General features: G+C 41.3%; 9 protein-coding genes across 16 annotated transcripts; 1 reads left to right on the forward strand and 8 right to left on the reverse strand.

Annotated features, from left to right (window-relative positions):
- Nucleotides 1-3,666: 3,666 nt before the first annotated feature.
- LOC117774306 (collagenase 3-like) lies at nt 3,667-6,285 on the reverse strand. The gene is made up of 10 exons (XM_034606629.1): nt 6,160-6,285; nt 5,802-6,049; nt 5,569-5,717; nt 5,173-5,301; nt 4,909-5,070; nt 4,670-4,796; nt 4,443-4,576; nt 4,163-4,322; nt 3,963-4,066; nt 3,667-3,856 (listed from the first exon to the last, which is right to left on the reverse strand). The coding sequence occupies exons 1-10, from the start codon at nt 6,256-6,258 to the stop codon at nt 3,747-3,749; spliced, it is 1,422 nt and encodes a 473-aa protein (XP_034462520.1). The 5' UTR covers nt 6,259-6,285; the 3' UTR covers nt 3,667-3,746.
- Nucleotides 6,286-15,800: 9,515 nt separating this feature from the next.
- LOC117774305 (collagenase 3-like) lies at nt 15,801-18,419 on the reverse strand. Its single transcript, XM_034606628.1, has 10 exons — nt 18,294-18,419; nt 17,936-18,183; nt 17,703-17,851; nt 17,307-17,435; nt 17,043-17,204; nt 16,804-16,930; nt 16,577-16,710; nt 16,297-16,456; nt 16,097-16,200; nt 15,801-15,990 (listed from the first exon to the last, which is right to left on the reverse strand). Exons 1-10 carry the CDS (start codon nt 18,390-18,392, stop codon nt 15,881-15,883), a joined length of 1,422 nt encoding a protein of 473 aa, XP_034462519.1. The 5' UTR covers nt 18,393-18,419; the 3' UTR covers nt 15,801-15,880.
- Nucleotides 18,420-27,919: 9,500 nt separating this feature from the next.
- Nucleotides 27,920-30,538, reverse strand: LOC117774304 (collagenase 3-like). Its single transcript, XM_034606627.1, is given in 11 exon segments — nt 27,920-28,109; nt 28,216-28,319; nt 28,416-28,575; nt 28,696-28,829; nt 28,923-29,049; nt 29,162-29,323; nt 29,426-29,554; nt 29,821-29,969; nt 30,054-30,236; nt 30,238-30,302; nt 30,413-30,538. Coding segments are annotated over 11 exon segments (1,422 nt in total). The 5' UTR covers nt 30,512-30,538; the 3' UTR covers nt 27,920-27,999.
- Nucleotides 30,539-39,976: 9,438 nt separating this feature from the next.
- Nucleotides 39,977-42,874, reverse strand: LOC117774640 (collagenase 3-like). The gene is made up of 11 exons (XM_034607208.1): nt 42,749-42,874; nt 42,391-42,638; nt 42,158-42,306; nt 41,775-41,903; nt 41,511-41,672; nt 41,273-41,399; nt 41,042-41,175; nt 40,762-40,921; nt 40,562-40,665; nt 40,274-40,455; nt 39,977-40,233 (listed from the first exon to the last, which is right to left on the reverse strand). Exons 1-10 carry the CDS (start codon nt 42,845-42,847, stop codon nt 40,346-40,348), a joined length of 1,422 nt encoding a protein of 473 aa, XP_034463099.1. The 5' UTR covers nt 42,848-42,874; the 3' UTR covers nt 39,977-40,233; nt 40,274-40,345.
- A 2,010-nt stretch (nt 42,875-44,884) lies between these two features.
- Nucleotides 44,885-52,346, reverse strand: LOC117774850 (neutrophil collagenase). The gene is made up of 11 exons (XM_034607510.1): nt 52,311-52,346; nt 51,900-52,031; nt 50,213-50,469; nt 49,258-49,406; nt 49,029-49,154; nt 48,031-48,192; nt 47,311-47,440; nt 47,070-47,206; nt 46,826-46,985; nt 45,419-45,519; nt 44,885-45,105 (listed from the first exon to the last, which is right to left on the reverse strand). The coding sequence occupies exons 1-11, from the start codon at nt 52,344-52,346 to the stop codon at nt 44,963-44,965; spliced, it is 1,533 nt and encodes a 510-aa protein (XP_034463401.1). The 3' UTR covers nt 44,885-44,962.
- On the reverse strand, nt 51,046-72,578 carry acer3 (alkaline ceramidase 3). Of its 2 annotated transcripts, XR_004616083.1 has the most exons (13): nt 72,388-72,578; nt 67,157-67,267; nt 66,908-66,960; nt 66,270-66,322; nt 65,910-65,991; nt 65,788-65,823; nt 63,259-63,317; nt 63,041-63,142; nt 62,314-62,418; nt 61,504-61,549; nt 60,428-61,412; nt 56,781-56,785; nt 51,046-51,058 (listed from the first exon to the last, which is right to left on the reverse strand). XR_004616083.1 is itself a non-coding variant. In XM_034606892.1 (11 exons), exons 1-11 carry the CDS (start codon nt 72,488-72,490, stop codon nt 61,359-61,361), a joined length of 804 nt encoding a protein of 267 aa, XP_034462783.1. In that variant the 5' UTR covers nt 72,491-72,578; the 3' UTR covers nt 58,544-61,358. The 2 variants fall into 2 exon arrangements, 1 of the variants encoding a protein (XP_034462783.1); XM_034606892.1 differs by lacking the exons at nt 51,046-51,058; nt 56,781-56,785 and having other exon boundaries at nt 58,544-61,412.
- Nucleotides 72,579-75,013: 2,435 nt separating this feature from the next.
- Nucleotides 75,014-80,128, reverse strand: serpinh1a (serpin peptidase inhibitor, clade H (heat shock protein 47), member 1a). The gene is made up of 5 exons (XM_034607018.1): nt 79,918-80,128; nt 77,857-78,463; nt 77,679-77,777; nt 76,082-76,314; nt 75,014-75,985 (listed from the first exon to the last, which is right to left on the reverse strand). Exons 1-5 carry the CDS (start codon nt 79,933-79,935, stop codon nt 75,683-75,685), a joined length of 1,260 nt encoding a protein of 419 aa, XP_034462909.1. The 5' UTR covers nt 79,936-80,128; the 3' UTR covers nt 75,014-75,682.
- A 6,273-nt stretch (nt 80,129-86,401) lies between these two features.
- Nucleotides 86,402-113,494, forward strand: gdpd5a (glycerophosphodiester phosphodiesterase domain containing 5a). 3 transcript variants are annotated; one of them, XM_034607032.1, is made up of 16 exons: nt 86,407-86,731; nt 95,124-95,298; nt 101,857-101,960; nt 102,049-102,142; nt 102,232-102,291; nt 102,383-102,481; nt 103,194-103,287; nt 103,970-104,115; nt 104,973-105,055; nt 105,216-105,366; nt 106,055-106,285; nt 106,605-106,750; nt 108,753-108,900; nt 109,309-109,391; nt 110,728-110,840; nt 112,167-113,494. In XM_034607032.1, exons 2-16 carry the CDS (start codon nt 95,182-95,184, stop codon nt 112,250-112,252), a joined length of 1,755 nt encoding a protein of 584 aa, XP_034462923.1. In that variant the 5' UTR covers nt 86,407-86,731; nt 95,124-95,181; the 3' UTR covers nt 112,253-113,494. The 3 variants fall into 3 exon arrangements, with proteins under 3 accessions (XP_034462925.1, XP_034462923.1, XP_034462924.1); XM_034607033.1 differs by having other exon boundaries at nt 86,408-86,731; nt 106,055-106,276; XM_034607034.1 differs by lacking the exons at nt 110,728-110,840; nt 112,167-113,494 and adding an exon at nt 110,474-110,694 and having other exon boundaries at nt 86,402-86,731.
- A 1,241-nt stretch (nt 113,495-114,735) lies between these two features.
- Nucleotides 114,736-131,691, reverse strand: samsn1b (SAM domain, SH3 domain and nuclear localisation signals 1b). Of its 5 annotated transcripts, none has more exons than XM_034607423.1 (15): nt 131,396-131,691; nt 129,658-129,792; nt 129,138-129,181; nt 128,817-128,857; nt 127,657-127,737; nt 127,359-127,456; nt 124,883-125,009; nt 124,406-124,800; nt 119,976-120,053; nt 119,722-119,838; nt 117,329-117,458; nt 116,659-116,810; nt 115,688-115,888; nt 115,435-115,585; nt 114,736-115,055 (listed from the first exon to the last, which is right to left on the reverse strand). In XM_034607423.1, the coding sequence occupies exons 1-15, from the start codon at nt 131,417-131,419 to the stop codon at nt 114,880-114,882; spliced, it is 1,950 nt and encodes a 649-aa protein (XP_034463314.1). In that variant the 5' UTR covers nt 131,420-131,691; the 3' UTR covers nt 114,736-114,879. The 5 variants fall into 5 exon arrangements, with proteins under 5 accessions (XP_034463314.1, XP_034463312.1, XP_034463315.1 ...); XM_034607421.1 differs by having other exon boundaries at nt 119,722-119,841; nt 131,396-131,690; XM_034607424.1 differs by having other exon boundaries at nt 115,435-115,564; nt 119,722-119,841; nt 131,396-131,686.
- Nucleotides 131,692-143,183: the final 11,492 nt, after the last annotated feature.

The raw sequence follows: 143,183 nt of genomic DNA on the forward strand, positions 1-143,183 counted from the left end.
TTTTGTATACATTTGGTTATTCTCCAACAGAAGCTCTATCTATAGTCTGCCTTAACATTCTTCAGACATTTCTGTAATCTTAAACTTAAATCTCAAATCTGAAATCTCTGTCATCTTAAACTTGCCCTGAAGGCTTCTAAAGTGAAATGTTTTATTTTCAAAATTGTATAAATGTATACATTTTCTAATTTTTAATACTGCAATTGTTACATTTTAGGTAAATTAGTGTAATACATTTGGTTAGTTATCGTCCTTAAATTATTGACAATCATGCCTTTGCTTAACTCTGAGCCTGTTTGATACAATTTTAAAAACAAGCGATCATGGAATCTTCTTGTTGAACCAAACTTCATCTGAATTTTGGACATAGAGTCCCAACACTGCTGCTGAGGTTTCCAATAATATCTTCAGGAGCTGTACACGTGATCAAGGGAAACTGGATTTGCTTGTGTTTCTTAAAGATGTTTCACGTCTCATCAAAGAAACAAAACTGACAGAGAAGAGAACAAAAGTAGTCTCGGAAAACTCTGAATGTTCTTCACACACCACACACCTGTCATTTCAAGCCCAGCAACAATCTTAGGCAGAATCTCATCCTCCCAAACTCCCAGACACAAACAGAACAATGCAATTTATTTAGTCCAATGCAACAAGGATTTATCAGATCTATACATTGGGGTAACAAAATACACAAACGGATGGAACAGCGTAGAAGAGCCAATTCAACGACCTGCATGTTTGACACGACTAAAGACCCAAAGAGGTTAAACACCTGAAACCTCCCAAAGGCTACACGGTTAAGTCAGTATAATGGAAAGTGTGATGTCCTGCTAAATGTGAGCTGTTGAGTGTTTGAATGTGCAGGTTTCAGTATATTATGTGAATGATTTTGGTACGTTAAGAGATAATTGTGAATTATGTCCCTAACAGCCCCTCATATATTACCATACCATATATCTGCAGATTGTACCTCCAACACAAACAAGTGCAGCACTTATGATATCCTGAGTGAATACAGATTGAATACATGTGCATGAATCACCACTGCTGTTGCCTGGATTACGATTTCACGTGTTGATTGTAGACAATTTCTCCCACAGGATACTGAGCTAACATTGTTGGAAATCCCCCCCACACCTCAGAGAACTCCCTCCTCTAGAATCTGTCTGTAGTTCTTTGATGTGTTTTTATTTTTTCAAAGCTGCTCTAATCAATATGTTATAGGAACAATCAAATGACAAACCTACAGACAATGTTTAGCTACAGCTCCCCTAAAACAATATTCTAGACTTTAGTTAGACTTTTTCGATATACTTTGTTTTCACAGTCATTTCAGTACAGTCTACACAAAAGGACACATTTCACACACATTCTGGTCTATAATGTATAGACAGACTTATATATATAGACCAGCCCGGTGGTGGTTTACGGGGACTACCCTTTAAGGTGCAGCATGTAAAAAATGAACTGTACTTAAACTGCACCGTTATAAATATCATTATTAAATATATGTTTTTAAATTTTTATTACAAAAAATTAACTTGTCCACATAGTTTGCAGAGAGGGTTTGATGCCCTGCTGGCCCTAATAATGTCTCCACTGTGGAGAACACTCTCACGCTAGGGATAGAGGTTTATAAAGGCCTGGCGTGACTCGCTGGCTGAAATGCAGACAAGAGGGAACTTCGTAAGGGGCTCGATTATTTTCAGTGTGTGTTTGAATCTTTATATACAGTCTATGGTTCGAACCCTGCGTTCTCAACAACAGAGAACGGTCGCAAAAAACCCACCTATGATGCTCGTTTAATGTTGCAGGGAGCTGGGTTTGCACTGAACTCGTTTTTTCCTTGTCCCACTAATGTTAGTGTTATTTCTAATGTTAGTGGACATCACTCTGGTTATGCTGTTTCGAATGAGTCGGCATGTCCGATTGCAGTTGCGCAATGTTGGCTTTTGTACGATTCACTCGTCTTTGTCAGTCATCATTATAGTGACTGAGACACTGAAGTGTTCCCACACAGCAGACTAAAATGATGAGGGGGGGTCTTCACACTCCTGTTTGTCTGAATCTCAACGATCACAAGCCGACAGCACATCAGGTCCATCGCTAAAGGTGTCCCTTGGACATAGACCAACACACACACACACACAGTCAGAAAATGTTAACCAGACATTTAGTTATGCTGCTATAGGTCTAGAATGTTGGGGACACATGACACATGGAGCTTCTCTTTCCTCTTCTCCCTCTTTATCACATTATAGACATTGATGTCTCATCATCCATATTACTGGCTTGACAGTCCTTGTGCATTATTGTTTGCAGATCCTGGACCGTAGCTGCGGCCACATCGTGGAACATGATGGTGTATCGCGAATCAGAGATCGTGATCGTATTGGCAGATCCTGTATCCTGTTGGCTGATCTTGATTGTATTGGCGGATCCTGTATCGTGTTGGCAGCTGATCGTGGATAGTGGTGTCGGACCCTTATCGAGGTGGCAGTTGATGGTGGATGCTGATGGCGGCAGTGGATCATGTTGATGGATTGTGGACTATGGTGGCATCTGATTGTAGTGGTGGATCCTGATTGTGGTAGCAGCTGATCTTGGACTATTATTTTCAACAAGACTGCTTGATATACAATATGTCTACTCAGATACTCCACCATTTCTGACAATAACTCCTCAATTCATTTAATTTCCATTATGCTACAAACTGTTTCTTCTAATCAATGTTGTAAATACTCTTATTTTGCTGATATTTTCAATACACGTGGCATCTATTGCACTTGTGTCCGTCCTGGGAGAGGGATCCCTCACATGTGGCTCTCTCTGAGGTTTCCTCGTCTTTTTACCCTGTTAAAAGGGTTTTTTTTGGTAGTTTTTCCTTACTCTTGTTGAGGCTTAAGGTCAGATGATGTCACACCTTGTTAAAGCCCTATGAGATAAATTCTGATTTGTGAATATGGGCTATACGAATAAAATTTGATTTTGATTTGAATTATCACTGGAGTTTCTGTTCCTCATCCTCTTCTTTGTTCTAATGTTTGAGGATCAGAAAGGGAGGCAGCTCTTGATGAGCATCAGCACCTGTGTCTCTACTGGACTATGACCTGGGCCTGGAGCTGATCCTGGTGCTGGAGGGTCTCATGAAGAACAAACTCCATATATTACTGTATATTTTATAAACTTCTTTTGATGAAAAATATGTCTAATAAATTGTGCCCAGCCCTTATAATGTATTTGACTGACTAATTGAAAAGTAAAACAATATACAGTATATATATATATATAAAGGAAGCTCATGGCAAATATTGATGTACATTCTAAATAACAAAACACAATCAAAATATATGTAAACAATTTTTATTTGCTAATTCACGCACCAATACATTTTGACTGTGTCACAGTTTTGTAAACATCCTGAATACATACATTCGGTTAAACTTCAGTGAACACAACAGCAATACTAAAACAGTGAATATTACTTCAATAAAATAAAATAATATGATGTTAAATCAACAAAAAAAAACTAACTGAAATCACAAAATGATAATTTAAAAAAGTTAAAAAAAAAACATAAGGTGCTTTTCTGGGAAAAGGCATAAACCTAGTTTACCCATCAATGTGTGACAATATAATTATATGTTATAAAATATATAAATTACATATCATGGATGTTTTTTTTTCATCTTTGGTGCCTTCATTTTCGTGAAGAGGAGCTACATTAACAGCATAGGTAAAGGGGTCTAGTAGTTAGTGCATTGTAAGAAGTAGTTGTTACTGAGCATGCGGTACAATCTGCCGCTTCTCATGCTGTACTCGAACATGTAGGGTCCACTGTAGATGTAACTATAACCTGCAGAGCACAGATGAGGGATGTTAGTTCCTGTTTCAGGCAATGTCTGGAAAGACATTTTCATCTTGTCTTGGAAAAGTATGAATGAGCTTGAATTGCCACTCACCTCTGTACTGGAAAGCTGCAGTGACCTTGCTGGTCAGTCCAGAGAAGACATGATCAACATGTTTGGGGAATCCCTGGTCCATAGTCTTCTTGGCCTCATCATAACTGAAGGAACATAGACGGGTATTAGAATGATTCACTCTTTAAAGATTTGCATCAACATCCTACCTAAGGCAGTCACCGAAATTACTGTGAACACACCTGTAGTAATTGCTGCCGACAAAGAACAGAGTCTTGCCAGAGTGCACATCGTAGAGAGCAGCGTCAACTTTCTTCAGGGTTTTGGGCAGACCGAAACTGGAGATTGACTTTGGATAGCCTTGTACGAGGTCATAGCCGCTGAACGCCCAAACTTTGGGACCTGCGGAAGTGAAAAATCAAAAGAAAATATTTTTCAGTGAACATAAGTAAAGATAAATGATCTTGACTTGAAAACAGTGCGACATAATAGTAGCTCTAGGTGGACACAGAGAACACATACCTTTAAAGACAAGCACCCTGTCTAAGTGATGGCTCTCATAAGCAGCATCAATACTGTCTGGGGCATCGGGCCAGAGGTTTGCGATGAGAAACTGCCGAGGTGTGGTGCTCTGGGGGTGGCTACGCCACATGAAGCTAAGAATGCACATTCAAATCAGAAATCAGCTCACAGGCCAGATCTTCAGTGGGGAAAAAAATATTGTACCAGATATTTGAGCATTCAGCTACCTGTCCTTGAAGAATAACATCTCTCCTCTCACGGTGACAACAGCATCCAAGACCATGGTTGAATCACAGGCATCGGGGGTGGTGGGGGATGTGGGTCCAGGGTTAACATCCTTTTTAGGGTTTGGACCTGGAGGTAAAAAAAAAAACAATGTCATATTGCATGTGAACTCAGTGACTTTTGTCTGCAAGTGCTTCATTAGGGATTTTGGCAAAGTATTTGTGATCCGGCTAATACTAACCATAGAGAGACTGGATGCCTTTGACATCATCACGGGGCAGAACAAAGGTTTCAGGGTTTCTGTATGTGTATCTGGAGTTCATGAGGGCACCAGGATCCTCAGAGTGAGACAAGCCCAGGGAGTGGCCGAACTCATGGGCAGCTATAATGAAGAGGACGTAGCCTACAGCAGAATACACAGATTTACAGGTGAGTTACAGCTTCAAGTCAAACACACTGATAGAGTAGGTAGTAAGACTATTCTCTGTATGAATAGCAAACTCACCTGTGTTGGAACGGAAGGTGAAGGTCTCATCATCATCAAAATGAACATCCCCTCCGATGCCAGGAGACGGGGCGAAGGCGTGAGCGATAAAGCCACCAGGGCCGTCAAAGGGGTAATAATCTCCATGAGCTGTTGAGTGGGAGCAAATTCAGGTCAGATTTTCTAAACCAAATACAGATACAAAGCACTAACTGGTTTCCAGTAAAAACTAACAAATGACAACAGTTTAAAAAAAAAAAAGCACCCTCTGCATCCTGCTATCATAGATCAGCTGTCCAATGAGATTCAAGACTCAGCAAACACCTAATTAAAGCTAAGATGCTTTCTAGGACCTATCAGTAAACTGAGAGAGCGGGAGAGAGAGAGAGAGTCTGCTCCTGTTTCTTTTGCACTCACATTGGCGGCCGAAGGAGATCATGATGTCCGCGGTGCCACTGTAGATTCTCGTAAATGTCAGGGGAGTGACTTTGGCCCAAACCTGCAGCGCTTTCTCTATGGAGTCGTCCACCTCTGAAATGGTCATATCAGGTGTGTAGTTCTCAATCCTGTAGGACAATGAAAAAAAACTGAATATACTTATCACAAGTTGTGCCCACATTTCTCTCTAACACATTGTTCAGATCCTGCACCTGTAGGTAAGGCTGTTTTTCTCCCACTTGTAGTCTTTTCCAGTAATGGAGAAACTGGCGATGTTGCCATCTGGAACGCCACAACGGGGCTTCTTCATCATGGCTATGGTTTCAGTGTCCAGTGTCCCGGTGACCTGGAGGCCAAAGAATCTTTGCATCTCAGCCAGCTTCTTGGTCACCGGACTGATCCCTCGTCTGACAGCTGGACCGCTCTCCTCTGTCAGGTTGAAAAATGTCTTCAGGTAGTTCTGCAAGAAAATACAAGTGTTAGATTCTTCATACTGATGTGCATCAGTTGTACTGATCTAATATTGTAAAATAGTATACATGCATTAAGCAGAAAAGCAAGCATACATACCTCTGCAAAACTCTCATCTTGATTTGTAACCTGTGATATCGGCACACAGTAAACTGCAGCCGCCAGGCTTAGTAGAATGCTCAGGTTGAAAGTCGTCATGTTTCCTCGTTGAATTCACTGAACTTCACTGTGCTGGAGGCTGCTGCTTTATAGGCTGGGGACTGGCCAGGTTGAGCAACTAACTTCTGGAGTAAGTGACTCAGGAAATATTCCTTTTATTCGACAGAAGAAGAAGTGTGATTATATCACTGCTCATCCAACCAAAATTTTTCTAAAACAGACTGTGTAAATATGATGAAACATCAGGTTTACTATGTATAACAGAGATTGTATTGTATATCAATGAAAACAAATGTTGTACAAAAAAAAAAGCATATAAAACAAACATTTCGAATTTTTAAGTCTTTATGTGCATCCAGAAGTGAATGAAAATGGAAAGACTGAGGGAAGGTAGATGTTTTCATCATAGAAACTGCAAATATTCATGTTAATATGTGTCAAAAATATATCCTAACTGGCAAGGTACCATAATTCCTCCCTTAACTTATATTGCAAAATATAATCAAAAACCCCAGAGGCACAATTACATAATTTTGTATTTTAGTAGCAAACGTCTGGATCTACAAAAGTAATTTAAAACATGTTCTCTAGTGATTGAAATAAGAGAATTGATAGATAAACAAATGATCAATAGCTGAAATATAACATCCTTGGCAGAGGCAACAACTGAACAAGCATTTATTGTGCATTACACTGAATGTTGTCATGCAATGGATCTAGAACACAATGTAAAATGAATGAGTATTCAGGTAACAGCTTTTTCTTTTCTCATTTGTTGTGTATCATTACAGTAGAACCTGCCCCATTGAATATATGAAGTAATTTTAGTGCTTTTTTTGGTGCTTTTGTGGATTATATGCTTTACTCTTTTCTTCAATAGTCGGTCCTTTATTATGTCCTATCTATATAAGCAAATCAATTATTCTAATACAGCACTATATTAATTTTTCATTAATGCAGATGATCAAATCTTGTATCATCGATTTGATGGAAAAATGTATTTCCGCCGCCTTTATGGATGCTGTCCTGCATATATATTTTGATTAGTTTTGTACGTGATGTGTCTGTAAAACTCCATCTACACTTTCTACATAACTGTGGAAAGCTACAGTGTGGTCACTCTTAGCTACTAATGGAAACTGACAAGAACAGTAATTATTTTACTGTGAAATGTATTTTCTCAGGAAAATGAAGCAACAGCTGCAAACGCAGACACACAGAAGGAATTAGCATGTGTTAGTAAAAAATGCAACAATTCATTTTTAACCCTTGTGTTGTCCCTGCTTCCCCCGGCTGTTGGCCCCCTCACATAGCCCACCCCATATTCGGACGCACACGTAGCGCAATAGACAAGTGAGCAGCCCTTGCAGATGTATTTGTTACACCCGCGGCACATGGTGTGAGTTTTACAGTCCTTTTTCCTGGGGCATATCTGACACCTCTTCCTCTTACTCGCCCCGAGCGGGGCTGCTGCTAGGGCTATGGAGGAGGCCGGACACTCGGGTCGAGCGTCGTAGTCAACAGTTCTCTGTGTGGCGGTGGCGGCAGCTTTTACAGCCTTCACAACCGCGGCGGACGCTTCCGTGCGGGGATGCGCTCCCTTCGTGCGATAAACGGAGTCACGAGAGCCTTTCCCAGCTGCTCTAGGAACACCCTCCGCTTGTTCCGCTTGCCCGGCATCCAGTCTGGGTTGATCTCTCTCCATATCATGAAGGCGTTGTAGGAAGAGACGTCGAGAATGTTGTGAAAGACGACCAGGGGCCAGCGCGCGGTCATCCTCCTGCAGCTATACATTCCGATCACCTTGTCTAGGTTGTCCACGCCACCTTTGTTGCGGTTGTAGTCCAGGACGATGACCGGTTTCCCGTCCTTGCGGTCGCTGATGTCGGCCTCAGGGTGCCGTGTGCTCAGGAGCACCACATTCCTGTTTTTCTTTGGGATGTAGGACACAAGAGTGGCAGTGGGCATGAATGCGAACTTGGATGAGAACACCTCTCTTCCCTTGACCGCGAGCAGCCCGGTCGGGAGCTCGGGCTTGTTCTTCCGAACAGTGCCGACCACGGTGAGCTTCCTCTCCAGGAGCTGCCGCGCGAGTTGTTGTGGTGGTGGTGGTGGTGGTGGTGGTGGTGTCGCCGTGGTCTTGTCCTCCTTCTTCTTCTTCTTCCAAGGATGAAGAATCTGCAGAAGCATCACCCACTGGGTCGTAGTCTTCGTCACCGCCGTCGTCTTCGTAGTCACCCTCTTCGTCTTCGTCGCTATCGCCGTCGTCTCCGTCTCTGTCTCCGTCCTCTCTGTCTGCTTCTCGGTCTGCTTCTCCATCTCCTTGTCCATCCGCTTCTCGGTCTGGCTCTTTCGCGTCCTCTTCGGGTTCAGAGGATGGTTGCTGGGAGAATAGCTGTTGGAGAACCTGTTCTCTGGTGAAACGCTCCTGACACGACATCGTGCCATGGTCCGTGAGAGAGTGGCACACTGAGACTTATATGTGGGTCTAATGTACCCCCCCTTGATTTCAATTGGAATCAGGTGTGGGTCTAAATGACCCCACAGAGCACCACAGCGCCCTCTCTGGGGGTCTAAATGACCCCTCCCATGACAATCGAGAATGACAATCCATTGGTCTCAATTACCCCAGGAGAATTGGATAATGACAATCCTTGGGTCACCCTAACCCTAACCCTGACCGGCCAGGGCTTGCGTATGATCACACGCACGCACTCACGCACGCACACACACACACACACACACACACACACAGACACACACACACACTCTGGGTCAATTCGACCCAGGAACAAGACAAGGGTTAAAATTATAAAAAATATATACATTACCATTTTTCCCCCATAATCAGTGACCAATTAATTACAGTGGCATAGTGATGCAAACATAAAATCATTAAATACATGGATGCAACTTTATGGAGTAGAAGGGTCCTGAGTATCACTAAGAAAAACTCTATCTCACTGTGAAATTTAAAGGGGACATAGCATGCAAATTCCACTTTGTTAGTGCTTCTACAGGTTAATGTGGGTATCTGGCATGTCTACCAACCCAAAAACTCTGGGGAAAAAACACTCGCGCGTTTTGTTATAGTTCCTCTAAGTCAGAAACGTCATGCTTGAGCGACTCGATTGCGCTTCCTGGGTATTGTGTCGTAACAAGGAACTGGAAGTCTCCCTACATGGTCTTGGCCCCCCCCCCCCCCCCCCCGTCCCCCCACACTCGTTACTTCCGGGTTTACACCGGAGGCAGCGAGGCTGCGAGGCGCAGCGCCGTTCCCAAGCACGCAGCCGGGCTGTTCACACGGGACGAGCATTTCTCCGCTGGTCAGCCCGCGATTCACTCACATGTGGCATTTGTCTGGATCGTTGGGACTGGGAGGCTGCAGCAGCTGCTCGGGAGCGACCGCTCGCTCTCCCGTGCGTGAGCTGGAATTTGTGTCAGCGCCACACAGCCAGCAGTGTGGAGGACTTCCGCAGTGTTCAGCGCTACTGTAAACCCCGAACCCCGACATTCAACGGGTACAACAACAAGCGGAGAAAGCAGAATCGCGGGCTGACCTTATATATACAGTCTATGGGGCTGACCAGCGGAGAAATGCTCGTCCCGTGTGAACAGCCAGGCGGCTGCGCGCTTGAGAACGGCGCTGCGCTGCCTCGCAGCGGTCTTCCACACTGCCAGCTGTGTGGAAGACTTCCGCAGTGTTCAGCTCTACTGTACGCCGGGGGAAAGTAGTTACGCCGGGTTACAGTAGTTACGCCGGGGTACAGTAGTTACGCCGGGGTACACCGGACACGGAAGACCGCTGCGAGGCAGCGCAGTGCCGTTCTCAAGCGCGCAGCCGCCTGGCTGTTCACACGGGACGAGCATTTCTCCGCTGATCAGCCCCATAGACTGTATATATAAGGTCAGCCCGCGATTCTGCTTTCTCCGCTTGTTGTTGTACCCGTTGAATGTCGGGGTTCGGGGGTAAATGATGGTCTTCATAGCCCCCCCCCCCCCACCTCTCTTTCTCTCTCTGTCTGTCTGCTTGTGTGCTTGTAGTGGATGGGCAGAGGGGGACATTTAATTATGTGATTGGGAAAATTAAAACTCCAGGACAACAAGGGGAATACAAAGTATGGGATGCATATTTGATAATTTATATCATATAAAATATGTAATTTATATCGTTTAAAATCATGGGGGGAGAGGGGGGAGGGGGGAGCTGGCTCATTAGCATTTAAAGGAACAGGCACTCAAAACAGGTCACTCTGTGGAGGGCTGTTTTATACAGGGTAAAAAGGGTGCTGTTTTATATGATCCTTGTGGTATTTTGACCAAAGTATGTTACAGACATTTCATTAAGACCCCAAGGAACCATATCAACTTGTGGTAAAATGGGCATGCTATGTCCCCTTTAAGGAAAACATTTAAAACACATTTTAGTTTTAACTCCAAAAAACGACGACAACATAAAAAACTGTAAAGGTACATACGCCCTTATTACAACATTTTATGACACATTGACACACAACCACTTCCCTTTTATTCAACACTTCCCAGTTGGTTAATAGGAACGTTGTGGTTATTGGTGAATACAGATTTGTAACTCTTCTTGTGTACACTCACAGCAGATACACAGCATCATCACCATCAAGCTTCATAGAGCACCTCCCTTCAATCATCTCCTCTCCGTCAGTATTTCATTGTTTTCCTGGTCCCTGTTGCATTCCAGCACGTCGTTGGCACGGTTGGTGGAGACAACACTTTTGGTGTTAGAGTTATATGTATAATGAACGTTTCCCTTGAAGATGTGCACAAATCCTGTGGGGAATCAAGATTCATCATCAAGAATAATGTTAATCAAGAGTATAATGTTGTAAATTATATAATGTGTAACTTTTTTTACATCAGATCCTTCTTCAAAGTAATGCTTGTGCTTTATTGGCCAGGAACGCAACATATTGTATCTCAATATTCTACTACTTTCTTGTGCTGAATATCAATCTAGCACCACAGAGTCAGTAACAACTGCACAGTAGATCTCTTCTGTTGCATTTAATTTAATCTAAGTATGTTGTTGAAATTCTATGCATGGTACTTGTTGAATCCAGAGAAGGAAGGTAATGAAACTACCATCATAGAAGACAGCTGCATCTATTGGAGCTGGAATCCCCGGCCACAGCTGCTCTATGAGAACAGGTGATCCCTCCATCATCTTTTGCTTCTCATTATACCTGGGTACAGTACATGAAAGAAACAGGGTAGAACTTTTCTTGCTTATCAGTTACAAGACACTCCTCAGACAGGTGGACATTTTGGGTAAGTATGGTTACAGTTTTCCTGCTGTGTCTTATGACACCAATATCATTGTATCATTGTACCCGCGTTGTATGAGAAATAGCTGAGTCGGTGACAACATGGCATTTGTTTTTACTCACACAGGAAATGTAAATTGTTATTACCTCAAAACATAGTGAGGAAGTAGTCTGGTAACATCTTGTATGGTTTACTCAATATACAGCATCATAGTGCTAATGCGTAACAAAGTGAACTTCTTTCAACAACTGCATTAAAAACTGTGGCATTAAGGATATAATTAATAAGTACTGTACATGAACCTTTATAGATTTATTATTGACCTACAGTAACACAAACCATCCAATGCAGATACAATTATCAAGGAAGGGTAAGACTGAGTACAGCTGACTGCTCTGCTTGACTTGACAAAGTACACTGTCTTAACGTTCTTATATTAGTCTAATGTTATAAGGCAAACTGCAGTGATAGTGTCAGATCATCCCACCATGTAACAACTACAGGGGAGTACCACAGGGTTCTGTCCTTTAATATTCCCTATCTAAATAATCAATAGTACAAATCCAACACAGAACTACATATCTGTTTATATGCAGATGATACAATTTTGTATACATTTGGTTATTCTCCAACAGAAGCTCTATCTATAGTCTGCCTTAACATTCTTCAGACATTTCTGTAATCTTAAACTTAAATCTCAAATCTGAAATCTCTGTCATCTTAAACTTGCCCTGAAGGCTTCTAAAGTGAAATGTTTTATTTTCAAAATTGTATAAATGTATACATTTTCTAATTTTTAATACTGCAATTGTTACATTTTAGGTAAATTAGTGTAATACATTTGGTTAGTTATCGTCCTTAAATTATTGACAATCATGCCTTTGCTTAACTCTGAGCCTGTTTGATACAATTTTAAAAACAAGCGATCATGGAATCTTCTTGTTGAACCAAACTTCATCTGAATTTTGGACATAGAGTCCCAACACTGCTGCTGAGGTTTCCAATAATATCTTCAGGAGCTGTACACGTGATCAAGGGAAACTGGATTTGCTTGTGTTTCTTAAAGATGTTTCACGTCTCATCAAAGAAACAAAACTGACAGAGAAGAGAACAAAAGTAGTCTCGGAAAACTCTGAATGTTCTTCACACACCACACACCTGTCATTTCAAGCCCAGCAACAATCTTAGGCAGAATCTCATCCTCCCAAACTCCCAGACACAAACAGAACAATGCAATTTATTTAGTCCAATGCAACAAGGATTTATCAGATCTATACATTGGGGTAACAAAATACACAAACGGATGGAACAGCGTAGAAGAGCCAATTCAACGACCTGCATGTTTGACACGACTAAAGACCCAAAGAGGTTAAACACCTGAAACCTCCCAAAGGCTACAAGGTTAAGTCAGTATAATGGAAAGTGTGATGTCCTGCTAAATGTGAGCTGTTGAGTGTTAACTGTTTTGAATGTGCAGGTTTCAGTATATTATGTGAATGATTTTGGTACGTTAAGAGATAATTGTGAATTATGTCCCTAACAGCCCCTCATATATTACCATACCATATATCTGCAGATTGTACCTCCAACACAAACAAGTGCAGCACTTATGATATCCTGAGTGAATACAGATTGAATACATGTGCATGAATCACCACTGCTGTTGCCTGGATTACGATTTCACGTGTTGATTGTAGACAATTTCTCCCACAGGATACTGAGCTAACATTGTTGGAAATCCCCCCCACACCTCAGAGAACTCCCTCCTCTAGAATCTGTCTGTAGTTCTTTGATGTGTTTTTATTTTTTCAAAGCTGCTCTAATCAATATGTTATAGGAACAATCAAATGACAAACCTACAGACAATGTTTAGCTACAGCTCCCCTAAAACAATATTCTAGACTTTAGTTAGACTTTTTCGATATACTTTGTTTTCACAGTCATTTCAGTACAGTCTACACAAAAGGACACATTTCACACACATTCTGGTCTATAATGTATAGACAGACTTATATATATAGACCAGCCCGGTGGTGGTTTACGGGGACTACCCTTTAAGGTGCAGCATGTAAAAAATGAACTGTACTTAAACTGCACCGTTATAAATATCATTATTAAATATATGTTTTTAAATTTTTATTACAAAAAATTAACTTGTCCACATAGTTTGCAGAGAGGGTTTGATGCCCTGCTGGCACTAATAATGTCTCCACTGTGGAGAACACTCTCACGCTAGGGATAGAGGTTTATAAAGGCCTGGCGTGACTCGCTGGCTGAAATGCAGACAAGAGGGAACTTCGTAAGGGGCTCGATTATTTTCAGTGTGTGTTTGAATCTTTATATACAGTCTATGGTTCGAACCCTGCGTTCTCAACAACAGAGAACGGTCGCAAAAAACCCACCTATGATGCTCGTTTAATGTTGCGGGGAGCTGGGTTTGCACTGAACTCGTTTTTTCCTTGTCCCACTAATGTTAGTGTTATTTCTAATGTTAGTGGACATCACTCTGGTTATGCTGTTTCGAATGAGTCGGCATGTCCGATTGCAGTTGCGCAATGTTGGCTTTTGTACGATTCACTCGTCTTTGTCAGTCATCATTATAGTGACTGAGACACTGAAGTGTTCCCACACAGCAGACTAAAATGATGAGGGGGGGTCTTCACACTCCTGTTTGTCTGAATCTCAACGATCACAAGCCGACAGCACATCAGGTCCATCGCTAAAGGTGTCCCTTGGACATAGACCAACACACACACACACACAGTCAGAAAATGTTAACCAGACATTTAGTTATGCTGCTATAGGTCTAGAATGTTGGGGACACATGACACATGGAGCTTCTCTTTCCTCTTCTCCCTCTTTATCACATTATAGACATTGATGTCTCATCATCCATATTACTGGCTTGACAGTCCTTGTGCATTATTGTTTGCAGATCCTGGACCGTAGCTGCGGCCACATCGTGGAACATGATGGTGTATCGCGAATCAGAGATCGTGATCGTATTGGCAGATCCTGTATCCTGTTGGCTGATCTTGATTGTATTGGCGGATCCTGTATCGTGTTGGCAGCTGATCGTGGATAGTGGTGTCGGACCCTTATCGAGGTGGCAGTTGATGGTGGATGCTGATGGCGGCAGTGGATCATGTTGATGGATTGTGGACTATGGTGGCATCTGATTGTAGTGGTGGATCCTGATTGTGGTAGCAGCTGATCTTGGACTATTATTTTCAACAAGACTGCTTGATATACAATATGTCTACTCAGATACTCCACCATTTCTGACAATAACTCCTCAATTCATTTAATTTCCATTATGCTACAAACTGTTTCTTCTAATCAATGTTGTAAATACTCTTATTTTGCTGATATTTTCAATACACGTGGCATCTATTGCACTTGTGTCCGTCCTGGGAGAGGGATCCCTCACATGTGGCTCTCTCTGAGGTTTCCTCGTCTTTTTACCCTGTTAAAAGGGTTTTTTTTGGTAGTTTTTCCTTACTCTTGTTGAGGCTTAAGGTCAGATGATGTCACACCTTGTTAAAGCCCTATGAGATAAATTCTGATTTGTGAATATGGGCTATACGAATAAAATTTGATTTTGATTTGAATTATCACTGGAGTTTCTGTTCCTCATCCTCTTCTTTGTTCTAATGTTTGAGGATCAGAAAGGGAGGCAGCTCTTGATGAGCATCAGCACCTGTGTCTCTACTGGACTATGACCTGGGCCTGGAGCTGATCCTGGTGCTGGAGGGTCTCATGAAGAACAAACTCCATATATTACTGTATATTTTATAAACTTCTTTTGATGAAAAATATGTCTAATAAATTGTGCCCAGCCCTTATAATGTATTTGACTGACTAATTGAAAAGTAAAACAATATACAGTATATATATATATATAAAGGAAGCTCATGGCAAATATTGATGTACATTCTAAATAACAAAACACAATCAAAATATATGTAAACAATTTTTATTTGCTAATTCACGCACCAATACATTTTGACTGTGTCACAGTTTTGTAAACATCCTGAATACATACATTCGGTTAAACTTCAGTGAACACAACAGCAATACTAAAACAGTGAATATTACTTCAATAAAATAAAATAATATGATGTTAAATCAACAAAAAAAAACTAACTGAAATCACAAAATGATAATTTAAAAAAGTTAAAAAAAAAAACATAAGGTGCTTTTCTGGGAAAAGGCATAAACCTAGTTTACCCATCAATGTGTGACAATATAATTATATGTTATAAAATATATAAATTACATATCATGGATGTTTTTTTTTCATCTTTGGTGCCTTCATTTTCGTGAAGAGGAGCTACATTAACAGCATAGGTAAAGGGGTCTAGTAGTTAGTGCATTGTAAGAAGTAGTTGTTACTGAGCATGCGGTACAATCTGCCGCTTCTCATGCTGTACTCGAACATGTAGGGTCCACTGTAGATGTAACTATAACCTGCAGAGCACAGATGAGGGATGTTAGTTCCTGTTTCAGGCAATGTCTGGAAAGACATTTTCATCTTGTCTTGGAAAAGTATGAATGAGCTTGAATTGCCACTCACCTCTGTACTGGAAAGCTGCAGTGACCTTGCTGGTCAGTCCAGAGAAGACATGATCAACATGTTTGGGGAATCCCTGGTCCATAGTCTTCTTGGCCTCATCATAACTGAAGGAACATAGACGGGTATTAGAATGATTCACTCTTTAAAGATTTGCATCAACATCCTACCTAAGGCAGTCACCGAAATTACTGTGAACACACCTGTAGTAATTGCTGCCGACAAAGAACAGAGTCTTGCCAGAGTGCACATCGTAGAGAGCAGCGTCAACTTTCTTCAGGGTTTTGGGCAGACCGAAACTGGAGATTGACTTTGGATAGCCTTGTACGAGGTCATAGCCGCTGAACGCCCAAACTTTGGGACCTGCGGAAGTGAAAAATCAAAAGAAAATATTTTTCAGTGAACATAAGTAAAGATAAATGATCTTGACTTGAAAACAGTGCGACATAATAGTAGCTCTAGGTGGACACAGAGAACACATACCTTTAAAGACAAGCACCCTGTCTAAGTGATGGCTCTCATAAGCAGCATCAATACTGTCTGGGGCATCGGGCCAGAGGTTTGCGATGAGAAACTGCCGAGGTGTGGTGCTCTGGGGGTGGCTACGCCACATGAAGCTAAGAATGCACATTCAAATCAGAAATCAGCTCACAGGCCAGATCTTCAGTGGGGAAAAAAATATTGTACCAGATATTTGAGCATTCAGCTACCTGTCCTTGAAGAATAACATCTCTCCTCTCACGGTGACAACAGCATCCAAGACCATGGTTGAATCACAGGCATCGGGGGTGGTGGGGGATGTGGGTCCAGGGTTAACATCCTTTTTAGGGTTTGGACCTGGAGGTAAAAAAAAAAACAATGTCATATTGCATGTGAACTCAGTGACTTTTGTCTGCAAGTGCTTCATCAGGGATTTTGGCAAAGTATTTGTGATCCGGCTAATACTAACCATAGAGAGACTGGATGCCTTTGACATCATCACGGGGCAGAACAAAGGTTTCAGGGTTTCTGTATGTGTATCTGGAGTTCATGAGGGCACCAGGATCCTCAGAGTGAGACAAGCCCAGGGAGTGGCCGAACTCATGGGCAGCTATAATGAAGAGGACGTAGCCTACAGCAGAATACACAGATTTACAGGTGAGTTACAGCTTCAAGTCAAACACACTGATAGAGTAGGTAGTAAGACTATTCTCTGTATGAATAGCAAACTCACCTGTGTTGGAACGGAAGGTGAAGGTCTCATCATCATCAAAATGAACATCCCCTCCGATGCCAGGAGACGGGGCGAAGGCGTGAGCGATAAAGCCACCAGGGCCGTCAAAGGGGTAATAATCTCCATGAGCTGTTGAGTGGGAGCAAATTCAGGTCAGATTTTCTAAACCAAATACAGATACAAAGCACTAACTGGTTTCCAGTAAAAACTAACAAATGACAACAGTTTAAAAAAAAAAAAGCACCCTCTGCATCCTGCTATCATAGATCAGCTGTCCAATGAGATTCAAGACTCAGCAAACACCTAATTAAAGCTAAGATGCTTTCTAGGACCTATCAGTAAACTGAGAGAGCGGGAGAGAGAGAGAGAGTCTGCTCCTGTTTCTTTTGCACTCACATTGGCGGCCGAAGGAGATCATGATGTCCGCGGTGCCACTGTAGATTCTCGTAAATGTCAGGGGAGTGACTTTGGCCCAAACCTGCAGCGCTTTCTCTATGGAGTCGTCCACCTCTGAAATGGTCATATCAGGTGTGTAGTTCTCAATCCTGTAGGACAATGAAAAAAAACTGAATATACTTATCACAAGTTGTGCCCACATTTCTCTCTAACACATTGTTCAGATCCTGCACCTGTAGGTAAGGCTGTTTTTCTCCCACTTGTAGTCTTTTCCAGTAATGGAGAAACTGGCGATGTTGCCATCTGGAACGCCACAACGGGGCTTCTTCATCATGGCTATGGTTTCAGTGTCCAGTGTCCCGGTGACCTGGAGGCCAAAGAATCTTTGCATCTCAGCCAGCTTCTTGGTCACCGGACTGATCCCTCGTCTGACAGCTGGACCGCTCTCCTCTGTCAGGTTGAAAAATGTCTTCAGGTAGTTCTGCAAGAAAATACAAGTGTTAGATTCTTCATACTGATGTGCATCAGTTGTACTGATCTAATATTGTAAAATAGTATACATGCATTAAGCAGAAAAGCAAGCATACATACCTCTGCAAAACTCTCATCTTGATTTGTAACCTGTGATATCGGCACACAGTAAACTGCAGCCGCCAGGCTTAGTAGAATGCTCAGGTTGAAAGTCGTCATGTTTCCTCGTTGAATTCACTGAACTTCACTGTGCTGGAGGCTGCTGCTTTATAGGCTGGGGACTGGCCAGGTTGAGCAACTAACTTCTGGAGTAAGTGACTCAGGAAATATTCCTTTTATTCGACAGAAGAAGAAGTGTGATTATATCACTGCTCATCCAACCAAAATTTTTCTAAAACAGACTGTGTAAATATGATGAAACATCAGGTTTACTATGTATAACAGAGATTGTATTGTATATCAATGAAAACAAATGTTGTACAAAAAAAAAAGCATATAAAACAAACATTTCGAATTTTTAAGTCTTTATGTGCATCCAGAAGTGAATGAAAATGGAAAGACTGAGGGAAGGTAGATGTTTTCATCATAGAAACTGCAAATATTCATGTTAATATGTGTCAAAAATATATCCTAACTGGCAAGGTACCATAATTCCTCCCTTAACTTATATTGCAAAATATAATCAAAAACCCCAGAGGCACAATTACATAATTTTGTATTTTAGTAGCAAACGTCTGGATCTACAAAAGTAATTTAAAACATGTTCTCTAGTGATTGAAATAAGAGAATTGATAGATAAACAAATGATCAATAGCTGAAATATAACATCCTTGGCAGAGGCAACAACTGAACAAGCATTTATTGTGCATTACACTGAATGTTGTCATGCAATGGATCTAGAACACAATGTAAAATGAATGAGTATTCAGGTAACAGCTTTTTCTTTTCTCATTTGTTGTGTATCATTACAGTAGAACCTGCCCCATTGAATATATGAAGTAATTTTAGTGCTTTTTTTGGTGCTTTTGTGGATTATATGCTTTACTCTTTTCTTCAATAGTCGGTCCTTTATTATGTCCTATCTATATAAGCAAATCAATTATTCTAATACAGCACTATATTAATTTTTCATTAATGCAGATGATCAAATCTTGTATCATCGATTTGATGGAAAAATGTATTTCCGCCGCCTTTATGGATGCTGTCCTGCATATACATTTTGATTAGTTTTGTACGTGATGTGTCTGTAAAACTCCATCTACACTTTCTACATAACTGTGGAAAGCTACAGTGTGGTCACTCTTAGCTACTAATGGAAACTGACAAGAACAGTAATTATTTTACTGTGAAATGTATTTTCTCAGGAAAATGAAGCAACAGCTGCAAACGCAGACACACAGAAGGAATTAGCATGTGTTAGTAAAAAATGCAACAATTCATTTTTAACCCTTGTGTTGTCCCTGCTTCCCCCGGCTGTTGGCCCCCTCACATAGCCCACCCCATATTCGGACGCACACGTAGCGCAATAGACAAGTGAGCAGCCCTTGCAGATGTATTTGTTACACCCGCGGCACATGGTGTGAGTTTTACAGTCCTTTTTCCTGGGGCATATCTGACACCTCTTCCTCTTACTCGCCCCGAGCGGGGCTGCTGCTAGGGCTATGGAGGAGGCCGGACACTCGGGTCGAGCGTCGTAGTCAACAGTTCTCTGTGTGGCGGTGGCGGCGGCTTTTACAGCCTTCACAACCGCGGCGGACGCTTCCGTGCGGGGATGCGCTCCCTTCGTGCGATAAACGGAGTCACGAGAGCCTTTCCCAGCTGCTCTAGGAACACCCTCCGCTTGTTCCGCTTGCCCGGCATCCAGTCTGGGTTGATCTCTCTCCATATCATGAAGGCGTTGTAGGAAGAGACGTCGAGAATGTTGTGAAAGACGACCAGGGGCCAGCGCGCGGTCATCCTCCTGCAGCTATACATTCCGATCACCTTGTCTAGGTTGTCCACGCCACCTTTGTTGCGGTTGTAGTCCAGGACGATGACCGGTTTCCCGTCCTTGCGGTCGCTGATGTCGGCCTCAGGGTGCCGTGTGCTCAGGAGCACCACATTCCTGTTTTTCTTTGGGATGTAGGACACAAGAGTGGCAGTGGGCATGAATGCGAACTTGGATGAGAACACCTCTCTTCCCTTGACCGCGAGCAGCCCGGTCGGGAGCTCGGGCTTGTTCTTCCGAACAGTGCCGACCACGGTGAGCTTCCTCTCCAGGAGCTGCCGCGCGAGTTGTTGTGGTGGTGGTGGTGGTGGTGGTGGTGGTGTCGCCGTGGTCTTGTCCTCCTTCTTCTTCTTCTTCCAAGGATGAAGAATCTGCAGAAGCATCACCCACTGGGTCGTAGTCTTCGTCACCGCCGTCGTCTTCGTAGTCACCCTCTTCGTCTTCGTCGCTATCGCCGTCGTCTCCGTCTCTGTCTCCGTCCTCTCTGTCTGCTTCTCGGTCTGCTTCTCCATCTCCTTGTCCATCCGCTTCTCGGTCTGGCTCTTTCGCGTCCTCTTCGGGTTCAGAGGATGGTTGCTGGGAGAATAGCTGTTGGAGAACCTGTTCTCTGGTGAAACGCTCCTGACACGACATCGTGCCATGGTCCGTGAGAGAGTGGCACACTGAGACTTATATGTGGGTCTAATGTACCCCCCCTTGATTTCAATTGGAATCAGGTGTGGGTCTAAATGACCCCACAGAGCACCACAGCGCCCTCTCTGGGGGTCTAAATGACCCCTCCCATGACAATCGAGAATGACAATCCATTGGTCTCAATTACCCCAGGAGAATTGGATAATGACAATCCTTGGGTCACCCTAACCCTAACCCTGACCGGCCAGGGCTTGCGTATGATCACACGCACGCACTCACGCACGCACACACACACACACACACACACACACACAGACACACACACACACTCTGGGTCAATTCGACCCAGGAACAAGACAAGGGTTAAAATTATAAAAAATATATACATTACCATTTTTCCCCCATAATCAGTGACCAATTAATTACAGTGGCATAGTGATGCAAACATAAAATCATTAAATACATGGATGCAACTTTATGGAGTAGAAGGGTCCTGAGTATCACTAAGAAAAACTCTATCTCACTGTGAAATTTAAAGGGGACATAGCATGCAAATTCCACTTTGTTAGTGCTTCTACAGGTTAATGTGGGTATCTGGCATGTCTACCAACCCAAAAACTCTGGGGAAAAAACACTCGCGCGTTTTGTTATAGTTCCTCTAAGTCAGAAACGTCATGCTTGAGCGACTCGATTGCGCTTCCTGGGTATTGTGTCGTAACAAGGAACTGGAAGTCTCCCTACATGGTTTTGGCCCCCCCCCCCCCCCCCCCCGTCCCCCCACACTCGTTACTTCCGGGTTTACACCGGAGGCAGCGAGGCTGCGAGGCGCAGCGCCGTTCCCAAGCACGCAGCCGGGCTGTTCACACGGGACGAGCATTTCTCCGCTGGTCAGCCCGCGATTCACTCACATGTGGCATTTGTCTGGATCGTTGGGACTGGGAGGCTGCAGCAGCTGCTCGGGAGCGACCGCTCGCTCTCCCGTGCGTGAGCTGGAATTTGTGTCAGCGCCACACAGCCAACAGTGTGGAAGACTTCCGCAGTGTTCAGCGCTACTGTAAACCCCGAACCCCGACATTCAACGGGTACAACAACAAGCGGAGAAAGCAGAATCGCGGGCTGACCTTATATATACAGTCTATGGGGCTGACCAGCGCAGAGAAATGCTCGTCCCGTGTGAACAGCCAGGCGGCTGCGCGCTTGAGAACGGCGCTGCGCTGCCTCGCAGCGGTCTTCCACACTGCCAGCTGTGTGGAAGACTTCCGCAGTGTTCAGCTCTACTGTACGCCGGGGTACAGTAGTTACGCCGGGGTACAGTAGTTACGCCGGGGTACACCGGACACGGAAGACCGCTGCGAGGCAGCGCAGTGCCGTTCTCAAGCGCGCAGCCGCCTGGCTGTTCACACGGGACGAGCATTTCTCCGCTGATCAGCCCCATAGACTGTATATATAAGGTCAGCCCGCGATTCTGCTTTCTCCGCTTGTTGTTGTACCCGTTGAATGTCGGGGTTCGGGGGTAAATGATGGTCTTCATAGCCCCCCCCCCCCCCACCTCTCTTTCTCTCTCTGTCTGTCTGCTTGTGTGCTTGTAGTGGATGGGCAGAGGGGGACATTTAATTATGTGATTGGGAAAATTAAAACTCCAGGACAACAAGGGGAATACAAAGTATGGGATGCATATTTGATAATTTATATCATATAAAATATGTAATTTATATCGTTTAAAATCATGGGGGGAGAGGGGGGAGGGGGGAGCTGGCTCATTAGCATTTAAAGGAACAGGCACTCAAAACAGGTCACTCTGTGGAGGGCTGTTTTATACAGGGTAAAAAGGGTGCTGTTTTATATGATCCTTGTGGTATTTTGACCAAAGTATGTTACAGACATTTCATTAAGACCCCAAGGAACCATATCAACTTGTGGTAAAATGGCCATGCTATGTCCCCTTTAAGGAAAACATTTAAAACACATTTTAGTTTTAACTCCAAAAAACGACGACAACATAAAAAACTGTAAAGGTACATACGCCCTTATTACAACATTTTATGACACATTGACACACAACCACTTCCCTTTTATTCAACACTTCCCAGTTGGTTAATAGGAACGTTGTGGTTATTGGTGAATACAGATTTGTAACTCTTCTTGTGTACACTCACAGCAGATACACAGCATCATCACCATCAAGCTTCATAGAGCACCTCCCTTCAATCATCTCCTCTCCGTCAGTATTTCATTGTTTTCCTGGTCCCTGTTGCATTCCAGCACGTCGTTGGCACGGTTGGTGGAGACAACACTTTTGGTGTTAGAGTTATATGTATAATGAACGTTTCCCTTGAAGATGTGCACAAATCCTGTGGGGAATCAAGATTCATCATCAAGAATAATGTTAATCAAGAGTATAATGTTGTAAATTATATAATGTGTAACTTTTTTTACATCAGATCCTTCTTCAAAGTAATGCTTGTGCTTTATTGGCCAGGAACGCAACATATTGTATCTCAATATTCTACTACTTTCTTGTGCTGAATATCAATCTAGCACCACAGAGTCAGTAACAACTGCACAGTAGATCTCTTCTGTTGCATTTAATTTAATCTAAGTATGTTGTTGAAATTCTATGCATGGTACTTGTTGAATCCAGAGAAGGAAGGTAATGAAACTACCATCATAGAAGACAGCTGCATCTATTGGAGCTGGAATCCCCGGCCACAGCTGCTCTATGAGAACAGGTGATCCCTCCATCATCTTTTGCTTCTCATTATACCTGGGTACAGTACATGAAAGAAACAGGGTAGAACTTTTCTTGCTTATCAGTTACAAGACACTCCTCAGACAGGTGGACATTTTGGGTAAGTATGGTTACAGTTTTCCTGCTGTGTCTTATGACACCAATATCATTGTATCATTGTACCCGCGTTGTATGAGAAATAGCTGAGTCGGTGACAACATGGCATTTGTTTTTACTCACACAGGAAATGTAAATTGTTATTACCTCAAAACATAGTGAGGAAGTAGTCTGGTAACATCTTGTATGGTTTACTCAATATACAGCATCATAGTGCTAATGCGTAACAAAGTGAACTTCTTTCAACAACTGCATTAAAAACTGTGGCATTAAGGATATAATTAATAAGTACTGTACATGAACCTTTATAGATTTATTATTGACCTACAGTAACACAAACCATCCAATGCAGATACAATTATCAAGGAAGGGTAAGACTGAGTACAGCTGACTGCTCTGCTTGACTTGACAAAGTACACTGTCTTAACGTTCTTATATTAGTCTAATGTTATAAGGCAAACTGCAGTGATAGTGTCAGATCATCCCACCATGTAACAACTACAGGGGAGTACCACAGGGTTCTGTCCTTTAATATTCCCTATCTAAATAATCAATAGTACAAATCCAACACAGAACTACATATCTGTTTATATGCAGATGATACAATTTTGTATACATTTGGTTATTCTCCAACAGAAGCTCTATCTATAGTCTGCCTTAACATTCTTCAGACATTTCTGTAATCTTAAACTTAAATCTCAAATCTGAAATCTCTGTCATCTTAAACTTGCCCTGAAGGCTTCTAAAGTGAAATGTTTTATTTTCAAAATTGTATAAATGTATACATTTTCTAATTTTTAATACTGCAATTGTTACATTTTAGGTAAATTAGTGTAATACATTTGGTTAGTTATCGTCCTTAAATTATTGACAATCATGCCTTTGCTTAACTCTGAGCCTGTTTGATACAATTTTAAAAACAAGCGATCATGGAATCTTCTTGTTGAACCAAACTTCATCTGAATTTTGGACATAGAGTCCCAACACTGCTGCTGAGGTTTCCAATAATATCTTCAGGAGCTGTACACGTGATCAAGGGAAACTGGATTTGCTTGTGTTTCTTAAAGATGTTTCACGTCTCATCAAAGAAACAAAACTGACAGAGAAGAGAACAAAAGTAGTCTCGGAAAACTCTGAATGTTCTTCACACACCACACACCTGTCATTTCAAGCCCAGCAACAATCTTAGGCAGAATCTCATCCTCCCAAACTCCCAGACACAAACAGAACAATGCAATTTATTTAGTCCAATGCAACAAGGATTTATCAGATCTATACATTGGGGTAACAAAATACACAAACGGATGGAACAGCGTAGAAGAGCCAATTCAACGACCTGCATGTTTGACACGACTAAAGACCCAAAGAGGTTAAACACCTGAAACCTCCCAAAGGCTACAAGGTTAAGTCAGTATAATGGAAAGTGTGATGTCCTGCTAAATGTGAGCTGTTGAGTGTTAACTGTTTTGAATGTGCAGGTTTCAGTATATTATGTGAATGATTTTGGTACGTTAAGAGATAATTGTGAATTATGTCCCTAACAGCCCCTCATATATTACCATACCATATATCTGCAGATTGTACCTCCAACACAAACAAGTGCAGCACTTATGATATCCTGAGTGAATACAGATTGAATACATGTGCATGAATCACCACTGCTGTTGCCTGGATTACGATTTCACGTGTTGATTGTAGACAATTTCTCCCACAGGATACTGAGCTAACATTGTTGGAAATCCCCCCCACACCTCAGAGAACTCCCTCCTCTAGAATCTGTCTGTAGTTCTTTGATGTGTTTTTATTTTTTCAAAGCTGCTCTAATCAATATGTTATAGGAACAATCAAATGACAAACCTACAGACAATGTTTAGCTACAGCTCCCCTAAAACAATATTCTAGACTTTAGTTAGACTTTTTCGATATACTTTGTTTTCACAGTCATTTCAGTACAGTCTACACAAAAGGACACATTTCACACACATTCTGGTCTATAATGTATAGACAGACTTATATATATAGACCAGCCCGGTGGTGGTTTACGGGGACTACCCTTTAAGGTGCAGCATGTAAAAAATGAACTGTACTTAAACTGCACCGTTATAAATATCATTATTAAATATATGTTTTTAAATTTTTATTACAAAAAATTAACTTGTCCACATAGTTTGCAGAGAGGGTTTGATGCCCTGCTGGCACTAATAATGTCTCCACTGTGGAGAACACTCTCACGCTAGGGATAGAGGTTTATAAAGGCCTGGCGTGACTCGCTGGCTGAAATGCAGACAAGAGGGAACTTCGTAAGGGGCTCGATTATTTTCAGTGTGTGTTTGAATCTTTATATACAGTCTATGGTTCGAACCCTGCGTTCTCAACAACAGAGAACGGTCGCAAAAAACCCACCTATGATGCTCGTTTAATGTTGCGGGGAGCTGGGTTTGCACTGAACTCGTTTTTTCCTTGTCCCACTAATGTTAGTGTTATTTCTAATGTTAGTGGACATCACTCTGGTTATGCTGTTTCGAATGAGTCGGCATGTCCGATTGCAGTTGCGCAATGTTGGCTTTTGTACGATTCACTCGTCTTTGTCAGTCATCATTATAGTGACTGAGACACTGAAGTGTTCCCACACAGCAGACTAAAATGATGAGGGGGGGTCTTCACACTCCTGTTTGTCTGAATCTCAACGATCACAAGCCGACAGCACATCAGGTCCATCGCTAAAGGTGTCCCTTGGACATAGACCAACACACACACACACACAGTCAGAAAATGTTAACCAGACATTTAGTTATGCTGCTATAGGTCTAGAATGTTGGGGACACATGACACATGGAGCTTCTCTTTCCTCTTCTCCCTCTTTATCACATTATAGACATTGATGTCTCATCATCCATATTACTGGCTTGACAGTCCTTGTGCATTATTGTTTGCAGATCCTGGACCGTAGCTGCGGCCACATCGTGGAACATGATGGTGTATCGCGAATCAGAGATCGTGATCGTATTGGCAGATCCTGTATCCTGTTGGCTGATCTTGATTGTATTGGCGGATCCTGTATCGTGTTGGCAGCTGATCGTGGATAGTGGTGTCGGACCCTTATCGAGGTGGCAGTTGATGGTGGATGCTGATGGCGGCAGTGGATCATGTTGATGGATTGTGGACTATGGTGGCATCTGATTGTAGTGGTGGATCCTGATTGTGGTAGCAGCTGATCTTGGACTATTATTTTCAACAAGACTGCTTGATATACAATATGTCTACTCAGATACTCCACCATTTCTGACAATAACTCCTCAATTCATTTAATTTCCATTATGCTACAAACTGTTTCTTCTAATCAATGTTGTAAATACTCTTATTTTGCTGATATTTTCAATACACGTGGCATCTATTGCACTTGTGTCCGTCCTGGGAGAGGGATCCCTCACATGTGGCTCTCTCTGAGGTTTCCTCGTCTTTTTACCCTGTTAAAAGGGTTTTTTTTTGGTAGTTTTTCCTTACTCTTGTTGAGGCTTAAGGTCAGATGATGTCACACCTTGTTAAAGCCCTATGAGATAAATTCTGATTTGTGAATATGGGCTATACGAATAAAATTTGATTTTGATTTGAATTATCACTGGAGTTTCTGTTCCTCATCCTCTTCTTTGTTCTAATGTTTGAGGATCAGAAAGGGAGGCAGCTCTTGATGAGCATCAGCACCTGTGTCTCTACTGGACTATGACCTGGGCCTGGAGCTGATCCTGGTGCTGGAGGGTCTCATGAAGAACAAACTCCATATATTACTGTATATTTTATAAACTTCTTTTGATGAAAAATATGTCTAATAAATTGTGCCCAGCCCTTATAATGTATTTGACTGACTAATTGAAAAGTAAAACAATATACAGTATATATATATATATAAAGGAAGCTCATGGCAAATATTGATGTACATTCTAAATAACAAAACACAATCAAAATATATGTAAACAATTTTTATTTGCTAATTCACGCACCAATACATTTTGACTGTGTCACAGTTTTGTAAACATCCTGAATACATACATTCGGTTAAACTTCAGTGAACACAACAGCAATACTAAAACAGTGAATATTACTTCAATAAAATAAAATAATATGATGTTAAATCAACAAAAAAAAACTAACTGAAATCACAAAATGATAATTTAAAAAAGTTAAAAAAAAAACATAAGGTGCTTTTCTGGGAAAAGGCATAAACCTAGTTTACCCATCAATGTGTGACAATATAATTATATGTTATAAAATATATAAATTACATATCATGGATGTTTTTTTTTCATCTTTGGTGCCTTCATTTTCGTGAAGAGGAGCTACATTAACAGCATAGGTAAAGGGGTCTAGTAGTTAGTGCATTGTAAGAAGTAGTTGTTACTGAGCATGCGGTACAATCTGCCGCTTCTCATGCTGTACTCGAACATGTAGGGTCCACTGTAGATGTAACTATAACCTGCAGAGCACAGATGAGGGATGTTAGTTCCTGTTTCAGGCAATGTCTGGAAAGACATTTTCATCTTGTCTTGGAAAAGTATGAATGAGCTTGAATTGCCACTCACCTCTGTACTGGAAAGCTGCAGTGACCTTGCTGGTCAGTCCAGAGAAGACATGATCAACATGTTTGGGGAATCCCTGGTCCATAGTCTTCTTGGCCTCATCATAACTGAAGGAACATAGACGGGTATTAGAATGATTCACTCTTTAAAGATTTGCATCAACATCCTACCTAAGGCAGTCACCGAAATTACTGTGAACACACCTGTAGTAATTGCTGCCGACAAAGAACAGAGTCTTGCCAGAGTGCACATCGTAGAGAGCAGCGTCAACTTTCTTCAGGGTTTTGGGCAGACCGAAACTGGAGATTGACTTTGGATAGCCTTGTACGAGGTCATAGCCGCTGAACGCCCAAACTTTGGGACCTGCGGAAGTGAAAAATCAAAAGAAAATATTTTTCAGTGAACATAAGTAAAGATAAATGATCTTGACTTGAAAACAGTGCGACATAATAGTAGCTCTAGGTGGACACAGAGAACACATACCTTTAAAGACAAGCACCCTGTCTAAGTGATGGCTCTCATAAGCAGCATCAATACTGTCTGGGGCATCGGGCCAGAGGTTTGCGATGAGAAACTGCCGAGGTGTGGTGCTCTGGGGGTGGCTACGCCACATGAAGCTAAGAATGCACATTCAAATCAGAAATCAGCTCACAGGCCAGATCTTCAGTGGGGAAAAAAATATTGTACCAGATATTTGAGCATTCAGCTACCTGTCCTTGAAGAATAACATCTCTCCTCTCACGGTGACAACAGCATCCAAGACCATGGTTGAATCACAGGCATCGGGGGTGGTGGGGGATGTGGGTCCAGGGTTAACATCCTTTTTAGGGTTTGGACCTGGAGGTAAAAAAAAAACCAATGTCATATTGCATGTGAACTCAGTGACTTTTGTCTGCAAGTGCTTCATCAGGGATTTTGGCAAAGTATTTGTGATCCGGCTAATACTAACCATAGAGAGACTGGATGCCTTTGACATCATCACGGGGCAGAACAAAGGTTTCAGGGTTTCTGTATGTGTATCTGGAGTTCATGAGGGCACCAGGATCCTCAGAGTGAGACAAGCCCAGGGAGTGGCCGAACTCATGGGCAGCTATAATGAAGAGGACGTAGCCTACAGCAGAATACACAGATTTACAGGTGAGTTACAGCTTCAAGTCAAACACACTGATAGAGTAGGTAGTAAGACTATTCTCTGTATGAATAGCAAACTCACCTGTGTTGGAACGGAAGGTGAAGGTCTCATCATCATCAAAATGAACATCCCCTCCGATGCCAGGAGACGGGGCGAAGGCGTGAGCGATAAAGCCACCAGGGCCGTCAAAGGGGTAATAATCTCCATGAGCTGTTGAGTGGGAGCAAATTCAGGTCAGATTTTCTAAACCAAATACAGATACAAAGCACTAACTGGTTTCCAGTAAAAACTAACAAATGACAACAGTTTAAAAAAAAAAAGCACCCTCTGCATCCTGCTATCATAGATCAGCTGTCCAATGAGATTCAAGACTCAGCAAACACCTAATTAAAGCTAAGATGCTTTCTAGGACCTATCAGTAAACTGAGAGAGCGGGAGAGAGAGAGAGAGTCTGCTCCTGTTTCTTTTGCACTCACATTGGCGGCCGAAGGAGATCATGATGTCCGCGGTGCCACTGTAGATTCTCGTAAATGTCAGGGGAGTGACTTTGGCCCAAACCTGCAGCGCTTTCTCTATGGAGTCGTCCACCTCTGAAATGGTCATATCAGGTGTGTAGTTCTCAATCCTGTAGGACAATGAAAAAAAACTGAATATACTTATCACAAGTTGTGCCCACATTTCTCTCTAACACATTGTTCAGATCCTGCACCTGTAGGTAAGGCTGTTTTTCTCCCACTTGTAGTCTTTTCCAGTAATGGAGAAACTGGCGATGTTGCCATCTGGAACGCCACAACGGGGCTTCTTCATCATGGCTATGGTTTCAGTGTCCAGTGTCCCGGTGACCTGGAGGCCAAAGAATCTTTGCATCTCAGCCAGCTTCTTGGTCACCGGACTGATTCCCTCGTCTGACAGCTGGACCGCTCTCCTCTGTCAGGTTGAAAAATGTCTTCAGGTAGTTCTGCAAGAAAATACAAGTGTTAGATTCTTCATACTGATGTGCATCAGTTGTACTGATCTAATATTGTAAAATAGTATACATGCATTAAGCAGAAAAGCAAGCATACATACCTCTGCAAAACTCTCATCTTGATTTGTAACCTGTGATATCGGCACACAGTAAACTGCAGCCGCCAGGCTTAGTAGAATGCTCAGGTTGAAAGTCGTCATGTTTCCTCGTTGAATTCACTGAACTTCACTGTGCTGGAGGCTGCTGCTTTATAGGCTGGGGACTGGCCAGGTTGAGCAACTAACTTCTGGAGTAAGTGACTCAGGAAATATTCCTTTTATTCGACAGAAGAAGAAGTGTGATTATATCACTGCTCATCCAACCAAAATTTTTCTAAAACAGACTGTGTAAATATGATGAAACATCAGGTTTACTATGTATAACAGAGATTGTATTGTATATCAATGAAAACAAATGTTGTACAAAAAAAAAAGCATATAAAACAAACATTTCGAATTTTTAAGTCTTTATGTGCATCCAGAAGTGAATGAAAATGGAAAGACTGAGGGAAGGTAGATGTTTTCATCATAGAAACTGCAAATATTCATGTTAATATGTGTCAAAAATATATCCTAACTGGCAAGGTACCATAATTCCTCCCTTAACTTATATTGCAAAATATAATCAAAAACCCCAGAGGCACAATTACATAATTTTGTATTTTAGTAGCAAACGTCTGGATCTACAAAAGTAATTTAAAACATGTTCTCTAGTGATTGAAATAAGAGAATTGATAGATAAACAAATGATCAATAGCTGAAATATAACATCCTTGGCAGAGGCAACAACTGAACAAGCATTTATTGTGCATTACACTGAATGTTGTCATGCAATGGATCTAGAACACAATGTAAAATGAATGAGTATTCAGGTAACAGCTTTTTCTTTTCTCATTTGTTGTGTATCATTACAGTAGAACCTGCCCCATTGAATATATGAAGTAATTTTAGTGCTTTTTTTGGTGCTTTTGTGGATTATATGCTTTACTCTTTTCTTCAATAGTCGGTCCTTTATTATGTCCTATCTATATAAGCAAATCAATTATTCTAATACAGCACTATATTAATTTTTCATTAATGCAGATGATCAAATCTTGTATCATCGATTTGATGGAAAAATGTATTTCCGCCGCCTTTATGGATGCTGTCCTGCATATACATTTTGATTAGTTTTGTACGTGATGTGTCTGTAAAACTCCATCTACACTTTCTACATAACTGTGGAAAGCTACAGTGTGGTCACTCTTAGCTACTAATGGAAACTGACAAGAACAGTAATTATTTTACTGTGAAATGTATTTTCTCAGGAAAATGAAGCAACAGCTGCAAACGCAGACACACAGAAGGAATTAGCATGTGTTAGTAAAAAATGCAACAATTCATTTTTAACCCTTGTGTTGTCCCTGCTTCCCCCGGCTGTTGGCCCCCTCACATAGCCCACCCCATATTCGGACGCACACGTAGCGCAATAGACAAGTGAGCAGCCCTTGCAGATGTATTTGTTACACCCGCGGCACATGGTGTGAGTTTTACAGTCCTTTTTCCTGGGGCATATCTGACACCTCTTCCTCTTACTCGCCCCGAGCGGGGCTGCTGCTAGGGCTATGGAGGAGGCCGGACACTCGGGTCGAGCGTCGTAGTCAACAGTTCTCTGTGTGGCGGTGGCGGCGGCTTTTACAGCCTTCACAACCGCGGCGGACGCTTCCGTGCGGGGATGCGCTCCCTTCGTGCGATAAATGGAGTCACGAGAGCCTTTCCCAGCTGCTCTAGGAACACCCTCCGCTTGTTCCGCTTGCCCGGCATCCAGTCTGGGTTGATCTCTCTCCATATCATGAAGGCGTTGTAGGAAGAGACGTCGAGAATGTTGTGAAAGACGACCAGGGGCCAGCGCGCGGTCATCCTCCTGCAGCTATACATTCCGATCACCTTGTCTAGGTTGTCCACGCCACCTTTGTTGCGGTTGTAGTCCAGGACGATGACCGGTTTCCCGTCCTCGCGGTCGCTGATGTCGGCCTCAGGGTGCCGTGTGCTCAGGAGCACCACATTCCTGTTTTTCTTTGGGATGTAGGACACAAGAGTGGCAGTGGGCATGAATGCGAACTTGGATGAGAACACCTCTCTTCCCTTGACCGCGAGCAGCCCGGTCGGGAGCTCGGGCTTGTTCTTCCGAACAGTGCCGACCACGGTGAGCTTCCTCTCCAGGAGCTGCCGCGCGAGTTGTTGTGGTGGTGGTGGTGGTGGTGGTGGTGTCGCCGTGGTCTTGTCCTCCTTCTTCTTCTTCTTCCAAGGATGAAGAATCTGCAGAAGCATCACCCACTGGGTCGTAGTCTTCGTCACCGCCGTCGTCTTCGTAGTCACCCTCTTCGTCTTCGTCGCTATCGCCGTCGTCTCCGTCTCTGTCTCCGTCCTCTCTGTCTGCTTCTCGGTCTGCTTCTCCATCTCCTTGTCCATCCGCTTCTCGGTCTGGCTCTTTCGCGTCCTCTTCGGGTTCAGAGGATGGTTGCTGGGAGAATAGCTGTTGGAGAACCTGTTCTCTGGTGAAACGCTCCTGACACGACATCGTGCCATGGTCCGTGAGAGAGTGGCACACTGAGACTTATATGTGGGTCTAATGTACCCCCCCTTGATTTCAATTGGAATCAGGTGTGGGTCTAAATGACCCCACAGAGCACCACAGCGCCCTCTCTGGGGGTCTAAATGACCCCTCCCATGACAATCGAGAATGACAATCCATTGGTCTCAATTACCCCAGGAGAATTGGATAATGACAATCCTTGGGTCACCCTAACCCTAACCCTGACCGGCCAGGGCTTGCGTATGATCACACGCACGCACTCACGCACGCACACACACACACACACACACACACACACAGACACACACACACACTCTGGGTCAATTCGACCCAGGAACAAGACAAGGGTTAAAATTATAAAAAATATATACATTACCATTTTTCCCCCATAATCAGTGACCAATTAATTACAGTGGCATAGTGATGCAAACATAAAATCATTAAATACATGGATGCAACTTTATGGAGTAGAAGGGTCCTGAGTATCACTAAGAAAAACTCTATCTCACTGTGAAATTTAAAGGGGACATAGCATGCAAATTCCACTTTGTTAGTGCTTCTACAGGTTAATGTGGGTATCTGGCATGTCTACCAACCCAAAAACTCTGGGGAAAAAACACTCGCGCGTTTTGTTATAGTTCCTCTAAGTCAGAAACGTCATGCTTGAGCGACTCGATTGCGCTTCCTGGGTATTGTGTCGTAACAAGGAACTGGAAGTCTCCCTACATGGTCTTGGCCCCCCCCCCCCCCCCCCGTCCCCCCACACTCGTTACTTCCGGGTTTACACCGGAGGCAGCGAGGCTGCGAGGCGCAGCGCCGTTCCCAAGCACGCAGCCGGGCTGTTCACACGGGACGAGCATTTCTCCGCTGGTCAGCCCGCGATTCACTCACATGTGGCATTTGTCTGGATCGTTGGGACTGGGAGGCTGCAGCAGCTGCTCGGGAGCGACCGCTCGCTCTCCCGTGCGTGAGCTGGAATTTGTGTCAGCGCCACACAGCCAAGCAGTGTGGAAGGACTTCCGCAGTGTTCAGCGCTACTGTAACCCCCGAACCCCGACATTCAACGGGTACAACAACAAGCGGAGAAAGCAGAATCGCGGGCTGACCTTATATATACAGTCTATGGGGCTGACCAGCGGAGAAATGCTCGTCCCGTGTGAACAGCCAGGCGGCTGCGCGCTTGAGAACGGCGCTGCGCTGCCTCGCAGCGGTCTTCCACACTGCCAGCTGTGTGGAAGACTTCCGCAGTGTTCAGCTCTACTGTACGCCGGGGGAAAGTAGTTACGCCGGGTTACAGTAGTTACGCCGGGGTACAGTAGTTACGCCGGGGTACACCGGACACGGAAGACCGCTGCGAGGCAGCGCAGTGCCGTTCTCAAGCGCGCAGCCGCCTGGCTGTTCACACGGGACGAGCATTTCTCCGCTGGTCAGCCCCATAGACTGTATATATAAGGTCAGCCCGCGATTCTGCTTTCTCCGCTTGTTGTTGTACCCGTTGAATGTCGGGGTTCGGGGGTAAATGATGGTCTTCATAGCCCCCCCCCCCCCCCCACCTCTCTTTCTCTCTCTGTCTGTCTGCTTGTGTGCTTGTAGTGGATGGGCAGAGGGGGACATTTAATTATGTGATTGGGAAAATTAAAACTCCAGGACAACAAGGGGAATACAAAGTATGGGATGCATATTTGATAATTTATATCATATAAAATATGTAATTTATATCGTTTAAAATCATGGGGGGAGAGGGGGGAGGGGGGAGCTGGCTCATTAGCATTTAAAGGAACAGGCACTCAAAACAGGTCACTCTGTGGAGGGCTGTTTTATACAGGGTAAAAAGGGTGCTGTTTTATATGATCCTTGTGGTATTTTGACCAAAGTATGTTACAGACATTTCATTAAGACCCCAAGGAACCATATCAACTTGTGGTAAAATGGGCATGCTATGTCCCCTTTAAGGAAAACATTTAAAACACATTTTAGTTTTAACTCCAAAAAACGACGACAACATAAAAAACTGTAAAGGTACATACGCCCTTATTACAACATTTTATGACACATTGACACACAACCACTTCCCTTTTATTCAACACTTCCCAGTTGGTTAATAGGAACGTTGTGGTTATTGGTGAATACAGATTTGTAACTCTTCTTGTGTACACTCACAGCAGATACACAGCATCATCACCATCAAGCTTCATAGAGCACCTCCCTTCAATCATCTCCTCTCCGTCAGTATTTCATTGTTTTCCTGGTCCCTGTTGCATTCCAGCACGTCGTTGGCACGGTTGGTGGAGACAACACTTTTGGTGTTAGAGTTATATGTATAATGAACGTTTCCCTTGAAGATGTGCACAAATCCTGTGGGGAATCAAGATTCATCATCAAGAATAATGTTAATCAAGAGTATAATGTTGTAAATTATATAATGTGTAACTTTTTTTACATCAGATCCTTCTTCAAAGTAATGCTTGTGCTTTATTGGCCAGGAACGCAACATATTGTATCTCAATATTCTACTACTTTCTTGTGCTGAATATCAATCTAGCACCACAGAGTCAGTAACAACTGCACAGTAGATCTCTTCTGTTGCATTTAATTTAATCTAAGTATGTTGTTGAAATTCTATGCATGGTACTTGTTGAATCCAGAGAAGGAAGGTAATGAAACTACCATCATAGAAGACAGCTGCATCTATTGGAGCTGGAATCCCCGGCCACAGCTGCTCTATGAGAACAGGTGATCCCTCCATCATCTTTTGCTTCTCATTATACCTGGGTACAGTACATGAAAGAAACAGGGTAGAACTTTTCTTGCTTATCAGTTACAAGACACTCCTCAGACAGGTGGACATTTTGGGTAAGTATGGTTACAGTTTTCCTGCTGTGTCTTATGACACCAATATCATTGTATCATTGTACCCGCGTTGTATGAGAAATAGCTGAGTCGGTGACAACATGGCATTTGTTTTTACTCACACAGGAAATGTAAATTGTTATTACCTCAAAACATAGTGAGGAAGTAGTCTGGTAACATCTTGTATGGTTTACTCAATATACAGCATCATAGTGCTAATGCGTAACAAAGTGAACTTCTTTCAACAACTGCATTAAAAACTGTGGCATTAAGGATATAATTAATAAGTACTGTACATGAACCTTTATAGATTTATTATTGACCTACAGTAACACAAACCATCCAATGCAGATACAATTATCAAGGAAGGGTAAGACTGAGTACAGCTGACTGCTCTGCTTGACTTGACAAAGTACACTGTCTTAACGTTCTTATATTAGTCTAATGTTATAAGGCAAACTGCAGTGATAGTGTCAGATCATCCCACCATGTAACAACTACAGGGGAGTACCACAGGGTTCTGTCCTTTAATATTCCCTATCTAAATAATCAATAGTACAAATCCAACACAGAACTACATATCTGTTTATATGCAGATGATACAATTTTGTATACATTTGGTTATTCTCCAACAGAAGCTCTATCTATAGTCTGCCTTAACATTCTTCAGACATTTCTGTAATCTTAAACTTAAATCTCAAATCTGAAATCTCTGTCATCTTAAACTTGCCCTGAAGGCTTCTAAAGTGAAATGTTTTATTTTCAAAATTGTATAAATGTATACATTTTCTAATTTTTAATACTGCAATTGTTACATTTTAGGTAAATTAGTGTAATACATTTGGTTAGTTATCGTCCTTAAATTATTGACAATCATGCCTTTGCTTAACTCTGAGCCTGTTTGATACAATTTTAAAAACAAGCGATCATGGAATCTTCTTGTTGAACCAAACTTCATCTGAATTTTGGACATAGAGTCCCAACACTGCTGCTGAGGTTTCCAATAATATCTTCAGGAGCTGTACACGTGATCAAGGGAAACTGGATTTGCTTGTGTTTCTTAAAGATGTTTCACGTCTCATCAAAGAAACAAAACTGACAGAGAAGAGAACAAAAGTAGTCTCGGAAAACTCTGAATGTTCTTCACACACCACACACCTGTCATTTCAAGCCCAGCAACAATCTTAGGCAGAATCTCATCCTCCCAAACTCCCAGACACAAACAGAACAATGCAATTTATTTAGTCCAATGCAACAAGGATTTATCAGATCTATACATTGGGGTAACAAAATACACAAACGGATGGAACAGCGTAGAAGAGCCAATTCAACGACCTGCATGTTTGACACGACTAAAGACCCAAAGAGGTTAAACACCTGAAACCTCCCAAAGGCTACAAGGTTAAGTCAGTATAATGGAAAGTGTGATGTCCTGCTAAATGTGAGCTGTTGAGTGTTAACTGTTTTGAATGTGCAGGTTTCAGTATATTATGTGAATGATTTTGGTACGTTAAGAGATAATTGTGAATTATGTCCCTAACAGCCCCTCATATATTACCATACCATATATCTGCAGATTGTACCTCCAACACAAACAAGTGCAGCACTTATGATATCCTGAGTGAATACAGATTGAATACATGTGCATGAATCACCACTGCTGTTGCCTGGATTACGATTTCACGTGTTGATTGTAGACAATTTCTCCCACAGGATACTGAGCTAACATTGTTGGAAATCCCCCCCACACCTCAGAGAACTCCCTCCTCTAGAATCTGTCTGTAGTTCTTTGATGTGTTTTTATTTTTTCAAAGCTGCTCTAATCAATATGTTATAGGAACAATCAAATGACAAACCTACAGACAATGTTTAGCTACAGCTCCCCTAAAACAATATTCTAGACTTTAGTTAGACTTTTTCGATATACTTTGTTTTCACAGTCATTTCAGTACAGTCTACACAAAAGGACACATTTCACACACATTCTGGTCTATAATGTATAGACAGACTTATATATATAGACCAGCCCGGTGGTGGTTTACGGGGACTACCCTTTAAGGTGCAGCATGTAAAAAATGAACTGTACTTAAACTGCACCGTTATAAATATCATTATTAAATATATGTTTTTAAATTTTTATTACAAAAAATTAACTTGTCCACATAGTTTGCAGAGAGGGTTTGATGCCCTGCTGGCCCTAATAATGTCTCCACTGTGGAGAACACTCTCACGCTAGGGATAGAGGTTTATAAAGGCCTGGCGTGACTCGCTGGCTGAAATGCAGACAAGAGGGAACTTCGTAAGGGGCTCGATTATTTTCAGTGTGTGTTTGAATCTTTATATACAGTCTATGGTTCGAACCCTGCGTTCTCAACAACAGAGAACGGTCGCAAAAAACCCACCTATGATGCTCGTTTAATGTTGCGGGGAGCTGGGTTTGCACTGAACTCGTTTTTTCCTTGTCCCACTAATGTTAGTGTTATTTCTAATGTTAGTGGACATCACTCTGGTTATGCTGTTTCGAATGAGTCGGCATGTCCGATTGCAGTTGCGCAATGTTGGCTTTTGTACGATTCACTCGTCTTTGTCAGTCATCATTATAGTGACTAAGACACTGAAGTGTTCCCACACAGCAGACTAAAATGATGAGGGGGGGTCTTCACACTCCTGTTTGTCTGAATCTCAACGACCACAAGCCGACAGCACATCAGGTCCATCGCTAAAGGTGTCCCTTGGACATAGACCAACACACACACACACAGTCAGAAAATGTTAACCAGACATTTAGTTATGCTGCTATAGGTCTAGAATGTTGGGGACACATGACACATGGAGCTTCTCTTTCCTCTTCTCCCTCTTTATCACATTATAGACATTGATGTCTCATCATCCATATTACTGGCTTGACAGTCCTTGTGCATTATTGTTTGCAGATCCCGGACCGTAGCTGCGGCCACATCGTGGAACATGATGGTGTATCGCGAATCAGAGATCGTGATCGTATTGGCAGATCCTGTATCCTGTTGGCTGATCTTGATTGTATTGGCGGATCCTGTATCGTGTTGGCTGATCTTGATTGTATTGGCAGATCCTGTATCCTGTTGGCTGATCTTGATTGTATTGGCAGATCCTGTATCCTGTTGGCTGATCTTGATTGTATTGGCGGATCCTGTATCCTGTTGGCTGATCTTGATCGTATTGGCAGATCCTGTATCCTGTTGGCTGATCTTGATTGTATTGGCGGATCCTGTATCGTGTTGGCAGCTGATCGTGGATAGTGGTGTCGGACCCTTATCGAGGTGGCAGTTGATGGTGGATGCTGATGGCGGCAGTGGATCATGTTGATGGATTGTGGACTATGGTGGCATCTGATTGTAGCGGTGGATCCTGATTGTGGTAGCAGCTGATCTTGGACTATTATTTTCAACAAGACTGCTTGATATACAATATGTCTACTCAGATACTCCACCATTTCTGACAATAACTCCTCAATTCATTTAATTTCCATTATGCTACAAACTGTTTCTTCTAATCAATGTTGTAAATACTCTTATTTTGCTGATATTTTCAATACACGTGGCATCTATTGCACTTGTGTCCGTCCTGGGAGAGGGATCCCTCACATGTGGCTCTCTCTGAGGTTTCCTCGTCGTTTTACCCTGTTAAAAGGGTTTTTTTGGTAGTTTTTCCTTACTCTTGTTGAGGCTTAAGGTCAGATGATGTCACACCTTGTTAAAGCCATATGAGACAAATTCTGATTTGTGATTATGGGCTATACGAATAAAATTTGATTTTGATTTGAATTATCACTGGAGTTTCTGTTCCTCATCCTCTTCTTTGTTCTAATGTTTGAGGATCAGAAAGGGAGGCAGCTCTTGATGAGCATCAGCACCTGTGTCTCTACTGGACTATGACCTGGGCCTGGAGCTGATCCTGGTGCTGGAGGGTCTCATGAAGAACAAACTCCATATATTACTGTATATTTTATAAACTTCTTTTGATGAAAAATATGTCTAATAAATTGTGCCCAGTCCTTATAATATATTTGACTGACTAATTGAAAAGTAAAACAATATACAGTATATATATATATAGATATATATATCTATATCTATATATAAAGGAAGCTCATGGCAAATATTGATGTACATTCTAAATAACAAAACACAATCAAAATATATGTAAACAATTTTTATTTGCTAATTCACGCACCAATACATTTTGACTGTGTCACAGTTTTGTAAACATCCTGAATACATACATTCGGTTAAACTTCAGTGAACACAACAGCAATACTAAAACAGTGAATATTACTTCAATAAAATAAAATAATATGATGTTAAATCAACAAAAACTAACTGAAATCACAAAATGATCATTTAAAAAAGTAAAAGAAAAAACATAAGGTGCTTTTCTGGGAAAAGGCATAAACCTAGTTTACCCATCAATGTGTAACAATATAATTATATATCATAAAATATATAAATTACATATCATGGATGATTTTTTTTCATCTTTGGTGCCTTCATTTTCGTGAAGAGGAGCTACATTAACAGCATAGGTAAAGGGGTCTAGTAGTTAGTGCATTGTAAGAAGTAGTTGTTACTGAGCGTGCGGAACAATCTGCCGCTTCTCATGCTGTACTCGAACATGTAGGGTCCACTGTAGATGTAACTATAACCTGCAGAGCACAGATGAGGGATGTTAGTTCCTGTTTCAGGCAATGTCTGGAAAGACATTTTCATCTTGTCTTGGAAAAGTATGAATGAGCTTGAATTGCCACTCACCTCTGTACTGGAAAGCTGCAGTGACCTTGCTGGTCAGTCCAGAGAAGACATGATCAACATGTTTGGGGAATCCCTGGTCCATAGTCTTCTTGGCCTCATCATAACTGAAGGAACATAGACGGGTATTAGAATGATTCACTATTTAAAGATTTGCATCAACATCCTACCTAAGGCAGTCACCGAAATTACTGTGAACACACCTGTAGTAATTGCTGCCGACAAAGAACAGAGTCTTGCCAGAGTGCACATCGTAGAGAGCAGCGTCAACTTTCTTCAGGGTTTTGGGCAGACCGAAACTGGAGATTGACTTTGGATAGCCTTGTACGAGGTCATAGCCGCTGAATGCCCAAACTTTGGGACCTGCGAAAGTGAAAAATCAAAAGAAAATATTTTTCAGTGAACATAAGTAAAGATAAATGATCTTGACTTGAAAACAGTGCGACATAATAGTATCTCTAGGTGGACACAGAGAACACATACCTTTAAAGACAAGCACCCTGTCTAAGTGATGGCTCTCATAAGCAGCATCGATACTGTCTGGGGCATCGGGCCAGAAGTTTGCGATGAGAAACTGCTGAGGTGTGGTGCTCTGGGGGTGGCTACGCCACATGAAGCTAAGAATGCACATTCAAATCAGAAATCAGCTCACAGGCCAGATCTTCAGTGGGGAAAAACATATTGTAGCATTCAGATATTTGAGCATTCAGCTACCTGTCCTTGAAGAATAACATCTCTCCTCTCACGGTGACAACAGCATCCAAGACCATGGTTGAATCACAGGCATCGGGGGTGGTGGGGGATGTGGGTCCAGGGTTAGGATCCTTATCAGGGTTTGGACCTGGAGGTAAAATAAAACCAATGTCATATTGCATGTGAACTCAGTGACTTTTGTCTGCAAGTCCTTCATCAGGGATTTTGGCAAAGTATTTGTGATCCAGCTAATACTAACCATAGAGAGACTGGATGCCTTTGACATCATCACGGGGCAGAACAAAGGTTTCAGGGTTTCTGTATGTGTACACGGGGTACATGAGTGCACCAGGATCCTGAGAGTGAGACAAGCCCAGGGAGTGGCCGAACTCATGGGCAGCTACCATGAAGAGGACGTAGCCTACAGCAGAATACACAGATTTACAGGTGAGTTACAGCTTCAAGTCAAACACACTGATAGAGTAGTTAGTAAGACTATTCTCTGTATGAATAGCAAACTCACCTGTGTTGGAACGGAAGGTGAAGGTCTCATCATCATCAAAATGAGCATCCCCTCCGATGCCAGGAGACGGGGCGAAGGCGTGAGCGAGAATGCCCTCAGGGCCGTCAAAGGGGTAATAATCTCCATGAGCTGTTGAGTGGGAGCAAATTCAGGTCAGATTTTCTAAACCAAATACAGATACAAAGCACTAACTGGTTTCCAGTAAAAACTAACAAATGACAACAGTTTTTTAAAAAAAAGCATCCTCTGCATCCTGCTATCATAGATCAGCTGTCCAATGAGATTCAAGACTCAGCAAACACCTAATTAAAGCTAAGATGCTTTCTAGGACCTATCAGTAAACTGAGAGAGAGAGAGTCTGCTCCTGTTTCTTTTGCACTCACATTGGCGGCCGAAGGAGATCATGATGTCCGCGGTGCCACTGTAGATTCTCGTAAATGTCAGGGGAGTGACTTTGGCCCAAACCTGCAGCGCTTTCTCCATGGAGTCGTCCACCTCTGAAATGGTCATATCAGGTGTGTAGTTCTCAATCCTGTGGGACAATGAAAAAAAACTGAATATACTTATCACAAGTTGTGCCCACATTTCTCTCTAACACATTGTTCAGATCCTGCACCTGTAGGTAAGGCTGTTTTTCTCCCACTTGTAGTCTTTTCCAGTAATGGAGAAACTGGCGATGTTGCCATCTGGAACGCCACAACGGGGCTTCTTCATCATGGCTATGGTTTCAGTGTCCAGTGTCCCGGTGACCTGGAGGCTAAAGAATCTTTGCATCTCAGCCAGCTTCTTGGTCACCGGACTGATCCCTCGTCTGACAGCTGGACCGCTCTCCTCTGTCAGGTTGAAAAATGTCTTCAGGTAGTTCTGCAAGAAAATACAAGTGTTAGATTCTTCATACTGATGTGCATCAGTTGTACTGATCTAATATTGTAAAATAGTATACATGCATTAAGCAGAAAAGCAAGCATACATACCTCTGCAAAACTCTCATCTTGATTTGTAACCTGTGATATCGGCACACAGTAAACTGCAGCCGCCAGGCTTAGTAGAATGCTCAGGTTGAAAGTCGTCATGTTTCCTCGTTGAATTCACTGAACTTCACTGTGCTGGAGGCTGCTGCTTTATAGGCTGGGGACTGGCCAGGTTGAGCAACTAACATCTGGAGTAAGTGACTCAGGAAATATTCCTTTTATGGGCAGAAGAGGAAGTGCGACTCTGTGATTGCTCATCCAACATAAAATTTCCAAAACATCATGTGTAAATATGATGAAACATCAGGTTTACTATGTATAACAGAGATTGTATTGTATATCAATGAAAACAAAATGTTGTACAAAAAAAAAAGCATATAAAACAAACATTTCGAATTTTTAAGTCTTTATGTGCATCCAGAAGTGAATGAAAATGGAAAGACTGAGGGAAGGTAGATGTTTTCATCATAGAAACTGCAAATATTCATGTTAATATGTGTCAAAAATATATCCTAACTGGCAAGGTACCATAATTCCTCCCTTAACTTATATTGCAAAATATAATCAAAAACCCCAGAGGCACAATTACATAATTTTGTTTTTTAGTAACAAACGTCTGGATCTACAAAAGTAATTTAAAACATGTTCTCTAGTGATTGAAATAAGAGAATTGATAGATAAACAAATGATCAATATCTGAAATATAACATCCTTGGCAGAGGCAACAACTGAACAAGCATTTATTGTGCATTACACTGAATGTTGTCATGCAATGGATCTAGAACACAATGTAAAATGAATGAGTATTCAGGTAACAGCTTTTTCCTGTCTCATTTGTTGTGTATCATTACTCTTCTCCTGCCCTGATGCCGCTGCCGAGCCTGTGACGTCACGTTGCCTCGTAAACAAGCACAGACACGATGCGTCCGTCATCATAAAATCCCTGTTATACTACATTTCAAAATAAAAGTTCTGACAGTTCTGACAAAGTAGCCTTTATGAATACATCTATTAATGTGAGTCACTTATGGGGAAATATCGATAATCATTTCTGCTGTCCTTTGATTTGATAAACAAATTAAATAGGTTATTTCTTTCACACATATGGCTATTGCATTGCAAATGAATTGTAATGTATTGCCACTCTGTTTATAGATAATAAAGAGAAATGTCTGTTAAACATTTCACCCATACAACCTGCAACTTCACAGATCCCGACTTGTGCGTCATTTAAGGCTCACAGACATGACAAAATTGTATTTATTGTTTGAACTGCTGACCATTTTGTTTGATTTAATAAAATACACTGTCTTTAAGTTGTTATTTTAGTGTGATGGAACAAAGGCAACCTGCACTGATGGACTCAGATCATCCTTCCAAGTGATAAATACAGAGAGTACCACAGGGTTCTCCTCTTGGTCCTTTATTATTTCCAATCTATATAGGCAAATTAATTATTGCAATACAGCACTATATTAAGTTTTGTATGCAGATGATCAAATCTTGTATCATCATATCTGCCGCCTTTATGGATGCTGTCCTGCATATACATTTTGATTAGTTTTGTACATGATGGAAGAGCTGTGTGATGTGTCTGTAAAACTCCATCTACACTTTCTACATAACTGTGGAAAGCTGCAGTGTGGTCACTCTTAGCTAATAATGGAAACTGACAAGAACAGAAATTATTTTATTGTGAAATGTATTTTCTCAGGTAAATGAAGCAACAGCTGCAAACGCAGACACTCAGAAGGAATTAGCATGTGTTAGTAAAAAATGCAACAATTCACTTTTTAAATGATAAAAAATATATACATTACTATAATAATCACCAATAATCAGTGACCAATTAATTACAGTGTCATAGTGATGCAAACATAAAACCATTAAATACATGGATGCAACTTTATGGAGTAGAAGGATCCTGAGTATCACTAAGAAAAACTCTATCTCACTGTGAAGACATTTGAAACACATTTTAGTGTTAACTTAAAAAAACGACCACAACATAAAAAACTGTAAAGGTACATACGCCCTTATTAAAACATTTTATGACACATTGACACACAACCACTTCCCTTTTATTCAACACTTCCCAGTTGGTTAATAGGAACGTTGGGGTTATTGGTGAATACAGATTTGTAACTCTTCTTGTGTACACTCACAGCAGATACACAGCATCATCACCATCAAGCTTCATAGAGCACCTCCCTTCAATCATCTCCTCTCCGTCAGTATTTCATTGTTTTCCTGGTCCCTGTTGCATTCCAGCACGTCGTTGGCACGGTTGGTGGAGACAACACTTTTGGTGTTAGAGTCATATGTATAATGAACGTTTCCCTTGAAGATGTGCACAAATCCTGTGGGGAATCAAGATTCATCATCAAGAATAATGTTAATCAAGAGTATAATGTTGTAAATTATATAATGTGTAACATTTTTTTACATCAGATCCTTCTTCAAAGTAATGCTTGTGCTTTATTGGCCAGGAACGCAACATATTGTATCTCAATATTCTACTACTTTCTTGTGCTGAATATCAATCTAGCACCACAGAGTCAGTAACAACTGCACAGTAGATCTCTTCTGTTGCATTTAATTGAATCTAAGTATGTTGTTGAAATTCTATGCATGGTACTTGTTGAATCCAGAGAAGGAAGGTAATGAAACTACCATCATAGAAGACAGCTGCATCTATTGGAGCTGGAATCCCCGGCCACAGCTGCTCTATGAGAACAGGTGATCCCTCCATCATCTTTTGCTTCTCATTATACCTGGGTACAGTACATGAAAGAAACAGGGTAGAACTTTTCTTGCTTATCAGTTACAATACACTCCTCAGACAGGTGGACATTTTGGGTAAGTATGGTTACAGTTTTCCTGCTGTGTCTTATGACACCAATATCATTGTATCATTGTACCCGCGTTGTATGAGAAATAGCTGAGTCGGTGACAACATGACATTTGTTTTTACTCACACAGGAAATGTAAATTGTTATTACCTCAAAACATAGTGAGGAAGTAGTCTGGTAACATCTTGTATGGTTTACTCAATATACAGCATCATAGTGCTAATGCGTAACAAAGTGAACTTCTTTCAACAACTGCATTAAAAACTGTGGCATTAAGGATATAATTAATAAGTACTGTACATGAACCTTTATAGATTTATTATTGACCTACAGTAACACAAACCATCCAATGCAGATACAATTATCAAGGAAGGGTAAGACTGAGTACAGCTGACTGCTCTGCTTGACTTGACAAAGTACACTGTCTTAACGTTCTTATATTAGTCTAATGTTATAAGGCAAACTGCAGTGATAGTGTCAGATCATCCCACCATGTAACAACTACAGGGGAGTACCACAGGGTTCTGTCCTTTAATATTTCCTATCTAAATAATCAATAGTACAAATCCAACACAGAACTACATATCTGTTTATATGCCGATTATACAATATTGTATACATTTGGCTCTTCTCCAACAGAAGCTCTGTCTATTGCCTTAACATTCTTCAGACATTTCTGTAATCTTAAACTTAAATCTCAAATCTTTAATCTTAAATCTCTGTAATCTTAAAATTGCCCTGAAGGCTTCTAAAGTGAAATGTTTTATTTTCAAGAATGTATAAATGTATACATTTTCAAATTTTGTATACTGCAATTGCTACATTTGAGGTAAATTAGTGTAATACATTTGGTTAGTTATCGTCCTTAAATTATTGACAATCATGCCTTTGCTTAACTCTGAGCCTGATGCTCTTTACCACATTACACTGCATTTCATTACAGAAGAATAGTTTTGTGTTCACTGCTAGGCCAATACTAACCAACAACTGTAGTTCAGAAAGAAATTATTAAAGATAATTTAGAATTTCTGCTTATGATACCAAGTATTGAGATGCCCCACATGAAAATACTGAATATAAATAATGACCCATAATATATTACATAAATAATTACATAAAGTAGTAAAATTAGTTTAATATTTTGGAAAATAGTTTCCCTGTCTAGAGTTAGATAAGAGGAGTCTGGAAATAAGGAAAGAATTGTAGGAGACTGTAGCATCGTACGTACTTCCAACACTCATGGCCAGTGAAGAAGACAGTGTAGTGGTCATTTCTGAAATGAAGAGCAGCATCTATAGATTTTATTCTGGAGGGAAAGCCCAAGTCTGAGATGTTTCTAGGAAAACCTTCTTCCAGTTTCAGCTGCTTCAGCATCCAGTACTGATGACCTGAAACAGAAACACTACTCTTACATATGCACAGGTATAAAGTAGGCCATTTTTTGGGGGGAGAAAAGTTAATTGTGATGTTACCTTTGAAAAACACATTTACATTCCTCTCCCAATTCTCATAGACAGCATCCAAGAAGGGAGGTATAATGTCTGTCCACAGATTGGTAATCAGAGTGATCCCTGTCTCCTCAAACTGAGGATGTTTGCGCCACATAAATCTGAAAGGTCAGGAAGTTATTTTTTCATTATCCTTAGACCAACAAAACACCAGATGTGAGTCTGGTTCCTTCATTATGTAGACACACTGGAAGAGTTTACATACCTGTCTTTGAAAAACAGGACCTCCTGTTGTAACTGTGTTACAGCATCAAAGGACAAATCTGGATCACATTTATCAGGTGTTCTCGGAGGCGGATTTTTTGAGAATAATGAAGCAAAACTGGGACTGATACCTGCAGGCGAGTTAAAAAAGAAATGTGCCTTATTGACAGAGACAACAACACCTTGCACTTAGATTTTTCCCAACACATTTTCTTTTTAGGTAAATTCAAATAAAAGCTGCATGGCAAATGCAAGGATCACTTTCAAGACAAAACCTCAATTGTCTGAAAGCAGTATGATATATCCATTAAACATTTTTGTGTTGTAATGCTTTCCATCCAGTCATAGCTGAAAGGACTAAAATTTCAGAAAAGTAGCTTACATTTTCACAGAGCATTAGGAAATATATAACTTAGAATTTAGATTTCAAAATAAATTGTTGACACTGGACAAATTATTTCACTGTCACTGAGCAAATTTCAGCAGTATAATGATGAAACAGATAGAGGATGTTGTGGTTTGTAGCTTTTTCCCACACTACTGCAATGTGATCAAACACACATTATTCTCATCTACACTAATGTGTTAAGTGTCACATAGCTAAACTGGCAATATTTGTAATATGTAATGTGTAAAAAATAACCAAAATATATTTCTGCATTCAAATCTATCCAAGTAGTGAAATGGTGCTCACGAATACGGTGAAACCAGCTGAACTCACCATACAGGTGTTGGATATCTTTAACATCGCGGAAGGAGAGCTGTAGCTCATAATTGGAGGCAAAGTTATATGCTGGGTACATAATGGCTCCAGGGTCAGATGAGTGGGACAGGCCCATAGCATGGCCAAATTCATGGGCTGCCACAGCAAATAGGTTGAAGCCTTGAGCAGGAAGAGAAGCCAAGTGAGGGTTAGGCTGCACAAAGCAGCTGACATATGTAAGCATTAATGTAGTTTAGAGATGATGGATGCCACTAAGTTCTATTAAGATAAACCCATAGCCACCTTGACATAAAGAGTAGGTACATGTGGAACCATATAACCCAACCAAAACACTTGTTGGGTGGGTTAATGGGTAAAACAAAAAGGATGGAGGACCATATTATATATCTGACACAACCTTATGCAAAGCAGCGATGTACTTGCAAGTTTCAGAGCGCCAGCCCCCATGTTGTTCAGACCGTTAAAGCACTAGCACTAATCTGGGTGCCCATGGGTGTGTTGGTCTTGAAATAAGCTGTGCTCAGGTGCATTGTTGACGCATTGCTATCATGAGGCAGATGAAAGCGAGTGTGCTTTTATAATTTTATCTTAAGGGGGCATGGTCAAGAAAGAAATATACAAATGTGTGCATTACACACGCAGATGGTCTGATTGTGCACTTTTACAAGCAGAGAAGTGGGGGCAGATCCACCATTATAATAGCAATCAGCCAAGCTGCAGGTGTGGTAGATGGCATTCTGATGGGTCTATTGCACATTAGGCCTAATACACATCCATTATTAATTAAGAAACTAAGTACAAACCTTTTAAAACATGTAGCCTGGTGCTGTGGCCTGTGTTTCATAGTGAGCTTTAGAGTCATCCAGGCTATATTTCCAGGCTCTGTGCTTTACTCTCAGCAAAAAAAGCATATTTATTGAAATTGAATTCCAAAGTTAACAAAAGACCACTTTAAGAGAGAGATACGTCTCTTTTGAGATTCTTCACTCTTGTACCGGTCGAATTAAAGCTCCAGTCTTCTTCAGCGTCAAAGTGTACATCCCCACCAATCCCAGACCCAGGCAGAAAGGCATGAGCCAGGATTCCTCCGTTGCCATCAAAAGGTGAGCCATCCTCATGGTCTGCAACACAAGCATTGAATTTATGTAAATTGTATATGACATGTGCCAGTGTCAGGATTGCCGTGCAAAGGTGTTTGTGTTAGGAGATCTCTTCAGAGCTTACCACCATTGTGGAAGGAGATGACAATGTCGGCCTCTTTCCTGTTCCGTTTGCGAAATTTCATCGGTGCAACACTGGACCAGAGTTTCCATGCTGCCCTGATGACTTTGTGAAACTTGGAGGCTGAGATGGGAAGGCTGGAGTCAGCAATCCTGAGGCAAAGGTGCAGAATTTTACTACTTGATGTACTTCATCTTCTTCTTTCAGTTTATCCAGCACTTAGTTTGCAACCAAGTACCTGAGCCCTCTCCTCAAAGCCACGCCTATATGAAGGTGCAATGCCTGACAACTGCTAGAAGCCGAATTTTCTGTAACTCGCTCTCTAACTTCTGACTATCGCCTTTGCTTCAACAGTGTAGGCAATGTCTCCCCGGCTGAAGACTCTGGTCATGTGCCGTGAGAGCATTGGCAGGGTGTGCACAGGCAGACAGGTCAGTTAGTGACAGACAGGTATGCCTGCCAACCACTTCATTTGTTCCGATTAAAATGATTTGTTGTGTTTATCCAATGGTCAAAAAACCCTCTAACACCTGCCAACATCTGGCTTTTGACTCTGCGATGGGAATGGATTCAATCAGCATTCGCTCCCAGGTCAAATGACTCATGCAGTCAACACAGTTTTTTTTCCGGCGATGGGCATTGATGGAAACGTGACACCCAGGTGATCGTGCTCATTTGGCAAGACAGGTGAGAGAGTGCCTCAGATTTTAATGCGTTCGTAACTTCGAACATACTCAATGGTGGTAAAAATCAGAAAGGCAAACCCCTACTGGCAATTGGAAAAGAGTCGATCGCCTTTTGTCATTGTTAACATGTTGGCATGCTGATATTTAGCTCAAATCAAAAACCTGTGCGATGCTATAGCTCTGCACTGCTGCAGTCTGTGACTTGACCTAATGGGACCTAAAAATCCCATCCACACCTTTTAACTGCACTGCTGTATACGATCACTTCTAACCTGTAGCTGAGGGTGCTCCTCTTCCATCGGATTGTGTCTCCAAATGGTTCCACATCCGACAGACCACAGCGCGGCCTCTTCATAGCTGCCAGAGTCTCTTTGGTCAGCTCTCCGCTCGGAGGTAACCCAAAGAAGCGCTGCATGCTCTGCAGCTTATCACAGAGTCCACTCCTCCACTCGGCATCTCCAGCTGAGTCTACACTCCTCCTCTGTCTCTCTGGTTTAGGCCGGTGGTCGTAAAAGTGCCTGAGATACTCCTGAAAATGATCAGTCAGTCAGTCAGCAGAAAACTGTCTTTACTGTAAACATTCCAAACATTTTCTCCCACCTTTAATAACGGTACGCTGTGATGTACTTGCGTGAGTGTAGGTGCTGCGGCAGCCACACAACACATAAAGACTGTGCAGCCTGCAGCTCTGTAAATATTTGTACAGTATTCTTAATGGCCAGATGTTGTTTACTGTCTTCACTCACAGTAATACGAGTGCTGATAATTGGAGACAAGAATGTGTAATATGGTCCATGAACACAGAAAAGCAACGAGTGGGTAAACAAGTTAATAATAATAATAACTTCTGTATTGGAAGTATTATTGATAATAGTCCATCTAAGTACACATCACATGTTCTTATCTGCATATCTACAAATCATCCTGTTAAATGTTATGCACACAAAATATGTGCAAATAAAACCTATATTAAATATGATTTTACTACTTTAGGTTCAATAAATAAACTATTCAAAAACTAGCAGCAGGGGCTGATATTGGTGTATTTGAAAAATATAAACACATTTGAACTTTTTCAATTAGCAAAATATGAAATTAATGTTAGACAAACAAGGACTCTACTGTAATAAAATGCACTGTTAAGTTGGAGAATTCAAATAAGGGACTATTTGATCAAACAACATATAAGAATTACTATTAAATACCATTTTTCGATTCTTCACAGTTTGAACAACTTGATGTGACAGACTTGCTGCCGTCAGTTTTCAGAATGTATTGACTTTCAATATCCAGGCCTATGAAATGACCACAGTTTTACTCCTGGGAGTGTTGAACCAAACACAATCTGCAGAATATAGCATTTAAAGTTTAAAAAAATAAATGAAAAATCCAAATCTGTGATCTCAGTTAACGAAGCCATTATTATCATTATTTATGATAAATTGATTAAGTTAAATATGGAAAACTTTAATCAATGTCATTGCAACGCCAATCCGACATTTAATCACAGGATTGATGGTCTGTGGCGATAGCAGCGACTCTGTGTGGTTGCAGTTCTCTCTGCTGTTATGTATCTGTTATCACCAGATAAGGTTGGCTGTGCAGACCCTGGCAGACGTTCACAGGGAATAAGGAACTTCCAGAGAAAAAAATTTCTGAGTAAGAACATTAGATGTATTATCTTCTATCACAGAAACAGTTCTACAAGCCGGTGGAACATTTGCATTATACAGTATTTTCCTGGTAGTGCATCCTGGGTCAATGGTCATTAAAGAAGCTTTTAGGGAAACTTAACTAGAGTAAAAAATAACTATTATACCTCCCAGGCTGAGGTAATGGGGCGGTAAAGCTGTCCAGAGTGAGTTTTGCAGAAATAAAACACCACACATAGACCTGTAAATCTAAGTCTTTACTTTATTTCAAACAGGTTTTGTATGACATGTATAAAGACACAAATACCTCTGCAAACTCCTGGTCAGCCTCAGATGGCCCAGCGTGGGGTTGTGCAGGAAGATGTGGGCCTCGGACAGGCAGGCCCGTCCCAGGGGCCAGGCCGGGCATCAGGAGAGTCAGGAGTCTCAGCCAGAGCATCTTCAGGTTTGTCCCAGCGAGTTAGTCTGACTTGTGCTGCTGCTGGTACACAGGGCTGTGTGCAGGGCTGCAGTGGGGACCACCTGTTAATTAACTGCTCCTGTCCAAACAAGAACTGCAAGGTGGCTTCGCACATAACAGGGGTCTTCTTTAATGTCTCTTCAAAATATATCTCAGAACAGTGTCCATAAAGGATCTCAGAGTAGATAATCAGTCTTGACTGGCCTTATTAGCAGCATTTCTGCTCTTAATATGTTTACATTTGATCAGAATACTTACCTTGTAAAGGAAACACTCCCTGTAGATCCCCTCCATGGTTTATGGGAACTGCAGAGCTACAGAATGCTACAGAAATGAAATTTGGATTTGTTTTTTTCCAGGTATGATCTTGTTAATGGGTCAGACAGACAAATTAAAAGAGAAACCAACATAAGGTGTCCTCGTGAGGTGATGGGCGACCAGAACAGCTTCAAGGCCTCTTAGTGTTGATTCGATAAGTCTAACACAATTCTTATAACAAATATTCCCTCATTTGACTACCCAAACCACAATTTGCATTTGTAGATTCCCTCGTGGAATGAATTTATAGAGTGCTTTTCACTGCAACCAGTCAAAGCAGAAGAACAAGTCATGCACACATGCATCCAGCTCTTCTGTCCATATTTAGACAGTTGGCTTCACTGCCCAGGGACACTTCAGAATGACCCTGGGATTCAACCAGCAGCTTTAGTCGTTCTTCTCTACACATGCACGTGTCCACCTGAAGGAGGACTCATGTGTTGACCGGTGAATATAGTGGCACCACATTCTCAGTCAGCTGAGAGCTGAGCTTTTATTGCACTTCTTTCACTAATGCACACGAGTTTCACATTGTTGTGATACAGTGTGTGTGTGTGTGTGTGTGTGTATGTATACATGTGTATGTTTAGTAATAACATGTAGTTACTGTACAGGTGTGTGCAGTGGATTTGCATAAATGAGGTGTTATGAACTATTACAGTGTTATATTATGGCAGCAGAAAATTGCCGGGTTAAAAACTCAGATAGGCACTCTGGCTCACAGCCTACAGACATAAATAAATTATAGTGTTTATCTTTACTGTCTTACTGTCTGCAAGGTGGGAAAAATGCAGATTTATTGCTCTGCATCCTATTGATCCTGGCACATGGGCACATTTTTAACAGAAGCAAAACAAGGATTTTTTTCACTCAGGTCTAGAATGTTGCAAGTGTGCATCCTTAAGTGAACTTCAAGGATGCACACTACAGACAGGGTCATGCAATACTGTGAGTGTGACGCAGTACTCGGCTTTATGTTGTCTCAAAACTGATCCGAGACATGTAGACAGCATAAAAGGTGGAACACACCTGTGTTTCTAGCATTAAATCCACGAATCCACAATAATGTGAATAGAAAAAAAACGCTTTTACTTTAATTTCAATTTATGTAATAATTTTTAATTTCACTGTTTGTCTGGCAATATCAAGCGGTTGCTGCACCATTTTGCTCCAAACTACAATGAGCCCATAACTGTTGGATGGATTGTGTTTAAATTTTGATATTCATGGTCCCTAGACAATGAACTCTACTGACCTGGGTGATCCTCAGACTTCTACACTAACGCCACCAGCAGGTCCATTTTCTGTTGCTTCCTCTGGAGCCACAAAAGGCTTTATACAACGTTTTCCACTTCTTTTCAGCTGCACTTCTAAAGCTGATGCAGCTCCTTTGGCAAGTTCTCCTTATAGACAAATGTCCACCATTAAAGTAACCTATACTATTAAGAATATGTGCATGTGAACTAAATCAAACCTTCTACATTCTATGATTACTCTAAAAACAACCAGCAACTAAAGCGGGAACCTGGTAGAAAAAAATATAAATAAACAGACACCTTAAAGTGAAATACACTCAGCATCAATGTACCCATCTACAAGAGAGTATTTAGGCTATAAAGTAGTAATAATACAAGAAGTCGTAACTTTATGAGAACAAAGTTGTAGTATTATGAGAGTAAAGTCATGTAAGGCTACGTGTCCTTTTAGAGGAATATCAGAAGATCGGCCTGTCGCCTGTGTCAAAATGAGGAATGTGAAGCATCTTTAGTTATACTTTAGTAAAGGATTCACAAATAACAAAATACTTTTAGCACATCAGCTCCACATTATCAAAAGTAGCAGGAGTCTTTTCCAAAGAAAGAAGCAGATGGACTTGGAGGAAGTTGGTATTGGTATTCGACTTCAATCTGCGCAGTAGAAGGGATTTCACTGTTTCTCTGTTTCAATGAGCTTGATAAACAAAACGATTTTTTTTTTTCTTAACCCTCAGAATATTAAGACATTATACTCTAAATCTATGGATACATTTTTTCTTAATATGGCCTAGATTCTATTTTTGAAAAAAGTATATCAACTACTCAAAGGTGTGCCAAAACTTCACCAGTGATGTCAGAACCAGCAGTGTTTCAGTAAGTGCCATCAGCAGACCATGAGACACTCTGGCATTCCCAACATGAGTCACCTCAGCGCTGACGAGGACTCGCTGTGATTGAAGTGGTTTTACACCTGAAGCAAGGTCATAACCTCAGTGACTGATCACAATCTGATCACCAGTTCCAGCAGGTACAACAGAGCTTGAGTCAAATGAAGTGGGAGTACTGGGAAAAACCTGCTAATGACACTCATTAAGACTCTATTACACATATGTTGACACTGACTCACAAACTGCTGCGGTTGTCCCTGCAGGCCAAACCCCCATCCCTGTAACATTATATGAACGAAGTGCAGTTGTTTTGCAAGAATATGTTTTGATTTACAATGATAGTTCTCTCTCCCAGATGATGTCTGATGGGGGGTTTTTCAGCATGATTACACTTGACTTCACATGACTCTGCACACTGCTCTAAATGTGTTGCATAAATGCATAGCGTTAACCATTTGTCATTTCCCCCTTTTGGTCAACATGTGCAGATACTGATAAACAGGAAAATGCAACTCAAAATAAAAACTCCCACATATAAACAACGTATTTTATTTTTTCCTTGTGGAATATGTTTATATGTGGGAGTCTAGGGATTTTCACAGATTGGTCACCTAATTTACGATCTACTCCTCCTCCTCCTCCTCCTCTCAACACATCAACACACGTTGTGTCAAAATGTGTGTGTCGGTGTTTTTTACAGAAACTCTGACACGTAAAAGCCATCGTTGTGTGCTTTAAACAATGAGTTTATTGTCTTCCGCCGCAAACTAAAAACACACCTCTTCCGACTATACCTTGAATAACATTTTTAAAACTAACAATTTAGTAGCACTTAAAATGGCACTTACTTATAGCACTTTGTAGTCTTGCTTTTTTGAAGAAATTGTACTTTCTCTATTCTTGTTGTTCTGGGTTTGTACCCTCATGGTTGAATGCACTTATTGTAAGTCGCTTTAGATAAAAGCGTCAGCTAAATGAAATGTAATGTAATGTAATGTAATGTCTTTGTAAGCTCCAGGATTCCTCTGATTGACAGTGTGTGTTTGTGTGTAAGGCAAAGTCTGATTGATGTGTGCACAGAAAGATGACATTTTCTGGAACTGTGGTATGACAGTTCTGTTTTCACAGCATACCATACATCAAAATGCTGCTGAAAATGATATGACACTGGAAGGATGTGTGTGTTCATAACACCATAGCCCTTATGTAACACTCGGCATCGAGTGCCTTTTTCGAAACAGTGTTTATGTACGAGGCCCTGAGAGGAATGCAGGATGGCCTTTGGATGTTGTAATTATTCTTTGTCAAAACTTGCTCTTCTCACACTACACTGAAAGATGCCCGGAGACCCTGAGTGAGGACAATTGCAGTCGAGTAATACACAGCTGTACGTGTCAGAGCACGTCTGTTTACCTGCTTGAGTTTGCACATCACGGTTTGACTCCTAATACTGTTGGAAATGATGCATCACAACATCTCCTTGTTGTGACTTTATGCTCAGGTTGTTCTTGTCACGTTGTTCCCCTGTTATGTCAGTAGCCAGTCAATATGTGAGAAGTATATATATTCAGTAGGTTTCAGCTGAAGAGGTGATAAGGAAATAACCCACGTATGTTCACTCACTGCCCTGTGCAACTTATTTCCATGTTATATTATTATGTATCACAATATAAAACCAGTATGAAAATGTACCATTATATTGTGATATATATTGCTTATTCCCTGTGTTCTGTCATTAGGCTTTATCTTAGCGTTGTGTCCCATCATGCTCTACTGCACACACAACGCAAACAATATATCACTGCATTTTTATGGAACCTGTGAGCAATTCCTTGTGACTCATTTGACGGAGGGACTCAATGACTTTACAAGAAAACCAGTGACTAACTGTTTGAATGAAAAGTCCTGGTGACGTATATTTTGAGCTGAGTCCACAACAGACACGTTGTTTGACTCAGGAACAAGCCCACAGTGTTTGTTTTATCGATGTTTGTGGCGATGAAATGATAGAAAATGTAATCAGCACTTCCTCAAATTGGTGACCGTTTCCTCAATCTCTGCATATGCAGTGGGTTGCATGGTTTGCTGAGTAAGTTGTGAAGTAATGTTGTTGTAAAACAGTGATGTTTGGTCACACTAGCCACAGGAAGCTCTGAACTGCACCCAGTAGAGGAAACCAGGGATGGTAGTAATTTCGTGGTTTTCGTGCCATTCGTGTCAAACCTTGATACATATATTAGTCTACAACCAATAAAACCCTCTTGGACGCTAACTACACAGTCACAGATTGTGAAATACAAAGAGTTGCATTGTCACAACCTACCCTCTGAGGTGAGTTGTAACACCAGCAGGATGGAGATATAACAATGAGAGGAAGTTTACCGAGGTCTGATCCACACTATCCAGTTTATGAACTTTATTAAAGAACTAGAAGGGCCCTCAGAAGGCTAAGGCCCAATCTCGCCATGTTAATGAAAGTAAAAAATATACTGTATACGCATGTTTTATTTCACTTAAAAATGTAATGGGTTCTTCCTTCAGTCATACCCCACCCTTCCTCTGAGTTTTAAGAAAATTAGTTCAATAGTTTTTGCGTAATCCTGCAAACAGACAAACAGTGATGTATGATTCAAAAGCTGACCTTGTCAGGTCCAGTTGTCCTCATAGGAACCTAAGCCTAGTCTTAATGGGGCAAAACATCATTTCTGAGGTTCTGTTTAATGTAAGGGGCAAGATTAAGGATTAAGAAGTCCTTTATTATCCTCGCAATGGGGAACTTTGCAATGAGTACTGTGTACTGTACTCAGGGAAAGATGTGAGACGTTAGGGTTAGGCATGAACTTATCATGGTTACGGTTAGGGATAGGGTTTTGGTTGGGCTGTCCATAAAGAATGGAAGTCAATGCAAAGTCCTAATAAGCATAGCTGCAGCATGGTGGTGTGGTGGTCAGCACTGTTCAAAGAACTGGTTCGAATCCCAGTTCAGCTTGGGCATTTCTGTGTGGAGTTTGCATGTTCTCCCCATGTTTGTGTGGGGTTTTCTCGAGGTACTCCGGCCTCCTCCCACCATCCAAGAGTGAATGATTGTTTGTCTCTGTACTTTGTCTCAGGTGTCAAGTCCAGAGTATAGCCTGTCTCTAGCCTAAGGTCAGCTGAGATTGGCTCCTGCTCCCTGTGACCCTCAAAGTATTAGTGGATGGATGGATGGATTTGTGTGTGTGTGTGTGTGTGTGTGTGTGTGTGTGTGTGTGTGTGTGTGTGTGTGTGTGTGTGTGTGTGTGTGTGTGTGTGTGTGTGTGTTTGTGTGTGTGTGTGTGAGACCCCTGACCCGTACATATTTATTGACCTGTTCCAACTATCCAAACACCAAGCTGCCATGACAAAACCAAATGTTTTAGCAAGTGGCTTCGAAGTTTAGCATGAAGGCAATATATTAAACTAGAGAAACTGATATAACAGGTGAAGTAAATCAAACATTTGTATCTACAATACAGTAAAATATATAATATTTATTTTTAAATGTTTCTTTCTTGCCTGAAAATATTTGTGGTGAATAAATGCAGAATGTTGCTCACTGAGACATGACTCCAAAGGTTGGATATTTTTGACCTTACCTCAGCTCTTTTCTCAATAAACTGACACTGTTAGAAATAAGCCACTGTTTATCACCCCCTACCCAGATATTTCCTAGTTCAAATGCAGGAAAACTACCAACATACATGAGAGTCAGAGGAGCTAATGGAAGCATTGACACTCCTCTCACTCTGATGGATGCCAGTGCCTGGAGCGTTTGGGCCACTACCAATAAACGACTGCCACACCTTCACGTTGAATGAGTCAATTTAATCCCTCATAAAAGATAACATTGTCTATAATAACGTGCACAAAACTGCTGATTAAGAATTTGTGAGTCATATGTTAGTATTGCAATGATTTCTGGGAATACGTCCTTCTGTGTCATACATTTGTCATTAGTGGCTGCTGTGAGCAGAAAATAAAATGTCACAAACACGAAGCGAGATACAGTTTCAGTCTGAAACATTTTCCTTTTATTTGACAAGACAGGGCATCATCAAAGACTGACACAAAGTTCAGCTAAAATAAAATAGCTCTTCTGGCCTCAACACATAAGTATAATAAGTATTTCAACTACAGTTAACATCAGTAGAACGACCTGTAACTAAGCTGTTGGACACATGAAATGAATGGAAGGCCAAAGACTCAGGCACACACTTTGCATTCGAAGCTGTTGTTGTTCGACCTCCTGATGCTTTCACTGCTAATAACCAGGGGGGAAGGACACATTGCAAAACACAAAGGACAACAACTTCAATGGTTTATCACGAACATCAAGGCAACTTGGATTACACTGCAAGGATAGCAATAAGGCACCCTCTTTGACAGCTGATGAGCTGTGATAACACACACAGAGACGTTAATACTTCCCTTCCATACATTGTACTTCTGTGCTTTTCAATGCTAGCAACACTGGCTCTAAGCAGCTGTTACACTCAGGCATATACAGGTTAGTGACAAGGTTTGTATGAATGAATAATGAAAATCAATGGAGGAGATAATACATGCCGTGTCTTCATACAGTGATCATATTGTGCATCTTCCAGTTCACCAGTGACCTCAGGTTCTATTGTTACCACCACATATCCACGATTTCACAGTACCGAACAAAAATTGTAAATAAAAAGCCCTTCATTTACCACCACAGATCCAGCACATGAAAACTCAGGCCTCAGATCATTAGTGTTTGTCTCAGTCGCTATAGGTAGGGTTATCTGCCTGGCAATGTCTGAAATAAACTGTATATTTATGCCACCTAGTGGCTGTATCAGAGACTGTTCAACACCTCTGCAAGGTGTTCATGTGCCATTCGACTCTTCAACTTGATGCCACATTGTCGATTAATAAAAGAAGAAATAAATAAAATCTAGCAATATTTTGTGGAGATGTTGGAGTTTTGTATCTGTAGGTAAAATGACTTCAAAACTTTTGATTTAAATCAAGTAATCCTAAGATCGGGACACAATACTGTTCAGTGTTGTGACAGTAAAGGAAGCAGGGGAGAGAGTAAGCTTCCCGGAACTGGTTGTGTCTAGTGCTTCATTCCCTGCAGCTTAATAAGATGCATCACTCAGATATGTTCCTTACATGCACTTGGTCCCTTGATTATCAACTATTATAATAATAAAAAAAAAGCTTCGTAAAGAGTTCATCTTTGTAAGCTGGTTTAGGTCGCTGGGTTTCAACTATCAACATCTTCACTCATACTGCCGTCCATGTGAGCCGAACTCATCAGCTGTAATAATCTGACCAGTGATAATGGCTCCAGTTACACTACAGACACACTGACATGGTGCATTTCCACTGATGTTTGATCCCACTCAATAGACACTGGTCAGATCCCAACAAAGTGGTTTCTACATCTAACACATTCGCAATGGAAGCTGATTGTAATTCTGATACAATAACTCAACACAAAACTCAACACAAAATCCCTGTGGGTTTGAAAAGTGGCTCTCGGGCCTTGGTCCTTCAGAGACCACGAACTTGTGTGAACTTAAACAACTACATAAAGGATGTAGATGTAATACAGATTTAATATAACTTGTTAAACTTTGTTCCGCACCATATAGCTGAACAAAGTTTAACCCGGTCCTGAACAAAAGTGAAAAGTCAGTGCAATGACGTTTAGTAGCAAACCTTTATGTAAGCGCTGCATTTCTAGTTTGTTTTTAATGAGGTATAATTACATGAACGTTTTAAATCCCAGAGCGACTATGGCAACAACAGCAAAATAAAAAAAAGAAGATTTCCAGTATTTATATGAAAATGTTGATAAAAAAATGAAGCCTGTATGATTGAACAACACCTGGGCTGCACGGTGCGTGTTCACAAACACGGAGCTGCTACACAAGGTTTCTGGTATCACTACTGCACTCCTCGGATAGAAGTAGGGCTATATGCTAAATATTATTATTTTTTAAACTTTAGTTTAAACAAAAAAAGTTAGTAGCACTTAAATGGCACTTACTTATAGCACTTTGTAGTTTGGCTTTCTTGAAGAAAATTGTACTTTCTTGATTCTTGTTGTTCTGGGTTTGTACCCTCATGGTTGAATGCACTTATTGTAAGTCGCTTTGGATAAAAGCTAAATGAAATGTAACGTAATGTAATATACTCATTGCAGATATTTAATTTTGGGACACAGCCCTACTTTAGACTAGATGTTTTGGCTGATAGTTAGTGTCACCCCACATGTAGTGAGCACAAACAAACACAATATGAGACTCCTGGAAAAGGGATATGAAAACACTGAGTTGTTGATACAGCTCCTTCAGCTCCTTTTAAAACTACACATAAGCAATAGTCTTATTTAAAACTTTAGCTTAGGGATCTATTTGATATCATTGGGCTAATGGGGATTCAAACATTCACAGAATCAAACATACCACGATTAATAAGCTAATGTGAATTCTTTTCCCAAACTCAAATCAAGCTAACCACTATGAAATATTCAACAGTTACCAGTGCAGTGGACTACACATCATTTTTGCACTGAAAATGAAATGAAATTACAATAAAGATACAGAAAATCTAGTCTAATAAGTCATGATTGATGAGGGAAATTCTTCCACTTGGAATCAGTGCTATACTGTACTTAGTAAATCCCCACAGTGCAGAACAGAAGGCTCCCTGGGGTGGTGTCTGAGGGTCCACCTGCCCCCTGCCTGGTGGCTGAGCTCCCAGCAGCGAGCACTGGCAGGTCCCTGTGCCGATGGTGTGTGGATTATGGCAGTCACCATCCTCAAGCTGCTGCCCGTCCCTTTAACTCAGCTCATCTTCTGTGGTTCAATGTGCAACGTGGGCCAAACTCCACACAGGAACTGAACAATAATAGCACAGGACAAATATAGTTGAATTCGAGAAGGAATGAAAACAGTTGGAATATGTGCAAAGGCTGAGCGCTACACATACCGTTACTTTTGGTCTGTGCTGGAGGTAGGTTGACCTGAACTGCAGGCTGAAAAAGAGCAAACACTTAACTCACATTACATGTCATTTGGCTGACGCTTTTATCCAAAGCGACTTCCAATTAGTGCATTCAACATCTATGAGGGGCCAGTTGGAGTTCAGCATCTTGCCCAAAGACACTTCAGCATGCAGATGGGGAAAACTGGGGTTTCAAACCGCCGACCTTCTGGTTGGAGGACAACCGCTCTACCCCTCATCCACAGCCACCCCAACACTGAGGAACTTTTGAGCATCCTCACAAAGCACATCTGCTATTTGTTTACCATTAGGAGAACAGAGCCTGTCAACACTTTCTCCCTTCCCTCCTAGCAATACCCAAGGCCAAGTTATAGATAAAGAGAAAACTAGCTGTAAACTGTCACGTCTTCGCTCAGGGACTTTCATATCTAACTCAAATGTGCCAGACAGAGAGGCTCCAACTCTTAGGGACAGAACGAAAGGACATGATTTAGACATGTGTGGTTTAGATTGAAGCATCTAAAATGATGTTCATTTCTTACATAGAGAGTGATAACAACTGTATCCCTTGTTGGAATGGGTGATGCAAGGTGGGGAGGGAAGGAGATGAGTTGGGATGCTGTGTGAGACATCTTCGGACTTAAGGGATACAGTTGCTCACATTACTCTGTAAACGTGTATATTGTTCTGGTCTCCTTGATGCGCATCACGTCTACATTGAACTCTTCATCTCCATCACAACCACAACAAAACGCACTGCCGCTGCTATCACCTGCTCCTGAAAGAGAAGCTTACCTGAGAAGTATGTGCAGGTAGGATCCCAGGCCTGTGAAGATGTGCCACCAGGCATGGAACTGTGTTACTACTCCAACACCAGGGGGCAGTGTTTTTCTGCTGGCTCTGAGATAGAGATAATGTTGACAAATGGAATAAATGTATAGTATAGTATGAGACTCTAGTGTAGTGTGAGAACAGTGTGAGGGTAAAGAGTATTAGGGCCATAATGAATTAAAAAATTCTGTGATTGTGAGAAAAAAGTCAAACTATGTGAATAAAGAAAGGCAACAGATCTTCTGATATTCCCTCTCTAACACGACACAAAACCAAAAATTATAACTCAATGCTTTTAATATTATTACTTTATTTTAGAAATCTAAGATTTTTTTATTTTCCCTTTAAGTGGCCCTAATACTCTTTCTTATTCAGGGCCCCAGGAAGACGCGATGGGGATCCATACACTTAACATACTTACTTACTTACTAATACTTAGTACATGCAGCACGCATCATAGATAAAATAAATTAAGTTAAAGTATCTTATGTAAATGAGTAGTGCATGAGCTGGTCCATTTCCAGGCAAAGACATTACTTTGAGTTAACTTGAGTAATGTCCTTACTATGAGAAAAATGCATCCAAATAATGTTGTGATGCCACATAAAGGTAAATATTGCTGATCCTTGATTTGAACATTTTCCAAACCACAGCTCTTATGGGGAGGATATTAAACTTTGTAAATCCTCACCTTAATGAGTCACAGAAGATATTGTCAATGTTCCACAGTAGGAATCCTAACAGGAAGATACCTAAGGAGGTGTAACACAGCGGTCTGAGCCAGGGGTACACCCTACGATTCAAAACAGAAACAACAAACAACATCATTCAGCACGTGAATAATAATGAAAAACACTTCCTTTGATATTGAGATACTTAAGACTCTAATGCCCCTCTTGGAAAACTCACCACGTAACAATGAAGATGGAGCGCATCACTAGACAAGCTACTAGAGCTCCATACATGACCTAAAAGAAAGGACAGTTATTTGACTCTAAAACACAATGAGGACTGGTGGATGACAGATAGAACATTTGACTATTTACTCATTTTCATCAGGTCACCGGAGCTCAACGCGATGACCCATGTGAATCTGAGCAGTCACCAGATGATAACAAAAAACATACAAAATTATGCTTTCATTTGCATGACTATTCCTCCATTTTGTTTTTTCTTGTGAAACACTGCCAAGAATCCACTACCTCAGTGTTTTGCGAAAAGAGCTGGTCCGCCGTGTGACGCTTTAACACCTGACGTTCGTTCTCTCAATCCTTAAGTATGCCGGCCCACTCTGGGGAGGGGGCTGATAACAGGCGTGTCTGAGGAGCCGGAGAGGGTGCAAAGATGATGCTGCAGGATTATCGTCATCCTCTCTTCCCTCACTAAGTGGAAGTTGTGACGAGGCCGCCCTGCGTTGCTTCTCTATCATTACCAAGGTCAGTTCACCCCCTTTACACAGGTCCCTGTCTGCAGCTTCCCCTCCCTGCTCTTTGCTTCAGCGCCACAGGGAGCACATAGTGACCCCCAGCGAACCAAAATACATGAACTCTCCTATTCCTAACGCTCTAAACTGTTTTATAAACAAGTTGATTGTTTTTGGTTTTTCTTGATCCCTGCTCTTTCTTAGGATTAAAACAAAATAATGCTTTGATTAAGTGTTTCTTTTTTGTACATTATGAGGCACTTGTATTTCGGGACTCACAGCTCAAAACGTTCTATAAATGAAACCTGAAACCTGCATCATTTGATATAGCTTGAACTTTCAATTCATGTTCACTCCATTGTTTCTCATCATTCACAAGTTACCATTTGAATCCAGTCTGTTTGTTGTCTCACTGTGCTCCGTCAGGAACACTATCAGTCTTGTTATGAACCACCATGGAGCTCTGTCATTAGTAAACAAAGTCACCTCCAGAGAGTAAACATAAGCAGCTTTTTCACATTGTCCTTACTGTTGTTATGCAACACACACACAATGTGAGACTCTGCAGGTACAAACCATAGGGGTTCAAACACTGCGTAACCAAGACAACAACAGTTAACCAAAACAGAAACAAGAGAGCATGACTTATTTTACACCTTCACAAATACTTAGCTGATCTGTAACACGCTATAAACCTAGAATGCCACTCAGAGTATATACCTCCACCAAGGCCCAACAGTCCCCTCATGAAACCACATTTTAATTATCTATATCTGGATTTTTATTGGGAACGAAATTGCACAAACTCATAAATATCAGTTCCCTACACATGGCTGATAGTTTTCATCAAGATCCACAAATTCTTCACTGAGAAAGGAAAAGCTAATCTCAAATTGTTCCTTTATCAACTCCTTGATCCGGATCCACACCGAAATTTCTTTCCTGACGCATAATGCATCCTGTCACCAAGCTTCATACTAATCGGTCCAGTAGTTTCTACATAATCCTGCTGACTAACAAACAGATGAAAACATAACCTCAAAGACAGAGGTAATAAAATGTCATTAAATTTAGCATTTTGCATAACTGACTTGATAAGGGTCACATATATGATATTGATTTTGTATTCACTATCCGTACATGCACCAGTCGCTCGGACTAAAGCAAATGCTTCATCCGTCACACCTGGTGTCCACTCTGTTCTCAGCCGTGTGTTTTGTATACAGTCTGTGGATGTTGAAAAGCCCAGTGAAAGTGGCAACCAGAAGTACAACTGAACAAAGTGACCTTGTGTGAAGGAGAGTCAACAAACAACACTCCAGCTAGCTGCCATGCAGACTGGTAAAATCCCACCTCATCAGCGGGTTGGTGCTCCTGACCAGGGCCAGAGCCTCCGTGTGAGACACAGTAAATGTTTGATTTTAAAAGTTAATTCTGGGCCCCACTCCCTCTTGCCGCCTGAAGCTCTCTCTGTGGGCCTGCATGGCAGCTACCAGCCAGTTAGCATGGCTGGCATCATTCCACCCTGTGTGTCGCCCATAGCCTGTGTGAAAAAATAAGCTGCAGAGATTTTGGTTTAACAGCACCATGCGTCCACTGGGGTGTGTATGCCTATCACTATCATCCCTGCTATAACGATCAGAGCTGGAGCCGTCTCTCTTTACAAATGTGGAGGGGACCAATTGGTTCACTGGGAGAGAGACATGGACGTGCACCCGAAACCAAAGCAAAGAACAGAGAAGCGCACACAGAGATACACACGGTAGGAGCATGACTTCACTCTCTGCTCAGGATGCCATTACTCCAATGCATATTTACATAGTTGTTGGCTGCTACATTAATGTTAAATACCCTGTATGTGTAACCAATAAACATATTAAACCAGCAAACAATGTGGCATGCTATGTTGGAAAGCCCAATGTTTGCACAAGGTAGAAATGACCTAAGGCACACTGAGCCCTGACAGTTAACGATGAGCAATCCGAGCCAGGTGATAACACAGAGCCCTCCCTTACCTGGTGAAACACTGGCTCCTTCCACTGTAGGTAAACCTGCCAGACAGAAACACAGGAACTAGTCAGGGGGACATGATGGATGTTATGGTTCATTTATTAAATGGATGAAAGTGAAGACTCACCACAGTCACTGACACGCTGAAGATTATTAATAGTGCAATAGGTAATAAACTAATTCTGTTTTCTTCTTTGAAGCACTCATATCTGAAAAAAAAAGAAACATGTGAAATATGTTTAATTTACATGTTCAGATTGAATAACCATAAAGAATGTGTGAGTAAATAACAAGCTGAGCTGAAGTGGGAAGAGGAACACGTCCAGTTTAGAATCAATAGATCCTTTACATCCAGTACACCAGAGGACGGCACACTGTACTTTCTTGGAAATGTGACACATGATCGGCGAGGGAGTCACTGGTTCAGTTTACATGCACGATCACACTAAATCTATTCTCCATCAGACGTGAGAGTGGAGCCACTTACAGACAGTAGACAAAGACACAAGTGCTGTAAATCATTGGCAACTCGTCCAGTAGCTGCAAATGAGAATACAGAGAGAACATATGAGTACATCACCACAGGATGTTATTATAGCATCATTTAGCATTACATTAAGCTGCAGAGTATTAGGGCCCGAATGAAGAGAAGAAAATTGCTGCGATTTCGAGGAACAATGTTGTAATATTACAAGAGTACAGTTGTTATACAACAAGAAAAAAAGTCATAATATTATGAGGATGAAAAAAGCTATATCTTTTTAGAAAAGGTTAAAGGGAGAACCTGTGCTCGCCGGAGTTCCACTTCTTATGGGTCCCAAATTTTTAACCAATTTAATTGTTTCTGGAGAATCTATGAAACCCCTTGAATAGCACGCATATTGCTGATATTTCCCCTCAAAAAGAACATATAGACTACATTCTCAACTTTTCTCTTGTAAAATTACCACTTTATTGTCAAAATATCTGATTTTCTTTTGCCATTAAATGGCCCTAAAACTCTGTCATAGATATTTGACCTCATATTTCCAAAATGCAGCAAGAAATTGAGGTATCAGTAATAGATAAATAGACGGATGATGTAGATACATATCATTTAGATCTGACTGTAACACTGTGGCCCACCTGCATCTCATACAGCAGCGTCATGTGGAAGCACCAGGACCCAACACCAACAGCTGGTGAGACACAACCCCACGAAACATTCAGACCAACGAAATGTGAAGACATTCTCACATGTATGCAATATGAAGTGAGGGCATTGTTAGATAAAATTGTGCAACTGTTGACAGTCACTAAAAGTAAACAAGAGCAGGGTTGGCTTCAGTATTGTCACTAATGTATGGAGCCATAGTTGTTTTTCAACTTTCTAACCTGCGAGTCCGAGGAAAGAGCAGATGTAGCGGAACTCGAGGCCGTCACGATATGTCTGGATGGCCCCGCAGATGGGAGGAAGGATCATAATCAGGTTGCTGACAGTATTCCCTGTACATAAAGAAACCAGATATGATTTAGAGCCAGATGATACGACCTGCGAAATATCAGAAGCAATAAGAATGTCACAGTGATCGGGTGACATGGTGGCAGCGAGAGTTCGGTGAGGCAGCCTGGGCTTCATGTGAGATTATGACCATAACAACATGAATGATAATTTACAGAATCCTCATAACTGCACTGCAGGTCATGCAGTGCATGCTGTGCAGTGCATATGCTTGTTGCCACCAACAATTTACGGTTGGTGCAGTTTGTTCAAGTAAACAAACTTAAACTGAAATACTTGATTTTCTGTGCATCTATCACTTTAACTATGTACCAGTGTTAAAGGTTCCGTGTGTAGAATTTAGTGACATCTAGTGGTGAAGTTGCATGTTGCAGCTGAAAACCCCTCACCTCACCCTCCCCTTCCAAACATGAAAGAGAACCTGTGGTAGCCTTCAGTTGTCATAAAAACTCAAAAGGTGTTTAGGTGGTGTAGTTTGGGCGACTGTAAAAAACATGGTGGCCTCCGTAGAGAGGACCCACTCCCGATGTAAATCTAAAGTATTTAAACATGTTTAAATACCTGTAACCTGTTCTCGTTTAAAGAAAACAACAATTCATACAATTTAGATAAAACACACTAGTGAAAACATCACTAGGATTATTTTGTATTCAATTTCTGCCAATAGATCCCTTTCACCTAAACCTTACACACTGAACCTTTAATATATGTGTTTTCTTCCCTCTCTTTATACCAGAGTGTGGTCTTTCATTTAGAGAGCAGGACATCACGTTCAGATTTTACAAAGCTTGCACTCAAGATCCAGCCCTCACTCTGAAAAAGCTTAGCTTGGACTGATTTGCACAGTCACAGCAAATAAGTGCAAGAACCCAGTTAAAGGAACCACCCGTACGAGACTCTCAAACAAATAAACCTAACGCACCCACAATGAGGGCACGACAATTGTCATTTGGCAACACCACACCTGGGATTCTATTGGTTGGGGAATTTTGATAGATTTGTTGCACCAAAAAAAATAAAATCCAAGTGCAGAAGAAAATGCTCATGAACTGAAAGACCATGCTCTTGAATTAAGATAGGGGGAAAAAAACATAAATATAGGGTTATTTGAATTTGTATGTAAGTATGCAGTGCGTAAATGATGGGTGACCTGCAACCATTTTTCTATTCTTGTACAACAAATTTTTTTGTTGGTTCCAGATTCTAAACTATGCAAATTATCTCCTTATCTGAGTATTGTATTTTAGCTGAAGGGATATCTGTAGGTTCCCCACAGCTGGTTGGACAAAACAAGACACATGATCAACTCACTCTGGGCTTTATTGTGAAACTGCTAACGTCTTAAAGACCAAGCAACCAATGAAACAAATATTCAGTAGATTAAGCACTAATGATAATATGTGTGCGTTCAAGTCATAACTGTGGAACCATGTGTTGCACTATGTTGTATTGCACTTTGTTCTGTTTGTATAAGTATGGGCAGCCTGTGGTTGAAGTGATGTCACTGTATTTACCTTTGATACACCATCAGGCCCACCTGATAAAACAGCTCCACACTGTTCCTGACATTGCTCGTCCTGGGTGTGGTGATGTGTAAACTCAGGCGTGGACAACACTCGAGCTCCCCCGGATGCCGATTAGTTTTATCACTAATCCTGCTGACGAGTAATTTCACAACCGCCTCCACTCTTTATCTGCAGGTATCTGATAGAGTCCTAGGAGTGACATGTGTGGACTTTGGTTCCTGAAAACAAATGCACGCACACCAAGCATACTACAGCATGGGAATGTTTCGTTTTCATGGGGATGAGACGCTTTTCTCCAGTGTCAGAGACTCGCTATAACATCCCCCTGTGTCTGTGTGTTCAACCCTCAGCGTGTGCTGCTGTTTTGCAAAGAGAGATATTGCACAAAAGCTCACATCAGATGAGGCTTAAAGTCTTGGCGGTTTCTCTTTTCCTCGTTCACAATGCCACATTCCAACCATTGTAACCTGAATCGCCATTTGAATGCCGAACAATTCTTCTAAAACAATTATCCAGCCCGGCCACCGTGTGTAACGTGTGGTAACTAACGCTTCAACTGTCAGTATCCTAGATACATGTATGCTTCATTCACAGTAGTACTACAGTACAATGTGCGCTCGACAGGTGGAGGCTCAGAGTTTGTACTTTACGAGGTTAGGGTTAGGGGTTAGAAAATGAAATGTGTGACTGAGGTCCTCTTAAAGGGGACATAGCATGCCCATTTTACCACAAGTTGATATGGTTCCTTGGGGTCTTAATGAAATGTCTGTAACATACTTATACCACAAGGATCATATAAAACAGCACCCTTTTTACCCTGTATAAAACAGCCCTCCACAGAGTGACCTGTTTTGAGTGCCTGTTCCTTTAAATGCTAATGAGCCAGCTCCCCCCTCCCCCCTCTCCCCCCATGATTTTAAACGATATAAATTACATATTTTATATGATATAAATTATCAAATATGCATCCCATACTTTGTATTCCCCTTGTTGTCCTGGAGTTTTAATTTTCCCAATCACATAATTAAATGTCCCCCTCTGCCCATCCACTACAAGCACACAAGCAGACAGAGAGAGAAAGAGAGGGCTGGGGGGGGGGGGGGGCTATGAAGACCATCATTTACCCCCGAACCCCGACATTCAACGGGTACAACAACAAGCAGGAGAAAGCAGAATCGCGGGCTGACCTTATATATACAGTCTATGGGGCTGACCAGCGGAGAAATGCTCGTCCCGTGTGAACAGCCAGGCGGCTGCGTGCTGGAGAACGGCGCTGCGCTGCCTCGCAGCGGCGCTTCCGCGTCCGGTGTACCCCGGCGTAACTACTGTAACCCGGCGTAACTACTGTAACCCGGCGTACAGTAGAGCTGAACACTGCGGAAGTCTTCCACACAGCTGGCAGTGTGGAAGACCGCTGCGAGGCAGCGCAGCGCCGTTCTCCAGCGCGCAGCCGCCTGGCTGTTCACACGGGACGAGCATTTCTCCGCGCTGGTCAGCCCCATAGACTGTATATATAAGGTCAGCCCGCGATTCTGCTTTCTCCGCTTGTTGTTGTACCCGTTGAATGTCGGGGTTCGGGGGTTACAGTAGCGCTGAACACTGCGGAAGTCTTCCACACTGTTGGCTGTGTGGCGCTGACACAAATTCCAGCTCACGCACGGGAGAGCGAGCGGTCGCTCCCGAGCAGCTGCTGCAGCCTCCCAGTCCCAACGATCCAGACAAATGCCACATGTGAGTGAATCGCGGGCTGACCAGCGGAGAAATGCTCGTCCCGTGTGAACAGCCCGGCTGCGTGCTTGGGAACGGCGCTGCGCCTCGCAGCCTCTCTGCCTCCGGTGTAAACCCGGAAGTAACGAGTGTGGGGGGACGGGGGGGGATGAGGTGGGGGGTGGGCCAAGACCATGTAGGGAGACTTCCAGTTCCTTGTTACGACACAATACCCAGGAAGCGCAATCGAGTCGCTCAAGCATGACGTTTCTGACTTAGAGGAACTATAACAAAACGCGCGAGTGTTTTTTCCCCAGAGTTTTTGGGTTGGTAGACATGCCAGATACCCACATTAACCTGTAGAAGCACTAACAAAGTGGAATTTGCATGCTATGTCCCCTTTAACATGGACAAGCATAGAGAAGATGAAAAGCAGTATTGTAATTAAACTCTCGCCCACTTGGCTTGAGTTCACCTTTCACTAACTGTTGCATCACTTCGACAACATGACAACTGCAAATGGAAGGTGGACTCCTCAACACACAGTGAAATATCACTCAACACTTTATCTTCAGTAACAGCTGCAAAGGAGCTTGTGTTTTCACCCCTGTACCTTTGTTGGTCCGTTTGTTTGTGAACAAGATAACACAAAAACAACTAAACAGATTTCCACGAAACTTGGTGGAAGGGTGCGGTGTGGGTCAGCGAAGAACCCATTCAATTTTGGGGTGGATCCCGAGCAGGGGGCGAAAATAGGAACTTTTATTTACTTTCTTTAACATTGACGAGATTGGGTGTTTGTCAACATTTCCACCAATTTCCCAGGATCTTGATGAAATAATCAGGCACATTTAAGGGACTCATATCTTGCAGTTGTGTTGGAACATGGTGGAGGTATGTGCTCTACGGAGTGAAATTCTAGTTTGGATTTGTAAGTAGACAGAGAGTAAAAGAGGGATGGACTGCAACTCAGTTTTGGTGCAAATTTGTTCCAATTTCTTTACGTTATCACATTTTATTTGCGAATTTCAGAGAGAGGTGCTCTACTGAGTGCCATTCAACTTCTGCACTGAATCTATAATAAATATGCAGGGAATATGAATAATAAACATGAGATCATAACACAGGGTTTGCAGTGGAAAGCAGAATACACTTTCTTCTGCATTCCCAATGTTAAGAGGACTGAAGTGGTTGAAAGTATTGTTTCCAGGGTGGTTTGTCCAGTGGAGCTGGGCTCAAAGCTCCAGCACTGAGCATGTGTCAGTGCATGTCAGCCACATGACCTGTGTGTACAGACAGCTGTTTGAGCTGTAGAGCTTCTAACAGAGTTTAAATCTAAAAGATACTGGTTCCTGATGAACCAGTTCTCGTTGACAGCCTCTGAGGCACCCGGATAGAAGGAAGGAAATGTTTTATCAAGCTACAAGTGAGAATGACTGAGGGGGATACGCATGAACTAACCCCTACAGAGTGTGGTCATGTGTTGAGATGTGGATCTGTGATGGCTGAGTGATGAGGCTGCTCAGAAAGACATAAAGCCCACGGAGCTATGGGAGCAGCTCGGACCAGGCGGACGAGTGGCACACAACGCTCCCGGCAGGCTGCAGCGTTTTCCCGGCAGGAGCAGCCTCGTCCTGCCCCTCACACCCCTGCTCTGCAGCCGGCCGGTTAGCTCCGAACATGTCGGGAGAGCGAACACTGAAGCTGGGAGTCCAATCCACTTCGCCACGAGAGACTCGCACCATGACACCAACACACTGCGTTATTGCCAGCTCACACCTCACGTTGTCTGTGCGCCGCAGCGCGATCGCTTCCTGTAAAGCAGCAGTAAACATCCCGAAGCGTCGCTCACACTCTCGGGTTGTACTCACAGAATTCCGCCATGTAGAAAGACACGACATAGTTTTCCTCGCACCAGTCCAGCGTTGATGTCGGCCGGCCCCAGTATCCCTGCCTGTCTATCGAGGGAGCCATGATGGAAGAAGAGGAGGAGGAGGAGGAGGAGGAGGAGGAGGCTGTGGTGTCTGCTAACGGGACTGAGGTCCCATCACTGCACGAGCACGAGCACGAGCACTACACCTCCTCCCCCTCACATGCATATTCACTAGCCTATACACATATAGTAAATATATATACACACACACACACACACACACATTCATATATATATTTATATATATTGATAAAATATGTGTGCCCTTTGGCTGCATACTATGTTGTGTTCTTTTTTTTTTTGAGTACTTATGTATACGTACTGTCTACTTATATGTTTACACCGAGGATTAGAGAGAAACAGCATTTCAATCCTGCCTATGACCTGTACATGGAGCAGAATTGACAATTAAGTTGACTAAATATATCATATATTATATGTATTTTATTTATTATTAGTATGTTGTATATATGTAAAATTGTGTGTATAATATATATGTGTGTGTGTGTGTGTGTGTGTGTGTGTGTGTGTGTGTGTGTATGTGTATATATATATATATATATATATATATATTTATATATTTTGTATATATATATATGAGTGTATGTGTGTGTGTTGTGATGTTTAAGGTTAGGGTAAGGGGCGAGGGTATGCATTATGCCAATAAGTGTCCTCACAAATGTGTGTGCGTGTATATGTGTGTGTGTGTGTGTGTGTGTGTGTGTGTGTGTGTGTGTGTGTGTGTGTGTGTGTGTGTGTGTGTGTGTGTGTGTGTGTGTGTGTGTGAGTGTGTGTGATCAAGACAAGGAACACTGTAATCCATATATCGGACTTAAATAGAAATTTAGCGTGTTATAAATGCAGAATATATGTATTCTGAACTTTTAACCTGGCTGCCTCAGCTTCTGTTCTGTGGCATGCCAAGCCGTCACCATTATCTGTCAACACATGCACACCTGTCTGTTTATGTTTAACCTGGGTTTTAATCACATTCAGGTTGTGATATAAAAATGTGATTACTCCCATCCCACGCTGCTGCTCCTTTGTGTCCTCGACGCCTCCACATCTCTGTCATTTCTGTGCCAGGGAGCTGGAGACGTTCCCTCATGGCTGTCCTGATCATGATCCGATATTTATTTTAATCCTATTTGGTCCTCCAACACACTTGTTTCCTTTACCATTTTCTATTGTGTCCTATAGTATTTTACAAAAATATCTATAGAGAGAGGATGTTGGTGTGTGTGAGATGTATCAGGGAGGTCAGGACAGGATCTGGACAGATACAGTTGGTTATTGTTTCATTACAGACTTTCTTTTGATGAACACACTGACTACACTACTGGCGTGTACTGTGTTATCTGTATCAGGTTAATGATTTATCCCGATATTATAACGTTTGCATAGAACACGCTATAAGTAACATGCATTTGAAAACATTAATAGTTCTCTTCCTGTGTACATTACTGGAGCAAACCCCAGCAACCAATAGATAAAGCAGGTTCACTTCAGTACTTAATTGCACTCCAGCAATAATTAGACAGAAAGTTGGCAGCTCAGACAAAGGAGAGACACAGCACAACAACCATATGACACCACAGCTCTTTATTCTAGAGAGATTAGGTGCAAGACTGCATACATCACACAGCAAAACTACTTTCTAACACTGCTATACTAAACTAATATCCCTAAACTAAACACCTATACTGTATGAATCTTCGTTCAATTAGTTTGAGCAGACAATTTTTGTAAATGCACCGTAGTAACCAGACTTTGATGCTGTAATATATAAAGACTAATTTTACTTTATTAAAGCTAATTTAGAAAATGTAAAACCTATTGTATCACATGCAGGAACCCAAACACTTCCAAATGTACAATTAAACACATGTCTAAATTAATTTGAAGCACTTAGTTGAATACTCGAATTTACTTATATCACAATAATCCTACAGTGTGAGTAATAAAGACATTCCTAATACTTACAGCAGTTATAATTTTCAAGAAATATTTAGCTGGATTAAAAAAAATGTAATCTTTTTTTTCAGCCACAAGTCCAGATGTCCTCTAGATGGGGTAATTCACTCAGAAACAATGGCTACAAACTGCCCTAACATGTTTATTCTATTCTACTGAATAACTTTAAAATTGTTAGTAGTGTCCTCGTGAACCTAATGCAAAGGAGGTCAATGATGTGTAGCTTTGCTCATCAGAGCAGCTGCAGCACACATCTGGATGAGCCCAAATATTTTGTTGATGCCTAAATATTTAGATTTATCATTCAGAGGCGTGTTAACCATGTAGTGTATAGCCCTCCAACTTTATCACATGCTGAAGCAGAGCTGCCCAAGTGTTCCCATCATCAACTCCCCACTGGTACTATCTGATGTTATTAGGCTAGAAATACCCGGGAGGCCTGACTTTAACTGACTTGCCAAAGGTAAACTGGTTTTGCAAACAGTCATTCAAACAGACATACCGAGAGACAGGTCAACTGAATTCAGTCAGCGTCTTTGGAAATGCCAGAAAAAAACAGACAGCACCAAATATCTAGAATCAAGACGAGACACTTTTCATATTTTTTTATTTGATTTGTAACAGTCAAAAACCATGTGTGCACATGCTGCTGAGACAGTGCGTACATCTACCACTTGTTTGCCAGTGTAGATCAGTGCATTCAGCATAGATCACTACCAAGATAAACTGCACGGAGGCCTCTTGGTTCAAGACAAACATGCTTGTGCGAGAAAGAATTGGAAAATGATTTATGATCCATTGGTCTAATGGACATGAACAGCAAAACTTGACACACTGAAAACAATTTTGTTCAATCAAAACCAAGCAAATCTCATAAAATGTTAAGGCTTGTTGTCCAACGGCTGATAAGACTTGATCATAAAAAAGACTATTTTTGTGCCTGCACATACAGATGATCAACTTTCATGAAATTGTGCATTTACATTTTAGGCATAAATTGAGGAAATCATACTTAACGTAAGTCTTCAGTCCATAATGTGATGTGCCAATACAAAAATACAGATAGTAAGACATATTCTCCAAGTTAAAACTGAAGACTGTTCACTTTTTGTGGAATGCCGTTGGGACAAAGGAATGCATTTATGCAAATATCAAACCTATAATTCATTCCCCGCTTCTCTAAGCATATTGCAGTAGATAACCTACACTCACGCACACGGTCACATGTTAAATCTGTAAACACTACAGTCAACACATGGTCACAACTCATCTCTCATCTTTTCACCCTTTGGTCTGACCATCCTGCCAATGAACAGGATGGAGTTTGTCTTCTGGTCCTTCACCAGGAAGATGAAGGGGTGGTCGGCGTAGAAGAGTTTGGGGTTTTTCAGCTTGTCCGTGCCGAAGACGCTGGTGTCAATTTCGTTCCCTTCAGTGTCCCACTCCATGGCAGAGGCATGGAACATGCTTGAGAGGTAGAGGTCCTTTTTCCCAGAAATGTTGGAGAAGTCTGCTTTGGATTTGTCCACAGCCTCTGTCAGGCCCAGCTTCCCGAGGTGTTTCTACAGAGAGGCACAGCAGGTAAAGTGTGAAAAGCAAAGACTAAGGTCGGGGCATTTAAATCCACTGAGAAGCTCATGGTTTCTTTAATCTGTTACCTGCAGGTTGTGGCTGACTTCCATGCTGACTTTGGGCAGAGACACAGCTACTGCTGTCTGCTGCAGTTTGCCCATCCACGTCTCCAGCTGCTTCTTGGTCAGAATCTTCTCCAGACTCTCCAGGGGCTGCACATTGTAGGGCATGATGAACACCACACTGGACTTCTTATGAGCCAGAGGCATGCTCAGGATGGACAGCTTGTTAGTGCTGTCATCATAGAAGCCATAGATACCTGAGGAAACCATTGAAATATATTACAAACATTAGCATCTTGATCTTGTGCACTCTTCTCTGTTTTATATGCGATCACAGGTAGAAGACACCGACGAAGATGTCAACTTGGAAAAACAACCAGATTTAAGAGTTTGTGGTGATAAGTCTGAATGTGTTGTAAACAGAAACAAGTGAATTCCAGAGCTTAACGTTTAGGTAACGTCATGCGTCCTGCATGCTAAACACTCTGGTAGTTGGGAATACTGGGGAAAAAGACTGACTGCTTTCTTGCCAAGAGTTAGATGAGATGAATGTCTCTCATATCTTTAGGGAATCAGCCTTCCTGGCTCTGTTTTACTGTAGAACTATAATGCACCTTTAGCTCTATATGTTAATTCTGGGTGTCCACTAGAGAAGCTTTGCATGATTCACAGTATTTTTTTATTTATCTCAAACTGTCCATTATGGAGCCTGTTGGTTGAGCCTCTAACTGAAAAAAGGCAATATTTGCTCAGACCTCCTTAAAATGCCTCCTTAAGAGCCTGTGGAGGAGCAGACACCCAGCGCTTGTGAGCATGTGAGAGTGGAACATCCCAAGCTCCCATTACCCACAATGCAACATAACAACACAAGCCATAAAGATGTTTTGACAAAAGTCCATGTTAATGAATGCTGAAATGTCGACTGTCAGGAAAATACAATAGCTGTTAAAATGTTGTTCTGTTGGTTAGTCACACACTAATGGATTCATAATAGACACTTAGTGATAGTGATATTATTTAATAGTAAATAATAAGTCTCTCTGTTGTGAGCATTAAATTCAGACACACTTAATCAGCATCATTTTATGTCATCGCTGATGACACACCTGACTGTACTGCACGGCACTGCAAGAATGTAACAGGAAGCAGTCTGCAGGCCAAGACCCTTTTTCATTGTTCTTACAGGAATATTTGAGAATGCTTGTAATGCTCCATGCGTGTATGTGAAATGGTGTTCATTAAAAATTCATTAAAGATAATGATCTAGACATCTCACAACACCGCTCAGAGCCAAGAATAGTTTGGCACACGAACCCCTGTAAAGATATGAACTGTTGTTTTTACTCTTGCGCTTTTCTAGAAATTAAATGAAGAAGATATGACTTGTTATCAGAAGCCTTTAATGTACTAGTACGCTGATTTAATTACCTTTGAGCCAGGTTTCCTGTTTAAACCTGATCCCAGTCAAGATGCTGAGTCAGCTACTGACTGTTGAGAGGGGTTACAGTGTATTTCCTCCCAAGCAGAAAGCAAACAACTTCTCTACATGCTGAACTCTCCCTTTGTGTGTTTATGTGTCTTTAATGAGTCTGTGAATATATTCAGGATTGTCTCCACCCACCTGTGCGGTGCATCATCTGAACTGAAACCGTCAAGCTGCGGGACACCATGAATCCACGGTTGTCCACCATCTTATGATGGAACTGCTCGTCCCAGTGAGCTGTGGGAATAAGAAAATTAATTTGAGCTCATTTAAAGGAATAATTCACTCAAAATATACAGATTGAATGCAGACTCACGTTTGAAAAACATGGCATTGATGATCATCGCTCCATCAGTCTTCTCCAAATCCTTGGTGACCTCAGGCAGTTTGCCGTCAGTAGACTTGGCCGCCCACTCGTTGATGGAGTTCACAGCACTCTTCTTATCTTTGAAGTTTATCTTGGAGTGGTCACAGTTGTAGTGTTTCTTGCTGCTCTTGACAAACTCATCCACGAATTTGACAGAGTTGGGTCCGTACAGACGGTTGCTGATCTTCCAGGTGACGTTTCGGGTCTTGGGGTCACTGACCTCGGTCAGCAGCTCTGCCAGGCCGGAGTGAAGCTGCTCGTCTTTAACTTTAGCTGCATTCAGAATTTTTTTTACCTGCGAGGCGGTGGAGGCCTTTCCACCGAGAGCCACCAGGCCCAGAGAGGAGGCTACCACTACGGGGGAGATCAGGATGTTTTCCATGTTTTTCTCCTTGGCCATGTTTTGGTAGAGACTGAAGGCCAGGGTGGCACTGTTGTCAGCCAGGATGGTGGCATGGTTGCTGAGGACCTTGTCTGCTGATGCGGCGGTGGCAGCTGCGGCTGAAGGGGCCAGGCAGAGCAGGGCTGCCAGGTTTATCAGCCACCTGATGTAACACTGATTAGAGAAAACACAGGAGAAGCCACGACGTGATATGCTGCCACTCACACACTGTTACTCATCTAAGAACGGAGATGACATCTTCTTGGTTAATATTTGTTGTTTCAGTTAGCTTATTGAAATATATTTGAAACCTTAGCCTCTTTATTTAACCCAAATAAACATATGTTATGTTAAACATTATTTACCCTGCAGTTTTAAGCAGGAGGATTGATCTGGGTTAACCACACAATTCAAACTACAGAGGATTTCTCCCAGAAAACCTCAAGGCAAGACTTACATAATGGCCACGTCGGCAGCTTACATGTAGCCAAAACACTGGCCAGATAGATCTGAGCTCTTCACGTCTTTATAACACAAAGAGAATTAAGATTTGACCCATTCCCCCAAAGAAGTGTGTGTGTGGTTGATACTGATCACTTCCTTGCAGTGAGGAGGAACCGACTGCATGCTGACACACACACACACACACACACACAAGCCACGTATGAGGCTTCAAGAAGAGGAGCTCATGGCCAGTTATACTTACAATTGTAGTTATTAGTAGATATTTTTGCTCTATAAAACACTGACTGGCTAAGAAACAGACTCTTATTGAAATACAATAAGGAAACAACAGTCTACCTAACATAGAGGTTTTCTATACATCAGACCTTCCAGCAGCTTCCCAGACGTGTTTTTACAGGCTCACTAAGCCACAAAGACAACACAGAGAGATGGAGTGATACAGGACTTCATGCAGCGGAATTCTTTTAGTTATACCTCTTTATATAGTTTATTTGATAATATTTTTAACAGTGGTCTTTTCTCTGTTGTTGCCAGCAGGGTTAGAACAGATTAAAGTGGTCAATGTGATGAAAACAGCATCTGTAAACTAACACTACAATTGACATTTGGAGACTAAACTCATGACCCATTGACTAAAATTGTTAAATTTGCTTTTCTTAGTTTTCATTCCTGTTCTACAGGAGCTTCCATAGATCATTCTCCTTGGGTTAGGACCATTCAACTGATGCAATTACAAATCAATGCTTCATCTCATGGGATAAGAAACTGATTCCATACATTTCCTATGAGTTTGTACGTGTATATGTAACAATAATAATGTTCATTTATTTGGGTAAAGCTGCAGCCAACTCTGCAAACTCACATGACTTCAACTGACACTTGAGAGACAAATTAAGTGCTTTGGATTCAACTGAATTAAAGTTTATTTGAATATGTCTCTGATTTTCTGTTACATTCTTTTACACTTTCTTCTACTTTTTTCTACCTTTCCTAACTTCTCCAACAACCTTACTGACCCACCCTAACCCTAACCCCACAATGGAATCTTTAGCTCCACATCACAGATCTGACTGTGGCCTCTTTTCACATGCCTGGGCATTTCCCACCAGATGAACTCAGGATACTCCCTCCCTGCCCCCAACTCCCAGATCTTTTTATCTTACCTTATTAGGTTCTGCCATTAGCTCAGCAGTTCTCCTCAAGTTGCTCACAAATAGATCCACCAGCGCTGATTCGCTCTATATGAAGTTTGATGTATCTGATGGCAGAGAACAGAATTTTGTGCAGGGGTTGTTATGCCTGGTTTTCCAGAGCATGAAAATCTCTGCCCTGGAATCTTATTTCCAGACCCAGTCCCGCCCATAGTACCCAGGGGCCGTGGGAGAGGAATCCTCCCCTCCAGGTCCTAAAGCCGGAATCTGTTGCTCAGTTGGAGCCCAGACACTTAAAACCAGTGACCCATTATAAACGCACCCCCTCATTACATACTGATACATGATAGCTTTCCCTTTAGTGTTTTCTGCAATAAAAGTAAACTTGAAAGTTGAATTTGTAGTGGTATGATTGGTATTTTGTATTCACATCAAATGTATCCATCGTATGGTGGCGTACTGATCTAGAAAACATGCCTTTAAACTCCTGCTTGTGTGGCTTTAATTGCTGCACTGATCGGTTATCCAAAATCGTCTCTGGCAGCTGTGGTGAGAACCTGGTGGCATGGTCAGTTGCCACAGATACATATTCTCATTCGAGGCAAACCATTTTACAACACTGTGGCTGGGGCTCATGAGGTAGAACAGAAGGTCGACGGACACTGAACCCCAAATAACCCCTGACGGCTGTGCTACCAGTGTATGGGTGATGGACGGTAGAGAAAGTGCTGCACATTGCACTATATGAATGTGTGTGTGAATAGCTGAATGGCAAAACTGCACTGTAAAGAGCTTTGAGTGGTCATCAAGGCTAAAAAAACTTGATGACCATCATCCGGGTTATTTTCTCGTGCTTTATACACACACACCAACAGAAACACTGCATCAGTATCATCCCTTTTCCCTCGGTTGATTACTTAAGCTATCTCTTTAAAGAATGTCCCTTTTTCCTCGTAATGGGTTCATTACTGAGCTGAGACTGATATCAATGAATTATCAACTGAAACAGGTATGATTATGGACACATCCCTATGTGTATTTTGTCTTATTGAAATATATTAAAAGTTTAAAAAAAAAGAACAGTGTATAACTCAGACATACTCTCCATGATGGGTTAAATGACCTTTACATATCAAATCAGCTGACTGCTCCTTTAAACAAGAGACCTCTGTAGGGAATTCAGCCACATTATGTTTGCTGCAGAGCTCTATCACCAGTGGAATGTACAGCTGGACGTCCTTTCACACCCGACAGTCTGTGTAACAACAAGACAGAGACGTGACCTCCAGCTACATGTCTGATACCTCTGTGTTACATAAGCAGCAGGAGCCATTGTCTCGGGGAAGTGGTTTGACTACATGTCGTGTCCTGACACAAATACAGGGAACTTGGCAGCAACTTGGATATGATGACTCACAGGTCGTTTATACGGTTACGTCGCATTAGGTCTGAAACCAGTGCCACCATGAACTATGTAGAGAGGCATGTGAGGCAACCAAGATCAGATATGGCCTATCTGACTCCTCCTGGTTAACAACACTTTTATCATCTGCTGCCAATCTGAGACTGCAGCTATCTACAACAACAGTGAGCAGCAAAGACAAACCGGCTCATGCACTAACTTTTGCAAACACATTTATTATTTTTTATTTCAAAGAGCATCAAAAAGACTAAATGGGTCAAAAGTAGCCATTGAAATGTGTATGGTGACAACAATTCAACAGCAGCAGTTCAGGCCAGTATGAATTTGATATGTGTGGGGAGTGTGGGAACTGAATGCTCTGGTTTCATTTTTCCCATGAATGCTTCCTTTTCTTCTTCCTGGTTTTGTGTGGATCCTCCCCCGGCCTCCAGTTGCTCTGTGTCTGTGAGTGGATCAGACAGAGGGAAGTTACAGGAGAAGCGGATGCACATCCGGTGTAAAGCTACTCCTGTTGTCTATAGCTTGTTATTATTTCTGTGCAGCTGCCTGTGGGTGCACAAAAAATAAACATTCATACTTGTATGTAGAGTATTTTATTATAATCCAAAGAACTGCCTTCATTGAAGCTGTACTGTAGCATGTTTTTGTTTCTACACATACTTTGAGCTTTCTGATTCAAGGCAGAAAGTATGTTCCTATAACACCATTCCACCATGGATAAGCTGATTATATAAAAAAAGTAGTAACCAGGATGTGAACAGGGGTCACTGGCAGTTTAAATCTGCCCTTTAGGTCATATTGATGAAGCAGGCACCTGGATTGTCAGACATGTGACAGATGAATTAAAAATGAAGCTGATAAGCTCCCTGTGTAAACTCACCTAATCAGCAAAATTACATAAGCGAAGTTCACTTGTTTGTGAGAGTCCGATTTTTTTCCATTTCCAAATTCATAATAATTTAATTTCTCACTGTATCTAAAACAGGGGTTATCAGAATTTCTAATTTAACACAGGTTGCACTTGTTGATTTGAATCCAGGCTTTTATAAATGTTTCACTGAGTAGTTGGACTTTTAGCCTGTCATAAGTTTGGGACGATTGAAAAAGAAGAATGAGAGCTAGGTGCTTCATAGAGACCTTTAAGATCTGTCAGGTAGGAAACTGGAGAGTCCAACTTTCACAAAACAACAGTTGGCCTGTCGGAAAACTCTAGAAGAAGAACATCAGCGGGGGGGGGGGGGGGGGGGGGGGGAGATACAAGAAAGGAGCATGAGAGGCTGCAGCCACCCTGAAACCCTCAGATTCACAAATATTGTCACTCAAGTAAGAAATACTTGCATTTTTCACTTATCTGTATTTTTTTTTGTACTTTCCACTTTGGCTTGACTTCATATATAAGCAAATATCAGAATTCAAAAAAGGGTTACTCCTTTTCAAATAAAAAATACTTTTACATTTACTTGAGTTTTTGTGTCTTTATTTGTACTTATATAAAATGCTCCTCCACCACTGAGAAATACCATAAAGCAGACACAGAAGAAACTCCTTCAGACAGATAGTGAGGAGCTGCAGGTGGCTCACAGAATCACCCAGGAGGAGTTTGTGGTTGAGCTCTGAATTACCAAAACAAAAGGCAGAAGAAATAAAAACATGAAAATTTAGACAATTTGATCTGTCAGGTTGGGAGGGCAGCAGAAAGTTGCCTCTCCCACATACCTCTCATCTGCCAGACTGATAACCCCTGTGGATAAAGAATAATATCACAGTTATCAGGTCACCCAGTTCTAAGAGAAACAACATGACAGGTGTGTTTTTGCTGTCTGTTATTCAGACACTGATTCAGATCAGATTACATCTTTAATGAACTCTATGTTTGGATTTCAGGAGCAAGGAGGCCAATAGCACAGTGGGTACAGAAGCCCTCTGGTGGAATAAATAGGAACTTTATAGTAATTCCCATGACCACTAGAGGCCATCAAAGTGTTAGCTGGAGAAACATTACTTCTGACGGTGCTCCTGTTATTGCCACAACAATCATCGTTACCATACTTGACTGAAACAATGGAATGAAATTATTTTAACAAGACAAGTTGAACTAAAATTTCCTACTGTAGAAATTCTAATTTTCAATTCCCCTGACAAATATTAGGTTTTACCAAAGTGCTTTTCTGATTCACTGTCCACATTTCACTCAAACATGTCCTCACTTTTAGTCGAAGACAGCATCACAGGTCCAACCGATTCCGACTGTAAGGAACTTGTCATTGTAGGACCGTCACTGCCACGGCTCAATTGTTTAGGATTAAAGGGATCTGACGTAATTATCCTAGGCCAAGGGTTAATCTCTGGCTGCTGGGCCTGGAATAGCTCTCTTAGCAAACGCTACTCATCTGCTCTGTTGTTGGCAATGCATGGCCTGCTGTGATATAGAACTGAGTTTTTAATCGTTGCTACAATGAGCTAGTCTAGTCTAGCAGCTCTAGCGTGGAGAGAATATAGAGCATGTAGAGACGATCCCATGCTTCACCCTGCTGAGAGCAATTTCTATAAATGTAATGACAACAAGGTCAATGTAAAATCGTTTAATCTTTATCTTATTAAATGGAAGATTTTCTTTACCTGGCATAACAAAATTCAACTTTGTATGAGTGGACAAAGAGGCTGGGAATAATTGATCTTTTCAGAGAGCTGGCTTTGCACATGGTTGAGATGTTATTATTTGTTAAGTTCCCACTTCTGTAAAATCACATGGATACGTTAAGACAACATATTATTTGTGATGCATTCTTTCCCGTCGCTGCTCAAGCTCAGGTTTGCCCTGTGGAAACTCTCCCTCACAGTGTGATACTACAGCCTCCCTTTCCAAACCTTAACACCCACCCCCCTGCACCTGCTCTGTAAATTCCTGGAAAAAACACAATTTCCTATGCGATGGAGCTAATACCAACCCTCCCTCCTTGGTAACTTCAGGCCTCTCACCCACCCACCCCACTGGGAGGTTTAATTAAATTACTGTATTTTTCTTTTATCCCCCTTTGAGCTCTCCTTCCTGACATCTCCACCCACACTTGGAGCCTGCAGCATGCTCAACTTAACCTTCTCAGAACGTCTTATAACGCACTGAGCATGAGGACATTTCTCTAAAGTTTGTCCTCACTGTCTAATCTACTCTGCTAAAGCCCACACTCTGTCGACACATGTCTATCAGTTGTCTTAAGACTGTAACTAACAGGTCTGGAGACAGCAAACAGGAAGAGCTACAGATGACTGAAGATAACTTCTCTCTCCACATCCTCACTACATCTATCACATCTGGTTCAGATGTTTGATCCTGCTGAAAAAACAATATCCATGATGTCAAATGTACATCATGAGAGTTATGTTTGGGTAATTTTACCATAGCCTGCTTTAATCATTTTACAAGATATCTTACAGCCCTGTCAGTCACTCATATCTTATTTCAAATAAGTTCCTGAAACATGCTAAGAAAAAAGGAAAAACACTTCACAGTCAGAGACAAAAAAATGCCTTAATAATGGAGTCCAGACGATAATGTAACATAATATAATATGATATAATATAATATACTAAATATAATATATATAATATATTATACTATATTATAACATACTATTTACACTTTAAATGTGATATCATCTGTTTTGTGTGTGTAATACCAATGCTGACATGGCAAATTCACAGTAATAACCACAGATATAATCCACAACATTTCTCCTCCAGTAGTTGTAGTAAAACTTAAAAAAAAAACAATCAAACAAACAAACTAACAAAACATATATACAAAGACATTGGGTATAACCGCAGATTTAAAGCATAGTGAGAAGAGAAATAAACATAACCTATAGAAGCAGGGGCCTACAGGTAACGGTTTTAAGGGGTTTTAAAGAGTGTTGAAGATATTCACCAGCTTAATACTCTTTTTTTGTAATAATAAATTGAGTGACATGAATACAGATTTAAGTTGTGTGGTAAATGGTACATTTAGGAGGCAATTTAGGGGAAAAAATCAGGGACAAAAAACTATTGCATATGGAAAAATAAAGCTGAATGACACAGAATCAAACAATGTGTTTAAAGGTTCAGTGTGTAGAAGTTAGTGACATCTAGTGGTGAAGTTGCATGTTGGAGCTGAATGCCCCTGACCTCACCCTCCCCTTCCAAACATGAGAGAGAACCTGTGGAAACCTTCAGTAATCATAAAACTGAAAAGGTGTTTAGTTTGTCCAGTCTGGACTGTAAAAAAAAACATGGCGGCCTGTGTAGAGAGGACCCGCTCATGATGTATTTAATGGTTCAGTGTGTAAGGTTGAGGTGAAAGGGATCTCTTGGCAGAAATTGAATATAAAATAATCCTTGTGATTTTTTCACTAGTGTGTTTCATCTAAACTGTACAAATTCTTATTTTCTTTACCCTAGAATGGGCCCTTTATATCAAAATATTGTATATTTACATCGGGAGCGGGTCCTCTCTACGGAGGCCGCCATGTTTTTTACATTAGCCAAATATGGACAAACTAAACATCTTTTGAGTTTTTATGACAACTGAAGGCTACCACAGGTTCTCTTTCCTGTTTGGAAGGGGAGGATGATGTGAGGGGTATTCAGTTGCAATATGCAACTTCACCACTAGATGTTTCTAAATTCTACACACTGAACCTTTAAACATAAAGGGCCCATTCTAGGTTAAAGAAAACAACAATTTGTACAATTTAGATTAAACACACATTTTTACATGAAATTTCCGCCAATAGATCCCTTTCACCTAAACCTTACACACTGAACCTTTAAGGTTGAACTTCTAAAGTTGTAAAAGTGAACCTTCAAATCTGTTCATAATTTATTGGGACATTTCACATTGAAAAAAAACCCGAATACAATGTAAGGAGCATCAGTCGCAGTGAACTGAGCAGTAAGAGTTGGTATCATTTGACTTCCTGCTGCTCAGGTTGATTTACCTGACAGTCAGTGTGCACACTGTAAGAAGCACCGGTGTTAAACACACTCTCGCTGCGGAGGGTTCCGTTCCAAGCTGCAGACTTTTTGCAGCGTGTCCCTCAGCTCCTCCCACCCCGTGTGTGACGGATTACACTTTCTAACTCGTCTCCTGCAGCCCTGATGGTCCGGCTTCCTCTGAGAGACACCGTCCTCTCCTCTGTTCAAACACCACTCCACTTTAAAACAACTTGTTCTCTCCGGTCCGAGTAGCGGCTCCCTCGGCCGATGTGTCCCGACGTGCCGCTGGACCCAACTTTACAGACTTGTCATCAGTGGTGGTCCTGCATTGAAGAGGCGACATGATGTCAACAGCCGTGGAAATAAGAGAATAACCTGCGAGCTCGGCGCCGTGAGACATAAGGAAAAGAGCAGCAGTCTGTGGTGGAGGTAAGTGTCTGTGCGCACTTCACAGGATTATCTTCATCAAACCTAATCCACGGAGCTGTCACTGGGCTGCGTGCGGTGCTGGGCCATCACTCGGCTGAAGTTTGGAGTTGCTGTCTGCTCACTGGCTGTGTTTTTTTACTCAGACACACATATTCATTAAGGTCCATTGCACCACAGAGCGCTCAGCAGCAGCAGCACTGTGTCTGTCTCATGGCACATGGGTGTTTAGTTGATAGAGACGATCCGGTTGACAGTTGGACAGGATTTCCCCCCCCCCCCCAAACTGCATGTGTCGCATGAAGGAAGAGAAACTACATTTGTCTCCTGACAGTGGCACTTGCTGCAGAGCGGATTGTTGTGTGAGTTGCTCTATAGGCGTCAGGTGTGCACAAGAATAACCCCAAAAATATACATCACTGAGCTGGATCAGTGTGTTACCCTGTTATGTGTACGTATAGAATGGAATAGAAGCATACAAAGCAGGAATACACATGTCTGTATATAGTGTAAAAAGTTACAGAAGCAGGAGTAGGCCTACATGTGCATTAGAAAATAGGTTTAGTTTGTGGTTTTCAAGGAACAGACTGCACTAAATATTCACCAGCTTATTAATATTTTGTTGGTTGATAAATTGAGTTATTTTCACATTTTAATTTAAAGGGATAGTTCACCAAAACATTTAAATTCATTCATCATCTAATCACCACTATGCCGATGGAAGAAGATGTCGCGATTGACTTCACTTGTATTGGATTTGGCTGCAACACTTTTTACCCCTAAGACTCCGGAATCGGCATAGTGGTGAGCAGATAATCAGGGGACTTTCATTCAAGTTCAATCAATCATTCAAATTTCATTTTTATAACCCATATTCCCAAATCACAGTTTGCCTCATAAGGCTTAACAAGATGTGACAACCTCTGCCCTTAACCTTCAAGAGTAAGTCAAGACTACTAAAAATGTTTTTATTAAACCCATTGAACTGCTACATGTAGTGGAGTAGCAAATAACAACATTTACAACATTGATAAGAAAAGACAGTGTCTGACATAGATGGAGAGGTGGATCAATGTTTAAAGTATGTATCCTGAAGAAAATGTCTGACGGAGATGAAGGGAGCAGCGCTACTACTGTTATCGTAATCCACGATCAACAAGATTGTTATGACTCCATTTCCCATCATGCATTCAACATTTCGCTGATGGTGACCATGGTAAACTGAAGTGAGGCGGTAAATCAGGCAGTTAAATGTTAAGTTGCCCTTGTGTGCTGCATGTAATTCAGTTGTTATCGGCTCCAGCTCCTGTCACGACCCTCAAGAGGATAAGGGCTAGATGATGGATGGATGGATGGATTTAGTCATCCCCTTCACTAAATGTTATATTCGAATATAAAAAAGTATTACCAATGTAAAGTTTATACATGATGAAAGTATCTAAAGGCTGATTCATTTACCTGTTTTTAACTTTAAAAAAGGTAAATATATTTGAGCAACTGAGTGGTGACATCATCATCTTTGCAAGGCAAACAAATCAAGCTTTAATCACATAGCTCTCTCCTTTTGTCCTCAACAAATGTGATTAGTAGCAGACATACAGTGTCTGACCACCAGTCGCCTGTCATCTCTCTGTGTACCAGGGTCCTCCTGCAGCGTTATCTGTGTTGCTTGGCTGATGATGTGCAGGACCTAAGAACAGCTCTCACTTTCACTAACAGGAGAATCATGTCTTCTGGCCGCCTCACGGACACATGGCTGACGACAAAAGCTCATTGGCTGCGACGGCAGCTTTGTTTCCAGTCTGTGCCCTCATACCTCCTCACTCAGTGTGGATAATGAGCCCGTGGCACTAATGGAAACTCTATTTTTGGCTAAATCCATTGAAAGATTAAGGATATTATTAATGCATGCAAATGTAAATTTCATGAAGGATTGGACGATGGGAGCCTGGAAAGAGGCGACAGTGACCGAGATAAAAGGCTAATAATAGCCGGATATGGCAGAGGCTCTGTGGCAGTTGGTTGGGTGAGACTTAATGGATTATTGTATTATTATTCAATGAGCGCAGGATTCTAACTCCACTGACAACTTTGACACGGCGAGGCGTCTGGAGCCTCATCAGCTCGGTGACAGTACCTAACCAGGTTACTGCTGGAAGTTGGCAGGGAAGTTAGAGAGTAGTAAAGTCCTCTCAGGTAAACAGCAACAGGTTCATGAGAGGAAACTGGCCTGAAGCCAGCCCAGGGAGAGGTCAATGGAAACCCACAACAGAGAGCTGTGTCATATGTGTAGGCAGAGCACAGGTGAATTCAAGTGACCGTTTGAGAGCTCCCTTCTTCACCATGTTACGAGGGGCTTGTAAATGTTGTAAATGCACCAGGAGCAGATATAAAATGAGCAGTGAAGAGATACTGGGACGGCTGGGGCTCAGGAGTGAGAGCGGTTTGATGTGTGTGTGTGTGTGTGTGTGTGTGTGTGTGTGTGTGTGTGTGTGTGTGTGTGTGTGTGTGTGTGTGTGTGTGTGTGTGTGTGTGTGTGTGTGTGTGTGTGTGTGTGTGTGTGTGTGTGTGTGTGTGTGTGTGATTGGTTTGCTGATTAAGAAAGTGCTGGACTGTGTGTGAATGGGTGAATGGCAAAGAAATCTATATTGTGAAAGCTCTATAATACAGACAATTTACCATGTACACAGTTTGTAAACAAACCAATGGAATTTACATCAAAAATGAATACAGACAATAGTGCTTAGGTTCTTGGAGACCAATCAACAGTTGGTGTGACAGTGGGTACATTGACAAATCAGCCAACACCACAAATGTAGTTTCATCAACACTGGCATTTATTGACGTTAACAGCTTTTATGCGCAATAGCCTCAGAATTGTGTGCGTGCTTTTGCCCACAGTGGTTATACTGTAAATATTGTGTGTTGATGACATTCCTTCAGAGGGATTGTACCTGAGGATGACAGATTCATCTTGAATAGTGTTCCAGGTAAACTTGTTCCTTCCAGTAATGGTTCCATGTTTGCCTGGATACAAGCGACTAGCGTTCTTGCCGTTATTGCCCTCATTAGCCATAGAGCTTTGCTTCATTAAAAAAACATCTTAATATCTGTGCATTATTAATCTGTATGAATATCAAACACAAACACCTTTCTGCACCTGGATTACTTTTTATCCACATAAATTAGCAACCTCTATTAATTCTTTCTAGTCCAGTTCATGGTTGCTGGACAAGACAAACCAAATATGAAAAGAGGGCTTTTTCATCTTTGTATCCTTTGAGTATATATGCTTTTAATGTGGAGTTATCACTGGCCCTGTGACAATAACACCATGTTAGAAAAAGCCACAGAGACAATAGACCAACCTGGCTGGAATCAGGCCCCTGTGATTTCAGCTCCAGTTGGCCCTTGTTTGAGGATAGGGTCAGGATGTGAATGCTGGGAATCCGCCAACTCCTCTGAATGCAGCCGAGGGCTCCCTCAGGCCTGGGAGTTTCCATGTAATAACCAGTCAACAGTGAAAGGATGAAGACCTGCGAGCTTCCTCCTTTTGAACACTGTTGTATAGATTAGGTTAGAATCCTAAACAAACACTGACTTATCCCTTGAGAAAACCCCGAACTGGACACATGATGGATATTACAATACATAATATAAGTCCTGCAACATGTGACTCTCATGAACCAACAAGGTTGGATAAGGGTTCTCTTTCTACATGTTCTAATTCTATTTTAGTGCAACAATGAAAGACAACTATATGATTGATTTTTCTTTGAAGATTTGCTGGAAAAATGTTCACTTCTTGGCCAGGTTGAGCCCAAAGCAAGTTTTGCTGACAAGATGTCAACGCTGACCAACTTTACACGAGAATACTGGTTGGGGCACATATCGTCAGGCTAGCTGGCTGTTGGATGTTTACTAACTTTTGGAGCGGATTTGATTTAGGGGCAGACCAAAGTTTTATTTTTACTTCCTTAACATAGCAATATTTGTTGAAGCCTTAGCGAAAGGTATGCCCTCTCTCCATGTGCCCTTCTTGTGTTGATAGTTAAGGTCATTATGAAATTGCAGCCGGTCAGAGGATGTAGGTCCTTTAATGTGGCTCAGAACGCCCTTGTGTTCACAAAGTGAAAAGAATGTGGCCACATGCATCCCAGACCACCTGTACAGATAATTATTAATTATTTGATCCATCTTTTCTTCAGCAAATAACAAATTGACTTATAGTCACTGCCCATTTGTTGGCAGCATGTGGCCTAATATCTGAGATGGCTATGGTGGTCTGGCAGTTTGGTTTACTAGTCAGCCACTTTGGTCCAGAAATAGTTATTGGATGAATTATGTCAGATCTAAAGGATCTTGAAATATCTTTCAAGATCATTCAAATAGAATTGAATGATTTATTTATTTGATTCCCTGACTTTTCCTCTGGCAACGCCATCAGTTTAAAGGTTTCAAAGGCAAAACAGCTGACATCTGCGTGTCAAATTAAGGTTTGTTCCAGTGTTTACCCTTTTGATTCTCTAAAAAAAAATCTCTGAGTCACATGGAAACCGAATGTTAGTACACCCCCCCCCCCCCCCCCCCCGTCACGTTGTAATTTCTCCGCTCAGAGATAAGAACAAAGGAACAGTTTGTTTTGTTGGGGACTGTTCACTTGGAAACACGCCTTAATACACCTTTATCTGCTTCGGAAATTGCCTTTCGAAGCAGTTAGGCAATAAAATGGCCAACATTTTATTTAACCTGAGCTTGGTTTTCAGTGTAGAGGCTATAGTATTTTAAAAAACCTCATGATCTTGGGTTGGTGCAGGGGATTAGCCATGGTCATGGTGGTGGTTACTGTGGGGTCAACAGCACCAAATGGCTCTGTTTTCATAAGTGCTGTGAGGATCAGGGTGAGCTTTTAAAATTGCACCTCTGCAGTTCCACCCCTGCTGTACCAACATAGTGCTCTCCTTGATTTGTAGGAGACCTTGTTTTTTGGACACAGTGCTATAGTCGCTATGGCTATGACTGCTGCGTCAAAGATGTAGCTTTATCCACCTTTTATTGTCATGTGGTATGAATGCTGCCAGCGGTGACACTTGTAGCTTCCCCTCTTTCCAAGTCTATGCCAGCATTAACATCAGCCAGCGGGCAGAATGACCTCGTGCTCTCTTTCCAGGTCCAATTTTGACTTTGGTTCAGATAATAGGAGAGGTGATCTGCTGCCCATTAGTCTGCCCGTTTACTCCAAGTCAGTCAATTTGACTCAATATTTCAGGGTTTGGGATTTAAGCCCGGTAAATTTCTCATTTTCAGGCTCATCCTCTTTTTTTATTTTTATAAAATAAATTAGATTATGTGTGTCTTGAAATATGAAACAATAAGAACAAATAATACTACTGGTTTGCTGGCTGAATCTGTATCACAGCCATTTGTACAATCAATTATGTTCTTCAGCAGTTAATCATCTTGTGATACATGTATTTAGCCTGAAACGTGAAACACTCAACTTCATTTCCTTCCACAAAAAGGTTATTTTTTCACATTTGTCTGTTGATTTATTTGTCAAAAGGATTATGCAATAATTACTGAAATGATTTCCACCAAAGCTTGTGAAGGGATAGATATGGCATAGGATATTGCATATGTAAAAAACAATATGCGAAACCATACTCCGAGGGAGCATTTTTACTCTGCAAGCACACAGAACAGGTTGGTTGGGGGAAGAATGCGACATGGGCCAAGAAAAGAGCCATTTGATTTTGGCGCAGATCAGGGAAAAGTGACAAATCCAGAAATTGTTATCACTTTCCTTAACATCGTGAGATTTTGGTGTATTTGCTTTTGTTTGTTTTTCAAGCAGGACTGAGATCTATCAGTGTGAGCAATCGGCTGCGGCTTGATTGAATTTAAGGAGACTGTTGAGCCTTTGTGGTGGTACGCATTCTACTGAGTGCCATTCTATAGTTCCTCTCCACCAAGGAGGTTATGTTATCATTTTTCTTTTGTCTGATAGTTAGCCAGATTACACAAAAGCTACTGGACAGATAAAGCACAAACAAACAAAAAAAGAACCCATAAGATTTTGGTGCAGATCCTGGGGCGGATTCAGGAACCTTTTTCACTCTCTTTAATACTGTGAGATAATGCGTTTTATCAACATTTATCAATATCCCAGATCATGGATCTAGATGATAAAAATCACCCATATTTATGGGACTGTCTATGAGTGGATACAATTTGGTGCAGCTTGATTGAATTTAAGGGGACTGTTTCAGGGTTGTGCTCCTCTAAATGCTATTCTAGTTTGAATGAATCAATTCTTTTACATTTTGATAAATAATTCACTTATTTTTAATTTGAAAAAAAGTTAAGCATCAATCTGAAAAGTCAGAATCATGAAAATCATACATTCATCCTCTGTGGATCACAGATGTCTGTGCATGATTTCATTACAATCCTTTTCGGGATTGTAATGAAATGAAAGAACCAACCCACTAATAGACTCACATCCATAAAGTCACACCATCAAACGAGCAATGCTCCGGCTTTTTCTTTAGACATATAAACAACACACACATTTCTGTAGGTTACATTAACTAAAATGATTTCACAATTATGTCTACATAATATACAGATTTAGAAAAGTGAAATGAAAAGTGAAAAATATCTATTTTGAATAATATAGGAACCAGTAAAAAGAGACAAGGCAGAGCAGCAGCTCTTCCAGAAAGTATAGAACATACAACCCCTCCTGTGCCAAGACATTTTTACCTGCCACCACGGCAACAAGCTTTTCTCTGAGGCACGAGTGAGATTGAGAGTAACATGAAGTATCCATCTGACTGTTTTTTACTGACAATCTTCAGTCATACCATATACCTAACTACCAATGCCTATTTGCAGTGGTGGGTAGAGTAACAAACAGTACTCAAGTAAAAGTATTGTTACTTTATAATTGTAATGACTCAAGTAGAAGTAAAAGTACTACTAATTAATAAAGTGACATATTCAAAACTAGGCAAATGCCAAAATACAAGCTGTTAAGCACTGTTTGCTTTCAAACGTCAAGAAAAAACCTTCACTGAATCCTCAGAGGAAACGCAGCCTGCATTGTGTGTGCACATGCATTCAGTTTCCAAAACAAACCTGACTAAGAAATGTTAACCTATGTAACACAAGATAGGAAGATACTGACATTCAAAAATAACAATAATATTCCAATAAATTAAGCAAAATAATTTTATGCCATGTGATATACATCTTCTAAACTTGGTCAAAAGATAAACGGGTGAAGAGCACGAATATACGCACATGGTGTTGTTTCAGTGCCATATAAAGAACAGGATAAAAGACAATTTACATATATATATATATATAAAAACTATCAATCCCTGCTGGAATGGCTTAGATGCAGTCATTCAAAAACAACAAACTCCACTAAATAAAGTCAATCTTTACAATTGAAAATATGTAACATAACTTAAGGCATGAAATATTCACCAGCCAATCAGTAATAAACACTTCACTCTGCTTTTTCCACTTGTTTTAAAAACATCCATCTTCCATCTTTGAATCGAGGTGTCGCCTAATTTCTCCGCGTAGCGCACGGTTCACGGCAGAAAAGATGAAAATGATCTTTCCCCAAAGTTTTAATGTTTATTTGTTAAATGTTTCACAAACCAAAATATGTGCAACACTTCCTATACCCCTTTCAAAGTAAAAGCACTACAGCGTTTCTGCTGTTTTAACAAGATTTTTAGTGTTATTGGAAGATAGAGTATAGTTTCCTGGCATTTAGTTGCGTATATAGCTGCATTTTTATAAACGAAATACAGCGATCATACCAGAAAACTCACGCAGCAGACACGCTGCCTGTGTGAACAACAGAAAAACGTGACATGCAGCAGATCCACGTGACAGCCGTGACGCTCACACAGCCAGTGTGGCCCATAGGGAAATCGCTGTGTCCGCTCGGCTGAGTGTAAAAATTTAGAAATCATAGACATGGAAAAGTAGAGAGAAGTGTGTTACTACTCTCAGAAGTACAATTTATTGAAATAACTACTGAAGTACATGTAACAGCGTAGATGTAACGCGTTACTACCCACCCTGCCTATTTGCCACTTTTCCACAGGCATAAATCCACAGAATGCTAAGGGCTGACTAGTGACTGTAAAGAATACACCATAATATTATGCGTCCCAGACATTACTCACTAATACGTTGTTGACTTGCTTTCACTGGTGTTGTCGGTCTAAGCAAGGCTCAGGGCTATAGTGTGAAAGTATACCTCAGCAACATGACGTGACACGTAACATGTTGATGAAAAATGTAATTGTATGTACAGACCCTGAGCTTGTTTTCCTTACAGCACAGTAACACCTCTTCATCCTCTCCGCAGGATTCCCGGTCCTGTGTGGGATGTTAACGGACTGGGGGTGCGTTGAGGCTGAAGGAGCATGGTGAAACACCAACCCTTACAGGTCTATGAGAAGCAGGTCTTTGTGTCCTTTGTCACTGGGATCTATGGTTGCCGCTGGAAACGCTACCAGCGTTCCCAAGACGACAGCTCCAGGGTAAGATAACGCCTCGTGATAACAATCCGAAAAAGCTGTTTCATTAATAAACTCAACTAAATGTAGCGATACTGTACTTTTAGTGGTGTGACATTTTACTGAATTAATGCGCTATTGTATTTGTTATTTGTACAGGTTGCATACCTTTAGTACCAAAACAATACTTTTTAAAAATGTATATGTTGAATATGATAATGTTGGTCTCTATAGACAAGCGTTTACATAAAGAAAGACTCAATTGAGTAAAGTGTGTGTGTGTGTGTGTGTGTCCATTGGCTCACTGTTCTGTATATTGTGTAGAGCCTGATAATGAGACTGCACAGTCCTGCGGAGGCTGCACTGAAACCTGACCACACCTCAGGGATAAATTAACTGTTTTCCATTTTGTGGTTGTGAGGGCCAAAGGAATAGGTCATGCTTTGTGAAAGGCAACAGAAACTACACAGCAGCAAACACACGTGCAACTCACTGTGCTTACACTCGTTTTGATTGTGGCATTACAGGCTCCTATTTTGCACATTGCATTTCCCTTTTAGATCATTCTCTTGGTCCCATTTATTTTAAAATAGATATTCATAAATACCTCCTTCAAGGACTCAATGTTTTCACTCATGTCTATTAGTTGGTTGTTTTTTTTGTCATCAAGATTACACAAAAACTACTGAACAGATTACCACACAGCTTGGTGGAAGGATGGATGGATCAGGAAAGATCCATTCAATCTTTGTGCAGATCCAGACGTTTTTTGTCACTTTCTTGAACTTTAGAGATTTTTGCGTTCTTCAACAAATTTAATTGATTTCTCAGAGAATATTTCCTGAATCTTGATGACACAAATTAGACTTGTTTAGGGGACTGATATTATGAGTGTGTGGAATTTGGTGCAGATCTTAATAGAAATCTGGATCTAGTGAATCTAAATGTGGTTTCATAAGGAGACTGTTGGGCTGTTAGCTATATGCACTGTATTGAGTGCCATTGCTTTGACCGCGTTATTTTGATGTTGCTGTGTTTTTACATATTTCTGAGGAATTTAATGAATGCCATGAAGATTTCAAAGAAGCGATGTCACAGTCTACATGTCGTAGTGCCTATAGGCTACTGTAACGCCACTTACCCTTTAAGAACTTATTGAAAATAAATGACTGTTCATTCAAAAGTCTGTACTCAAGAGTTCGGGACAATGTTGTGCAGGATTGACGTGTATTGTTTGGTTTAAGCATTCAAATATAAACTAGTTGTTATATGTAACTAAAAACTGATGACAGCCTTTTTCTTATCTATTTACGCAATTAATAATGAATTTGTTATTCAAGGTTTACTTTTAGAATTTTTTTTTATGTTTCAAAAACAAATCCATTAAAGACGTTGATATCATCCTAATTTTTTCTCTCTTACATTCTTAAGGGGCTTCTTGACCAGGCCCTAGTAACTGTGGAAAGCGATCCTTACAATAAAGCGAGCAGCAGAATCGGGGCAGTGTTTGGATGTGTAAAGCAGATCCAGACACCCAGCTGTGCTGGATACACACTGAGCAGACAGACGCAGCTCCTGCTGCTGGACGATTTATCACAAAGAGCCAGTGGCTCGGCCATAAATGACTCCATTTACGAAATGTTTGAATCGAGCACTGTGAATGTGCTGACCAAGAGGAAAAAATACAAACACACATTAATCTATCCGTCTATCTGTCTATCCGTCTATCCGTCTGTCCGTCTATCTGTCTATCCGTCTATCTGTCTATCCGTCTATCTGTCTGTTCGTCTATCCGTCTATCTGTCTGTCCATCTATCCGTCTATCTGTCTGTCCGTCTATCCGTCTATCTGTCTGTCCATCTATCCGTCTATCTGTCTGTCCGTCTATCCGTCTATCTGTCTGTCCGTCTATCCATCTGTCCGTCTATCTGTCTATCCGTCTATCTGTCTGTTCGTCTATCCGTCTATCTGTCTGTCCATCTATCCGTCTATCTGTCTGTCCGTCTATCCGTCTATCTGTCTGTCCATCTATCCGTCTATCTGTCTGTCCGTCTATCCATCTGTGCGTCTATCTGTCTATCCGTCTATCTGTCTGTCCATCTATCCGTCTATCTGTCTGTCCGTCTATCCGTCTGTCCATCTATCCGTCTATCTGTCTGTCCGTCTATCCGTCTGTCCGTCTATCTGTCTATCCGTCTATCTGTCTGTCCGTCTATCTGTCTGTCCGTCTATCTGTCTGTCCGTCTATCCATCTATCCATCTGTCCGTCTATCTGTCTATCCGTCTATCTGTATGTCCGTCTATCTGTATGTCCGTCTGTCCGTCTATCAAATCTCTCTATCCAATCTATTTACATAGTGTCATGAGCTCAGTATTTGATAGGAGACAGAGACTTAAAGGGGGAAGGCCATGCACCATTCCTGTCAGTTTACACTGCTGCAGCAGCACTGTGCTGTGATGTGTGAATGATTTTTATCACAGACAGTCATTGTTTTAATCCAGGCTGAATTTAAGCCTCAATGGTTCTACTGAACTGTGTTTCAGGCTCAATGTTCTTTTAGAAATGATCAGTTCAGAACCTCTGCTTCTTTGTGTAGTGGTTACTCTGCACTTTGGCTTTATGGTCCACAGCAATATGACTTTACTTCAGGAGAATTGATGGTATACATTGGTGTGTATGACTATTTAAAGCTGAAGTAATCAATATTTTAATATTAACACTGAATAAAATGCATGTGTTTGATGTGATGAGGTCCCTTGTTATGGTTGTAGAACTTGCAACTTTAATGTTGTGGTTCACTCTCATTGCCTTCCAGCAGCCTTCCTCGTGCTGCAGCAGGCGGGAGCCATTGTCAGGATAAAAGCTCTGATGACTGTACACTAGCTGACGAGCAGCAGACACACAATGTGGTGGCTGGCTGGTGAATAGTGGAGAATGTAACAGATAAAGAGTTACATAGCCCAGAGGTGGTCAAAAGTCATTTAATGCAGGTTTTAAAAGGCTTTAATAGATATGGTCTGTATGTTTGTTTGTTTTTAAACAAGATTAGACAAAAGCTATGGGGTGGATTACAACGGAATTTGGCTGCATGGTGCGTTATGGGTCAGGGAAGAACCCAAAATATTTGGTGTGGATCCAGATCACTTTCTTTAACATTGTTCATTGAAGTTGTCACTGATTTCCGAGAAGATGGTTAATGGAAAAGAATCATGGATGAGGTATTTGTTCTACTGATTGCAGTTAACTGTCTATTTTTTGTTTTTCCCGAAAATCAATTAATAATTCGATTTTAATGATTCAACATATAATATGCAACTTGACTGCAGAGGATTCAGGTAATTGTTACACTTTCATGAACCACCAGTATAATCAGTGGTTGAATTCTCGACTTCCGTTACACTTTGTTCAACCACTGCAAATTAAAAAGAAAAATGACACTGTATGTCCACTATCCACATTAGATATTCTGCATTAATGATCATTTGTTAATTTGTCTGTATTTTAATCCTGAATACAGACAAATGTGTATTTGCTGACACTGACCTTGTCTAACACAGGCCAGTCTGTGTGGTATTTATCAGCAGAGGGTGGTCGGGGGGTGAAGTCAGCACATAGATCAGGATTTAGGAGAAAGTGTCAGAAATCACGCATCTCCTCTGAAAATAAAGGATTCAGCACAGGGACAGTTGCCTGCTAAAGGATGGAAAATGTGATGTGGATGAATGAATGAATGAATGAAATGTATGACATCATGACAATAGTTAAAAAACAGTGAGCACATCTGTTTTTATGCCAGTCTCCTAATTTTAAGTATCACCAACATTCCCTGTCTGTAGTGTCCATAGTCACATGTAGGGTTGCTGTGCTGGTGGATGCAGAGAGGACTCTCCCAGAGGAGCAGCTGGGCACTGATCTTACTTACTGCCATGCTAAACTGAACTTTGACAGTAGTTACTGAGGACAAAGCTTCTCTTCGTCACCATTTTCTTCACCAAGGAGATTTCCTCAGGCAGGGATTACTTCACCTGTTAGTCACAGCCTTCCTGTGACCCTGCTGGTGACCCTCCCTCTGACACTGGAATCCTAATCTACCAAACAAGAACTCTCAAAGGAGACTAGAAGAACAGACAACAGAGTTTTTAAAAAATGGTTTATTCACATACATACTCATTGCATCACATGGTACAGATACTTTTTCTTCAGTTCAAGCCCACCAGAGCTGGAGAAGATACCAGGATAGAAATACTGACCAGGGGAGGAATCATATTTTGAAGTACAGCATTATGGGAAGTGGTCTGATTTATTTGTATTAGCATGGACTTGTACAGAAAGGCCGTCGTGGTAACATCTGTGAAGACTGTACTGGCGATATTCACACCACTGTTTGTTTGCATGAGCTAAATTGACAACGTGACTCTGGCACAGTGCCTCATGGTCATGTAGCAGTCACCTGACGGCCAAGTGCTAAGCCAATTAAAAACAGCCCCTGAAACTTGTCATACCCTGTCATATTTTACTGACTGTATCACTCATTCAATTAAATCGTATTCTATGATACGTTTGCATCCACTCTCCTCTCCTGACTAACAGAGGGACCCTTCACAAGCTTTAGACCACAGCTTGATCAGTGCGGCCATTTGCTCTTCACTTGCACACCCATCTAATGATCCCCCAGCCTCTTATATAAGCCGGTGCTAGAGGTTAGTCCAGGCACAGTGTTGTGCAAAGCTGATCAGTGTTCATTGGATCTGTTGACTTGCCTATCATATTCTTCACCTCCCCTCGCATGGCACTAGCTGCTAATCCTGTTAACTACTGAAGGGAAGAGTCCTTGAGAGCTGCACACGTTCACTTCCATACCTTTGCCCCATATTTCAAGACAGGAGGCCCTACAGTAAGGGGTTAAATAAAAGAATTCATCTTTTTGAAATATGTTTTGACTTTGTTACGAAATTGACTCCTTTTAAAGGAATAGTTCACTCATTATCTACTCACCCCTATGCCGATGGAGGGGTGGGTGAGGTGTTTGAGTCCACAAAACACTGCTGGAGTTTCATTGGTAAACAGTGTAGCAGCCAGGTAGCAGCCAATTCCAATACAACTGAAGATATTAGGTGCTTATCTTCAGACGTAAAAAAATAACAGAAAACAAACATAACATGCCTCCATACTGCTCCTGTGGTGTCATCCAAGTGTCCACAAGCCCCGACATTCACATTCGACTCTAAACAAGGTCATTTACACCGTGTTTTAAAGCCTAAATGGCCGCTGATGCATTCAGGGACTGTCAGAAATGCTCACGTCCACTAGCTTAGCCAATTCTGGTTGACCTTTAGGCTTGTGTGGTGTCATCCAAGTATCTGCAAGCCCCGACATTCATATTCGACTCGAAATGAGGTAATTTCACTGTGATTTATGCCCACTCTGTGCTCCAACTAGAAGCTAAAAGTTTCTGCCAGCTGAGTAGTGCTGAGCAACCAAGGGATGTTGGAGGCTTCTTGCTGAAGACAGCTGCCTACTGCATCTGGAACCGTCGCTGTTAGAGTGGATCATAGACTATATATAAAGATGGACAACATGGTTGCTCTCCAAAAGTGAAGCCAAAGCATCGTAATCGCCACCTGGTGGCTGGCTGCAGTATAGGTCATGAATCCAGCCTCCTCCATTTTAAGTGGCATTAGTGTGAAATGAGATACATCCTTTTCAAAAAATGTAACAATCACTGTCCACATACTTCCATGTGTCCTTCACTTTGGTTGTTAGGACAGTTTAAAGTCGACAGTTTCTTACAACAAACATGGCGACAGGGGAAGAGGCTGTGCTTATGTACCTCTTAAGAAAAAGGCAAAAGCAGCTGTTTTTACCAGTGCCTGGGCAAAGTATCATCATGAAGCTGCCTGTAGTTTTTTAAAAGCTCTTAAAGTCTCTCCTCAAAAAGTTCTGCCATTGTTGAGATTTCTTCCTCATGTCCTATTGTCATCTCACGTGAACTATTGGCTACTATCTACTTTATTTCCAGCGGCACTGCTCTGTTTATTATTCATAAGCTGTCACGAGGCAATATGGACAAATGATTGCAGAGTAGTTAGTTCTTATTACACTGATGTATGTTCAAGTGTTCATTTTGCCAGTAAGTTTTGCTTTTAATTAGTTATTTAATACGCAAACATCATGATTGACAGCTGAGACTTGGGATTGACATGTGTATCGACTTGGCTGCCGAGGCCTCATCCCACAATCGCTGCTGCTCAGACTCCTGCTCCAAATGCACAAGATGGCAGTGTTCATATCAGGGATGTTTTAGATTAATCAATTGGCCTTAAAAAATAACACAACATAAAGCAGCGAGATGAAAACTGCTGTGTGGCTCCTTTGTCCTGAGGGGAACCTCAGATTCAGATGATAATTATCACTTGGTTCTGTCACTACAACCCACACATAATAACCTAATCCCTTGTTGACATGAAAATATTGATTATAGCTGCTTGTTTTTTTCTCAGAGCTTCTTTTCTTCCTGATACGGGATTCAGCAGGAAACTCAAATTCAGTTAGTTAACTGTCCTTTGTGGTTTCCTTCCCAGTGGGAGTGTACCTGGTTCATCATCTTGTGCAGTTCTTTCCTCCTGCTTCTCTTTTGGGCCTACTTCTGGTTGGTGGCTCAAAATGATTTCAACGAGTTTAACTGGTGAGTCAGTTCTCCTCCTCCTCAGTCAAACAAGGCAAAGTTTCTCCGTAACATCAGCACAGATCAGTCATCTCTATTCTGTCCACAGGTCAGTTTACAACCGCTCTGGAGAATGGAGGGATGAGACGATCCCCATCCTCGCGTCCACCACTGTGGGATTCAGCTATATTACATTCTTACTGGTAACAGTCTTCTTCTAATCCCAAAATGTCAGCAGACCTGATTATCGATCACTTAAGGTACCTTTTACTGAAAATTGGTTCTTTTTCAGATATTAGCTCTTTTCCACATATCCTTGGGCCAACAGCTGAATCTCTTCTGGGTTCACAAGGTGCTGTGATTTACATCTTACGCTGTTGATATGAATTTGCTCCACACACCAATCAAAAGCTGACTTCATGAATCTGGTCTCATTTCCACAGATCGGAGTGTTGGCCACATTGCTCACCACTATCTCTGGTGTCGTCTCCGTTGATGACATATGGGGAGATGAGTGGGACATCCTGCTCGTGTCACTGCAGGTTGGTGTAGAATCAAAATGAGACGGCCATAAGCTCGCTGCACGTTTTCATTTTGCATTTATGCTTTTACTTATTTAGTTTTCTACATGTTGAATAGAATTACATATGTAACAGTGACATAGTGACACTGGTTTGAAACTGTACTTTATGAAAGAGTCTATAATAAATCTTTTAAATAAGAGATTTAAGGTGGGATGATCAGGTGGAGAAAATGGGATTTCAGCAGCTAAGCATGTAATAATGTGGATGATTTGTATTATATCTCTTAGCAAAGGTTTTTGAGGAGATGAATCATCTCTTATATTTTCTAAAAAACCTTACTATTTCTTTTCCAGTCATTTAAACCCTGTCTACACTAAAATCTTGCACAAAGTAATGACATGACAGACATAACCAAATTGTGGCAACAATGGCTGCAGAGGGTGTATTTACAATGTTAGGCCTCGTTCTGAAGTGAGTCAGCAACATGGTATTGATGAAAAAACATATAAACCAACATCTGTTATTCACATATTTGTTTTTTTTTATAGGAGACATAACAATCTTTTCTTTTTCTGTTTCCTCTGTTAACAAATCATTAAGAGTTCTGATTGTTACCATATTTCTGAGATATGTGTTGATTATCTAAATGTCTTCAAAGTTACTCTCTGTTGTCTGTAATAAGTAACCATCATTTAATGAACGTTGATTTATAACTGTGTTTTGTTGCCAGTCCACAGCACCATTCCTGCACATTGGTGCCCTGGCGACAGTCACAGCTTTTAGCTGGTTGGTAGCTGGGTATGTGGTCCGCAGAGAGAGATCCAGTAAGTCAATGCTGTTATTTCCAAACGTCATCCATGAGGCAAAATGTCTGTTTTCTATTTCCACATAAGGGATAAAGATCATTTTTATGATTGCATTTTAAATAAGTTACAAATATATGTTACTACAGGCTTTATTACATTGGAAGCAGGTTAAAATGTCAACCCGAAGTGAATGTTGCCCAACTTTCCACAGTCATATTGTTAATGTGCGTGCAGCAGTCTGGTACAGGCTGGCACGGTTGGTGGTACGTTTACATTTGCAAATAAAAAAACTAAATTTAATTTATGTAATACTTTATTTTGTAGATATAAATATAGAGAAAAAGGTTATTTTTTATTTTTAAACTTGTCAGTGTCTCATCTTTTTTTAAATAGATAATTTACTAATTTATTTCATCACATTTTTTGTGAATGAAATGAACACTATCTCCAGTAGAACGTGCCATCAGGTATAAATATTTGAGTTTCATGCAAAGATATTTCAGACACACCAATGCTAAAAAGATTTTTCTGCGATTTCCTGCAATTGTCTGAATTATCTGGCATTAGCTAATTATCTACCCCTAAACAGAGTTCTCCAAACCACAACAAAAAAGTTAGCATTTTTTCACAATATGTATATGAGATGAGCAGAAGAATAAAGAATAAAGTGACTCTAAAACCTTCTTCTCCTCCCTCTTAGATTTCCAGGTGCTGGTGCTGCTGATCTACGTCATCATCCTCCTGGCTGTCTATTTAGCACCGCTCACATTCACCTGCCCCTGCATCATGGACCGCCACAGCCTCAGACCTCGGCCAGACATCATCGGTCGACGGGGAGCTCCCATGGTGAGTTGGGGCTTCGCCAGACCTCACTGTCTGATCCACTTAACTGTTCAGATCGATGGTGTGCAGCTCTGTGGGGATGACACTGCTGCAGCGGGTCAAGTGTTCATTTCCTGCTGATGCTCTGGAGAAGTGGAATAAAATATGATAATGATGTTGAACTATTTGGATTAGTGTGATTTGATGATTTTATGACAACACGACAACAGTTTATGTAGAGCTCAAGGATTGAATATGCATCTGACTCTGTAGTTTGTTTTCCACAGCAGAATGAGCCTGTTGTGTTACTCACAGAGCTCGACCGTCAACAACACATTGAACTTTCCTTTCACAGCTGGCCAAGCAAATTCCTGATGACTAGCTGTGAACAAATGTAGAGTGATGTTCACAGCACACACACACACACACACACACACACACACACACACACACACACACACACACACACACACACACACACACACACACACACAAATAATGGAGATCAATATCAGAACAATTTTTGTGCCTGTTCTAATTTTTGCTGTGACTTTGTAAAGTTAATTCTCTCACATTTGCAACTTCAAGGTAGCTTCTTTTAGTGGTTTGGTTTTTGGTTCTGTAGTTACTTCAGATTGTACATGGAATCACATTGTTTTTGCTGTTTTCATAGGAATGCCTACATTTCTATATTGGAATACTTTCAAACGGATCTGAGTTATGTCCCCTTTTTGGTTTCACTTTGTAATAATTTCAATCTGTGATTTCAACAAATCATGTTTCTCCATTTATATGTTGTTTTATAATTCTATCACGGCCCATTGATGTGTGTTTTTCTACACCCTCCCCCTGTGCTCTTGTCTGTCCTCTCTTTGCTCCAGCTGGCTCCAGAAAACACCATGGTGTCTTTTAACCGAGCCCTGCAGCAGGGAGCCAGCTCCCTGGAGGCCGACGTCACTATCAGGTTATTCATCACACATTAATAACATTTTATTCCTGAGTCATTTATTTACATTCAATTAATTCCCAAGTCCCACGTATTGTTTACTATAAGTGATTGAATTTAATGAGACAAAACAAGTGATTTTAAAGTACAACATTTTCTGACCGCTGTCTCCCCCCAGTGTGGATGGAGTTCCATTCCTCATGAGAGACCGCACGTTGAGGCGAACCACAGACGTCACTAAGGTCTTTCCAGCCAGACAGTTTGATGATGCCGCTCTTTTCAACTGGACAGAGATTCGCTCTCTAAACGCTGGCCAGTGGTTTTTGGAGGTACTGAACAATCCTCTTCACCTCAGTTCACATTCATTTGGTTGATGCACCACAGCTACAAAATTACTTTTTCCCTTGTCACATCATCCACCATATTTTGTTATGAATAGTGGTGAAATTGTCTAAAATGTGATACAATGAATATTTAGTATTTGTTCAGAAGAGTGGGTATAAAATGTAGTGAACATTTACCAGTATAATAAAGAAATAGAAATATCTAAGTGTTATATGGATGAACTTGATTTTTCAAGGAATTTAACCCGACAATAATTTGCAGTCATTAAATATAAGGTCAGTGGGTAAATTTAGAAATAAAGGTCATAAAAGATTAAACATACTAAAACTGAATGTTTGCTTTGGAAATACATATGTAAAAGATGTCATTTATTTTTTAGTCAAATTGTGATATTAGAAAGAGAAAGACAAAGGGCAAATGTATACACAAACAATATAAAAAATATAATGTTGAATTTGATTTGTTGAATGAAGAACAGACATGTGCTGTCTTTGTAAACATATAAAACATAAATAATGTGAATAACAAGCAAGGAAGAAATTAGCTCTACATATTTACTATATTATGTGCAAACAGTTTCTCATGCTTGCATCAATCACAACACAACATTGTTTATGTTAAAAGCCATTTTACCTCAGTGTCTTTTTCTCTGTTGCTGTTCCCTGCTTCCAGAGTGACCCCTACTGGACAGTTGAGACCCTGACAGCGAAGGAACGTGGCAAAATAGGCACCCAGACGGTTTGCAGCCTGGTGGAGATGCTGCGTCTGGCATCCAGGGCCAACAGCTCCGCACTGCTCAACGTCCGCAAACCTCCACCAGAGCACCCGCGCTCCCGGAGCTGGTTCATGGACACGCTGTGGGCCGTGCAGAAAGCCGGGATTTCCCATAAGCGGGTGAGGACTGTAGGTCTCTCCGTAATCATCCTTTGATAAATTAAAGGTGCTGCTTGTAGTGCTCCAACCTTAATAAATCATGTATAAACAACTGTTACTGAGCAGATTGCCAGAAGGGATTATATAGAAAACTGCTTTATGGCACAAAACAGTCAGAGGGCACTGATGTTTCAGCAGAAAACTGCTGCAGGGATAATTTGTTAACATCATATTGATATTTTAAATCCTACAAGGAACACCTTTGTACTGCAGAATTCTGCTAAATATGAAGCACACACTGGATTCTGTCTGACCAAGGGTCTTTCCACGTCTTGTGTTTTTCTGCCAGGTGACGTGGACCCCCGACACAGACAGGGGGAGGGTGCGAGGGCTTCAGCAGACTACAACTGAGAAGCTGTCGCTGGAGGAGATAAGGCAGAGGGGAATTACAAGCCTGACCCTCCACTATAGCAAGGCCAGCCACAGAGACATACAGTAAGAGCAAGCAGCCACTGCTAAAGACTATGGAGAGGAGACACAGCTTTGTTTGTGGTTTCGAGCACAATCTGACACGTTTTGACTTCTCTCTCATGAAGTTTACATAGATGTTTACTTTGTAAGTAATTATAAGTCTACTGCAGCCATTCAAAATGACTTCCATGTAGAGCATTGACTTGGTCTCCACCTGGCTGAGTGTAACCCACTGAAAAAAGCCAGTAATCTGCTTGATTATGTGTGTGGAAATTTGAGGGGGTAAACAAGCATGTGAACAATATCAATTCAAATCTCCTCTGGATATTTTGCAGCTTTGATGTCGTGAATCACATGAACACTTGCTTGGCAGCAGGATTAGTGTGAAGTCTGATTACTGTCCTCTGGCGATGCCATTTGAGTCAGTGTTGGTTGGAAGACTACAAGTTTAATGATGTTTAAAAAGGGGGGGGGGGGGACCTTAGACCCACCGTAGGGCTAGAGACCTATTGAAAACCTGGCTGTGTTTAAAGTCCTCTGTGGGAGCAGTGGGTGGACCATAGGGGGCTGAGGCCCACAACAGTTCTACGACCTATGGTGAGGTCAGGTGGGCAATTTACATTGGCTGTGTCCAAAATCACCCACTATTCCTTACTTCACTCTATAGTGACTTTTTTATAGAGGACTATATAGTGAGCTCAACTGGAAAGGAAAAAACGCTTTTGGACACTCCATTTTCTCTGTGCCGGGAACACATCATTGTCGAAGTAATATGACGTACAACAACAACAACGGTGGCCAGTGGGAAATCCCATTATACATTTTGAATGTTTATTTTGTCACTTAGTATTATTACTTTAAGGTAAAAGCATTTTTGAATGACTATACTGCTCGTATTTACATTTGTATGAAAGGGGTGTGTTAGGCCGCTCCTGCTTCCCCCTCTCCTCTCGTCTCTCTGGCCGCAAGCGCAATGCATGATGGTATCAGCGACGTACTGTGGGAAACAATAAGTGCACTACATAGGGTAGGAAAAATGTAAGATTCAGACAGCACTACCAAATGGCGAACTCAATCTAGTGGACTATATAGTGATTAGTGAGTGATCTTTTGGACACCGCCATTGTGATCACAGGTCACCTTCTACCTCTTATGTCCTGGCTGTCAATAATAGAAACCAACATTAGTTAGTTAGTTAGTTAGTTAGTTAGTTAGCAGGATTAAGCTAAATCTAAAGGACAAATCACCACAAAACTTGGTGGTATAGGTCAGGATAGAATCCACCATCCGGGGGGCAGATCCAGGTTTTCTTTACCATTGCGACAGACGGCATTTTTCAATATTTTTATTGATTTCTCAGAGAACAATTCATGGATCTTAAAGAAAAAAAGTCTAGTATGTTTAGAGGACTCATGTTAATGAGTATGTGTCATTTGGTGCAGATCTAAATAAAAAGCTAGTTGTAGTGTAATTTAATGAGGGGACTGCTGGGCCTTGGCAGAGGTGTACGGTCTCTGAGTACCCTTCTAGTTTATGATGCATTAGGCTGAAAACACAGAATATACCTACATGTTGGTAGGCTGATTTAGTTAAAGTTGGAGGACAGAGGGAGAAGGACAGAGGTCAGACATGAGGACAGGATAGAAATGAGGACGAAGAGAGGCGGACCAAGGGAGAAGGACAGAGGTCAAACAGGAGGACAGAGGACAGGGAGGATGACCAAGGATAGAAAGGAGGACAAAGAGAGGAGGACAGAGGTCCGACAGGAGGATTGTTACTGTCTAATGAATGATTTGTCTCCAGTCTCATTATTGAGTTGATTGTGACTCTGCTGTTGTGAACTTTACTGTCGCTGCTGTAGAAACACCACTACTTTTCATGTCCGATTCTCTAAATCATTTTTTATTGATTTTAATAAGTTGCAATAGTTTCCTGGACCATAAAGTAAGAGCAGAGTGTTGTGACTATGGGTGAAAGGAGGAGGGGCTTTATTTCCAGCTCTCACACGTATTTTTCCTTCTCTCAGGGAGTATCTGACCAATAATGTGAGTGTGACCGTGTACCCAGTGAATGAGCCCTGGCTCTACTCCCTTCTGTGGTGTAGCGGGGTGCCTTCTGTGTCCTCTGATGCCCCTCAAGTCCTCCGAAAGGTGCCTTACCCCATCTGGCTCATGGTAAACAGCTCTCCCCTCTTTCTCTCTTACACACACACGCACACGCGCACACGCGCACACGCGCACACACACACACAGACTGACAAGGTCACACAGCGAGACAAGAGGACAGCAGGAGAGAGGACAGAGACTGACGAGGGCCCAGCAAGGCTCGAGGGCAAGGAAGCAGAGAAATATGAGGGAGCTCAGCGTGGAGTTGGACAACAACAGGACCCTGGGAAAGAGTCTGACACAGGCTGAGACAAGAGGACGGACCTGAACCGAAGAGCAGCTGTCCAACCACAGACTGTATATAACAAGTGTCCAACATGCTTTTGCTTTAGTCAGTTAGCTTCAGGATGCGTGTGTGTGGATGGTGACCTCCAGTGGTGCTGACTGGGAACTACCTCTTTTTGACTTGTCTTGCAGAGCCAGTACGCTTATGGCTTCATCTGGATCGCTTCAGACTTGGTGTCCATCGCCATCGTCATAGGGATTTTCTGTTTCCAGAAGTAAGTGCAGTTTGGACTGTGATCATCATGTGTAAAATCACAGACATACACTGACAACTACTGAACATACATTTAAAGTATTCACGCACCTGTCGAAACAGTCATCATATTCATTCTCAATGAGTATTTCTGTATTTGGTTTGAAGCATTTATATAAAGCATGTATTTACTTCATGGCACATAATTAGGTATATATAAAATAATTTAATTTAATGGTTCCCAGCCTGGGAGTCGCGACACATGGGTGTCACAATCTGAATGGTGGCAAGAGAATTAATAGAATCGTGAAGTCGAAATATATAATAACAAATACAAATTTAAATTTAAATAGAAGGGATACTTCCAGCACAAAGTCATGTTCATTCTTCTCAGTCTTTCTTTTCGCTTCTCCAGGCCTTTAAAAATAACTATTAAATAAAGAAAAACAGGCCAAATATTATTTCTCTGTCAAATTAGTAAAAACCAGTTGGAATGAAAGGCTCAGTTCATGCAAATAACTAAGAAATGCAAAATAAGTTTTGTGCGGTATCTCACCATGCGGATAGTTTCGATTTGTCGTGTGGTTTTCAGATATGCACCTCTGCCTCAGCTCCAGCACAGTGGAGGTGAATGCTCTTTTTAATTTGTGTTGCTCACAGCATTTAAAAGCTACACTCAATAGCAGAAACAGGTCTTTATTTTTTTTTATTGTGGCTGATCAGTGTTATTAATATATTATCCATTGTTTTCTTCTTTTGTGGACACAGTTGGTATCATTGTTGAGTAGAAATGATAATAAATGTCAGTTGTTCTTTGTTTAATCAAATGTGATCTAAATACACTTATATTCAGTATTAACCAAACCTAACCTGCTCGAGTCTGATTGGATCTGAGCTGACCTTTGGCCTTTGTACTGTCTGCTGCTTCTACACTGACTGTTCATTCTTTACTTTTTTTCTTTGTCTCCTCATGTCTTTTGTCTCCTGGATGTTTGCACGTTTCTCCTCCGTGCTCTAACCTCTCACTCTCTTCCTGTCCTCTTTGTGCTGTGCTCTGCCTGATCTGCATGCAACCTTCCTCCACTGCCCCCTGGCATCTGTCAGCTATCATATGATCAGGTAACTGCTGCCACCGCCTTGCTCCTTGTTTCTGCCTCCTCGTCTGTCCTCCTCGTGCCTTTTTCTGCCCAACACCCAGGGGCCAACTCCCTCCCTTTGTTCCCCTGCACTTGTTTACCTCTTGTACATCAGTGTGGCCCCATTAAATGTTTATTTCGTGTGTATCACTACAGCTGAATTTAAAAAGGTGTAATAACACTGGTGGAATCGTGTGCTTGCGATGTTGTTTGCTGTAACAGGTGGCGGTTGAGCGGGATGCAGACCTATAACCCTGAACAGATCATGCTGAGCGCGGTGGGGCGACGGACCAGTCGCGATGTCAACATCATGAAGGAGAAGCTCATATTCTCAGGTGGAGCTCATTCACACCCGGAAATACAGTTGATCTGGTTTAACTGGACAGAAAAAACATGCAAAACAATACAGTTTCACAACAGGATAACAAGGATGTGAATGCAAATCAGAGGTGGGAGACGGCCTGTGCACAGTTTTTAACACCAGCACAGGGTGGTGCTCGAGTTGTATCTATAGGTGCCAGTGAATCAGTGTTATCTGTATTTACTAAACAACCACATGGAGGTTTTGCTGTATGTGATCCTTTGGAAGAGGGAATGAAAACACTAAGGAACTATGGTTAAACACTTTGTACAAAATAAACGGATGCTCGTCATGTAGCTGACGCTTTTATCCAAAGCAACTTCCAATTAGTGCATTCAACATCTATGAGGGGCCATTCTGGGTCAGCCTCTTGCCCAAGGACACTTCGGCAAGGGTTGGGATTCGAGCCGCTGACCTTCTGGTTGGAGAACAACCACTCTACCCTGTAGCCATCCCCAAAAATCAAAATTAATCAAATGAGCCAAAAATCTCCCTATTTGGTATTAACACCTCCACGCCAGCGACAGCCAGTGGCCGGAGGCATTGTGTTTCCAGGTTGTCAGTCCGTCCATCCGTCTGTCAGTACGTCCATCCGTCTGTCAGTCCGTCCATCCGTCTGTCAGTCCGTCCATCCGTCTGTCAGTACGTCCATCCGTCTGTCAGTACGTCCATCCGTCTGTCAGTACGTCCATCCGTCCGTCTGTGTGTACATCCATCCGTTCGTCCCATTCTTGTGAACACGAACGCATTTTGGGAACTTCTTGAAATTTTGTACAAACATTCAGTTGGACTCAATGATGGACTGATTCGATTTTAGAAGTCAAAGGTCACTTTACCTCACACTCTATTTTTGCCATGAAAGGAGAAAAAATACATAAATAAATAAAGAAAAAAGAAAAGAAGAGAAAAATGTATCCATCTGTAAAAGAAAAATAATAGTGACATGGTGAATTGTATTACTGAAAACATAGACAGTCAAATTTGAGATAAGAAAGCAAAACATTTTTAAATACAGTGAAAGATGAAAGCAAACGGATGTTTGAAGGTAACTGATTCCAATCTTAGGGGGACTGAAACATAAAAGCTTTTTTGCCGACTTCTTTGTTAACAGTGTTTCTAGTTCATAACTAATTCAACGTAACCCATTGATCTTTTTATCGTCTGGCTGTGTAACTAACTCCCCCACATATTGACTGGATAAATATGTGCTTGCTGTTCTTCAGCAAGAAGCAACTAGAGGTTCAACAGCAGAAAACACTATAATGTTTTCAGACTCCTTTACGTCTGTCGTCTCTTTCAGAGCTTGACAACGGGCTGAGCAGCACAGAGGAGCTGTCTCTGTATCCTGAGAACGGTTACGCCAGATACTCTCACGGAGGCCACTGAAAAACCAGCCACTCATGGGAAATGATTGACAAGGATTGTTCTGGTGAGCAGAAAAAGGAGAACACAGAGGACACACATCTATATACGGCAAATGACCCCGGAAGCGATGACAGCTACCAAATGAATGTTTCCACTATGGCCAGAAAAAAGAATTGTTTATCCCTTTGCTTACGTGCAATTTAAATTTTTATTACATTTTATGAGATGAACAAATTTGTGGACTGGGCATTGGTTTTGATCAGTGCAACCTTTCATCATCAGACACCTTCCTATATATATTTTTAATATAACGTACTTTGGTGTATTTCCTAATCCTATAAGACTGCCGGTGTAATCCACGAGGCTCTAAAACAGTTCAGCATTTCCTTACCCTGTCAAAGGCTGTCACTTTCAACCTTTCAAAATGTGAAGGTCACTGGGAACATTGCTGTTTTGCATATGTGATGATGTCATCACTCAATGGATTAGCTGACGAATACACTGAGAATCGAGTGGAGTCAGTTGGAGCCACACTCACTGACCTGGTGAAACATGTGATTGTTTTTTCTTTGTAATAAATCTATTTGTTTGAAGCATAATTTAAAAACATCAATTCACCTTTTCATGTAGAAACAGAAACACATTTTATCGGCAGAATATCCACTCATTTAACATTATTGGCTATAGATGTATTGATCTGTGTTGTTATTGGGCCAAACATCCATCTGACCACAAGGGAGATCTTCTGTTCAGTCCATTTGCTTGAGTGACCTTCTCCAAATGTTTATCTGAGCTAATAAAGCTGTGCTGATGTATTTTTCCATGTCATTGACTTTTGCTGTTGTTTTATAACAGAGGAAATGAGCTGTGTAGTGTTCTGTGATATACACTGATGTAAATATGAGTTTTTATTTTGTTCCCTCTGAGAGGATTTGTTTTGGACGTATAAACAGAATATTTTATGTTTGCATTGATTATCATGATGACTGACTTCCTATTTTAAGTGGGACAGACTCTGGCATGAGTTCCATGGGATGAGGGTACTTGGGGTGGGGGGTGAAAATGTTCAGCTTTTTTTCTGCCTCTTATCTGCCATGATTGATTTACTGTATAGTCGTATTAGTTATTACATCTTTCACATGGCTGCCTTTTTGTTAAATGAAGTGACTGGTAGAATATTGTAGAATATATTTTTAGTTTAACGATAGGGGTAAAAAGTCGGACTACTACTGTCAACTGTTCAATAAATTTGGTCTTTGTGCAGGTTTTCTTCTCTGGATTATTTTCAAAAATAATCTAAAAGGTAACAAAATACTTTAAGTCAATATTTGAATAATATATGATATTGATTGATATTAATTAAGGTTGTGTTTATGCAGTTACCATTATGATTAAATACCTGCAGCGTGGCTCCATGGAGGACAGTGTGGTCTCACACTGAAATATCTCCACAACTGTTGAATGGATTTGATCAGACGTTTGTTGTCTCCAGAGGATGAATCCTCTTGACTTTCACGATCACTTTACTTTTCTTTTTAACACCATCATCAGGACAGAATTTAATCAATTCCCCCAAATAGTTTATGACCAAATAAATCGAATGACCTTACTCTGGGCCCTGTGCTTCACCTGTCGTCAACTTTTTGTCTTTTGTTATAAGTAGTATATCTTAGCATGCTAACATGCTAAATGAATCTGGTGATGGTGGGAGCCTTCCGGCTTGTTGAGGAATTTCAAGCAACATTAAGTTTATTTGCTGATTACAAATATTCAACCACGAGAGCAGAGAGTTTGCAGCTTCAGAAAAAATAGGAACAGAAACCTCACTTCTCAAACTGATTGATCTTTAATCACTCTTTCAAGCAAAATAGCCAAAATTAAATTAGAATATGACATATGTCATTTGAAAATATTTGGATTTTGTTCTAATGTTCAGATAAGATATCAACATTAAGGGCATAATAATCTCTAATATGATCCATAATTACTTTTTCAAATCATTAATTACTCATGATTTTGCTTTTAATTAATTTGATCCTTTTTATTAACACCATTGTCTTGTTTTTTCACTTGTTTTTATGCCTTTTGTTAGTTTAATGCTTTCATCCTAAGTCCTTGTTTCATTGCTAACATGTTCTAATTGATCTATCTTATTTCATGTCTTTGATTTTAAAGTAAAGCACTTTGAGCTGCATTGTATTTATGAAATAAATAAAAATAAATAAAATGTATTACTATATCATTTCTTGGCACATGAACATATAATGATAATCACTGCTAGTTGCAGTCCTAGAAATGTGCACAGTTTAAAAACTCATGTTACTGTCAGTGATGTACTCGACTGTACCGTTACCCTGCATAGAGATGACGAGCATTTATACATGTCATGGGGTGAAGCTCTTTGAAGACCGTTATGAGCCACATTAGAAGTGTAAACATGTTACAACGAAAACATCCACAAAATGTTTAATTCCAGGAAACAAATGGACGAACAGAACCAGCAGTGGAGTTGATTTGCTGTTGTAAAGGCTCGTTTTATTGCACGTCAAATCACCTTGTTGCAAGAAATGAAGAACAGCGCTTGATTCACAAGTCATCCCAGCAGCACATTAAGGGATAAAGCAGACATTATAAAGAATGGATTGCTCTCATGAAGCCGTCATCTCCGCTGGTAGAGGTTGTTGAGGGGGACTGTGCAGCTCTGTGTCCTCTGCCGTGTTGTCGGGGCAGCCCGAGTCCCTTGAGCAGTTGTTCATATCAGCCTTCGTGTTTTTACCGGGGGTCTCGGCCTCCTGATTAGCCTCATTCTCCATCTGACGATCAGCTGTAAATCAGAGGGGACAGCTTGGTTGGATGTACTGTCAGAGAGTGGAATAGATGAGCAGTAAGTTATACTTTACAGCTATTGTTCCTGTGCATTACAGCTGAACGGCCTGTCTGTCTGCAGCCACCGCCCTTCTGTGTCCTGCTCTATTCTGAGAAATGCTCTTTGGGGTTATCCTGTTATCCTTAACCTCTTTAGCTCACCTCTTTAGTAGCCTGGATACCCGCGCTGTCTTATCTACTTTAAGCGTAATGTCACTCGTCCCTTTTCCTTTCTGAATCCAAACGTCTCAGCGTATCTCTTTCCAGTTTTATCATGTCACAAATGTGCATGGTGACACCGTCCTTGGATGACCTTTTCTGTGTTTCCCATTACTCACAGCTCAGTTGCTGCAGGGAGTCGACAGCGGCGAGCAGACGACGCCTGTGCTCTGGATCAGTCACATTCAGCTCCGTCAGGTGATGCTCCCTCAGCCTCATCAAGTCCTCCACTGTCTGGTAACCGCTCTGCTGCAGAGACGAGGAATACTCCTGATGAGTGGGGAAAACACCATTCACAAGCTGGGTGAACACAATCATGTATGGAAGATGATTGTTGCTGCGGCAGATCAATCAAATAAAAACGAAAAATACCTCCAAACTGAGCCGCTTTAACACTTCCTGGACCGTTGACCTGTGTCTGTCTTTGGGGGTTTGTGTTTCCTTGTGTTGCTCCGGTCTCTCCTCTCTCAGCACGTCCACATAAATGAACTTGAAATATCCCACCTTGCCATTCAGCATGCCTTTCCATATTCCCATGGGGGGCTTAGTGATGATGTCAATCACATCTCCCACCTAAAGGAACGTTTGGTTGAAAGTGATTACGTTTACTTATTTAGGGACCATGCACCAACATCACATAAACGATATCATACAAAGATAATTTGCAAAATAACTAACTTCTTGCTGGGAAGTTCAAAACACAGTAGGTAAAAAAAATGATTTGCATAAGAGGAACCTGAAAAATATGTTGGTCCAATATGTTGGACCAACCAGACCAAATGGACCGTTACATCCACACCAAGAGCAATGCCACTCAGTTGGCTAAAAATAACGGTAACACCTGATCTCTAGTTGTTGAATGTTTGTTTAGTTCATTTCCTTGTTTCAGATCCCTTCACTTCCTGCCATTGTTCCATTTCCCACCACTTAGATGACCTGTTTTGATCTTAATGCAATCACCTGTGTCCTGTTAGCTCCCCCCCTCCCCCATGGTGTATTTAGTTGGTGCTCTCCTCTCTCTCTCTGCCACTTGGTCTTTTCAGTTCCAGGATTCCCTGTCTAGTAGTAGTAGTAGTAGTAGTGTTCCGTTCTCCTTGTGTATGACTTGATCTTTGGATCTTGTTTTTGCTCTGTGTTTTTGGAAACCTTTGCTTGGCTCGACTGACCTCCTGCAGCTGCTGAACTTGTACCCGTGTTGTGTCCTGCATTTGAGTCCGTTCCCTTTCAGTCCTTTCAAAATCATATTGATGGGAGATGACTGTCATCCAAAATAGCCCCAGTACAACACAGACACAAATACAGGGGGTTTATTTCATTAGCATTTACTCTGCAGACTTGTTTACCTTGAGTTTAAGTGATTCGGTGTCGTATGGACTTGGCACATGGTCTGTGTGGACTCTGGCTCTGCCACAGAACTGTCTGGTGCACAATAGATCTTCCTCCAGCCTCAGACTGCCTCTGTTACTGGAGCAGTTTGACCCACTGGTGACTCCACCTGGGGAACAACACACAAACAAAAGGGCTCAATGAGGCCTGAGCTGATTGTATGACATTTTATTAGGATTAAGGGTTGTATCATGTTGTTTTTGAGGGGGTCCTGAACGCAATGATACAAGTGCATATATTCAACACACGTACAAAAAGAAAAAATTCCAAACAGCGAAACACAAAGTACAAAAGCAGACAATAAAATAAGTAGTACAAATAAGTGGATAATAAGTAATAATTATAATAATTGGATCAATAGTTAAAAGAACAAAAAAGAGGAAATTAAAAAAGTCAGTGTTGTCATTGATAAAATTAGAGATGGAGGAACATGTTGAATTCTACCACAAGATAGCTTGTGTGGAGGTTTTGGTTTGTCAAAGGTTAGTGTGGTTCTATAAATGAGAGCATTTAAAGTATGGGATAAAAGAAAGGGAGGAGGAGGAGGAGGAGGAGGAGGAGGAGTTGCATAATTCAATGAGTTGTGCTGTGAAGAGGACACTGGGTCCAGCGCCTGAAGGTGCTTACTTGAGGAGCTTTGTCCACTGTTGAGGCTGTAGAGGCTTGTCAGAGAGTGAGTGGACTGCCTGTGTCTTTTAGTGAATGGCCGCCCACCTGCAGCCTTCTTCATCGCTTCATCTTTCTTTGTGTCCCCATTCTGCACAGTCGAAACACCAAATCACATTTTTACTCTCTCGTACGCTTTTTCATGCTCTGTCACTCATTATCTCCCACTGCAGGCAAACAAAAGAGGCCGCTGACCAACCAGAAAACTGAGTCGGAGCCCTAAGCTGCTGCGTTTGATTCCTCATGTGACGGAACAGCTCAGCATCCCAGTTTACGCTGGGACACGCAGCTCCTCTGGCAAGCAAAACACTTAATCCCGCAAGAGTTGCCTTTGCTTTTTATAGCTGACACCTAGGAGGTGTGTGATGAGCTTAATCCCCAGCTACCTGTGTTCAGCTTTTAACTTCCTGTTCCTGTGCAGGGACTTTCACACCACGGACTATTCTGGCACGGTCCACCTGAGAACAGGCTTCTGAATTGGCACGCAGCTGAAACACAGAATACCACATGATTTCACTGGGCTCTGAGTTTGTCAGCCAGATTTTGGATGCTTGGGAATAATTAGGTTGTATTATAAGAGCTCAAAGTGGAAATAGACTAAATGCATCTGCCTTAAACTGAAGGGGGTTTGCAGGCTCTGTTATTCTGAATTCTTGGTCTCTGACTAAACTACACTAGTATTCATGATGTTCCCATTATTCTAAAAATGCACTTAATGTTCAAGAGGACACACTGATCCCACATAAAGGAAAAAGGTACTGCAGCATTTGGATCAGACTCTTGAACTCCCAATAAATAGATCCTAAACCACTCACACTCACACTGGACTTTACTTGAATTACAATCTCTGTTGTGCAATGCGTTTTAAATTTTCTTGTGCAATATACGAGTGCACAATACTTATATATATAATATACAGTATATATACCAATATACAGTATATACTTTATTATGTGAGCGATTTATACTTACTTAATGCTGCTTTTAAAGTTTTTCTATTTTTTATTTTTCTATTAATTTTATCTAGTCTACTTTATTATTTTCTATAACGACATTTCGTTCAAATATGCACTCGTCTGTATAGTTTTCTATGACAATAAAGTCTTTGAAGTTGATATGTAACACAGGGAATTAGTCCCAGGAGGACGTCGACATCGTGTTATTTTATCATCTAATGTGACGGGATTCATATTATATGTGTAATTCATTAGTGCTGAATATTTATTTTGAATTTAACACATCGCATATCACATTTTCTCTGGTCAAATTTAAGTGACACTTTAAAGGCATAAAATCAGCAGACAACATATCCTGTACATTGATATGTTTTATTTTGTTGCGACTATACTCAAGCAATTTTGGTTGCATATAATTCAATGTATAACATCACTGCAAATTAATAAATAGCAATTCCTTAATGGTGCAAATTGTGTTACATCAAGCATTAATTCATGCATTAATTCATCCTGACCTTTTGCCATAGCTGTGGCCAGTCTCTCCTCCTTTTTTTTTGATTTTTTTTGGATAACAATTGAGAGAGAGAGAGAGAGAGAGAGAGAGAGAGAGAGAGAGAGAGAGAGCGAGAGAGAGAGAGATGGGGGGGTGAGAAAGAGAGAAAGAGAGAAAGATGAAGAGAGAAACTAGGTCACAGAGAGAGAGAGAGAGAGAGAGAGAGAGAGAGAGAGAGAGAGAGAGGGAGAGGGGTATGATATGAAACAACGGTCCCCATGCAGCCGGGGATCCAACCATGGATGCTGTAATTATGTGGAATGTGCCGTTAGGCCACCAGATGCCCCGTTCAGACTGTTTTCAGTAAAATCCAGGTGACGTGCAGTCTTATGTGTGTGCATTTCTTATTACAGGAATTCAATACAATTTCTTAATAATTCTTCACAAGTGATTAGCTATTACTTATGCATATGTTCATGTATCATTGTTTTAAAATGAGCAAGATGCTGAACCCCAAACTGCAAGACTAGAAAGGTGCAGTAAAAATACATTTAAAACAGCTGACACCAAATAATGTAGAGGTTATTATTGATGCTGGACCAAAAATATGATCAGTACTCCTGGTGATGAAATCCTCACGTCACATGTGATGGTGATTTTTAAACGAGGTTAACTACAGATAACCTGTCAGTAATCAGTCCCTATCAGGGCTCATTTCAACATTAGCATGTAATGAGCTCTGTGTGAAACTGATAGATAAATGCTCAGCCTGGCGGAGCAGGTGTGGGGCTGACAGCTGTGTGGTTGCAAACAGATGTTACTTCATGAGGTGTGAACCGAATGCAGGGAGCAGTGAACTTCAAACTGGTTGTGTTAACATGAGCTGGGTAGGGTGCCCGACGTACGGTGATGGCTGTCAGAACTCTCTCTGGTGGGGCGTCGACGTGCTTCCTGTCTGTCTGTGGTGTCGCCTCCATTTTCTCCTCCTGCAGCCTTGATTTGGTCGGTTCCTCTTTCTGCCCCTGCTTGGATTTAAAAACAAAACACCATGTAAACAAAGGGCTCCTCCCAGTCTAAATACTGGCTTTTTGGAGGATGTCTGAGATGGGTAAATTCCTAGACAGACCTGCTGGCAGATTGAGGAGGTGGGTTGTCTTACCGCACAGCTTCCATCATCCTGCGGTTTCATTAAAGGCGAGCATTGTGAGGAGGCGTCAAATCTCCCAAATCTGGTCATCTGGGTAAAATAGAGATTAAAATGAGTGTTTTCAAGTGACAGATGGGCATATTATCTTTCTCTGTGACCCCCATAACAAAAACACTTTGTGTTCGTCCCCGTTTATGATTCGTCTTTGGGAAATGAGGTTAACCCCTGGCAGCAATACAGCTGGATATCTTGTCATTTTTATATCCCAAGTCAAAATAGTGTGTAAATTGTATTTTAAGGACCATGTTGTGCTTTACTGTGTTATGTTGCAAGATGTATTATTTTATTATCTCGTCGGGAAACGTTCACTGTTATTTCTACCAGTATAGTTTTTTTTACAGTTAAAATGATCTTGGTCTGCTGGTTCATAGTCTCATATTCCAACATAAGTGTCATTATAGGAGAGACAGTATAAAAACAGTTGGTCGTTAGCTTCAGTTTATCAGTCATTCAGCTCCGCACTCAGAACATCTGTTACATTCACTCTTGGATCATTTCCCAACATTGGCCGTTACGGCACTGACACAGAGTGGTTGGATGAGCAGCTATTAATACATCATGTGTTTGAACTAGAAACAGGTTACAACCACAGACATGTTCACTGTTTCTGGATATGTATTATTTAAAAATGACTTGCATTGAATAATAAGGGGAAAACAAAAATGACCATAACACCCATCCTCGTCACGACACTGGCTAAGTTGAGCATTGATGTTAAAACTTTTAGTAATGTACTTTAGCCTGTAGCCGCTGCCTATGCTCCTCAGGCAGGACGCTCCTAGCTGTCCACCTTATGTTAGCAAAGTCAGTGTCATCTTTTAAATCCATCCTCAAAACCCACTTTTATAGCACAAATGGGTTTTATCTATCTTATTTTTCTCCAATATGATCTTTAACTTGTTTCTATTAAGGTATTTTCTTCAATGTTGTTTTTACATATGTTTTTCTGATTTATCTTGACTTTATGTTCTATTTCTTTTACTTTTTTATATTGACTGCTCTGTTTTGAAAGTGCCACATAATAAAGTTATTATTGGTATTATACTTTTTTTACATCAGAGATTATTTTTTAATTCATTAATAATTGTCAAAATCAAAGCAGCAGAGAGTGAGATATCCTAACTTTAGTCCTTAGGCTAAACTCCAGATGCTCTGGATTCTATACTTCACATCTTTTGTTCCGAGCTGCACCAGACAACACTTTTATAGAATAAATGACCAGTCAATTGATATTGAAATGTTAAATAAGATAATCTCCCCTTTAACTGTACCATGGGCTGCTCTCTGACATTTTTCAAGCTGCTTCATGCTTCCCAGCTACGTATAATGTTTAAACTATTTTAATAAACTCATAACATATCAATAATTCATAATGTAGGCTCTAAGGGAAAAAGTTATTACATTCTGCACTAGCCACTGTGAGCAGGATGGTCCATACACAGTCTCACATAATGTCATCACATTTGTTTTCTTTCCACATGATTATGATTGTGATCATGATTATGATATTATTAAGCAGCACTTTAGGAGCCATTAGCTGTGTTTAGTGAGGCTGAAAATGCAACTCAGCTGTAAAAAGCTTTGGTTCAGAAAACCATAAGAGCAATTTAAGGAAACAAGTATTGGTAGACATTTCAATTACTGTTCGGATGGTCTGAATGTTCCCGGAGGAGCTCGGAGGTGCAATTAGAAAGCCGGGCCCTGCGAGGCACAGCTTAATGACACTGTGCAGGTCTGGGAGCTGGCTGCATTATAAACTGCATCAACACAAAATGTCACACCTCAGAGACTGGAGCCTTTATGCTGCTCTCTACTGGACTTTGGCACAAAATAAATGCTGAACAAAGACAAGCTATTTTAAGATCCCATGTGCCACAGTTAACATCACTTCAGGAACAAACTGTAACAGAGAGAGGGATCTACTCCACTCTACAGCCGCAATGGTTTTCTTCCATTAGCAGAAGCAGTGAAAACCTGGTGGAGAAGTAACATCCAACATGTTTGAACACTTTAAAGGTGGGGTAACTCATTTTGGGGACAACTTTTGATGTTGAAAACAAATACACCCCTCCCTTCATTGCTCATTCAGAAGCTCCATCCCCCCACATTCATGCACGTGCATTGCCAAGGTGCATCACTGATCTTCACAAGTTGAAATCAGCCACCACACACATTAGCATCGTCTGCAGACAACACCATAAGAAGCAGATAGTCGGTATTCCTATATGAAATTAGGTGAAAATACAGGATTTTCATGCAAAAAAGATTGCTAGCATTTTAACGATAGCATGCCAATGCTAGCACGCTCGCAATCTTTTTTTATTTTAAGGTTGTTGTAAAAAAAAAATACCATAATTCATTGAAATGATATTAAACTAAGATATTACAATCAGTAATTTAAATCCTTCTTAATGGAGAAAATACTACATCTGTGGGTCTCCCTCCAAGCTTGTGATTCGCAAGGCATTCTGGGTACCCCTACCTTTGAAGTGAGGGTCGGAAAAATCTCCGTTTGGAGGGGTATACAGCCCTATGCCTTAGGCCAGTGGTCACCAGCCTTTTCGAGCCCAAGATCACTTTTTAATTCCAAACTTAAGCCGAGATCTACCATCACATTACATTTCATTTAGCTGACGCTTTTATCCAAAGCGACTCACAATAAGTGCATCAACCATGAGGAACAAACCAGAACAACAAGAATCAAGAGTACAATTTCTTCAAGAAAGCAAAACTACAGAATGCTATAAGTAAGTGCCATTTAAGTGCTACTAAATTGTTAGTTTAAACTTTTATTCAAGGTATAGTCGGAAGAGGTGTGTTTTTAGTTGGCGGCGGAAGATGTATAGACTTTCTGTCCTGATGTCCATGGGGAGCTCATTCCACCATTTAGGAGCCAGGACAGCAAACAGTCGTGATTTTGTTGATATCTTCCAAGAAACCCACTTAGGAGGGTCATACTTATTATTTTTTGCAATTTCTGTTAGGCTGAATGTACAAGAAATAAATATACACAACGAAGGGCAGTGGTGCAAATGTTTCTATTCAATGCACAATATTCAAATTAATATCAATTCATATTTACAATGCAAAATATGTACCTCCTCAGTTCCACGTCATGTTCTGCAGAAGAGCTGCTACTGCAGCACAATGTTTTTACATAATATAGGCTTTGATTTGAATATGGCCACAAATAGGATTATTTCCTTGTATGAAAGAAGTCCCTTGTACTCAAATAAATACCAGTACTACACAGTATGAAGCCGTGCATCTTCTGCTCCAGCAAATATTTAACAATAAAAAACCCTTTTTAAACAAGGGAATGGATTCCATCAACAGAAACGCTGGAGTGCTTTTATTTTGAAAAGGCATACAGAAAGTGTTGCAACCATTTGTTTGTGACATAAATTCATCAGAAACACTTTAAAACTCAGGTGAAAGATCATTTTCTCTGTTTATTCTGCTGTGAACCACGATGTTCATCTCTCTATGACACAAACGTATTTACATCACTTCCCGAACCCGTTTCAAAGTAAAAGCACTCCAGCGTTTCACTTTCTAGATCCACTCATTTGTTCCAGCGGGTCTTTGATTGTTATCGACAGACCGGAAGATGCACATCTTCATACCGTAGAGTCCTGATATTTAGTTTAGTACATAAACCAACTTGTTCTTGAAGGAAATGCAGGAGATAAACCTGCAGCTCCACCGCCAGTAGCGGACACACAGCGCGTGTGAAAAACCGACAACGGCCACACAGCTGATCTGCGACAAGACGACAGCCAGTGAGTCCAGAGAGTTGGGGGATCGACCGGTAGATCGCGATCGACGGGTTGGCGACCACTGCCTTAGGCCTACCCCTCCGTCCCAACAGGTATTGGGACAGCCTACCCCTACATGTGAACGCCCAAAACGAAAGGGAAGAGCCAAGGGTTGAAATGGGATTGGGCCAATGTGTGGTCGCCCCAACAGCATCTGTTCCATGCAGAAGCATGAATACCCCTGTTGGAACAGGGTTTTGCTGTTTGGGTCGTCCAACTCTCTTTGTTTCCCAAAATACAGAGCCAGCGATGTGTATTTAAACCAGATTATCAGTGCACACACAGCTAATGGATTGTGAGGAGATATTAGCAGAATTTGATGGTTTGTGGAATTAATATCGCTTACCCCACCTTTGACGGAGGCATTTTCTCAATTAGCAAAGCGACTGCTCTCAGTGTGGCCACCCCCAGTCACTCAACATTTTTAATCATTCAGACCCAAAAAGATGCAGAAACGGGGCCAAGTTTAACAATCCAAGACAGACTTGATAAATTGTGAATTTATGCATTAGGATGACACATCTGCTCTAGTGGAAAAGTCTGTTAACGTGCTGTGTGTCTTACTGCGTTTTGTGAGAGGTGCAGGTCTGTGATGGAGCGGATCATTTGTGGGGGAGACGGACTGGGCTGCTTGACGTCCAGTTTCTGTATCAAAGTCTCGAAGCGATCCCACTCTGTGGTCCGAGGCAGTGACAAGGTGCCGCCACACACCCACAGCTCGTGTCGAGGTTGCTGGCAGGTGTGGTAGAAAGGAGTCCAGGGCTGTGGGCACTCAAATGGGCTCCACAGATGAGTTCCAACCCTTGGGCTCAAAATGCCCTCCTCCTCTGAATCCTCATGTTCTTTGGCCTGTTGCCTCTGCGCTGATGCAGCAGGTTTAGACGACTTCTCTGTTCTCTTCCCCAGGCCGATGCAGGTTAGCACCGGATTGTTGTTGCTCAACACATCTGCCAAACAATCTGAAGAAGAGCAGCAGTTGTTTTTCAATAAGTATATAATAATTCTTCTTATACAAGTCAAAGAAAATCCCCCAAAACCCACCATTGTTCCCAGATGTGTTCTTTCCTCCCCTCTGATGTCCCTTCTTTGCTAGCACCAGACTCAGTAACTTCTTTTGTCTTCTTTTGCTGTGAATGGATTCTGCTGTGTCAGCTGCAGTTTCACCGGCCTGGAATGAAGAAACAGTTTGTGCATTCAAAGCAGTGTGCACACACACCCAGCATCACTCAGACCCACTGTGTCGTGAGTTTTGTTTGTGAGTTATCTTTCATTACCCACTACTTTTAATGTGTTTTATTATCAATGTATATGCAAAAACTAGAGAACACGTTACCACAAAACTTGCTTGAAGGACGTGGTGTCGGTTAAAAAAGAAATGTTGGTGCAGATCCAGGTCACAGATGTTAATGAAAACAATCAAAAATGTTTAAGGGACTGATGTTTATTTGGTGCAGCTACAAATTAATATCTGGATCTCGTGAATCTAAATATGTTTCCATAAGGGGACTGTTGGGCCGTGGCACAGGTAGGTGCTCTCTGATTTCCCTTTTAGTTCAGTTTGAAAACAAATGTTAATTACATTCACTGGTGGAAAGAAAGTACATTTACAGTCCAATGTTGGCACATGTACTGTGTTTAATAGGGAAAATCCCATTGAGGTTGGTAACCTTTTCTTAAAGGGAAATCTGCTGATGATGGCAGCATCACACATTTCAGATAAGACCATATCAAGCACACCATTAAAAAAACAAAAACCCAGTGACAGTACATGAAGGCTCATTATGCTAAGAACAAAGGAAGTTAACAATGGCCCCTATTAGCACAGCTAAAATTAGCTAAACACAGACATTTAGTAAAGGAACTATTAACCTGCACTTCATGTGACGTCCTGCTGTGAATCCAGCAAGACCTTATTACTGTCCGTCAATGTCTGATGTGTAACATGTGTCCTTGTTGGTTCGTGTTGCTGTTTAACGTAAACAGGTCTGAGACACCAAGTCGTTTCATTTCATTTCCCTCTGCAAACTATACCAAGTGGCTGCAGTGGAAAATAGTGGAAACATTATGGACACTGCAGGTATCCATAATGTTTCCCACAGCCAAGGCGAGTCTAGTTATCAAGACCCATTGATCTTGTCTGTAGTTTTATTACAAAGTGTTATATATGGTTGAGAAAGAACTACAACACAATCATAAACTCTGCATGCGGCTGAAACATTTATCTTAAACAACAACACATCTTTATGTGCAATAGAAGCAGCAATGTTAACATAACTTAACATAAGACGTAGACGTATTAAGACCTACTACGTAATATTTTAACGTATTTAAGACTTTTGAAGGCCTAAAATTAGATTAGATAATTACATTTTTAAGACCCCACGGAAACACTGGTACCAGTATCAAATCTGAAATATAAATTAAGGTTCCGCATTAAAAACGCTACTCGAAATAAAGCTACATAAGTTTTATAAGCTTTGTGTAATTAATTAATTATCAAACATGAAAATGCAGTAAAACAACTTGTGTGGCTGAAATATTATAATAAATGACTGCATTAGGTTAGTTTTCTCCATCAGTGTGTAAGCAGCCTCTTAAAATACTTTATATACATAGCCTCTGAAAGAATGTGTTGTACTTTTTATATCATGCTGTGATTAAAAATATTACAAGTACAATATTCCTCTCTGAATTGTCAGATGTATAATAATAGAATACTTTTATTTAAAGTTCATTTAGCTGATTATGACTCTGTATTTTTACTTTAGTAACCAATCTATTTGTAAAGTTCTCAGTGGGATTTATTTGTAGAGGATCTGAATGCACGTTAAAGTTAAAGCAGGACCCTAGGACCCATTTAGCCACTGCATTATCCCTTGTTCCCTTGTGTCCTTGCTGCCCCGTTGTGATGTTCCCATCTCAACTATCAGCTGTTGGCATGAAAAGCAACAACCTGTACAGAATCCAGGGAGCACAATGTAGATATAAAAGGTCCCTATAAAGGAGATTAAAGATTATAAAGCAGATTAAAGTGAACAGTGGATCTGATTTGGCTGATAGACAACTGACCTCCCTCCAGTTTACTTCAAATTCACTTTTTACCTCCTGTAACCTTCCTACACGGCACATAAAGACGCTGAAGTCACTTGAAGCGTTGGTCACATTTCTGCGTTCACACATTTAAACATCACCTGACTTTTACTCCACTGTGATATAATCCATTCAGTGTTTGTTCCTCCTCTGTTACATAAGCAAAGGTAAACAGCCACTGTCATTTCCCTCACGTGCACTAACACGTGCACAAACACCCAGGTATGCCAGGTATCTACGTGCGTGTCTGTCACATCGCGGGTACAGGATTACAAAAGACTAAACCCGGCCCTCTGCTTTCCTCGTGTGAATGTCATTCATTTATTTAGATAATAGGGTTTGGTTTTACTTTGAACACAACACTACATTCATCATAAGGTGGCTCTGTACTGCAGGCTGCTGTAAGGTGTCAGTAACGTGGTTTTACCTGAGCGGATAGATCTGCCTGTGTCCTGTCACACTTCAGCTCCTTCACTCTGTCATCTCTCGTCGTCCTGCTGCTCTGACAGCGAGCTTCACACATCTCTGCACCATGAAACAACACATGTCACTTACTGCATCATGTCCTCCTCAATGCATCTACTGTCAAACATACACTTCAATAAGGCATCCTGCATATCAGGTAAACACACCTTCATCCTCTTATGCCTCAAACTCACACTGAGAAGTTCGCAACAACCAATTCATTATTTTTTCCTTTTGCACATGCCAACATGTTTCTTTACCTCTGCTCCGAACTTTGTTTTGATTAGACAAGTCCGTCTCGTCACCAGAAGACGTCCAGCAGACATGATGAATGTCTTTTTCTGCAACAGACAAGGTGGAGGGGAAGAAGAAGAAGAAGAAGAAGAAGAAGAAGAAGAAGAAGAAGAAGAAGAAGAAGAAGAAGAAGAAGCAGGTGACACATTGGTCACATTGTAGCTGCATTTACAGAAAGAGTCATTCACATTTAACATGCGATTAAGATGAGTGGTGTGGGCCAGAGTTATATTTAAATGAAGTCCGAATCATCTGTAAACTAAAAATGATAATAATCATAATAATCATAATCATAATCATCCTAATCATAATAATGATCATAATAATCGTAATAATAATATAAGAGAAAACAGTAAAACAATACAATTATGAACATTTAAATAAATAAAATTAATTAAAATTCACCTATAACATTTTAAGAAGGGATTTAAATCAGATGTAGTATTTCTGATCTCAGCTGGTAAATCATTCCGGAGTTTTGAGGCCTGTACTGCAAAAGCACGTCAGCCTTTAGTCACCACTCAGTCCCTAAGATAAGACTATCAGCTGATCTAAGTTGGTGTCCAGACTCATAGGGAGTAAGTAAATCCATGATGTGGCTTTAAAAGTCATCAATGAAATTTTGAAATCAATGTAAAAATGAACAGGAAGCAAGTGGAGCAAGGCTAGAATCAGACCAGTGTTATATGATAAATGGTAAATGATCTGTATTTATGTAGAGCTTTAGTCTTGATGACCACTCAAAGCTCTTTACAAATAAGTTTTGCAATTCACACATTCATATGGTGCACGTATGTGCTGCACTTTCTCTATCATACATCATTCACACACAGCCGGCACAGTTGTCAGTTGTGATTTAGCGTTCAGTGTCTTGCCCAAGGACACTTCAGCATATATTTGGGGAGACAGGTATCAAACCACCAACCTTATGGTTATTGCACGGTCCGCTACCTTTGCCCCATATGGTCATGTTTTCTTGTAATAATCAATCTTGTAATAATTCTTGTAATATGAAGTAATAAACAGTAATAATCTTAGCAGCAGCATTTTGCACCAGGCGAAGGTGATTTGAAGGCGACGCAGGGATGCATATTACAGTGAGTGAATATGATCATTATCTACCAACCTGTGGTCTTATTGTCCGAGGGTGATGTCGGTAAACAGGACCTGAAAGGACAAACACTTTAATGTACTAATAAGAACTGAGTTGATTCTAATGAGTGAAAGAAAAGTAAGAAAGAAACAGTCACAGAAAATCGAATTAAAGAACCTGTCACTTAGAGATATGCAGTCTGTGTTCACTTTAAAAAACATGTTACTGAACAATTCTTGGTTTCTCTATTTTTGTTAGATCTTGACTTGTGAAGTGCCTTGAGATAATGTATGTTATGGTTTGGTTCTTTACAAATGTAATTGAATTGAAAGTGAGCCAAAAAATCTCACATACCTTTTGCTGCTCCTTTTTAATTTCACTGCATTCTCAGGTTGGCTCTTGGGGAAACAAAACCAAAGAGAAGGTAACTTTTAGCAAAATTTGTTCAAATGGATTCAGAAGAGGCTATTAGATTTAATTAATATAACAGTGTAAGTGTTTTCATTAGCATCATCATTGTAGGTACAGTTGATGACGTAGTAGACCATTGCATTAGTTTAGCAAAAAATTAAGGAATAATTTTTAAGCAAATACTTTTACTACTTTTGCTCAGGTTTAATGTGGTATTTCCACTTTTCCTTTAGTACGTCTTTGTCTATTTATTTGTACTTTTACATTAGTGAAACGTTTCCTCCACCACTGAGAACAGGTTTATTTACTGTGTTGGGTATAGGAGGGAGGTAGCAGAGAACATCTACAGTGCTGCTGCACCACAACTCTGTTCCACTGCAGTTGTGAAGGGACTATTTGCAAAACTCTGCATAGTTAAACTGGTCTGAATGTGTGGAATCTGCTCACTATACCAGATACTCACAGAAGTGATGGATGGTTCTGAGCCCCCCCACTCAGGATTACACCTGAGCAGAGCAGGGCTGCACTGGTACTTGGGCAGGACTTCCCTCAGCTTTGGGCTGGAGGCTGGTTCGTATAAACTTTCTGTGGAGCCCGCCTGGGAGTAAAGAGAGCAATCAGCGTTTTCACAGAGCAACAGCAGCCTGCACTGTTCCACACTGTTCAAACTTATTGTTGAGGTTCATCAGGGAGAAATTGACTGGAATCAGTCATCAGTCCGACTACACAATATAAAATCAATGAAAAGCCTTGAGGCAGGGGCAGGTGAACATGTCTTCTAATCTAAGAGTTTGGCATCTACACTGGTGTAATTACTCTGCATGTACAGCGTGTCACTCAAACATGTATAATCGATATCCATCACTTTGTGCTGAACTTTCTTCTGCTTCATTTTCTCAGTTCCTGAACAGGGCAGGTCAGCGTTCTGCTACACACACTGATTTTGTCTAAATGTCTGGACGTGGGAAAAGGCAGGATTATATTCTGTGTGAGAAGTGCTATGTAAAAATATGTGAAGAAGCCTGGTATTAAAAACTGATATAAACATTTCTAATATCACCACCTTGTTCGTGTGGAGAGTCAAATGTCCTTTATGAAGATGCATCCAACATTCCACAGCCAGGTACATAGAACTGGAGTTTAAATTCATGCATTCCATTACATCTTACAAAAATCCTAAATTTTTGTCAGTAACGTAAAGTAATGTTTCATCTCCTCCTCTGCACCGAGGCTCTCATCGACAACCTTTAACCTCGAACTGCCGGTGAGCTCTCGTGAACTGCATATAGCAGCTTCATCAGCCCAGTCACTATGTGTCTATACGTCCCGGACAGGGTGGGACTGATCAGCCAGTCCACCTCAACCTGAAGACTGTGACACAGATAGTCTCAGCTGCTCAGTGCTGACACGCTGTGTGAGTAAGACGCCAGCTTTTAACCATTGACATATCTGGGGTGTTGAGCAGAATATCTCCTGTGTTATTGTGCTTTTGGGATCAGGAGGCTGGAGACATCTTGTACTGTCTTGTACCACGTTGTTGAATTCAAAATCATACCTGAGAGTAAATCCCCAAACCGGCACTGAGTGCAGACGAAAGTATTGTATTGACATATTCTCTGTTTTAAATTATTACTGGTCATCCATCAATGTTAGAACAGCAGATATGAATAATAAATGTGGCAGTCACATGGCAAAGTTTCAATTCATCACCAGCACTCAACTCAGTCTCATGATTTATTTTCTCGTTATAATCATTTCATTTTGTCATGATGATGCCAATATTTACTTTCATCCTTATTCAAACATTCAAGAATATTTATGGATGTAATTTGACAGTGAAAACATAATGTGCAATGTTAAGTTGTTGTTACGTTGTTAGAAAATGTGCCATGTTGACAGGATTTATCACGTCTACTATATTATATTAACAGTTGTACATAGCCAAAACAAACCCAGCAACTACAGTCACACAGCAAAGGAAGACTGCGTCTAAGGAACAGTATGAATCTTTTAGAGAAGAAAAGTTGTTTGCAGTCGTCTTCTCGCTCCCCAGAGAGCCCATTTCAGATCCTTGTCAGCTACGCTAACATCACCAGCGTGTCCCACAGTGGCACACAGAGTTCCCTCTGCCTCTGAGGCTGAACGAGCCCCTGACAGACCACCCTCAAATCTACAGGAGTTCAGGAGAGGAAGTGTCTTACCAGTGTGAAGCAGAACAGGTTCATGTTTGACGGTCCGCGCAACAGACAATGGAGCCAAGTGGAGACGCGCCTCTGGGATGCACAAACACACTTTCACATGCCAACCTCCCACACATGCACTTACACACACACACACACATGCACTCTAACACACCCCTGTGATGTAAAGGCTCGTGCAGCCCCCATGCTGTCCACAGCCCAACGGCCTAATCCTACTTTCAAATCCCTCCCATAATCCAATAGATGCAGTGAGCCGTCACTGTCCAGCACCGGCCTCAGAGAGGGCCGGGCCACCCGTAACAACAAGACAGCAAACAGCCCAGGCCGGCTTTGTTTGGCATCTATCTGAAATGATTAGGATAATGACCCCATAGAGATTAACTAATCACTCAGTGAAGTTAAACCTCTACACACTCTGTTTACTCAGAAAAAACGTATTGTTGTAATTATTTTAATTATTGTTGTTATTATTAATGCAGAATGCACAGATTCCATAAGGTTCTGACCTCAAATGTGTTTCATGCCAAACAATAAATCAATCAAAAGTGTATTTGTATCGCCCATATTCACGGATCACAATTTGTCTCACAGGGATAAAGGTGCAACAGCCTGTGCCGTTAACCCTCGACTAGATTGAGGAAAATTTACCAAAAAAATCCTATTAACAGGGAAAACATTTCAAAACTTCCGAGAGTGTCACATGTGAGGGGTCCCTCTCCCCGGACATACAGAAGTGCAATAGATGTCTAATATAGTTATGTAAAATAACAATATTTACAATATTCATAAGTAAAGTGTTTTTTTTTTTAAAGGGAGAGGTGTATCAGTGTTTAAAGTATTTATACAAAAGAAAAAGTCTGACAGAGATGAAGGGGGCAGCTCTGGCAGTAATGACAGAGGTATTGCCAGTAATGGTAGAACATATAACGAGCCATATCGTATATCTAGGCAATCGTGATCCACAATCCACGATTCCCAATCCATGATTCATGGTCCACGTTTATGATCCACCATCACGAGCCGCGATCACGATCTACAGCAGCAGCCGTGATCCTGGATCTGCAACGATAAAGCACAAGTCTCCAGGAAAAGAAGTCAAGTCAGTACCATGTATTGATGAGACATTAATGTGATGTCATCATGTGTGTCTGGACGCATATTGAAGCCAATGCTGTTAATCCAGTCCAGGAATACTTTTAATTTTAAATTGAATAAAACTGGATTTGACAGTTTTTATTTCTGTGATTTATATAATAATAAACCAGAAAACACCTGGACATGATTGCACCGTCTCCCTCCAGCTGTATTAGAGTGATGGGGCTGGTTTCAGACGGCGGGTGTGTCCTCGGGGAAGCTGCAGAGACGTTCACCTGCTCTCGGAGTGGAGATACTTGAGGAAATATCCGTGTTTCACTCTGACAAATCCCATAAATCTCTGGAGCACAAACCTGTTATTACAGTCATTTCTTTTCATCTGCGTCGAGGATAAACATCAGTTTAAATCCTCAGGTTCCAGCTCTTGTTCCTTCCAGGCAGTGGTCCCAGTGATGAGGCTTCTGAAAATAACATTACTACAATTATTACTGATGTCAAGCTCAATGTTAATCTCCTCTTGAAAGCCCCCTACCACCCGCACCCCCACCCCCCATTTCTCTCCAGTACATTTGTCTGCACCTTCTCGCGCCCGGCTGTCTTGATGTCTCTCATCCAGAGATAAAGAAGTCTTTTCATCTTGTTGTGATCGGGGCTCCGCTGCAGAATTAGGTCAGAGAATGAGGACAATATTTCTCTGGTAATAAGAATCAAAGATGCTACTTATGTTTTACTCTCTCAGAGATAACGTGCAAGAGTCTAATCCTCACTATCCTTACCCGCCTATGTTCCACGACTGTCTTTAATGCGGCACAGATTTACATTTTATATATGTGATCAAAGGGGTTCAGCGGTTATATAACATTACCCTTGAATAAATCATTTTTAATCACTGATTGATGGATTTAAATCAATAATCTAATCACATCATTTGGACTATGATTACAACTACACTGCTTAAAGATACAATATACCTACAGACATACTGTATATTACTATTAATGACCACACCTCCATCATTACAATGGTCATTGCTGCTCCCTTCATCACTGTCAGACGTTTTCTTCTTTATAGATCATACAGTACTTAAAACATTGATACACCTCTCCATTTATGTCACACAAAGTTTTTTTCTTATTAATGTTGTTAATATTATGTTGATGTGCTCTGTTACATGTGACTCCATTCAACTTCTGTGCATCCTATGAGAGGGATCCCTCACATGCGGCTTTTTGCTGTTGTTTTTTTTTTTATTCCTGTATAGGGTTTTAGATTTAACTTAATTCATGCCATTTCTATTGCCAATCATTTTTTATGCAATTTTTTGGGAATATTTATAGGATATTTTTTATTTTATTTGTTACTGAGCATGATAGCTCCTTGTAATGATCACCCGGGTTCACACTCACCCACTTACACTCATTCCACCTTCCCAGTTCGCCCACACTCTGTCAGTCTCTTGGCCACTGAGCGGTTGGGGATTAAGTGCCTTGCTTAAGGGCACCTCAGCAGCGGTAATGGCTATTTCTCTAACCACGCTCATCTGGCTTCATAATCCTCTAAGTAGCTATTAGTGCTGCAGCATATTCAAAATGTTACGGCTGCATATTTATAATGTTATGGCTGCTGCTGCTGGACTCTGACCCCTGCTGCAGAACATCTGCCACCGTCAGAGGAGCTGCATGACAACAGAGCCCATGTGGAATCCTGATCTGGCTTCATGCCTTTAAGCATTTTGGGGCATTTATTGAGTTGTGACATACTGTTGGGAAAGTAGCTGCACTTAACTCAGCCTGACTGAGCCTAGGACTCAGCTGAAGTGTGTCAAGCACCAAAATATCCCCCAGGGTGCAATGTGGCCACTGTGGTTTTCAGGAGCAGACCTTTCCGGGTGGTTTCCTTCCAGTAAGTTGATAGAATGAAAGTCACTCGTGGCTTATGGTAAGAAATCAGGAATCAGTTTTAGAGGGTTGATATAAAAGTAAGATGTAAAGAAATACCTAGAGTGATATTTTGTTTAAGTTGCTAGAGATGTCCATTAATAGTGTGTTCAATTTATTTTTGTCATTATGATACATTTTATTATTATATCCACATGATTGTTGAGGTGTTTTAGTAAAAATATTACTCGGTTAAATCCATGACAACACTGTAAATACTGAATAATAACAGTTGTGAATTACATGACTAGGGATTATGACACCTCAGCCAGAACAGTGTGTCCAACCTGAAGTTCATATTCATTTTTTAAAAAGGTCACTTTAAATGTAAAATCTTTTTTATCTGTTTATACACGAAATAAATTATTTACCATAAGTCTTATTTCATGTAAATGGAGAGAAATGTTTGTCGCTTGTTGGAAATACACTTTACTTTCACTGTTTAGTGCCCAAAAACAAGCAAAGGATGGAGCTGATCATGGATGTCTGAAATACCAGCACTCATCCACCAGTTATGTTACAGCTCGTCAGAACAAAACACTCATCAACACATCCCTTTTAGCCACTGATGGTAATGAGTGCCGCTGTGCTGCCCTCTACTGGGACCTGTCAGGAACAAAAGGTTATAAATTCACAGGCTGCAGGCCGCAATTTCACCCTTGAATGTTTCAACCTAATAGTCAGCAATGACTAATTGTTGATACAAATTTTCCCAGATGAGAAACCGAGAACAATCACTATGGGCCACGTTCTGTGATGCACTGTGTTGCCTGATTTAACTCTAGTGATCCTTTAGTTCCACACATGCTCACCTTTAACACAGCCTCTCCACTCTGGGAGGAAACACCAGTCTCCTCGCCCTGCTCTGCAGTTTTACATTAAACCATTTCATTTGCAGGAATGTCGTCAATAGTACAGTGGCTTTGGTCCTGTAGGTGGCAGTGTCTCACCTGGTGATTTCAGAGTGGCTGTGAGCTCCTTTAATCTATTATTATTACAGCCGAATCCTGTACTGTCAATATGAGCAGTCCTTGTTAGTACTGTTGTAAGAGGGTGTTTGAGAAATGTATGGGAACACATATTTATTTTAACTATTGAATAACTTTCAGTCTTGTAATAGCTTACAACACACTACATTTAGAGTCTCAGAACAATGGCTGCCATGGGATCTTATATTACCCGCATAAACTGTATCCAATGCAGCAACAGATATTTTGGAACAGTTTAATTAAAAGCTGTAATTCTTCTGAATATTATCTGTTGAGTCTTGTTTCATGTCTTCCCCGGTCACACCCTCAGCCCAGACCTGCTGCTGCTGCCGTAGGTAAAGTTGGACCTCCAGTCTCAGGCAAAAGTACAATTCTCATTGACGCAGACATTTTCATCCAAACAGGGGATGGGGACGAGACCTTTGACCCTCCTCCCCTCCTCCCCTTTGGCCAGCATTCCTGTGCCGACCTCTGACCCCAGGATGCATTGAATTTCAGCCCAAAGGCTACGACCTGCTGCCCTTTACGGCAACCTTTTGAACTTCTGACACCCCCCAGTCAAAAAGTGAAACAGTTTGTCCCCTTGGAATAAATGACCTCCCTTACCCTTGTCTGGCAAAGGTATGCGAGTATGTTGACCCCGTTCAACCTTTCATTAGCGCTTCCTTTTATTACACCGCTTCCTCCCTACAGCCTCGTCAGCACGTCACAGTGCGGGGGATGGGGGGAGGAGGGAGAGGTGAAGTGTGCGTGTGTTTGTGTGTGCGTGTGAGTGTTTGGTGGGGGAGTGAGTGAGTGTAAGAGAGGATGGAAGAAAAAGAAACCGAAAGGGGAAAGCAAGATAGCAGCGAGGCAGAGAGAGAGATAGGCATGTAAAACCAGTGCCGGAGATAGAGCTGAGGAAAGACAGATTGGCAGCACCTGCTGCGTTGACTGAAATGTCACCTTTAAATGGCTTCCGTGTCCTTGAAGCCAGACCTCCCTATCTGATCCCCATTCTCCTTGGGAGTTGCAACTCTGATGACTTATGTTGGACACAAAACAGATCTCTTCTAAAATATAGCTACAGTTTAAGATAAGCTCTCAGCAAAAGGAAAAACAATTTCTCATGCCTCCCGTGGCTCTGTGAGTTCTGCTGAAATTGACCATTTGAATGTTAAGTCAAAGGTCATTGTGCCATGTATGAATAAGATAATTGGATTTTGTGGCTTGCTGATACTGAGAGCTTACTGGGTGATGCAGCTACTCGCCCCCAACAACTGTAATTCTTTTTTCCCCTCCTGTTTAGCTCTCATACGATATGAAATCTATTTTCTTGAACGCTGCTGGTACAGTAATACACCTCCGCTCATCCTGAGCATGTGTAGCTTAGATGAAGCTGAATAGCTCAAATGGATGATTTTAAATGTAGTAATGAGGGTTTTGCTTCATGCTCACAATGCTGAAAGTAGAATTACCACCTTCTGCCAACCAGTACAGTTTCAATCTACATACAGACTCGTATAATGTGCAATCGTTGACTTAAAAGGAATTAAATAAATTATTTTAAAAGTACTTTTCTGTGAAATATGAACTATTACTGTATTGACAGATATGATTAGCTATAGTAAATAATCGTCACTTATAAATACATTGTCTGCAGTGACATCTATTGCACTTCTGTTCGTCCATCACATATGGCTCTCTCTGAGGTTTCTACATTTTCTTTTACCCAGTTAAAAGTTCTTTTTGTGTGTTTTTTTTCTCACTCTAGTCGAGGGTTCAGGTCAGAGGATATCGCACCTTATTAAACACTATCAGGCAAATTATGATTTGTGAATATGGCATATATACATTGATTCATTGATTGATAAAGACTATTTTCACAAGTAATACAGACGGCTGATGAAAGATTTGTCATATGTTAGAAAGACAAATGCCTTAAGGTCAATATCTGCGAAACTGCTTTAGATTTCCAAACAGAGAAACAGGAAGTCCCCTGTTCTGCTTGTTCTCCGTGGAGGGGAAGTGAGAGGGCTTTGAGGTTCTCACAAAGAAATACAGTGACTCTGCTGTAATTACCACTATTTCCTCATCAGTTCTGCCTTTAGTCAAAGTGAATGTTTGTATCAGATTTAATGAAACTCCCTCCAGGTGTTCCTGACATATTGCATTCATAATGATATGAGTTCACCGTGACCTTTACCTTCGACCACTGAAATCTAATCAGTTCATCTTTGAGTCTGAGAGACATCTGGTCAAAATATGAAGAAAGTCCCTGAAGGCAGACTTGAGATATCATGTTCCAAAAACATGTTTTGTGAGGCCACAGTGACCTTAACCTTTGACCTTTAACCACCTAAATCTAATCAGTTGATCGCTGAGTCTGAGTCAACATTTGTGCCATATTTGAAAGGAATCTTTTGTGACGTTAGGATAATGTGGTCACGAGGCAAAAAGGGTTTTGTGAGGTCACAGTGACCCTGACCTTTGACCTTTGACCTCTGAAATTCTAATCAGTTCATCTTAGACTTACATTTGGAAAGGGTTCCCTGGAGGTGTTTCTGACTTATTGCGTTGACAAGAGAAAAAAAGGGTTTGTGAGGTCACAGGGATTCTGACCTTTGACCTTTCACCACCAAATCATATCAGTTCTTCCTTGAGTACAACTGAACATTTGTGACAAATGTACAGGAATTCCCTCAAGGCATTCTTGAGATATCGTATTCACAAAATATGGACATACCCACGTAAGGAAGCACCCATCGAATAATCCTAAAAGATCCAGAAATAGAAGAACATTATTTGTGTATTTCATATAAATCTCATGCAGCTTAAATCTGCCCCAAGGTGAGAACAGCACATCCACATCTGGAAGGTGGCAGATCTTGTTATGTGTCACTTGACACAAGATGCAGCTGACATGTGTAAGGGATATGTGCGAGCGTGTGTGTGGGCGTGCGTCGAGTGTCAGATGGGTCGCGGATCCACAGCATTTTGGGGTGAAGCCAGATCATGCTGACATTGCCTCCATGTGGTGGCTTGCCACAGGGCACAGCGGTGCCACACTTGATGTCATTTCTATCTTAAATGTCACTCGCAGTAAGCCCATCACCATCCACTGGCTCGTGTCCCCGGGGCCACATTCACCCTTCAACCTTACAGTAATCCAGTGAAGAGGAGAGGGCAGCCAGACCGCGTCTCTGCCTGTCTGAGGCCGCTGTTTATTCCTTTTTTACATAATCTATTGTGTCACTGCAGGTCGTTAAACTCAAAGATACACTGAAAAATATAATGAGGCTCAGTGGACCTGTGAGAGCTGCATTATGGGAGCTTACGTGCACACTTGATGTGAGTTCACCGGTCTTACCGCTGGCCCGAAAGTGACCTTTGATCTGGTGTGACCCTGAGGTCACGAGGGGGCCTTTCATTCCCACTGCTGTGGTGACAGCCAGGCTAATTACCCACACTGTCTCTCTGTGAGAGCCATAAAAGGAGTTATGGCTGTAGGATGACAAAGTACCGTGACGCTTGTACACATTTACTACTGCTGTTGTCTCCAGCATTCATTAATGAGTGAGGTGTGAGCCAGGCTGGGAGTTTACCAATGAAGCATAATGGAAGAAGCCTACTATTATTACATCTTGAAAATAAAGGTGAAGCAAGCAGAATTTTGTCCGCTTTAAGAAGTGTTATTATGGCTCTGAATTTACACACATGAATTATTCAGCATATCAATACATAGGAAGGGTGGCCATACAATAACATGGTTACAGTTCATTGGCAAAGATCACGTATACAGTGTTAGGAGAGCTTGTGGATTTTGGCTGTATTAATAAATAAATGACGCTGACCTTTCAGTTTGATCAGGCTGTATTCAATAGTACTGTACAAAATACTTCAAGATTGGATAGTTTGATTTAAAGCAAACATGTTATCAGTGAACATACGCATACGTACAGTATCAACATTTTATGCACCCTGCCAAATGAGTACATTAAAACTAAAGTTTAACAGTTTCTAATATATTCAAGTTGAAATAGGCTCCAAAGCATCTCAAAGTGGAGAGGTGCTCTCAAAACTCTCTGTGACGCAGACTTATTTAACAGTCTGGCAGCAGTGCAAAGAAATTCCCTGTTTAATTTTTCCGAGCAAGACTCATACATTAGACCAATCAGAGTGGGCCAAATAAGGAGTGGGAGCTCACGGCTGTCAATAAACACATCAATGGAGCTCTGGTCTACTGCTCCTCCCGTAGTGTTCCAAGCTAGTGTTCGGAACACGTCACAGGGAGGCAAAATCCAGATTCCCACATTAGCTGAGACAGCGAACCCATCATGGATGTGAGTGAAGGGCTGGGAGGAGCATGATGGGAGGGGCGGGGTTTGCCTGTCACATGCTAGCATGCTTGCTTAATTTCCAGAACTTGAGTGGCTTTAACCTTTGCTCACTGAATGGAAAACTGTCACATATCTATTTCCTTCAGAACACATTTGCTGTTTGAAATTAGTTTTATAATAATATATTGTAATTTCCGGGAAACAGTGTTGAATGAATCCATCCATTTTCTATACAGCTTATCCTTTAAGGGTCAAGAAGGGGCTGACTGGGGGTCATCAGCCTATCGCAGAGCCAACATTCAAACAACCATTCACACTCACATTCAAACCTTCAGTCAATTTAGAGTCTCCAATTCATAGAACCTGCATGCCTTTGGGCTGTGGGAGGAAGCTGGATTACCCAGAGACAACCCACACAGACACGGGAGAACATGTTCAGTCCTAACCACTCAAGGTTCTCAAAGAGTACCAGTGACTCACCTCCCAGTTACATGTAGTTACTGTTTTATTTAGTTACTGCTGCATATATTATTGTTTTAATGGGAGTTCTCAAGACAAAAAATCCTTGAAGGTCTTGGCCAATCATCTATTTACCGAACGTCCCTATGAATGTGATGTGTACAAACATACATATACAGCATAAGTCATTGAAAGCTATTAGCAGTTTGTTTCACGTCACGCAGGCGACTTACAGAGGTGGGAATAGAACCTTAAACAGACAGGGCAGAAACATGCAGAGAGTGTAAAGAGTGACTTAAGCTTTTCCTTGAGTCTGTGTGAGTGTTTGTGTCAGATGTAATGAAACTCCCTCCAGGTGTTCCTGACATATTGCATTCCCAATAATATGAGGTCACCGTGACCTTTCAACTTTAACCACTGAAATCGAATCAGTTCATCTTTGAGTCTGAGCGACAACTGTTTATAATTTGGGGAGATTCCCTACAGGCAGACATGAGATATCAGAAAGCGGCAGAAAACGTGTTTTGTGAGGCCACCGTGACCTTGACCTTTGACCACTTAAAATCTAATCAGTTAAGCCATTAGTCGAAGTGAACATTTGTGCCAAATTTAAAAGGATTTGGAAGGAACAGACGACCCTAAAACTCAATGCCTCTGACCACTGGCTGATGCTGGTGCATTTTTAGAGGTTTTATATAGGACAACCCAAGCATACATTGATGAAAAAAATGTTTCATCATGTCATCACTCTGAATTCAGAAAATGATGTCATACACCTCTTTTACAACAACAAATTCAAAAAGGTGCTGGAACTTTTCCATTAGTAGAGGAGTTTGCCTTTCTGTTATTTTTTTTCCTGGCGCGTATTGTTGAACATCACAAACGCACAGAAAACTCACCTGGGGGTCTTGTGAATTTGCATGTTCACCCAGATGTCTTATTTCTGTCACTGCTGATCGGAGCAGGAGCCAATAAAAACCTGTTTCTACTGCAGAGTCCTTTGACCTGGGAGTGAACGCTAATTGTATCTTTTCCTATTGCAGACAAAAGCCAGATGTTAGTGTTTTTTTGACCTGGGGAATAAGGGGACTATAACTTTTGCAACCAATACGATTAGAGACATTATCTATAGGTTACTTGAGCCGTTTTCAGACATGACCTCCTGAGGGACTCCAGAGAATCGGGTCGGGACCCTCTCCGGTGGTTTCCTTTCACACGTGAACAGCGCAGCGGGAGATTCTCCGCTCAGACGTGTTCACAACAGCAGCAAATCCTCAAGAGCGTTCAGGTGAGCGGTGGTGTAGCAGACGGAGGCAGGATGCAACATACTGATTCTGCGGAGGAGATCACATGTTTTTGTTTACAGCACATTACCGGCGTTAGCTCTTATCACCACAAACTCTCTTAACAATTTTGTTGGTGTCTACTATGTTCATGGCACCGTTCTTTATCCTTTGTTTTCTTTCCTATTTTTTGGTAACACAACCACTCACTCGTGGTGAATCCTGCGGAGGATCTCCTGTGGTGATCACACATGAGCTCGTCTGGCGTTTTTGTGGACTTTATACTTGGGGCCCAGGCGGAGAAAGTCCATAGAAACTCTGATGGCTCTCACCTGGACATGTGCGTTCACACATACACCCCCTGCGCACAAAGTCCAGAGGATCTCCTGCGTTCAGTGCATCCCTGAAAGCAGCTTTAGATTAATCAATTATTCATCATCATTTGGTATAAATGACATCATGATTGTTGTTGGGAGGGCCCATGGTGCATCAGTTCAAACTGTAAGATCAGAGCCTGGAGCAGACTGTAGTTGAGTATTGAATTTTGTCTTTATTATCAGCAGAGTCACACACAGTTCTGCTTTCTCCAGTTTATATCCTCCACTCAGCAGGCGGACGTGATTTGAGGGAGTTTACTTTCCGTTGTAAAAGTCGGCTGCAGATCAGAGGAGTGTCTGTGTTTTCCTGTGGTGACTTAAAGCCGTCCATTTGCACAGCAGCTGCACCCCTCAACCACCACTTTATCAAAGACACAATAATGAAACACTTCCTTACAACAGCTAAATATAGAATGCATCAAAAGTTGTGTCAAAAACAAAACAAAACACAAAATAGATAATCCATTTGTGACCCATTTCTGTCCCTGTGTGAGCTCCATTGTTTGGAATAATAATAATTAAAGACATTCTCCTCCCAAGGCACATATATCTACAAAGCCCTTGTTGCTGACAAAGGGTTTGTCACTCTGGGACCATGAAGAAATTAGGGCTCCTGAGCAAGAGGCTTGTACAATACAGGAAAAAAAACTGAGTGAGGGGAGATGTCGCTTGTTATACTACCGGTGTGATCCCACTTCTAATTTTCAGATTCCGACCCCTACATGTGCATTCAAGTGTGCTAAGCCGAGGGCATTAGTGCTGCCTCTATGATCGCACGGCAGCACAGGAAGGACAGCGTCACCGTGTGTTTTTAATAGTATAGCAAAATAAAACTGTTTTCTGGTGAGCAATTAGCCGTTCGTCTATAGCTCGCTGTAAATGAGGAAAAGCTGCAGAAAAGAGGCTTTGGAGGCCTGAAGAAGGAGGGGACGTAGTCAGGAGCTCAAGTGAAGCAGTGTTTTTTTTTTTTTTTTATAACTGTGACTTATACTTCAGCTCCCCTAACCCCTGAATGAACTGTGTTACTGCAGACGCTGATGCTCCCGGCACACCTCCATGTTTCGGGTCGAGGTTTCTCATCTCATCTCCTCATTCCAATGCGATGGTGTGATATCAAATGTGATTTCTGGCTTTGTGTTTTCTGCAGTGGTTAGAGAGGAAATCAAACACCTCTCTCTCTCATAGCAAACCGCAGAAACCAGGCAGGCCTCCGCTGTTCGGAAACACAGCGGTGACTGTCAGGTGAGCTCAGATGAAACGCAGGATTGTGACTGCGGTCGAGTGGCGCGGATGATCATTTCACCATTTGGCTCTCTGGGAAAGACTTTC

The sequence above is a fragment of the Hippoglossus hippoglossus genome, chromosome 14 (genome assembly GCF_009819705.1).
Source record: "Hippoglossus hippoglossus isolate fHipHip1 chromosome 14, fHipHip1.pri, whole genome shotgun sequence".
Taxonomy (NCBI): domain Eukaryota; kingdom Metazoa; phylum Chordata; class Actinopteri; order Pleuronectiformes; family Pleuronectidae; genus Hippoglossus; species Hippoglossus hippoglossus.

Coding starts and splice junctions, on each gene's coding strand:
- LOC117774306 (XM_034606629.1), bottom strand. CDS start 6,258: ATGACGACTTTCAACCTGAGCATTCTACTAAGCCTGGCGGCTGCAGTT. Junction 5,302..5,568: donor GATCTCCTTCGGCCGCCAAT/GTGAGTGCAAAA, acceptor CCCACTCAACAG/CTCATGGAGATTATTACCCC. Junction 4,067..4,162: donor GTCGGCAGCAATTACTACAG/GTGTGTTCACAG, acceptor ATGTTCCTTCAG/TTATGATGAGGCCAAGAAGA.
- LOC117774305 (XM_034606628.1), bottom strand. CDS start 18,392: ATGACGACTTTCAACCTGAGCATTCTACTAAGCCTGGCGGCTGCAGTT. Junction 16,711..16,803: donor ATGTTATTCTTCAAGGACAG/GTAGCTGAATGC, acceptor GTGCATTCTTAG/CTTCATGTGGCGTAGCCACC. Junction 16,201..16,296: donor GTCGGCAGCAATTACTACAG/GTGTGTTCACAG, acceptor ATGTTCCTTCAG/TTATGATGAGGCCAAGAAGA.
- LOC117774640 (XM_034607208.1), bottom strand. CDS start 42,847: ATGACGACTTTCAACCTGAGCATTCTACTAAGCCTGGCGGCTGCAGTT. Junction 41,673..41,774: donor CACCTTCCGTTCCAACACAG/GTGAGTTTGCTA, acceptor ATTCTGCTGTAG/GCTACGTCCTCTTCATGGTA. Junction 40,456..40,561: donor TGCAGCTTTCCAGTACAGAG/GTGAGTGGCAAT, acceptor TGTGCTCTGCAG/GTTATAGTTACATCTACAGT.
- LOC117774850 (XM_034607510.1), bottom strand. CDS start 52,346: ATGGAGGGGATCTACAGGGAGTGTTTCCTTTACAAG. Junction 50,470..51,899: donor CTGACCAGGAGTTTGCAGAG/GTATTTGTGTCT, acceptor GATCATTTTCAG/GAGTATCTCAGGCACTTTTA. Junction 47,207..47,310: donor GTCCTGTTTTTCAAAGACAG/GTATGTAAACTC, acceptor CTGACCTTTCAG/ATTTATGTGGCGCAAACATC.
- acer3 (XM_034606892.1), bottom strand. CDS start 72,490: ATGGCTCCCTCGATAGACAGGCAGGGATACTGGGGCCGGCCGACATCA. Junction 65,992..66,269: donor TGTGTCTTTGTCTACTGTCT/GTAAGTGGCTCC, acceptor TTTTTTTTTCAG/ATATGAGTGCTTCAAAGAAG. Junction 61,413..61,503: donor AGCACAGACCAAAAGTAACG/GTATGTGTAGCG, acceptor ATTATTGTTCAG/TTCCTGTGTGGAGTTTGGCC.
- serpinh1a (XM_034607018.1), bottom strand. Junction 76,315..77,678: donor TCAGATGATGCACCGCACAG/GTGGGTGGAGAC, acceptor TGGTTTCCTCAG/GTATCTATGGCTTCTATGAT. Junction 75,986..76,081: donor AAGTCAGCCACAACCTGCAG/GTAACAGATTAA, acceptor GCCTCTCTGTAG/AAACACCTCGGGAAGCTGGG.
- gdpd5a (XM_034607032.1), top strand. CDS start 95,182: ATGGTGAAACACCAACCCTTACAGGTCTATGAGAAGCAGGTCTTTGTG. Junction 106,751..108,752: donor GCCAGCCACAGAGACATACA/GTAAGAGCAAGC, acceptor TCCTTCTCTCAG/GGAGTATCTGACCAATAATG. Junction 110,841..112,166: donor GGAGAAGCTCATATTCTCAG/GTGGAGCTCATT, acceptor CGTCTCTTTCAG/AGCTTGACAACGGGCTGAGC.
- samsn1b (XM_034607421.1), bottom strand. CDS start 131,419: ATGAACCTGTTCTGCTTCACACTG. Junction 115,586..115,687: donor TAAAGCGGCTCAGTTTGGAG/GTATTTTTCGTT, acceptor CCCACTCATCAG/GAGTATTCCTCGTCTCTGCA. Junction 115,056..115,434: donor CTCCCTGCAGCAACTGAGCT/GTGAGTAATGGG, acceptor TCTGATTTACAG/CTGATCGTCAGATGGAGAAT.